The sequence below is a fragment of the Pseudophryne corroboree genome, chromosome 6 (assembly GCF_028390025.1).
Source record: "Pseudophryne corroboree isolate aPseCor3 chromosome 6, aPseCor3.hap2, whole genome shotgun sequence".
NCBI classification, from domain to species: domain Eukaryota; kingdom Metazoa; phylum Chordata; class Amphibia; order Anura; family Myobatrachidae; genus Pseudophryne; species Pseudophryne corroboree.
Genome location: NC_086449.1, coordinates 323,081,126 through 323,225,304, shown reverse-complemented (window position 1 = coordinate 323,225,304; position 144,179 = coordinate 323,081,126). Strand labels below are relative to the sequence as shown.

Here is a 144,179-nt window from a genome sequence, read left to right as displayed (position 1 = left end):
CCTGGAGCTGCAGTTCCACCCGTCCCATTGTTAATTTGGCCCTGGCCTACATCACAGTCCTGGCCTACCTCCAGTCCACTAGCCGCTTGCAGGAAAAAATATCTTCATTGGTGTAGCAATGATGCTACCATTTAATACCTGAGACAACTGGATGAACCAATAATGAAGCCTCATAGGCGGTAGGACCACCTGTACTGCAGCATATTAACATTAAACAAAATAATGGAATTGTCTATCTGCACCAGTCCAGGGCAGCCAAAACGAATACTGGCCTAGATGGCAGAGGGGCCATGTCTCCACTTGTCCTCTTTAGAATGTTTGATAAATCTCCCCAAGCTATTTTGGGTATATCACATATATAAAATAAAAATATTTTAATAAAATGGGAAAACTATTAAAAGATTCTATAGATAAAAAAGGGAAAGGAAAGAAGGAATGGGAAGGTAGTGAGGAAAAGGACTATAGGGCCTATTCATCATCAGTGGCGCCGAGAGGAGGGGAGCAGGTATTCTTTACTCTGGCCTGTTGGAGGGGCCGGATCCCGCTGCCCCCCTTCCCACTTTGTAGACAGCGCTGGCACTTGGGGTGGAGAGAGAGAGGAGTGACTGCTGCGGCAGTGGGCTCTCTCCCCAGCCTAGCACACATGCTGCTGTCACGGTGCTGTGTGTTGCGCTGGAAAGGGAGGCATCTGCCAAAGCAGTGTCCACTCTCCATGCATGATGTGTGTGTGTGGGGGTTGGGCAATCGCACCTGCTCGCGCCCCGCTGGACCCCATCAGTCCTTACGCCAGCACCCCACTGTGCAGCGTGCGCCCACTTTTTAGACGCAAAAAGACTGATGGTTTTACATTTCCTAAGGAGGGAGGTTGTCCACACCTCCCTGCATTGGCCACACCCCCCTGTTCCTAGTACCTGGGCACAGCACAGTTGTTGGCGCCCCTGTTCGTCATAATTAATAATAGGCTCATTACACATGTGGAAATGCTAGCTTCTGCTTGTTTTACGTAACAGGCCCAATAATTTTTAAAGGCCCAAAGGGACCCCTAGTAGGGTTACCACCTCATCCCTTTAATTATGGACACATATTATTTACACAAGTTCTGTGGCTGGCTGACTCCATTTCACCTGCTTTTAATCAGCTACAGAACCTGTGTAATTAATGTGTCCATAATTAAAGGGATGGTATGGTAACCCTATCCCGAGTATTCAGCAAACTCTAAAAGCTTCTATTAGAGAGCGATGAAAGCGATCAAGGAAGGTATGAGTTTCTTTATCAAGAGAGTTAATAATAATAATGGTTCAAAAGTTGTGAGCTGTAATTTTTAGCATTTAACTCTTGTAAGTTTCCTTAAACTCCAACAATTGTAGCATGAAATGATGATTGTTGCTATTATATGTTCCATGTTCCTGTAAATGTCTAATCTGGAAGTCTAATCTTTTCAAGAAGGAAGAGTGAGGAATTTACAGAGATCCAGTATAACTGCTTCAGCAGCATTGTTAGGTGCCTAAACAAAGATCATTTCTATTGACTGGAATGTTAGATACAGTAAGTTTAAAGGCCACAATTTTAGATCACAATAAAGGGCAGTACACACTGGGAGATGTGTCCCAGAGATGTGTGCTGAGTGATCTAGCACAGAATGCTTAGCACACATCTCTAGTCAGATTGCTTAGAATTTAAGCACGAATCTCTCCGTGTGTACCCCCCTTTAGCCTATTCTCCTGAAATGAATCTGGAATGGACAATGACTGCTCCACAATGGAGACACTTTTGAACAATTCATCATATTGTACGTGTAAACCTACAGTGTTATTGCATCTCCAGCATCTATTATAAACTCTAGAAACCATAAAATGTGTAATAGTTGTAAAACGGGTACTGGAAATAAGGACTCGGTAGGCAGGTTTTCAGGTAAAGCACAGTGGACCTAATTCAAGGTTGATTGCAAAAGCAAAATCTTCCTCTAATGATGCACTGCAGGTGGGGCTGATATAACATGTGCAGAGAGAGTTAGATTTGGGTGATGTGTGTTCAAACTGAAATCTAAATTACAGTATAAAAATTAGAGATGAGCGGGTTCGGATTTACTCGGTTCTTTACGCCAGAATTATCGCCATTTCTTATTTTCTGGATTTTTCTTATTGGCTAAGCAAAACACGTGACGTCCGATAGCCAATAAGGAGATTTGAGTAAATCCGAGAAAAACCGAACCCGCTCATCTCTAGTAAAAATAAAGTAGCCAGTATTAACCCTTCACAAAAACAATATAACCCATACAAATCTAACTCTCTCTGCACATGTTATATCTGTCCCACTTGCAGTGCACATGGTTTTGCCAATTAGAGGAAGATTGAGTTAGGCCCAGTGTCTTTTACTGGCAGCAACATTGTGCATAGCATACTCAGGCCTGGTTACACTGGTACATAACTGAAAATAAGCAAACAAACATAAAAAGACTTAGCACTCCTTGTACTCATAGTTAGTCTGCCGTGTTCTCCTTGCACAGCCAATGTCATCATTACCTGACACTATAAAACTGCATCCTACTCGCTGGAACCTAACAGGCATCAGCGCACAGAACTCTGGATAAACGGGACTCTCCTGTTTCTGACTTCCTGCTGTCTCTGCGGGATACGGTCATTAGGTCAACAGTCATTAGGTCGACCACTGAAGGTTGACATGTACTAGGTCGACAGGTCAAAAGGTCGACATAAGGTTTTCACTTTTTTCGTTTTTTTTAAATTTTTTCATACTTAATGATCCACGTGGACTACAATTGGAATGGAGCGAAGTGAGGCACCTTGCCTGAAGTGTACACGGTGCACTAATTGGGGTTCCCCGTCACTTTACAAAGAAAACAACGCCAAAAAAGTCAAACAACCCATGTCGACCTTTTGACCTGTCGACCTAATGACCATGTTGACTTATTGTCCCTGTCGACCTATTGCATGTCGACCTTCCATGGTCGACCTAAGTTGTGTCTACCCAACGACCCATACCCATCTCTGTGTGAGCTGTAAAACCTGGACCTCTGTTTCTCCAGTTGCAGCTGTGCAATTCAGAAAGTCCAGAGTTATAAATCTTTACTGCAGGTGCAGAATATGCAGGTCTTGTTTTCTTCGCCGAACCACTGTACATATGCTGCGCTGGGATTGCTAGGGTAGCCTTCCACTGCCCTGCCATCATTGGTAGGATACCGGCAGCAGCATTTGATCCACTGTCCTGGTATAGGGATGTAGTGGCTGGGGGGGGGGGGGCTGTTACTGAGAGACTGCAGTAGATGGAATTTTTTTCTGTCTACTGCAGCACAACAATGTGCAGATGATGTGGGCCTATTTGGACAGTGTGCCTGGAGCTGCAGTTTCATCAGCCCCATTGTTAATCCAGCCCTGGCCACAGTGCAGTGCCAGGAAATGGAGGCAGAGTATGTAGTGGCAGGCAAGTAAAGGATTGATTGATTGATTCAAATTGATTCATTGAAAAAAAGAATGTAATTAATTTAGAAAATAAAATACATTTATTTTAAAATCACAACAGTTTCTATTGCAGCCATTGAAAGGCCATAAATGAGTAGAGTGCTAATAGCCAAGTATTCCTGACAAGGGTTAAAACAGATTAATTATTTATTGATTCATTTCATTGATTGATTTAGAATAAAATAACATCACAACAATCTGTATTATAGCCACTGACAGGACATAAATGAGTGCAGTGTTAATAGCCAAGTATTCCTGACAAGGGTTGAATCTGAAATTGCCTGAAAAACACATGTAATTCTTTGTAACACTACAGTAAGTAATGGTTTCAACTGTACTGAACATTATTTTTTAAGCACCGTACTTGAAACTGTCTTGAACACACACATTTTTTTTTATAGTGATGATTTTCCTAACACTGACACAGTCACAATGCTGCAGTCCACAGCCCTTAACTGATTATACTGACACAGTAGCCCACAGGCCTTTCACTGACACTAACACAGTCACAGACACAGTGCTGCATCCCACAGCCCTAGTTCACTGATGACACTGAGGGGTATATTTACTAAAAGTCTATTTTGGTCGTCGTTGATCGATATTTGGTCAACATTTGGGCGATTTTTGATTGATTTTGTGTTTCATAGTCTAAATCACACATTTACTAACAGATGATTTTTAACATCCTTTTAAAAAAATTCAAAAGTCATCTGTTAGCATGTGAGATTTAGGGGTATATTTACTGAAAATCGATCTGCTTTGATATTTGGTCTATGGGGGTCATTCCGAGTTGTTCGCTCGCAAGGCGATTTTAGCAGAGTTGCTCACGCTAAGCCGCCGCCTACTGGGAGTGAATCTTAGCATCTTAAAATTGCGAACGATGTATTCGCAATATTGCGATTACACACCTCGTAGCAGTTTCTGAGTAGCTTCAGACTTACTCAGCATTTGCGATCAGTTCAGTGCTTGTCGTTCCTGGATTGACGTCACAAACACACCCAGCGTTCGCCCAGACACTCCTCCGTTTCTCCGGCCACTCCTGCGTTTTTTCCGGAAACGGTAGCGTTTTTTCCCACACGCCCATAAAACAGCCTGTTTTCGCCCAGTAACACCCATTTCCTGTCAATCACATTACGATCACCAGAACGATGAAAAAGCCGTGAGTAAAATTCCTAACTGCATAGCAAATTTACTTGGCGCAGTCGCAGTGCGAACATTGCGCATGCGCATTAAGCGGAAAATCGCTGCGATGCGAAGATTTTTACCGAGCGAACAACTCGGAATGACCCCCTATGTTTGATCAATTTTGTATTTCCGGGTCTAAATTCCACATTTACTAATAGATTATTTTTGTCCCTTTTTGTTTGTTAACAATGTCAAAAATTGGTAAATGTATGATTTAGACCCTTAAACACAAAATAAGCCAAAAATCGACCAAACAATGACCAAAATCGACTTTTAGTAAATATAATCGAGTGCGTGTGCGACACAGTATCTCACAGTCCTTAATCACAGTCACAGAAGCCCTTAATCATACTGCAGTCTGCCCCACATTCTCCAACTACGGCGTTCTTTGCAAAATTGGTACCCGATCCATGAGGGAGGGACTTTTATCAAATCAAAAGCAAGAATGATCTGACGCCGGAAGGATGGCAGCCTGGTGTGATATACTGAGCCTAGGATCAAAGTTGTGATGGTATAAATGGAATTAATGTCCAATATATTGAAGATTCTTAATTTTTCTTTATTGATCCTGTTATCACATATCTATTGGTTATCTCACATAGGTGTAAATCAAATTATTACAATGTATTTATATCATTAACAATATAAAAATTGGTCAGGGTAAACACACTGTAATGATCTTGCAACCTGCTATAGCAGATACACCAATGTTTCCACCTCAACACACTCATCATTATTCATACAGATATACTATTATTTTTTAACACAGTCCACATTTAGCAGCAGATTTTGACAGTATGGTATGCCTAGATATTGGTACCTATCTAATACTACTTTTACACCAAAAACCCAGGTTCGACCCAGGTTTCCAGTAGAGATGTGCACTTGAAATTTTTCGGGTTTTGTGTTTTGGTTTTGTGTTCGGTTCCGCGGCCGTGTTTTGGGTTCGACCGCGTTTTGGCAAAACCTCACCGAATTTTTTTTGTCGGATTCGGGTGTGTTTTGGATTCGGTGTTTTTTTCAAAAAACACTAAAAAACAGCTTAAATCATAGAATTTGGGGGTCATTTTGATCCCAAAGTATTATTAACCTCAAAAACCATAATTTCCACTCATTTTCAGTCTATTCTGAATACCTCACACCTCACAAAATTATTTTTAGTCCTAAAATTTGCACCGAGGTCGCTGGATGACTAAGCTAAGCGACCCTAGTGGCCGACACAAACACCTGGCCCATCTAGGAGTGGCACTGCAGTGTCACGCAGGATGGCCCTTCCAAAAAACACTCCCCAAACAGCACATGACGCAAAGAAAAAAAGAGGCGCAATGAGGTAGCTGTGTGAGTAAGATAAGCGACCCTAGTGGCCGACACAAACACCTGGCCCATCTAGCAGTGGCACTGCAGTGTCACGCAGGATGGCCCTTCCAAAAAACACTCCCCAAACAGCACATGACGCAAAGAAGAAAAAAAGAGGCGCAATGAGGTAGCTGTGTGAGTAAGCTAAGCGACCCTAGTGGCCGACACAAATACCTGGCCCATCTAGGAGTGGCACTGCAGTGTCACGCAGGATGGCCCTTCCAAGAAACACTCCCCAAACAGCACATGACGCAAAGAAGAAAAAAAGAGGCGCAATGAGGTAGCTGTGTGAGTAAGATAAGCGACCCTAGTGGCCGACACAAACACCTGGCCCATCTAGGAGTGGCACTGCAGTGTCACGCAGGATGGCCCTTCCAAAAAACACTCCCCAAACAGCACATGACGCAAAGAAGAAAAAAAGAGGCGCAATGAGGTAGCTGTGTGAGTAAGCTAAGCGACCCTAGTGGCCGACACAAACACCTGGCCCATCTAGGAGTGGCACTGCAGTGTCACACAGGATGGCCCTTCCAAAAAACACTCCCCAAACAGCACATGATGCAAAGAAGAAAAAAAGAGGCGCAATGAGGTAGCTGTGTGAGTAAGATAAGCGACCCTAGTGGCCGACACAAACACCTGGCCCATCTAGGAGTGGCACTGCAGTGTCACGCAGGATGGCCCTTCCAAAAAACACTCCCCAAACAGCACATGACGCAAAGAAGAAAAAAAGAGGCGCAATGAGGTAGCTGTGTGAGTAAGCTAAGCGACCCTAGTGGCCGACACAAACACCTGGCCCATCTAGGAGTGGCACTGCAGTGTCACGCAGGATGGCCCTTCCAAGAAACACTCCCCAAACAGCACATGACGCAAAGAAGAAAAAAAGAGGCGCAATGAGGTAGCTGTGTGAGTAAGATAAGCGACCCTAGTGGCCGACACAAACACCTGGCCCATCTAGGAGTGGCACTGCAGTGTCACGCAGGATGGCCCTTCCAAAAAACACTCCCCAAACAGCACATGACGCAAAGAAGAAAAAAAGAGGCGCAATGAGGTAGCTGTGTGAGTAAGCTAAGCGACCCTAGTGGCCGACACAAACACCTGGCCCATCTAGGAGTGGCACTGCAGTGTCACGCAGGATGGCCCTTCCAAAAAACACTCCCCAAACAGCACATGACGCAAAGAAGAAAAAAAGAGGCGCAATGAGGTAGCTGTGTGAGTAAGATAAGCGACCCTAGTGGCCGACACAAACACCTGGCCCATCTAGGAGTGGCACTGCAGTGTCACGCAGGATGGCCCTTCCAAAAAACACTCCCCAAACAGCACATGACGCAAAGAAGAAAAAAAGAGGCGCAATGAGGTAGCTGTGTGAGTAAGCTAAGCGACCCTTGTGGCCGACACAAACACCTGGCCCATCTAGGAGTGGCACTGCAGTGTCACGCAGGATGGCCCTTCCAAAAAACACTCCCCAAACAGCACATGACGCAAAGAAGAAAAAAAGAGGCGCAATGAGGTAGCTGTGTGAGTAAGCTAAGCGACCCTAGTGGCCGACACAAACACCTGGCCCATCTAGGAGTGGCACTGCAGTGTCACGCAGGATGGCCCTTCCAAAAAACACTCCCCAAACAGCACATGACGCAAAGAAGAAAAAAAGAGGCGCAATGAGGTAGCTGTGTGAGTAAGCTAAGCGACCCTAGTGGCCGACACAAACACCTGGCCCATCTAGGAGTGGCACTGCAGTGTCACGCAGGATGGCCCTTCCAAAAAACACTCCCCAAACAGCACATGACGCAAATAAAAATGAAAGAAAAAAGAGGTGCAAGATGGAATTGTCCTTGGGCCCTCCCACCCACCCTTATGTTGTATAAACAGGACATGCACACTTTAACCAACCCATCATTTCAGTGACAGGGTCTGCCACACGACTGTGACTGAAATGACGGGTTGGTTTGGACCCCCATCGAAAAAGAAGCAATTAATCTCTCCTTGCACAAACTGGCTCTACAGAGGCAAGATGTCCACCTCATCATCATCCTCCGATATATCACCGTGTACATCCCGCTCCTCACAGATTATCAATTCGTCCCCACTGGAATCCACCATCTCAGCTCCCTGTGTACTTTGTGGAGGCAATTGCTGCTGGTCAATGTCTCCACGGAGGAATTGATTATAATTCATTTTAATGAACATCATCTTCTCCACATTTTCTGGAAGTAACCTCATAAGCCGATTGCTGACAAGGTGAGCGGCGGCACTAAACACTCTTTCGGAGTACACACTTGTGGGAGGGCAACTTAGGTAGAATAAAGCCAGTTTGTGCAAGGGCCTCCAAATTGCCTCTTTTTCCTGCCAGTATAAGTACGGACTGTCTGACGTGCCTACTTGGATGCGGTCACTCATATAATCCTCCACCATTCTTTCAATGGTGACAGAATCATATGCAGTGACAGTAGACGACATGTCCGTAATCGTTGTCAGGTCCTTCAGTCCGGACCAGATGTCAGCATCAGCAGTCGCTCCAGACTGCCCTGCATCACCGCCAGCGGATGGGCTCGGAATTCTGAGCCTTTTCCTCGCACCCCCAGTTGCGGGAGAATGTGAAGGAGGAGATGTTGACAGGTCGCGTTCCGCTTGACTTGACAATTTTGTCACCAGCAGGTCTTTGAACCCCAGCAGACTTGTGTCTGCCGGAAAGAGAGATACAAGGTAGGTTTTAAATCTAGGATCGAGCACGGTGGCCAAAATGTAGTGCTCTGATTTCAACAGATTGACCACCCGTGAATCCTTGTTAAGCGAATTAAGGGCTCCATCCACAAGTCCCACATGCCTAGCGGAATCGCTCCCTTTTAGCTCCTCCTTCAATGCCTCCAGCTTCTTCTGCAAAAGCCTGATGAGGGGAATGACCTGACTCAGGCTGGCAGTGTCTGAACTGACTTCACGTGTGGCAAGTTCAAAAGGTTGCAGAACCTTGCACAACGTTGAAATCATTCTCCACTGCGCTTGAGACAGGTACATTCCACCTCCTATATCGTGCTCAATTGTATAGGCTTGAATGGCCTTTTGCTGCTCCTCCAACCTCTGAAGCATATAGAGGGTTGAATTCCACCTCGTTACCACTTCTTGCTTCAGATGATGGCAGGGCAGGTTCAGGCGTTTTTGGTGGTGCTCCAGTCTTCTGTACGAGGTGCCTGTACGCCGAAAGTGTCCCGCAATTCTTCTGGCCACCGACAGCATCTCTTGCACGCCCCTGTCGTTTTTTAAAAAATTCTGCACCACCAAATTCAAGGTATGTGCAAAACATGGGACGTGCTGGAATTTGCCCATATTTAATGCACACACAATATTGCTGGCGTTGTCCGATGCCACAAATCCACAGGAGAGTCCAATTGGGGTAAGCCATTCCGCGATGATCTTCCTCAGTTGCCGTAAGAGGTTTTCAGCTGTGTGCGTATTCTGGAAACCGGTGATACAAAGCGTAGCCTGCCTAGGAAAGAGTTGGCGTTTGCGAGATGCTGCTACTGGTGCCGCCGCTGCTGTTCTTGCGGCGGGAGTCCATACATCTACCCAGTGGGCTGTCACAGTCATATAGTCCTGACCCTGCCCTGCTCCACTTGTCCACATGTCCGTGGTTAAGTGGACATTGGGTACAACTGCATTTTTTAGGACACTGGTGAGTCTTTTTCTGACGTCCGTGTACATTCTCGGTATCGCCTGCCTAGAGAAGTGGAACCTAGATGGTATTTGGTAACGGGGGCACACTACCTCAAGAAATTGTCTAGTTCCCTGTGAACTAACGGCGGATACCGGACGCATGTCTAACACCAACATAGTTGTCAAGGCCTCAGTTATCCGCTTTGCAACAGGATGACTGCTGTGATATTTCATCTTCCTCGCAAAGGACTGTTGGACAGTCAATTGCTTGGTGGAAGTAGTAAAAGTGGGCTTACGACTTCCCCTCTGGGATGACCATCGACTCCCAGCAGCAACAACAGCAGCGCCAGCAGCAGTAGGCGTTACACTCAAGGATGCATCGGAGGAATCCCAGGCAGGAGAGGACTCGTCAGAATTGCCAGTGACATGGCCTGCAGGACTATTGGCATTCCTGGGGAAGGAGGAAATTGACACTGAGGGAGTTGGTGGGGTGGTTTGCGTGAGCTTGGTTACAAGAGGAAGGGATTTACTGGTCAGTGGACTGCTTCCGCTGTCGCCCAAAGTTTTTGTACTTGTCACTGACTTATTATGAATACGCTGCAGGTGACGTATAAGGGAGGATGTTCCGAGGTGGTTAACGTCCTTACCCCTACTTATTACAGCTTGACAAAGGCAACACACGGCTTGACAAATGTTGTCCGCATTTCTGTTGAAATACTTCCACACCGAAGAGCTGATTTTTTTGGTATTTTCACCAGGCATGTCAACGGCCAAATTCCTCCCACGGACAACAGGTGTCTCCCCGGGTGCCTGACTTAAACAAACCACCTCACCATCAGAATCCTCCTTGTCAATTTCCTCCCCAGCGCCAGCAACACCCATATCCTCCTCATCCTGGTGTACTTCAACACTGACATCTTCAATCTGACTATCAGGAACTGGACTGCGGGTGCTCCTTCCAGCACTTGCAGGGGGCGTGCAAATGGTGGAAGGCGCATGCTCTTCACGTCCAGTGTTGGGAAGGTCAGGCATCGCAACCGACACAATTGGACTCTCCTTGTGGATTTGGGATTTCGAAGAACGCACAGTTCTTTGCGGTGCTTTTGCCAGCTTGAGTCTTTTCATTTTTCTAGCGAGAGGCTGAGTGCTTCCATCCTCATGTGAAGCTGAACCACTAGCCATGAACATAGGCCAGGGCCTCAGCCGTTCCTTGCCACTCCGTGTGGTAAATGGCATATTGGCAAGTTTACGCTTCTCCTCCGACAATTTTATTTTAGATTTTGGAGTCCTTTTTTTACTGATATTTGGTGTTTTGGATTTTACATGCTCTGTACTATGACATTGGGCATCGGCCTTGGCAGACGACGTTGCTGGCATTTCATCGTCTCGGCCATGACTAGTGGCAGCAGCTTCAGCACGAGGTGGAAGTGGATCTTGATCTTTCCCTAATTTTGGAACCTCAACATTTTTGTTCTCCATATTTTAATAGTCACAACTAAAAGGCACCTCAGGTAAACAATGGAGATGGATGGATACTAGTATACTTATGGATGGACGAGCGACTGCCGACACAGAGGTAGCTACAGCCGTGGACTACCGTACTGTGTCTGCTGCTAATATAGACTGGATGATAATGAGATGAAATTAATATATATATATATATATATATATATATATAATATCACTAGTACTGCAGCCGGACAGGTATATATATTTATTATGTAATGACTGATGATGGACCTGCTGGACACTGTCAGCTCAGCAGCACCGCAGACTGCTACAGTAAGCTACTATAGTAGTATGTATCAAGAAGAAAGAGAAAATAAAAAACCACGGGTAGGTGGTATACAATTATGGATGGACCAGCAACTGCCGACACAGAGGTAGCTACAGCCGTGGACTACCATACTGTGTCTGCTGCTAATATAGACTGGATGATAATGAGATGAAATTAATATATATATATATATAATATCACTAGTACTGCAGCCGGACAGGTATATATATTTATTATGTAATGACTGATGACGGACCTGCTGGACACTGTCAGCTCAGCAGCACCGCAGACTGCTACAGTAAGCTACTATAGTAGTATGTATCAAGAAGAAAGAGAAAAAAAAAACCACGGGTAGGTGGTATACAATTATGGATGGACCAGCGACTGCCGACACAGAGGTAGCTACAGCCGTGGACTACCGTACTGTGTCTGCTGCTAATATAGACTGGATGATAATGAGATGAAATTAATATATATATATATATATATATAATATCACTAGTACTGCAGCCGGACAGGTATATATATTTATTATGTAATGACTGATGACGGACCTGCTGGACACTGTCAGCTCAGCAGCACCGCAGACTGCTACAGTAAGCTACTATAGTAGTATGTATCAAGAAGAAAGAGAAAAAAAAAACCACGGGTAGGTGGTATACAATTATGGATGGACCAGCGACTGCCGACACAGAGGTAGCTACAGCCGTGGACTACCGTACTGTGTCTGCTGCTAATATAGACTGGATGATAATGAGATGAAATTAATATATATATATATATATATATATATAATATCACTAGTACTGCAGCCGGACAGGTATATATATTTATTATGTAATGACTGATGACGGACCTGCTGGACACTGTCAGCTCAGCAGCACGGCAGACTGCTACAGTAAGCTACTATAGTAGTATGTATCAAGAAGAAAGAGAAAAAAAAAACACGGGTAGGTGGTATACAATTATGGATGGACCAGCGACTGCCGACACAGAGGTAGCTACAGCCGTGGACTACCGTACTGTGTCTGCTGCTAATATAGACTGGATGATAATGAGATGAAATTAATATATATATATATAATATCACTAGTACTGCAGCCGGACAGGTATATATATTTATTATGTAATGACTGATGACGGACCTGCTGGACACTGTCAGCTCAGCAGCACCGCAGACTGCTACAGTAAGCTACTATAGTAGTATGTATCAAGAAGAAAGAGAAAAAAAAAACCACGGGTAGGTGGTATACAATTATGGATGGACCAGCGACTGCCGACACAGAGGTAGCTACAGCCGTGGACTACCGTACTGTGTCTGCTGCTAATATAGACTGGATGATAATGAGATGAAATTAATATATATATATATATATATATATAATTTCACTAGTACTGCAGCCGGACAGGTATATATATTTATTATGTAATGACTGATGACGGACCTGCTGGACACTGTCAGCTCAGCAGCACCGCAGACTGCTACAGTAAGCTACTATAGTAGTATGTATCAAGAAGAAAGAGAAAAAAAAACCCACGGGTAGGTGGTATACAATTATGGATGGACCAGCGACTGCCGACACAGAGGTAGCTACAGCCGTGGACTACCGTATTGTGTCTGCTGCTAATATAGACTGGATGATAATGAGATGAAATTAATATATATATATATATATAATATCACTAGTACTGCAGCCGGACAGGTATATGTATTTATTATGTAATGACTGATGACGGACCTGCTGGACACTGTCAGCTCAGCAGCACCGCAGACTGCTACAGTAAGCTACTATAGTAGTATGTATCAAGAAGAAAGAAAAAAAAACCACGGGTAGGTGGTATACAATTATGGATGGACCAGCGACTGCCGACACAGAGGTAGCTACAGCCGTGGACTACCATACTGTGTCTGCTGCTAATATAGACTGGATGATAATGAGATGAAATTAATATATATATATATATATAATATCACTAGTACTGCAGCCGGACAGGTATATATATTTATTATGTAATGACTGATGACGGACCTGCTGGACACTGTCAGCTCAGCAGCACCGCAGACTGCTACAGTAAGCTACTATAGTAGTATGTATCAAGAAGAAAGAGAAAAAAAAAAACCACGGGTAGGTGGTATACAATTATGGATGGACCAGCGACTGCCGACACAGAGGTAGCTACAGCCGTGGACTACCGTACTGTGTCTGCTGCTAATATAGACTGGATGATAATGAGATGAAATTAATATATATATATATATAATATCACTAGTACTGCAGCCGGACAGGTATATATATTTATTATGTAATGACTGATGACGGACCTGCTGGACACTGTCAGCTCAGCAGCACCGCAGACTGCTACAGTAAGCTACTATAGTAGTATGTATCAAGAAGAAAGAGAAAAAAAAAAACCACGGGTAGGTGGTATACAATTATGGATGGACCGGCGACTGCCGACACAGAGGTAGCTACAGCCGTGGACTACCGTACTGTGTCTTCTGCTAATATAGACTGGATGATAATGAGATTAAATTAATATATATATATATATATATATATAATATCACTAGTACTGCAGCCGGACAGGTATATATATTTATTATGTAATGACTGATGATGGACCTGCTGGACACTGTCAGCTCAGCAGCACCGCAGACTGCTACAGTAAGCTACTATAGTAGTATGTATCAAGAAGAAAGAAAAAAAAAAAAAAACACGGGTAGGTGGTATACATATACAATTATATATATATTATATACAATTATATATATATTAAACTGGTGGTGATTAATTAAACTGGTGGTCAGGTCACTGGTCACACTATCAGCAACTTGCAAGTAGTACTCCTAAGCAGACAATCACAATATATACTGGTGGTCAGTGTGGTCACAATGGCAGTGTGGCACTCTGGCAGCAGAGTGCCAGCAAAAGTGTGCACTGTACGTTAAAATATGTACTCCTGCTCTCAGACTCTAACTGCTCCCCACTGTCTCCCCCACAAGTCAGATATACAGTCACACTATCACTTCAGCAAGTAGTAGTACTCCTCCTAATGCTCCCCAAAATTACTAAAGTAAATAATACTGTGTCTCTCTCTACTCTAGTAGTCTCACTCTCTATAAACGGAGAGGACGCCAGCCACGTCCTCTCCCTATCAATCTCAATGCACGTGTGAAAATGTCGGCGACGCGCGGCTCCTTATATAGAATCCGAGTCTCGCGATAGAATCCGAGCCTCGCGAGAATCCGACAGCGGGATGATGACGTTCGGGCGCGCTCGGGTTAACCGAGCAAGGCGGGAAGATCCGAGTCGCTCGGACCCGTGTAAAAAAAACTGAAGTTCGGGCGGGTTCGGTTTCCGAGGAACCGAACCCGCTCATCTCTAGTTTCCAGGCACAGACCCTGTTTACACTGCACACTGGACCTGTGTTATTCCCAGGTTAGCCCCATTTACACAGAACCCAGGTCTTCCTTGCATGTCACTCACAAACCTTCCCTTGAGGCGGACCTCTGCATACACAGCTAATCAGTAGCTTTTAACCACTTGCCTGGCATAGTCGCATCAGTTGCGACCATGCCTGCAAGTGCATTATCTGACCTGGTCGCACAGGATGCGACCAGTCAGATAAACTGTGTTAGCAGCGGCAGGGAAGACCCTCCCCCTGCGCCATTTTCCCAGAGATCTGTGCATGCGCTGTAGACTTTGGGACAGCGCTGGGCATCTGATGGTTAGTAGCCTGGGGCTCCCATGGTGTTTAGAGTAGATTGGCCAAAGTAGTCACAGTGCCCTTGAAAATAATGCACACAAAGCAGGGCATCCTCGTGGAACAGGAGGAAGATCATCTCCAGGAACAGCAAATGAACAAGTCAAATAAAGCAAGGCATGAGATAGACAGGAAACCCCTATTATTGCGGAGCAGGAATATCATTTCCAGAAACAGCAGAAGAACCATTTAAAGATCCAGAAGCCAACTTATCATGAACAGTCCTTTCTTTGTTTTTTAATATCACTTCTTGCAACAAGTTAACTTAGAAATAGCTGGGCAGCTCAACGATAATCAGCTGCCCTGATGATACTCACCCAAAGTACTAAGGGTTATTGATTTGCCTAGTCTTTGAGCCATAATGTGAAATCTGGAGTTTAATTTCCACTATACTGGAATGTAAGAAAAAAGTTTAAAAAAGGCAAAATGTATAGGGAAAAAAATTGGAAAAAATATGTGACAACTTTTATGTTTAAAAAATGCTTTATTCAAGGAATAAAGTAAAGCATATTCTAACTGGTTTTAACTTTCTAAGAGAATAGGTATTGCAGCGACATAGGTACCACCTCAGTTATTTTGCAATTTGCAAGGTGAAACTTTTGCTGACAAAAGGTGGTGAATCGTACCCCTTTCATTATAAATGATGGTTATACAGTAGTAGGATTATTTGGTAAAATGATTGCACTTACCTGGAATTCAGGAGTGTAGAATAGGATTTAGGTGAGAGGTGAAAGTGGCATGGGAGCATAAAAATAGAGGAAGGTGGGGTGATAGGTAGGTTAAGAGGGGTAACGGGAAACATACAGACACACAAAAGAGCCTCTAATTTATGGAAGGGTACATAGGGGGCATGGTACATTTCATGGGCTATTGTACTCATTTATCTAGCTCCACATCACACCAGGGCAGTTTATACTAGATGTGGTCCACAGGTAGATCATTGCATGGTCATAGATTTATACACTGCCTGTGCTTGTGCCAGTGCCGTAACTAGACATTTTAGTGCTGTGTGCAAGAAACAGCATCAACGCCCCTTCCCCCATATCTAAAACAGGGCTAGTGCGTGCAGTAGGCACACATCAAAAATATAGTGGTGTGGCTTCATGGAGAAGGGGAGTGTCCACAAAATAATACCAATTCATATTACGCTGCAGAGTAGTCTCCATTATTCAAATTACGCAGCACAGTAGCGCCACTTACACACATTACACCAGGTAGATCCCCTTTTACACATTATGCCAGGTAGAGCCCCTGTCACACATTACCCCAGGTTGAGCCCCATTTTACACAGTACTCCAGGTAGAGCCACCTTTTACACATTACGCCAGGTAGAGTCCTCTTTTACACATAATGGCAGGTAGAGTCCCCTTTTACATATTACGGAGGCAGAGCCCCCTTTTACACATTACGGCAGGTAGAGTCCCCTTTTAAACATTACGGTTGCAGCGTCCCCTTTTAAACATTACAGCAGGTAGAGTCCCCTTTTACACATTACGACAGGCAGAGTCCTCTTTTACACATTACAGCAGGCAAAGTCACCTTATTGGTATGCTGCATGGTTGGTGATGCACTGGCCCACCCCTCAACTGGTTAGGTATTTCATAACACTTTCTCCCCTGAGGTAAATACTTTTAATCTCTTTCTATCTTACCCTACTTCTCCCGGGGATGCTCCATATAGTGAACACTTGAGCCATTGTTTATTACTAATCACTGCATTGCTAATACCTGTGTTGCTTTTAATATTTTCTTAGTTGCGAACATGATTATGTTTATCTCCTTAAAAGTTAATGGTCTTAATTCCCCCCAAAAAACATACTCTTACACTTTCTGCCTCTTACAAATAAAATGCTGATGTAGTGTCATTACAGGAAATGCATTTTTCCGCAATAGCCCCTCCCCTTTTTCAAGATGCTAAATACACAAACAACTATGCCGCTAATGACCCATTTTAGAGAAATGGAGTAGCAATTTTAGTTATGGCAAATATATCCTTTATTCTTAGCTAGTTAAAAGCCTTTCAAATGACGGACACCAAGGCTGGATTATTGGGGGGTGGGGTAGGGGGGGGGGATCGGGGTGGACACAACTTGCACAGGAGCTGACGGGTTTCTGGAACTCCTACTGCTAGTAACCGGGGCTCTGTCATGCTGAGCATGTGTGTGTGTGTGTGTGTGTGTGTAGGTGTGTGCGGCAGGCGCACCATAGAGGTGAGGAGCAGCATTATATATATATATATATATATATATATATATAATGCTGTATATCTGTAATTGGCAGACTTTAATGATGCTGCACTATATACACCAGTACTGATAAAGCTCCCGGATGGTGTGGGGGTAGAGGAGGCTAGTAACCATCAGAAGCTGGCCAAAGGGTTCTGGGCATGGCCTGTGCGGGATGTGGGAGCAGCAAGCACAGGGTCTGCCCTTCTGCCGACACATAGTATATATAAAGCAGCTGATTCAGTTATCTGCCTCCTCCTTACCTGCATCATCTGCAGCCCCAGCAGCACTCACCCCTGTTCCTCCCGGTCACCACGCTGTTCACCCCACACAGGCTGCATCTTTTCAAAGCTGGTTTCAAATGTCCTGCTTCCTGGTTCAATGCAGTCCATGCTGGATTAACAACTGGGCAGCTGGGAAGGTTGCTGAGTAGGCCCCACATACTGGGGGCCCACACACAGAGCAACAACATCAGTGTGGGCGGCAATGTAGCATAATGTGAACTGGGGTCACTATGTGAAACCCTACTGGTACTGTGGTACACTTACTTGAGGTAACTGAAAATAGTGTCTCACCCCTTTGCAGTTGCTGTCTTCTGTCCGGCTATGCTGTGGGTATGGTGTCCATGACCAGCAAGGCCCCCGAATACACTGGTGCTTAGCACAAAGTACCTGATGGAGGGAACATACATGGACAACATGTGCAGTACAAGAAAGAAATGTTGGGTGCCAGACCATCTTGTAATGCAAGAACCGGAAAACTTTATTTACACTGCTCCAGCACAGTAAGCATAATTGTTACAAGATCTACTTTTCCGACTTCCTCCAGCGCAATACTTGCAGCAGATGGTAATTGCTGTATATTTTAAGCGTGATGGTTACAAAAGATTAGGTATAGTTTAATTTCCACTCCAAACAAACACCTCCAGCACAGTCTTATGCATATGACGCAGCAGTGAAAAGACAGAACATACCCTGTGTTGCTGAGTACAGTAGTTCTATAGCATCTCTGTCCAACAATTACATCATACAGCAAACAGGGGACTCCAGATCCAAAGTTCATCTCACTCGTATCAATCCTCATAGGAGACTTCTAACATACGGAAACATCCCAAACACAAGAACCCTCTCTCGTTCCGCCACCTCACATACACCTTCTTCAGGCATAATAGTATCCTCTATATCAGGGGTGGGCAAAGTGCGGCCCGCGGGCCGGATGCGGCCAGCGAACTGAACCTGCCCGGCCCGCTACCTCCCATCAGTGTGCAGGCTGGTAACTTTGTCTGGGGAGGGGGGAAGCTGGTAACTGTGTCTGGGGAGGTGGGGAGCTGATTATTTGGTCCAGGGAGTGGGAGAAGGGGGGCTGATTATTTTGTCCAGAGATGGGGGGAGCTGATTATTTTGTCCAGGGAGGGGATAGACAGGAGGGAAGATGATAACTGTTATCTAACCCATACACTTGTGAGATATCAGGTACAATCCTTCGATTTCCACCGCATTTGTGAGATAAATCGAAGGATTGTATGCACGTTTTAGGTACCATGCGACGCGATGCGTGGTCACGATATTTTTTGTGCTGCCCTCGAGTATTCGCTGGAGTGTCAAGTGGCCCCCCAGCTGAAATAATTGCCCACCCCTGCTCTATATCCAAGGACTCTGCAGCTATTACATATCCCACTATCCAGGGACCTTTCGTCTGACATGCTGACAACCTTCACCTTATGCAGGTCTTTAACCCTTCCGCTGCTGGGCTCTTTCACTTACGTATACGGATACTCAGAGCTCTTAAACAGTACTCCCCTATAGCCTCACTGCAATCTTGCAACGACCACTCCCTCACTATGGGACACATCTCCAGGGATCCAGCATTAAATTTCACATAAAGATACTGACCCTTTCACACATGGGCTGTCTCTTCACAGGAGAGTTCTCATCTTCCACTGTGGCACCAGGCGCACTCACTGGTTTGCTGCAGGAGGTCACACTTCACAGGAACTCTCTCCACTGTACACTTCTCACTGCAGTCATATCATAGACAAAAGAATTCCCCCTCTTGTCTTCTGCCAGGGGTCTCGCTCTCTCACTGCAGGCCCCGTTACTCTAGCTGTTGGGGACATTTGGATATACTACAGGGCTTTTCCCTTCTCTTAAGTGGTGGTGCACTTCAAAGGGGGCCCTTTACTTAGTGGGCTTTGCCCTTACATTAAGTGTGTCCTTGTGGCAGCGCTACACCCCCCTCCCCTTAAAAACCAGGGTCGCATGGCCCTAGCTAAAATGGGCGCCAATCTCCACGTGCACGCCGGGTACCTGAGCCTTTATAAACTCAGGTCCCGATGTCAGAATCCGCTGCGAGGTCACACCCCCTTGTCATCTCGTGAGGCCATGCCCCCTGTGCAGCTAGCTTCCCCAGCACTCCCGGGAGGCGGGGCTTAATCACGGCACATTTTAATAAATTTACCAGTATCTGCGGTCGAGCTCCAGTCTTGTGTTTCACTACCCTAGGTGCCAGGGAGGAGGGGGGAGGGGGGGTGATAAACCTGCAAGGCTAATGCAGCAAAGCCTAAATTCCCATGTGGTAATACCTGGTGAACACCAGTTTCCTGTTACTCTCCATCCCTGGGTCAAAAAAATGCGTAAACAGCTCCACTGATTCCTGACAATGGACCTTATTCAAAGATGGACACAGCTGCTGCGTTCTCGTGCTGTGACCGCGCCAATTGGTACGTGCGCAACCATTCACCATGTAATTGCATCCCAGAAGGACAGTGCAGATAGCCGCTCCCAGAAAAATAATGGTGCCGGACCATCTGCCAGAGCAACCAGACTTTGCAGGCAGGGGTCATCCTCTAATCGATGCATTCACAAATTAGATTGTGGAATCAGCGCGGGGTGGCGGATCACACATGCTGGGCGGCCTTGCCCTGTGCTGGGTGGCTCCCAGCATGTGAGTAGATGGATGCAGATCTTGCTGCCGAAGTCAGATCTGAGTCCATCTCTTAATAGCTGAGCTCCCAATATTCACACCATCCATACTGTATTAACCTTCTGGCGCATTCTCAAAGCAGTGCTTCTGAATAACTCCATACCGTTACACTCCAGATTCAAATGATCGCAAGTTAAGGCTCAAGTTGTTTTGGAAGAGAAGTTGTTCTTACTGGTAGACAGGAATAAATGACATCCCTCTGAATAGTTAAGACAGGATCTTAAGTTCCAAAAGAATTCAGCTCCAACAACTTTTAATGAGCTACACATAAGCAGCGGTAGCTATATAAAGCCGATAAGTTGCTACTTTGTAAACTTTCGACCCGCCAAGCCCAACATTTAATACATTTAAATTATAATTTCAGCACAAAGTACTGAAGTTCTGAACCCTGCTGAGATAGCCAAACAGTTTTCTAGATACTACGCCAACCTTTATAACTTGAAATGACTCATGCACTCATCAACCCTCAAATTCTTCCATTGACTCATTTTTGAGTGTTTGTAGATTTTCCTGAATTAAATGATGATAAATGGTTGAGCATTAATGGTCCATGGACATCCAAATAAATGAATTAATTGATTAAGAAACTGTAAAAGACCTTGATTGATTCAGTAATATCTTTCACCTCATGTTTAGCGATAAATACTGTAAGTCCCCACTCTTACCATCTTGATTAATGTTGTAACAGAATCTGACTTCTTTCCTGCAGAGATGCTGGGACTACTTTCTGGCAGAAATGCTGGAGGCTCAGATCATTACATCCCTAAACCTAGATAAGACCGGTGAATTGTAAAATGTTTGGCTGATTAAACTTCTCAACAGTGAAGTCCAAATATTTGCTAAATTGGTTGCTAGTCATAATGTATTAGCCTCTTAATTCCACAACTGCTCTACCCTGACCAGGTGTGTTTTGTACATGTATCTGATAAAACCCGACAAATCACTGATATTTTTGTAATTCCAGTATTTAATGGCATTGCGTTTGTGTTTCTCTCATTAAATGCTGGGAAAGTCTTTGATAGGCTCCAATGGCAAAACATACAGGAGGCTCTACCTAACTTTGGGGTCTATGTACTTAAGGGCCTAATTCAGGTTGGAACACAGTAAGCGATCTAACTGCAATAATTGCTAAAAGGATGAAGGCGCATGCGCAGTACAGATGGGTCCACGTTTATTTTGACCTTTAATAGGATTAACTGAGACTGGCCAGTAGGACTTAATCCCCTGCTGTAATTACTTAATCCCCTGCTGTATTGTTCTCTGTATTGTATTGCAGCTGAGAACAATAGATGAAGGGTGTATGTTAATAAACCATATTGTGCATAGGCACAGCAAACTAGCCAAGATAACTGTGGACCCATCTGTACCTGTCTTGCGCATGCGCCCGCATTTTCAGAAAACGCAATCTCCTCTGCTTGTCAATCAGGCAGAGGCATTCGCAGGGGCTGGGGGGGCGACCATGCTCCATTTCCTAGGCGGAGGCGGAGCATTGCGGGGGTGGCAGTGGCCAAACGGGGGCAGCATTGCTGAAACAGGGGGGGTGTGGTGTGGGCGTGATCACAGTGGCTGCGTGACATCTCACCAAAACATGGTGGCAGGCCTCCCATGGGCGCAGCTAAGCTGCGCGAGCCTGGGCAACCACAAATACTATGATGAAGGAGAAATTGCCCTGTGATGGGTGGCTCCTAGCATGCGAGCAAAAGGATTTTAGCAGAATTTGCAATCCTTACTGAATTAGGCCCTATGTCTTGGAAAGAGATACTGTGGAGAGAAATAAAGTACCAACCAACCAGCTCCTAACTGTCATTTTTCAAACACATCCTGTAAACTGACATCATAACTGATTGGCTGGCACTTGTTGGGGTTAAAATAAGATTTTACTTACCGGTAAATCTATTTCTCGTAGTCCGCAGAGGATGCTGGGGACTCCGTAAGGACCATGGGGATAGACGGACTCCGCAGGAGACATGGGCACTTTAAGAAAGAATTGAACTCTGGGTGTGCACTGGCTCCTCCCTCTATGCCCCTAATCCAGACCTCAGTTAGAGAAACTGTGCACAGAGGAGATGGACACTACGAGGAAAGGATTTTGATAATCCAAGGGCAAGATTCATACCAGCCACACCAATCACACTGTATAACTTGTGATAAACTACCCAGTTAACAGTATGAACAAACAATATAGTCTTGGCCAAACCGATGAAACTACAACATAACCCTTATGTAAGCAATAACTATATACAAGTCTTGCAGAAGAAGTCCGCACTTGGGACGGGCGCCCAGCATCCTCTACGGACTACGAGAAATAGATTTACCGGTAAGTAAAATCTTATTTTCTCTAACGTCCTAGAGGATGCTGGGGACTCCGTAAGGACCATGGGGATTATACCAAAACTCCCAAAACGGGCGGGAGAGTGCGGATGACTCTGCAGCACCGAATTGAGCAAACAGGAGGTCCTCCTCAGCCAGGGTATCAAACTTATAGAACTTTGCAAAGGTATTTGACCCGACCAAGTAGCAGCTCGGCACAGCTGTAGTGCCGAGACCCCTCGGGCAGCCGCCCCAGAAGAGCCCACCTTCCTAGTGGAATGGGCCTTAACCGATTTAGGTAACGGAAATCCTGCCGTAGAATGCACCTGCTGAATCGTGTTACAGATCCAGCGAGCAATAGTCTGCTTTGAAGCAGGGCCGCAAACCTTGTTGGCTGCATACAGGACAAACAGTGCTTCTGTTTTTCAGATCCTAGCCGTTCTGGCCACGTAAATTTTCAAAGCCCTGACCACATCAAGGGACTCGGAATCCTCCAAGTCACGCGTAGCCACAGGCATGACAATAGGTTGGTTCATATGAAAGGATGAGACCACCTTAGGCAGGAATTGAGGACGGGTCCGCAATTTCGCTCTATCCATATGGAAAATCAGATAGGGGCTTTTAGGTGATAAAGCCGCCAATTCCGCAACTCGCCTAGCCGAAGCCAAGGCTAACAACATGACCACCTTCCAGGTGAGATATTTCAACTCCACTGTCTTAAGTGGTTCAAACTTCAAACCAATGTGACTTAAGGAACCGTAACACCACGTTAAGGTCCCAAGGCGCCACCGGCGGTACAAATGGAGGCTGAATATGCAGTACTCCCTTCACAAACGTTTGTACTTCAGGAAGAAAAGCCAATTCTTTTTGGAAGAAAATGGATAAGGCCGAAATTTGAACCTTTATCGATCCTAATTTCAGGCCCAAGTTCACTCCAGTTTGAAGGAAGTGAAGCAGACGGCCCAAAAGGAATTCCTCAGTAGGAGCATTCCTGGCCTCACACCAGGGTAGGAATGACCTCCTCCGGAATACCCTTTTCCGCTAGGATCCTGCGTTCAACCGTCATGTCGTCAAACGCAGCCACAGTAAGTCTTGGAACAGACAGGGCCCCTGCTGCAGTAGGTCCTGTCTTAGAAGAAGAGGCCACGGATTCTCTGTGAGCATTTCCTGCAGATCTGGATACCAGGTCCTCCGTGGCCAATCTGGAGCAATGAGAATTATTCTCACTCCTCTTTTTCTTAATATCCTCAACACCTTGGGTATGAGAGGAAGAGGAGTAAACACATAGACTGACTGGAACACCCACGGTGTCACTAGGGCATCCACAGCTACTGCCTGAGGGTCTCTTGACCTGCCGCAATAACTCTGCGGCTTTGTGTTGAGGCGGGACGCCATCATGTCTATCAGTGGCAGTCTCCACCGAATTGCAATCTGTGCTAAGACTTCCTGATGAAGTCCCCACTCTTCAGGACGTAGGTCGTGTCCGCTGAGGAAGCCTGCTTCCCAGTCGTCCACTCCCGGAATGAACACTGCTGACAGTGCGCTTACATGATTCTCCGCCCAGCGAAGAATTCTGGTGGCTTCCGCCATTGCCACTCTGCTCCTTGTGCCGCCTTGGCGGTTTACATGAGCTACTGCGGTGAAGTTGTCTGACTGGATCAGAACCGGTTGGTCGCGAAGTAGGGTCTCCGCCTGACGTAGGGCGTTGTATATGGCCCTTAGTTCCAAGATGTGAAGACAAGTCTCTTGACTTGACCAAAGACTTTGGAAATTTTATTTTTCCCTGTGTGACTGCTCCCCAACCTCGGAGACTCGCGTCCATGGTCACCAGGATCCAGTCCTGAATGCCGAACCTGCGGCCCTATAGAAGGTGAGCACCCTGCAGCCACCACAGGAGAGATACCTTGGCCCTGGGGGAGAGGGTGATCAACTGATGAATCTGTAGATGTGACCCGGACCACTTGTCCAGTAGGTCCCATTTGAAAGTCCTCGCATGGAACCTGCCGAAGGGAATGATTTTCCCCGGCCCCGGGTGCTGTGATGCCCTGACACCTGTCTTGGTTTCAATAAGTTCCTGACCAGAGTCATGAGTTCCTGGGCCTTCTCTATCTGAAGGTAAACACCTTTCTGGTCCGTATCCAGAATTATACCCAAGAAGGGCAGACTAGTCATAGGAACCAACTGTGACTTCGGGATATTGAGAATCCAGCCGTATTGCTGTGACACCTTCAGCGAAAGTGACACGCTGTATAACAACTGCTCTTTTGATCTCGCCCTTATAGGAGATCGTCCAGGTATGGGATAACTGTGACTCCTTGCTTGCGTAGGAGCACCATCATTTCCGCCAATTACCCTGAAATTGGTAATGACAATACTGTACCGCAATTCTCAGGTACGCCTGATGGGGTGGATAATTGTGAACATGAAGGTATGCAGCCTTTATGTCTAGATATACCATCAAATCCCCCCTTTCCAGGCTGGCCATGATCGCTCTGAGCGATTCCACTTTAAATTTGAACCATTTCCAGTATAGGTTCAGAGATTTTAATTTTAAATAGGTCTGACCGAACCGTACGGTTTCGGGACTACAGCCAAGGTTGAGTAATATCCCCTTCCTTGTTGCAGGAGGGGAACCTTGAGCACCACCTGTTGGAGATACAATGTGTGAATTGTATTCAATATAATCTCCCCTTTTGGGGGAGAAGCCGGTAGGTCCGATAAGGAAAACCGGCGAGGAGGCACCTTTCGAATTCCTTTGTAACCCTGAGAACAATTTTTATTGCCCCGGGATCCCCCTGCGAGTGAACTCAGATGTGGTTGAAGAGTCGAAGACGTGCTCCCCCTGGGACGGACTTCCTTAGCGGAGCTCCCGCGTCATGCGGTGGATGTAGTAGAGGCCGGGGAGGACTTCTGTTCCTGGGAACTAGCTGTGCCCCGTGCCCTTACCTCTGGTAAGAAAGGACGCTCCTCATACTTTCTTGTTATTCTGCGACTGAAAGGACTGCGTTTGATAATGTCGTGCTTTCTTAGTCTGTGAGGGAATATAAGGCAAAAGATCAGAATTACCAGCTATAGCTGTGGAGACCAGGTCCGAGAGCCCTTCTCCACACAATTCCTCAGCCTTGTAAGGTAAACCCTCCATATGCCTCTTTTAGTCGGCATCACCTGTCCATTGCATGTTCCACAGGACACGTCTAGCAGAAATCGACATAGCGTTGACTCTAGAACCCAGCGGACTAACGTCTCTTTGGGCATGTCTTATATATATATATATATATATATATATATATATATATATATATATGACAACATCTTTTACAAATATATATATATATATACTAGGGACAATAACATGGCATCCTTATCTAGGGTTTCAATCTCCGCTGATAAGGTATCTGTCTACGCTGCTACAGTGCTATAAACCCATGCCGACACAATCACCGGTCTGAGTTGAGTAAATGGACTTCAAAGTACTTTTACTGCATGCTATCTGCAGGATCCCTGAGGATAGCTGTTAAGTCAGCGCTACCTTTTTGGGTAAACGTGTCAATGCCTTGTACACCCTAGGGGAAGATTCCCATCGTATCCTGGCCCCATTAGGGAAAGGATACTCCCTGAGAATTCTTTTTTTTTGGGGAAGCTGCAGCTTCTTGTCTGGAGATTCCCGCTCTTTTTCTTCATGAGAGGAGGAAAATTTACCTCAGCTTTCTTCCCCTTAAACATGTGTACCCTTGTGTCAGGGACAGATGAGTCATCAGTGATATGCAAAACATCTTTTATTACAATAATCATATATTGAATACTTTTCTGCCAGTCTTGGCTGTACTTTGCATTATCGTAGTCGACACTGGAGTCAGACTCCGTGTCGATATCAGTGTCTATTATTTTGGATAGTGAGCGTTGTGAGACTCTGAAGGTCTCTGTGACATAGGGACAGACATGGGTAGATTCCCTGTCTGTTCTCTAATCTTTTGTAGAACTTAATTTCACATATCCAATCAGGTGTCGGCGTTGTCGACGGAGACACCACACACACACATTTGCTCCATCTCTTCCTTAGGAAAGCCTTTTACCGCAGACATGTCAACACACACGTACCGACACACTCCACATACACAGGGAATCTCTTATCTGAAGACAGGTTCCCCCTTAGGCCCTTTGGAGAGACAGAGAGAGAGAGAGTATGCCAGCACACACCCCAGCGCTATATGACCCAGGAAAAAACACAGAATGTTTACCCAGTAGCGCTGCTGTAATGTATAATCGCCAAATATGTGCCCCCCCCTCTACTTTAAAACCCTCTTTCACCATGTGTCAAGCAGGGGAGAGTCCGGGGAGCTTCCTCTCAGCGGTGCTGTGGAGAGAAAATGGCGCTGGTGAGTGCTGAGGGAGAAGCCCCGCCCCTTCGATGGCAGGCTTCTGACCCACTCAAACTTACTAAAATATGGCGGGGGCTCTTTTATATACATGTACAGTGCCCACCTGTACATGTATATAGTCTTTTGCCATAAGAGAGGTGTTTATATTGCTGCCCAGGGCGCCCCCCCTGCGCCCTGCACCCTTACAGTGACCGGAGTGTGTGAGGTGTGTGGAGCAATGACGCACAGCTGCAGTGCTGTGCGTTACCTCAGTGAAGCTCTGAAGGCTTCTGCCGCCTGAGATGTCTTCTGACTTCATTTCTTCTGGCTCTGTGAGGAGAACGGCGGCGCGGCTCTGGGAGTGAACGCCCAGGACGAACCTGTGTTCACCCCCTCTGGAGCTAATGGTGTCCAGTAGCCGAGGAAGCAGAGCCTATCATTTAAGTAGGTCTGCTCCTCTCTCCCCAGTCCCTCGATGCAGGGAGCCTGTTGCCAGCAGTGCTCCCTGTAAAAAGAGAAAAAATCCTAACAAAAATGCTTTCTAAGCAGGAAGCTCAGGAGAGCTCCCTGCAGTGCACCCATTCTCCTCTGGGCACAGTGTAAAAACTGAGGTCTGGAGGAGGGGCATAGAGGGAGGAGCCAGTGCACACCCAGAGTTCAGTTCTTTCTTAAAGTGCCCATGTCTCCTGCGGAGCCCGTCTATCCCCATGGTCCTTACGGAGTCCCCAGCATCCACCAGGACGTTAGAGAAATATAAGTAAATGAAAATCCATCTTGTATGGCTTCTGTTACAGTTCATTTAAAACAGCTATTATGCTTGGTTTTTTACCAAATAATTCACAAGGAAAGTATTATTATTATTATTATTATTATTATTATTATCCTTTATTTATATGGCGCCACAAGGGTTCCGCAGCGCCCAATTACAGAGTACATATGCACATAATCAAAACAGGAAAACAGTGACTTACAGTTGAAGACAATATAGGACAAGTACAGGGCAACTAAGCATAACTACACCAGTAAACATAGAGATAAGTTCCAGGTGGCCAAAAACTGCAGGATCTGGGCAGTTGAGGATTATTAAAGTAAGAAAAGTATAAGCACATGAGGGAAGAGGGCCCTACTCGTGAGAGCTTACATTCTAAGGGGAGGGGTAGACAGACAGGGGTGATACAGATGGGGTACATAGAGAGCATGGAACAGAGGGTTAGGTTGAGATTTGGCTAGGTTTGGTAAATAAATGGGTCTTAAGAGCCCGTTTGAAGTTTTGTAGAGAGGTGGAGAGTCTGAGGGGGAGAGGTAAAGAATTCCAGAGAAAGGGAGCAGCACGTGAAAAATCTTGGAGATAGGAGTGGGAGGAAGTAATCAGAAGACAGGAGAGTCGGCGTGCATTAGCAGAGCGAAGAGGACGGGTGGGAGAGTAAAGGGAGATAAGGTCAGAGATGTAGATGGGAGAGGAGTGGGTGAGAGCTTTGTAAGTGAGTGTGAGAAGTTTGAATTGGATTCTAAAAGGGAAGGGAAGCCAGTGGAGGGCCTGTAGGAGAGGGGAGGTAGACGTAGTGCGTTTGGTGAGGAAGATGAGCCGAGCAGCAGCATTGAGGATAGATTGGAGTGGAGAGAGGTAATTGTCAGGGAGGCCAGTGAGGAGGAGATTACAGTAGTCCAGTCTGGAAATAATCAGTGAGTGAATAATGATCTTAGTGGCATCCTGGGTGAGAAAAGGTCTGATTCTAGAAATGTTTTTGAGATGAAAATGACAGGTTTGTGAGAGGTGCTGAATGTGTGGTTTGAAGGAGAGGGAGGAGTCAAGGAGTATGCCAAGACAGCGTACTTGGGGGCTAGGGGAGATAGTCGTGCCATCAATGGATAATGAGATTGTGGGAGGTGAGGCTGTGCGGGAGGGTGGGAAGATGATCAGCTCAGTCTTAGACATGTTGAGTTTAAGAAAGCGCTGAGACATCCAGGACGAGATAGCAGAAAGACAGTTTGAGGTACGAGTGAGGAGAGCTGTGGAGAGATCAGGGGAGGAGAGGTAGATTTGAGTGTCATCAGCATAGAGGTGGTATTGGAAGTTAAAAGAACTAATGAGTTCACCTAAAGAGGACGTATAGAGAGAGAAAAGGAGAGGACCAAGAACAGAGCCTTGGGGGACACCAACAGTTAGTGGAAGTGGGGGGGAGATAGCATCATGAGAGGAGACAGAGAAGGAACGATCAGAGAGGTAGGAGGACAGCCAGGAGAGGGCAGTATCACGCAGACCAAGAGAGTGAAGGATTTGCAGAAGGAGAGGGTGGTCCACAGTGTCAAAAGCAGCAGAGAGGTCAAGAAGAATAAGCATGGAGGTCATTGCAGACTTTTGTGAGGGCAGTTTCAGTGGAGTGGAGAGAACGGAAACCAGACTGGAATGGGTCAAGCAGTGAGTGAGAGGAAAGAAAGGCAGTGAGGCGATTATAGACAATACGCTCAAGAAGTTTGGAGGCAAAGGGGAGGAGAGAGATGGGTCGATAGTTGGAGAGAGTGTTAGGATCAAGGGTAGGTTTTTAAGAATAGGGGAGACAAGTGCATGCTTGAAGGCAAAGGGGACAGTGCCTGATGAAAGGGAGAGATTGAGAAGGTGGGCAAGATGGGAACAGGCAGAAGGAGAGAGGTAGCGGAGGAGGTGGGAGGGGATAGGGTCGAGCTGTGAGGTTGTGGGGGGGGGGAACGGATGAAGGCCATGACTTCCTCGCCAGATACATGGGAGAAAGATGTCAGAGTTGGTAAGAGGGAAGGGGAGGGGTGGCAAGGGATGGGTGGTGGCTGGTTGCTGGTCTGGTGGGATGTGATATCCTGACGTATGGCGTCAATCTTGGATGTGAAATAAGTGGCAAAGTCAAGAGCAGACAATGAGGAAGGGAGAGGAGGTGGTGGTGGGCAGAGGAGGGAGTTAACAGTGGCAAAGAGGCGCCGGGGGTTGGAAGAATGGGTAGAAATGAGGATTTTGAAGTATGATTGTTTAGCAAGGGAAAGGGCAGTACTGAAGGATGAGAGCATGAATTTGAAATGGAGGAAGTCTGCTTTAGAGCGTGATTTCCTCCACTGTCGCTCGGCAGTACGTGAGCATTTTTGTAGATATCTGGTGCATTTGTTGTGCCAGGGTTGAGGTGTTGATTTGCGAGGGTGAATAGTGGTTGGCGGAGCAACAGAGTCAAGGGCAGAAGTAAGAGATGCATTGTATAGGGATGTGGCTTGTTCAGGGCATGTGAGAGAGAGAAGAGGAGAGAGAAGGGAGTCAAACAGGGAGGATAGGGATGAGGTGTCAATAGCCTCAATGTTACGCTTTGTGGTGGTAGCCTGAGGAGGGAGAGATGGGGAAGCAGAGATAGATAAGTTGAAAGAGAGCAAGTGGTGGTCAGAGAGGGGAAAAGGGGAATTGGAGAAATTAGAAATATCACAGCGGTGAGTGAAAACCAGATCCAGTGAGCTCCCGTTCACATGGGAGGGTGAGGTGGTCCACTGGGAGAGACCAAGTGAAGAGGTGAGGTTAAGGAGTTTAGAGGCAGGTGATTTTGTGGGGTTATCGATAGGGATGTTGAAATCACCTAGAATAATGGAGGGAATGTCAGAAGAGAGGAAGTGAGGTAGCCAGGAAGCAAAGTTGTCGAGGAATTTGGAGGAAATGCCAGGTGGACGGTAAATTACAGCAACTCGAAGATTAGTAGGTTGGTAGAGGCGTATTGCATGGACCTCAAATGTAGAGAATGTAAGAAAAGGTTCTGGAGGTATAAGTTTGTATGTGTAGCTTGAGGGTAAAAGGATCCCAACACCACCCCCATGGCGACCCCCGGGTCGGGGTGTGTGTGAGAATGTGAGGCCCCCAGCAGAGAGAGCAGCAGGAGAAGTGGTGTCATGAGGAGTAATCCAGGTTTCTGTAATGGCCAGGAGGTGCAGGGAGTTGGAAATGAAAAGGTCATGAGTGGGGGCCAGTTTGTTGCAAATAGATCTGGCATTCCAGAGTGCACAGGATAGGGGGTTTGAGTTTGTGGGAGAGATGTGAATGAGATTATCAGGATTGCTGTAGCGTTGAGGTAGGAGTAATTTGGAAGGAAAGGATAAAGAGGGTGTGATGATGGTGCTGGGGCCTTGGCTAGGAAGGGAGGCTGCATGAGTGAGACAGGGAGGGAGTGCAGTTTGATACTGGTGGAGGAGAGGTGAGGAGACAGGCAGAGGAGGGAGAGAGCAGGGTTGAGTGATGGGGTATAAATGGTGTGAAGGGGCAGAAGTGAATTGCAATGGGGAAACAGAAGAGGGGTAGGGAGGCAGACAGAGGAGAGGAGAGAGGATGAGATGTAGGAGACTGGGAGAGAGGGATAGAGGTGGTAACAGGGGACAGAATAAAGGATTAGAAAGACAATGAGTAATGGGGTTTGCCAGCCTGGCCATAGTGTGGATGGGGTGTAAACTGGTAGTAAACTGAGAATAGGAGGAGGAGTGGTGGCTGTATGAGAGAGCAGTGAAGTTTGCAGAAAGAAATACGATTTGCAAGTATTTAAAATTATGTTAATATCTACAGATTACCAGTAAATCAAATATTTGCTGATGTTAGATAGAAAATTACACAGTGTTGGCAAACCACAAGTCAGTGTTACTTCATCAAATATGCTTCTCAATAAAACATTTGTTTTCCAGGTATTTGCAGGGTCAGAGTAAAAGTTGTATTGCAGGTGTTTTTGCAGAAAGTGAGTGTATAGTTTCCTGGGTAAGTGAGGTTTGGAGAATAATAGGTGTGTACAAACATTTGTAGCTGCAGTCCAAGTATTGGTGGATTGTGATGATTTATTTGCTGTTGTTTGGAGTTTCCATGCAGTTTCCGTTCAGTTAAAGTCCAGTATAAGTCCCAGACGACACCTTTAGAAATTTTCTCCCTTTGAAATCTTTCTTCCAAAAATGATTCAGCTACGCTAATTCAGCTAAACTACACACTAATATAAAGCCCAAACATGTGTATGTAAGCACATTGATTGATTGGACCCTCCCCTAGCCCATCACCCATTTGGAGCAATAAAACTTAAACAAACAAATGGTGAGTAGGGATGAAACCATTACACATTCCCCAAATAACTACAAATAAAACTTGAATAAATCTGCTAATAATATTTAATACACTAGACATACCTATGGCTAGGCATTCATGATACTCCTATATGATAATTAGCAGACTCAGTACAGCTTGCTGGGAATTGTTGTTCCACTAGACATACCTATGGCTAGGCATTCATGATAATCCTATATGATAATTAGCAGACTCAGTACAGCTTGCTGGGAATTGTTGTTCCACTAGACATACCTATGGCTAGGCATTCATGATAATCCTATATGATAATTAGCAGACTCAGTACAGCTTGCTGGGAATTGTTGTTCCACTAGACATACCTATGGCTAGGCATTCATGATAATCCTATATGATAATTAGCAGACTCAGTACAGCTTGCTGGGAATTGTTGTTCCACTAGACATACCTATGGCTAGGCATTCATGATAATCCTATATGATAATTAGCAGACTCAGTACAGCTTGCTGGGAATTGTTGTTCCACTAGACATACCTATGGCTAGGCATTCATGATAATCCTATATGATAATTAGCAGACTCAGTACAGCTTGCTGGGAATTGTTGTTCCACCATTTTAATTGGTTTTGCTTTTCATGTATCTTTGAACAATTAAAAATATAGCTGTAGATTAAATGAGTTGCTAGTTAGTATTTTTGGAAAAATTCCCAGATATTGGCAAGATGCCCAGAAAAAGGACCTTCAAGAGTTTTGAAGATATTAGAACAATTAGAAATATAAAATCATCTTTATATTAAATAGTAGGCTTTGTACTGTATTAAAAAGCTAAAAGTATGTATAATAATATATAATAAGTTTCAACCCAATAAATAGTTATATGATTCTATGTTTTATATTTTGGTATTGATTAGTGTTCATTGCTATAAGCAATGAACATAACCATCTAATATATGTAATTTCCTTAAATGAATTACAAAGATATTCTGTGAGAAACGGTTTTGTTAAGAGAAATATTATTTCTCCAGCTGCAGTCCCAAGGACATTTGGTTTAACTCCCAGGCTAAGATAAAACTTTAATTGCGTAATGCGAACAATAAAGGAGTATGTTTTGGAATGTCCAGATGATGATGAAAAGAAGGCCTTCAAGATTAATGTCCAGATGACGATAAGAAGGAGGCCTTCTTGATTAAATGAATGAGCAAGAAGTGATAAAATATGTTCAGGAATGCTATAATTGGTTTAATTAAATAATTGTTTATCTCTGCACACAGTGTACTTTGATTGGCTAATACACTGCCATGCCTTTATTCCTTTGTTCATTTGTGTATAAATAAATGCTCCTAGAACAACGAGGGAGATCAGAAATGACCTGCTGAGCTTATACATATCCCCTATGTGTATCTCATTATTTCTGATCTCCAGCCGGCTGCTAAGTACAGAACCTCTGACTGATGATCAAAGGTAGTTGAAGTTCAGACCAAGAGGTGGTCCTTGAACCCTAACACACTTTATCTCTCTCCACTTTATCCCTCTCCAAGGCTTAGTACATAGACTCATGGCTTGTTTAATATAACTAATGGTACCAGGCAGTGTACCCCTATCTCCCTTAATTTTTGTGTTGCCTGTTCAACTATTACCCTCAAAAATTTATACTTATAGAGATTTTTTGGGTGTTCCCTTCAATCATACTTGTTATAAACTCTGTTTAATGATAACATTATTTTATTTGTTTCTAACCTGGGCACTTCATTGCCTGCCTAGCATTGTATACTATCTCAATTTAGTCTTGCTTCTCTTTGTAAGCTTAATGCTACTAAGGGGGATATTCAATTACCCAGACATGCTGTTAGGTGTAATGTATTGCTGGGGGGGCTATCTAATTAGCCCTGATAAGCCGGCGCATGCTGTGGCTTATCAGGGATTTAGTTTCACCTGCCTCCGGCAGGCAAAACGAGATCTCCAATAACAGCCCTGTTTTCATCTGAAAACAGGGCTATTTCACCCATAAACACACAGGTTTCACTGAACCTGTGTGTTTTCATGTGAAAATGCACTTTTTACTGGCCAATTAAATCAAATAGCCTGAACCAAAACCCAAAGAAACATCAGGGGTTTTTATTCCTGATGTCTTATCGGGGGTAATAGAGTCCGAGGCAATGCCAATTGATATTTCAGATTTATCCCTGTATATGTTGCAAACTAAATATAAATATGTCTTGAAGAAGAACTCCATTACTTATCTTGGCATACATATTCAGTTGCATATATTTATGTCTGCATACCTCCCTTATACCCATTTCACACTAAAAACCAGGTCCAACCTGAATTATTGAACAAAGTTGGTCATCCCTTTGATGGCACTTGGAGAAAACATAATCTCCAAGTGCTGGTGATCCACCTTTCTGCTACTTTTAGTGTGACCGGGGTCTTATAACCCAGTTTGCGCTTTCACACTGTGGTCTACCTGGTTTGGTTCTGGGTTCAACCCGGGACACATAAAACCAGGTAGACCCTTTCATTCCAAGTCAGGCACTGGGTTGCCCCGACAATATCCCAGGTAAGAAGCTCGGTGTGAAAGAGGTATTACTTATGAAGCTTTCTGCCTGATGAAGTTGTAACTGAAATTTGAAAGCTCCTAGGAGGGCCATCGTTCTGTATTTAAGATGATACTTTTAACCAAAAAATATGCATATTTTTCACAATATTCTGGATCTTCCTCCTAGAAAATCTATGACTTTCCTCTATCTGTAAGCTATGACCTTTGAATGTTGCTTTCCAATGATTGACCCTGTATAAGAGGCGAGGTGATTTAGCTCTTTCCAGTCTTCTAAAATATTTTGAAGTGGGTGTTCTTACCAAACTTCAAGATTGGTTGACTCCTACACCCAATATTCCATCTGTGTATTTAGAAAAGGCTATGTGGTCTGGGTTTTCATGAAACAATGGCCCTCATTCCGAGTTGTTCGCTCGCAAGCTGCTTTTAGCAGCATTGCACACGCTAAGCCGCCGCCTACTGGGAGTGAATCTTAGCATCTTAAAATTGCGAACGAAAGATTCGCAATATTGCGATAAGACATCTCTGTGCAGTTTCTGAGTAGCTCGAGACTTACTCTGCCAGTGCGATCATTTCAGTGCTTGTCGTTCCTGGTTTGACGTCACAAACACACCCAGCGTTCGCCCAGACACTCCTCCTTTTCTCCAGCCACTCCCGCGTTTTTCCCAGAAACGGTAGCGTTTTTCCCCACACGCCCCTAAAACGGCCTGTTTCCGCCCAGAAACACCCACTTCCTGTCAATCACATTACGATCACCAGAACGATGAAAAAAACGTGAGTAATATTCCTAACTGCATAGCAAATTTACTTGGCGCAGTCGCAGTGCGAACATTGCGCATACGCATTAAGCGGAAAATCGCTGCGATGCGAAGAAAATTACCGAGCGAACAACTCGGAATGACCACCAATATTATATCGATCCCTAAGCATTTAAGGCCAGTTCTCCCTTACTTGTCTTTCACCGGATACTCTCTGAAGGTGTGGAACAGGATGATTGCTTCCTGTAAAGAATGCATGCACTCCAGTGCTGGTTTTAGGTGTGGGTTAGCAGAGTGGGCACTCAGGCGCTGTGGCCTGATGGCATGTCCGCAATCACCCTGCCAGTGCCATCTGCACCCATCTGCTGCCCACACTGCAATGGCCACCCCCCTTCCTGGCCGCTTCCCGCTGCCGGCTGCCCCCTCTGCCTGGACACTTCCCGCTGCCTGCACTCCACCGCAGGGGGACCTACTTGACAGGCACTGGATGGTGAGTGATGGTTACCTGGTGCAGTGTGTATAAGGGGCTACCTGGTGCAGTGTGTATAAGGGGCTACCTTGTGCAATGTGTATAAGAATCTCTACCTGGCACAACATGTGTATGGGACTCTGCTTGGTGCAAGGTGTATAAGGTGCTCTACCTGGCATAAGTTGTATAAAAGAGGCTCTACATGGCATAACATGTATAAAATAGGCTCTACCTGGCATAATTTGATAAGGGGTGCAATGTGTATAAGAGGCTCTACCTGTTGCAATGTGTATAAGAGGCACTACCTGGTGCAATGTGTGTAAGAGGCTCTACCTAGTGCAATGTGTATAATAGCTTTACCTGGCGCAATGTGTATAACGGGCTCTATCTGGTGAAATGTGTATAAGTGGCTCTACCGGGCATAACATATATAAGGTGCTCTGCCTGGTGCAACATGTGTAAGGGGCTCTGCTTAGCATAACATGTATAAAAAAGGCTTTACCTTGCATAACATGTATAAAAGAAGCTCTACCTGGTGTAACATACATAAAAGAGGCTCTACCTGGCGTACTGTGTATAAGGAGCTCACCGGTAAAATATATATAAGGGGCTCTTCCTAGCATGTATAAGGGGTACTACTATATGGTGTAATGTGAATTGGCACTATTCTGTGGCCATTTAGCTCACCGCACGTCCCTGCTATGGAGGCTGGCCATACCCCCTGCAGTAACTGGCCGGATCCCTTAAGTATGGGCCCCTACCACTGCATTCCCCTAGTGGGCCCTTCATGCTCCAGTCTGACACAGCACTGTGCAATCTCAAGCAGGAATCCTTCAATTTGTCTTTCACTTTGACACAATGGGAATCTATATACTACTATAATACTGCCAATCTCATGTCAAGTGTCTTAATCATTTGAAGATGAATGAATTAATTATTGCATAGGTTATATCTTTCTACTGAAAATTTCCATAAAATGTGACCTGCTCAATCAAAATTTGTTGTAAATATAAAGAGGTTGGTTCTATTCAGCATATTTTCTGGACCTGTCCATTGATTCAACCCTTTTGATGAGAGGTCTACTTGTTCATTGTTAAGGTCCTTGGTGCTAGCCTTCCTTCCTCTCCAGTCCTTACATTATTAAATTTCTACTCCTCACTTGTTCCTCAACACTACAGATATGTGTTGGGTCACATACTTACCATTGTCTGAGCTACTATAGCCAAAAATTGGAAAAATCCAATCCTCTCCATTCCACTCTTATTAAAGTAGTCACTAAAATGAAATTCCATGTTGAAATGGAACTATTCGGTGTCCCCTACTCTACCACTACTACTTCAGCTATTATGCTGTGGTTTAATCGGTATGCATTTTGCTATAGATGAAGAGGGTTCCTCTATACTCCCACTTGGAATCAAGTCTGTCCCTTTACCCTTTACCCTTTAACCTCAATGAGCCTCCACAATCTTAATCTTGATTTTGTTTTTATTACCTCTCATTGTTATGCTATAGTAATACTGCTTATTTCCAATGCTTGTTGTTTTCAAAGTATGTGGTGCATTAGCTTTCATGGGGGTCTACTACGATATCCCGGTGGTTGGGATCCCGGCCCCGAGATCTTGACCGCCGGAATGCCGGCAGCAGGGCGAGCGCAAAAGAGCCCCTTGCGGGCTCACTGCGCTGCGGGCACGGCTATTTATTCTCCCTCCAGGGGTGCTGTGGACGCCTCAAGAGGGAGAATAGTTATCGGTATCCCGGCACTGATATGCTGAGCGCCGAGATCCCGACAGCTGGCATATCGAATGCTTCCCTTTTCATGGCATAGGTATGTCTGATACATGACCCAATGTGCAATATGTACCATAGCAGTTTAAGTACAAAAACGGTAAAATAAAAAGTTAAGATTGTTAACAAATAGAAAAAGAACATAATTTGGTTCCCAGGATTGACAAATTTAGCAGAGCAATGCTGCACTTTGGGCTTAATTCAGTAAGGATAGCAAATTCTGCAAATTAGCAGAATTTGCTATACTTTTGTTCGCATGCTGTGGACCGCCCATTGCAGGGCAAGGCCACCCAGCATGCTGACAACCGCCTCCCCCCATTGAACAAGCAGAAATTGTGAATGCATTGTAATTTCTGCTTGTTAGCAGAAACTAAGGTAGCCTCCTGCCGATCGCAGCAGCTGCGTATGACGTCATACAGCTGCCGTGTACACACCCCCATTTGCACTGCACCGCCCACCATTCGTTCGGCTTCGCCCCTGCAATGCTCCATCTCCTCCCTGGAAATGAAGCATCTCCCCCCCCGCCCCGCGACTGCCTCTGCCTGGTTGACAGGCAGAGGCGATTGCATCTTTTTCTAATTTTTTGCGGTTGGATCGCACACTGCGATCCAACCTGAATGAGGCCCTTTATTCAAAGCTGGTTTTAAATCTTCTGCTGCAACAGGGCAGCTGGGCAGGTTGCTGAGTGGATCCCACATACTGGGGGCCCACACACATAGCTACAACATTAGTGTGGGCAGCAATGTAGCATAATGTGAACTGGGGTCACTACAGCATTCAGCTCATTTGCAGTGCTGGGAGTATTCACACAGTATACATTTTAATAAAATCAGCAGCATATTATTTTGACACTTTTATTGGTAGGGACCCCCAATAGTTAGTTGCTCCTACAAACCTTGCCATACCTGACTGCAGAGAATATGATGACAGCCAGGCAGAGGGTGATCTAAAAACAGCTATCAGACCACTTTGTGATCAAGCAGTGATGCAGAAATCCTAGCTTTTATTGGGTTTGCAATATCTGTGGGATGCACCCAGTGATGGGGAACCTTGGCTCTCCAGCTGTTGTTGAACTACACATCCCAGAATGCCCTGCTACAGTTTTGCTATTTGGCCATGCACTTTGATGTGTGGTCTGTAAATCATGAGATTTATTAAAAGCATACTTGCCAACTTTGGCAACAACTATTCTACTATTCCACAAGCTGAAGGTTTTCTATGGGGACAGCGCCTTTTCAACAATCCTGAAATGGTCTTCCAGTATACAGTATACCTGGCAATGGGGACCCTTGAAGATGGAGAGGGTTCTGTGGATCCCTGCTAGACTACCATGTGCATGTACACTTGTTAACCTTTGTTGGCATCTTTAGACTGCTGGTTAATGTGAGGATACCTTCACAGGGGAAAGGCATTTTACTGGGGATCCAAGAGGAGCACGGGTATGATAAATTGAGGTGGTTCTACATTATGTTCTACATTAATTACCATGGTGTCTTCTTAACAGGGCCGGATCTAGCCCTGGGCAAAACAATAGGGGCGTGGCTTCATGAAGGGGCATGGTCAGTTATGTCCCCGGTAGTATTGCCCCCAGTAGAGTTGTTGTGCCCCCTAGTTTGTGCCCCCAGTAGTATTGCCCCCGGTAGAGTTGTGCTCCCTAGTTTGTGCCCTCAGTATTGCCCCAGTAGAGTTGTGCCACTTACAAAAAAATAAAAATTAATACTTACAATCCCCACTCCTGATTCCCGACCGCTGCTGCCCTCCATGTCAGCCCGCCGGCTCCGCTCCTCTGATCTGTGGGAGAGACATCATGACGTCTCTCCCATAGCACTGCATAGACACTAGAGGTCAATCATGACCTCTAGTGTCTATGTGCCGATCCCACAATGCAGTGCGGTGCGTGATGACTTCATTGCGCACCGCACAGCACCGGGGGTGCACCAGTAATGGATCTTGCCACGGCGGCGGCGCCCTCCGGAAGGTGGCGCCCCGGGCAAAAATCCTGTGTGCTTGTAGCAAGATCTGCTACTGCTTCTTAAATAGATCTCTAAGTCCCTACTTCATGGTTTTTAACATAGGCTAGGAGGAACTGAACAACACTTGTAGTTCTAAAGAACCTTGAGCTTAATAAGGATGATGATCATATTCTTTAAACTAAGTCTATAAGGATAAATATTGTATAGAGATTTTACATGTATAAATTCATCAAGGGCACTTAAGGCATTGTACTGTAACGAAGAACTAAGGAATGTATTTAAAAAGGAGTTGCATGCACTATATATATATATATATATATATATATATATATACATATGTATATGTGTATATATGTGTGTGTGAGTGTGTGTGTGTGTGTGTGTGTGTGTGTGTGTGTGTGTGTGTGTGTATATCTCTGTCTATATATATATATATATATATATATACACACTGTAATTAGAAACAGATTAGCATAAGTGGCAAATTCACTTTATTATGAAAAAAATTTTTTTGGTCTGAGCAAAATGATTTGGTGGATACCTGCTAATTTTATTAATCTCCTGGGGAAGCTCGGAGAGGAGACGCTGCAGACAGCTTTGATGGCGGGGCCGGCGGGCTCCCCTCAACTTCCGGGAGAGTAGGCAAGTATGATTTGGTGGTCCTGTTATGGCTGTAGATCATGTATATTTTCCTGTAAGAAATCTGTCCTGTCCTTTATTTTCATTTAAAAAGCTTTGTACACAGTGCCTAATTCAGGTTGGATCGCAGTAAGTGATCTGTTTCCAGAGAGGAGACGGAGTGTTGCAGGGGCAGTGCGGCACGAACGAGGGGTGGAGGCGGCCGAACAGGGGCATGTCGGGGGCGGGATCATGGCGGCTGCGTGATTTCACGCGCAGCCGCCGTAAGCAGGAAGGCGGCTGCATGACTTCACACGCAGCCACCGTGATCAGGAAGATGGAGGCGGGACTCCTGCGGGCACAGCTAAGCTGCTGCGGCAGGAGGCTTCCACAGATGCCTTTGCAATTTCTGCTTGTGGAACTGGGGAAGGCACCGGTCAGCATGCTGGTTGGCCTCGCCCAGCGATGAGCGGCCCCCAGCATGCTAGTAAAAGGATAGTAAATTCAGCTAACTATCAGAATTTGCTATCCTTCCGGAATTAGGCCCACTGTCCCGACTTCTGTGTGTCACCCTGGAGATGATACTGTATACCCTGCAATGTAGCTTATGTGCAAGGGTGGCAGCTCATATGAATCATTTTACCAATTAACTGTGAAATGCAACTTTTATACTGTACCAATCCAGCAATACACTGTCATGAACTATGTTTTGTATGATCTCTCCCTGTACATTTTTATTTCCTGTATTATTGTTCTTTCCTTTTGATTACAGCAATTCCACATATTAGTTGGGATTTATTTTGTCCCTGTAAGTTCTTGCAGTTTCCTCCCAGATCTCCTCTACAGCTTCTTTGCCCATATCATGCAGCAACATCAAATGCTTCCACCCTTTTTTTGATGTTATCATGAGATACTCTTCATTCTCCGGGCACAGGAGGACGCTGTACCTGGCAATTACTAGAGACTGGGCAAACCTGCAGCCCACTAAAGTGAAAAGAGCTTTTTTTTCCTCTCTTGTCAGTGGAACTATGCTTTCAAATCCTGCAAGTACATAACCCCCCACAGAAAGAGGGTCAGGGTTTTCAATCATCATGTACATTATAGTGATCGCTACTTCAAAAACATAGTAACCAAAGCTCATGTCCCCAAAATCTAGTATCCCGGAAACTTTGTAGTGGTCCTTGCTGTGTCCATCTGATAAGCTAGTCTTTTGCAATAATAAATTGTAGTCATTGAAGTCTCCATGATTTATGCCTAGAAAGAGGAAAAGTAATCAGCATGATTCATCAGTACAATTTTTTTCATTTAATGCAGCTCAAAATTTCATTTCTCTAACGTCCTAGAGGATGCTGGGGACTCCGTAAGGACCATGGGGATAGACGGGCTCTGCAGGAGACATGGGCACTTTAAGAAAGAATTTAGTTCCTGGTGTGCACTGGCTCCTCCCTCTATGCCCCTCCTCCAGACCTCAGTTTGATACGGTGCACAGACGGGCTGGGTGCTTTTCAGTGAGCTCTCCTGAGTTTACTGATAGAAAGTATTTTGTTAGGTTTTTTATTTTCAGGGAGCTCTGCTGGCAACAGACTCCCTGCATCGCGAGACTTAGGGGAGAGAAGCAGCCCTACTCTCTGAAGCTAGGTCCTGCTTCTTAGGCTACTGGACAACATTAGCTCCAGAGGGATTGGTACGCAGGATCTCACCCTCGCCGTCCGTCCCGGAGCCGCGCCGCCGTCCCCCTCGCAGAGCCGGAAGATAGAAGCCGGGTGAGTATGAGAAGTAAAGAAGACTTCAGAGGCGGCAGAAGACTTCATGATCTTCACTGAGGTAACGCACAGCATTGCAGCTGTGCGCCATTGCTCCCACACACCTCACATACTCCGGTCACTGTAAGGGTGCAGGGCGCAGGGGGGGCGCCCTGGGCAGCAATATAAACCTCTTATTTGGCAAAAGGAGCATATATACAGCTGGACACTGTATATATGCATGAGCCCCCGCCAATTTTACACTTTTAGCGGGACAGAAGCCCGCCGTCGAGGGGGCGTGGCTTCTCCCTCAGCACTCACCAGCGCCATGTTTTTCTCCACAGCACCGCTGAGAGGAAGCTCCCCGGACTCTCCCCATCTTATACCACGGTAGAAGACAGGGTTTTAAAGAAGAGGGGGGGCACATAATTTGGCGCAGATAATAACAGCGCTACTGGGTAAACATTAAATTGCTGTGTTTTTCCTGGGTCATATAGCGCTGGGGTGTGTGCTGGCATACTCTCTCTCTGTCTCTCCAAAGGGCCTTGTGGGGGAATTATCTTCAGATGAGCAATCCCTGAGTGTGTGGTGTGTCAGTACGTGTGTGTCGACATGTCTGAGGTAAAAGGCTCTCCTAAGGAGGAGATGGAGCAAATGTGTGTGTGAGTGGTGTTTCCGTCGACAACGCCGACACCTGATTGGATATGTGAAATTAAGTGCTGAGGTAAATTTATTGCAAAAAAGATTAGAGAACAGACAGTGAATCTACACAGGTCTGTCCCTATGTCGCAGAGACCTTCAGAGTCTCACAATGCTCACTATCCAAAATAATAGACACTGATATCGACACGGAGTCTGACTCCAGTGTCGACTACGATAATGCAAAGTTACAGCCAAAACTGGCAGAAAAGTATTCAATATATGATTATTGTAATAAAAGATGTTTTGCATATCACTGATGACTCATCTGTCCCTGACACGAGGGAACACATGTTTAAGGGGAAGAAAGCTGAGGTAAATTTCCCTCCTCTCATGAAGATAAAGAGCGGGAATCTCCAGACAAGAAGCTGCAGCTTCCCAAAAAGAATTCTCAGGGAGTATCCTTTCCCTACTAGGGCCAGGATACGACGGGAATCTTCCCCTAGGGTGGACAAAGCTTTGTCACGTTTAACCAAAAGGTAGCGCTGACTTAACAGCTATCCTCAGGGATCCTGCAGATAGCTTGCAGTAAAAGTACTTTGAAGTCCATTTACACACATGCTGGTACACTACTCAGACCGGCGATTGTGTCGGCATGGGTTTATAGCGATGTAGCAGCATGGACAGATACCTTATCAGCGGAGATTGAAACTCTAGATAAGGATACCATGGTATTGACCCTAGTATATGTATATATTTATATATATATATATATATATATATATATCTATGCAGTAACCCCTGCACTCACTTAATCCACGGCGGGATGTATCTTGCTCCTGTGCCTTCCCCGTCCGGGGGTCTCCCTCCGGAGATTAAACTGCAAAGTGGCAGGCTGGAGACATGTCTGTATAGGAAACCCACAGACCGCAACACAATACTGCGCCATGACAGTTTCCATCCACCTGCGACCATCAAGGGCCTGCCCTATTCACAGTTCCTTCGAGTGTGCAGGACTAATAGCCAGGTACAAACGAGGGATGCACAACTTGATGAGATGGAACATAGGTTCCGAGAGAGAGGGTACCCACAGAAATTACTCTCTGCGGCTCGCAGTAAAGCAACTGCGGCAAAGAGAAATGATTTATTTATACCAGCTAATACTAAAGATATGTCCAAAACCATCCCGTGGGTATGTGAATATAAAACCAATAGCAGGCAAGTGCAACACAAACTTCGGGCCCTTTGGCCTATAGTGGCAAGTGACCCAGATTTGGAGATTTTTCGGGGTGCACGAGTGATGCCCAGCTACACAAAGGGCAGGAGTATTAAGGATTTATTGGTCAAAACTGACATGTCCAAACTTAAAACAAAACCTACTCACTTCATGACAAGAAAAAAATGGGTGTTTTAAATGCACCGGGTGCACAACCTGCACCTATATGTCACCAGGCGATTCTATTTCCCACCCCTGCTCAGGGAAGAGTTATAAAATCAAATGGCCATTAACCTGTAGTTCAAAATTTGTGATATATGCCATCATGTGCCCCTGTGGGCGCTATTATATAGGCAAAACAGAGTGCCAATTTAAGGTCAGGATGGCACAGCACAGGCAGGCTATTAGAAACGCTTTAGCTACAGGAGGGGGGGACCAGCCCGTTGCCAAACACTTTGTGGAACATCGTCACAGTATGGCCACCCTAAAACATCGCATTATTGACCACATCCCAGAGTCAGTTCGGGGGGGCAACAGGGGCAAAAGACTCCTACAACTTGAGTCAATTTGGATCCATAGGCTTAACACGCTAAAACCAAATGGTCTCAATGACAATTTGGGCCTAATTAACTTTCTATAAAAAAAAATTTTTCATTAAAGGTTTTTTTCTTCTAAAAAATAGTTTTAAGGTGTTTTAGATAGACCTATAATTTTTAGGAACATTCAAATGGTCCTTCTGCCGGCTTTAAACCTTGGGGGAGCAATAAGCACTGAGTTAAATGAATATAATTGAGGATTGTCATTCTGGATGGGCTGTGCACTGTGTGCCAGTCGCAGCAGTAATGTTAGATAGGTATTTCAGCCCCGGACGGAGTATGCCCGGCGTGCAATATAAGTATGAGAGTGACAACACAGGGCCATCGGCTTGCCAGGCATGCGGTCCATTGTTTTAGAATTGAATTTTATTAAGTCACGTTTTGAATATATAGTTATAATTTTCCAACATATGTTTAATCAGTAAGAGCACAACATGGTTTTAATGACCTGCACAGAAGCACTTAGTGATCAAGTTGACATTTGTTACAGTAGGATGTTGCAGCATATGCTGGTTACACTGACGATCTGTCTGTTTTGTGTACAGTGTTACCATGGCCACATCGGAGGGGTCCCGCGACCTCACTTCCGGGTCACGCTGATGCGAGCGGAGGCGCCGAGCGGAGGCTCCGACGGGCGGTCAGCTGGTAACGATTAGAAGTTTGAACACACGTGTAAATGGGGTCAGTAATGGGGTATGTTATTTAAACTGTTTTATGCACTGTCACTTTATCCTGAAGAAGGGGAACTGGTCCCCGAAACGTTGATGCCACTTTTTATGAATACACTTTGATTATCCAGACTCCGAGTGCCGCCTCTTTTTTCCTTGGTTATATATATATATATATATATATATATATATATATATAGCATACAGTCGGCGGCACTCCGGTAATACAGAAGCACAAAGGCAGGTTGAATGGAAACAACGTTTCGAAGCTTTAATTACTTCGTCCTCAGGTTAACCGGAGTTCCGCCGACTGTATGCTATTTTTGACCCGTTGCCATACGGGTGTAGGAGGGCACCGGACTGTTACTTGATGAGACTGGGAGTGCTGCCGAAAGACTGATATAGATATATATATATATATATAAAAGATGCTGTCTTATATATATATATAAAACATGCCCAAAGAGACATTAGTCTACTGGGTTCTAGAGTCAACGCTATGTCGATTTCTGCTAGAAGTGTCCTGTGGAACATGCAATGGACAGGTGATGCCGACTAAAAGAGGCATATGGAAGGTTTACCTTACAAGGGAATTGTGTGGAGAAGGGCTCTCGGACCTGGTCTCCACAGCTATAGCTGGTAATTCTGATCTTTTGCCTTATATTCCCTCACAGCCTAAGAAAGCACGACATTATCAAATGCAGTCCTTTCGGTCGCAGAATAACAAGAAAGTACGAGGAGCGTCCTTTCTTACCAGAGGTAAGGGTACAGGGCACAGCTAGTTCCCAGGAACAGAAGTCCTCCCCGGCCTCTACTACATCCAACGCATGACGCTGGAGCTCCGCTAAGGGAGTCCGCCCCAGTGGAACACGTCTTCGATTCTTCAGCCACATCTGAGTTCACTCACAGGTGTTTCCCGGGGCAATAAAAAATTGTTTCTCAGGGTTACAATCTGGATTCGAAAGGTGCCTCCTCGCCGGTTTTTCCTTATCGGACCTACCGGCTTATCCCCCAGGAAGGGAGATAATATTAAATACAATTCACACATTGTATCTCCAACAGGTGGTGCTCAAGGTTCCCCTCCTGCAACAAGGAAGGCGATATGACTCAACCTTGGCTGTAGTCCCGAAACCGTACGGTTCGGTCAGACCTATTTTTAAAAATTAAAATCTCTGAACCTACAACCTATACGGGAAAAGGTTCAAATTTAAAGTGGAATCGCCCAGAGTGATCATCGCCAGTCTGGAAGGGGGGGATTTGATGGTGTATCTAAACATAAAGGCTTCATGTTCCCATTTATCCACCCCATCAGGCGTACCTGACAATTGCGGTACAGGATTGTCATTACCAATTTCAGGGTAATTGGCGGAAATAATGGTGCTCCTATGCAAGCAAGAAGTCACAGTTGTCCCATACTTGGACGATCTCCTAATAAGGGCGAGATCAAAAGAGCAGTTGTTGAACAGCGTGTCACTTTCGCTGAAGGTGTCACAGCAACACGGCTGGATTCTCAATTTCCTGAGGTCACAGTTGGTTCCTATAACTCGTCTGCCCTTCTTGGGTATGATTCTGGATACAGACCAGAAATGGGTTTACCTTCAGATAGAGAAGGCCCAGGAACTCATGACTCTGGTCAGGGACCTATTGAAACCAAGACAGGTGTCAGTGCATCACTGCACTCGAGTCCTGGGAAAAACATTCCCTTCAGCAGGTTCCATGCAAGGACTTTCCAATGGGACCTACTGGACAAGTGGTTCAGGTCACATCTACAGATTCATCAGTTGATCACCCTATCCCCCAGGGCCAGGGTATCTCTTCTGTGGTGGCTGCAGAGTGCTCACCTTCTAGAGGGCCGCAGATTCGGCATTCAGGACTAGATCCTGGTTACCACGGACGCGAACCCCCGAGGCTGGGGAGCAGTCACACAGGGAAGAAATTTCCAAGGTCTTTGGTCAAGTCAAGAGACTTGTCTTCACATTAACATATTGGAACTAAGGGCTATATACAACGCCCTAAGTCAAGCGGAGACCTTTCTTCGCGACCAACCGGTTCTGATCCAGTCAGACAACGTCACCGCATTAGCTCATGTAAACCGCCAAGGCGGCACAAGGAGCAGAGTGGCGATGGCAAAAGCCACCAGAATTCTTCGCTGGGCGAAGAATCATGTAAGAGCACTGTCAACAGTGTTCATTCCGGAAGTGAACAACTGGGAAGCAGACTTCCTCACCAGACATACGTCCTGGAGAGTGGAGACTTCATCAGGAAGTTTTCGCACAGATTGCAGTTCGGTGGGGACTGCCACAGATAGACAGGATGGAGTCCCGCCTCAACAAAAAGCTGCAGAGTTATTGCGCCTGGTCAAGAGACCCTCAGGCAGTAGCGGTAGACGCCCTAGTGACACACCGTGGGTGTTCCAGTCAGTCTATGTATTTCCTCCTCTTCCTCTCATACCCAACGGTTGAGAATAATAAGAAAAAAGAGGAAGGATCTGGTATCCGGATCTGCAGGAAATGCTTACAGAAAATCTGTGGCCTCTTCCTCTAAGGCAGGACCTGTTGCAACAGGGCCCATGTCTGTTCCAAGACTTACCGTGGCTGCGTTTGATGGCATGGCGGTTGAACGCCGGATCCTAGCGGAAAAAGGCATTCCGGATGAGGTATTCCTACGCTGATAAAGGCTAGGAAGGACGTGACATCTTAACATTATCACCGTATCTGGCGAAAATATGTTTCTTGGTGTGAGGCCAGGAATGCTCCTACGGAAGAATTCCATCTGGGCCGTTTCCTTCACTTCCTACAAACTGAAGTGAATTTGGGCCTAAAACTTAGGCTCCATTAAGGTTCAGATTTCGGCCCTATCCATTTTCTTTCAAAAAGAGTTGGCTTCTCTACCAGAAGTTCAGACGTTTGTAAAAGGAGTGCTGAGTATTCAGCCTCTTTTTGTGCCTCCGGTGGCACCTTGGGATCTTAACGTGGTGTTAAGTTTCCTAAAGTCACACTGGTTTGAACCACCTAGAACGGCGGAGTTAAAATATCTCACGTGGAAGGTGGTCATGTTATTAGCCTTGGCTTCGGCTAGACGTGTGTCAGAATTAGCGGCTTTGTCACATAAAAGCCCCTATCTGGTTTTCCATATGGATAGAGCAGAATTGCGGACCCGTTCGCAATTTCTGCCGAAAGTGGTTTCATCTTTTCATATGAACCAACCTATTGTGGTGCCTGTGGCTACACGTGACTTTGAGGATTCCGAGTTACCTGATGTGGTCAGGGCTTTGAAAATTTACGTGGCCAGAACGGCTAGAGTCAGGAAAACTGAAGCGCTGTTTGTCCTGTATGCATCCAACAAGATTGGTGCCCCTGCTTCAAAGCAAACTATTGCTCGCTGGATTTGTACAGTAACACGATTCAGAAAGCGCATTCTACGGCTGGATTGCCGTTACCAAAATCGGTCAAGGCCCATTCCACTAGGAAGGTGGGCTCTTCTTGGGCGGCTGCCCGGGGGGTCTCGGCACTACAGCTGTGTCGAGCTGCTACTTGGTCGGGTTCAAACACTTTTGCAAAATTCTATAGGTTTGATACCCTGGCTGAGGAGGACCTCATGTTTGCTCAATCGGTGCTGCAGAGTCATCCGCACTCTCCCACCCGTTTGGGAGCTTTGGTATAATCCCCATGGTCCTTACGGAGTCCCCAGCATCCTCTAGGACGTTAGAGAAAATAAGATTTTACTTACCGGTAAATCTATTCTCGTAGTCCGTAGAGGATGCTGGGTGCCCGTCCCAAGTGCGGACTTCTTCTGCAATACTTGTATATAGTTATTGCTTCAATAAGGGTTACGTTATAGTTGCATCGGTCTTGCACTGATGATATGCTGTTTTCATACTGTTAACTGGGTAGTTATCACAAGTTATACGGTGTGATTGGTGTGGCTGGTATGAATCTTGCCCTTGGATTAACAAAATCCTTTCCTTGTACTGTCCATCTCCTCTGGGCACAGTTTCTCTAACTGAGGTCTGGAGGAGGGGCATAGAGGGAGGAGCCAGTGCACACCAGGAACTAAATTCTTTCTTAAAGTGCCCATGTCTCCTGCGGAGCCCGTCTATCCCCATGGTCCTTACGGAGTCCCCAGCATCCTCTACGGACTACGAGAAATAGATTTACCGGTAAGTAAAATCTTATTTTAAATATTATCATAGAAAATAAACTCACTCCTGGTTAGGAGTGGAATTCAATTAGCCATGGGACTTATACCATAGGCTTTTAGCTATTCAATTACTGACCATACCATGGACTAACGTGTGACAAGGCAAGTTACGAGCTAGGAGCTACAGTACGCCATCACTGTTTGCATTAAGCCCCTAATTAGTCCTGAGGGTGCGCTTAACACAGATTTCTGCTCGCACCTCAAAAGGGTGCACTTATTCCAGAATCTATGCTGTCACACACGTTAGCCACACAGTTTACAGCGGGAACTAACCGAATAGCTCTGGGCACTGAACTTGCAAAAATACAACTACAGTAAAAAAAGAAAAATGGTGCGGAGATGGGACAGTTTTTAATTTCTAAACCAATTTAAGGCATCATTTATTAGCATTTTATTAGCATTTGCTAAAGATTAGAACAGTGGTTATTTGAATACATATTTTTTTATAAAAAAACAAAATATTATTCACTAAAAGATATAAATATAAAAAGCGCTAGAGAGAAACAGTATCACTCATTACAGCCACACTACAGTTAAGAATAATGCATTACACGGGGATTAGAGCTGAACCATCAGCACAGCTACTTCACAGCCTAGGAGCTATTGGATTTCTTTGTGCTGTGTACTGCAATAAAGTCATTATTGAAAGTGACTGATACCATTTCACTGTTTTACCAATTACCTCCTTTTAACACTGAAGCATTTTAATGGTAACTCTGGGGGTAATTCAGAGTCGATCGCAGCAGCAAATTTGTTAGCAGTTGGGCAAAACCATGTGCACTGCAGGTGTGGGAGATATAACGTGCAGAGAGAGTTAGATTTGGGTGGGTTATTTTGTTTATGTGCAGGGTAAATACTGTCTGCTTTATTTTTACACTGCAATTTAGATTTCAGTTTGAACACACCCCACCAAAATCTAACTCTCTCTGCACATGTTATATCTGTCCCCCCCTCCTGCAGTGCACATGGTTTTGCCCAGCTGCTAACAAATTTGCTGCTGCGATCAACTCTGAATTAGGCTCCATATTTGCAACATGTACTAGGAATCTTATTCTAACTTCAGTTGTCTAAGCCCAGTTTCCTCTGAGCATGCATGCATTACCATTATAGATATCTTAACCATATTGACCATCTAATTTGTCTCAGTCCATACTTAACCTGGGAGCTAAAGGCCTGCTGTAAGTCCTGCGGCTAATGAACTCCCCCCTTAAATGTAAAAAAAAAACCCTGCTATTTAGCTGTAGGTCAGTTATGTTTTTGCACTACATTGGATTAGCTAATGTGGTATAACGAAAAACCTGTATGTATAACAAAAAAACTGGTAATGTAGTAATTACCACACATTCTAAACATTTCTTAACACTGGAATAGAACATACTGTAGAACTAATATTTCTAGTCCTGCAACATACAGAACACAAGGACACATGACACAAGGAGAAAAACTGTTTTGCTCCACTGGTCTTCAGACATATAAAATTAGCTTTGCTGTTCTCTATCACAGAGAGAGTGCAGAAAATAATTATTTAATCAAAATAAATGCTAATATATCAATAATGAAAGAATGTTTAGCTTTCGTAAAAACATAATAATACCATCTTCCCTGAATGCAGTGTTACCCAGAATAAATTGTGTTATAGTCAGCTGATTAGTATCTCCTATATATTAGCCCAGATCTGTGACTTTGTGACTCATTTGCTAACGCTGGGCGGAGTCACATCGCTGAGCGGAGTCAAGTCACAGATCTGCCCTAATATATAGGAGAGATATAGGAGAATACATAGGCGAATAGGCTATATAGATAGAGTTACTGATGATAAAAGTACCGCAGGATGTAATTATTGAGACCAGTACAGACCGCTGGATTGTGTGCGGAGACACCAGCAGCTGCACCAGGTTAAGGCTCCATCCACGTCCCGCCCTCCGACGCCAGCCATTGGACAGATGGCGGAAGCCCGCGCTGTCATTGGCCGCTGCGGCTAGCTGCTAGCAGTGCTAGGCTTCACTCCTGCTGGCTCTCACGCATGGCGCCGCTGCCGGACACTGGGATGCCATGCCGTCCCCTCATACTGCGCCCCTCCCGCTACCCGGACTCATCCCCCGTCCCCGCTGTATGGAGGGAGCTGGGGATGCTCTGGAGCACGCACACCAAACTGCTCTTCTGCCCCTACGTGCTCCAGAGCGGTATCAGGCACAACCTCTGCCTACTCGCCCTGACCTACAGCAGCAAATACATACCCAGCCGCTACGTGTAGACACCGGAGCGGGGCCAGCAGCAGTAGCAGGCGGATGGAGCCTGAGGACAAGGGGGACACCCAGCGCATAGATCCAGAGGCTGGAGTGGCTGCAGAGCTGCATAACCCGTCACATTCTGGGTAACCCGCCTCCCCACTATCTCAAACTGTATATGCACTACTGTATTCTGCCTATGTATAACAAATATACTATACCTACCTCCATCCCACCCACAGCACACCCACACCCACCCCTACATCACCCGCAGTGCCTCTGAAACCCATCCACCATCCACCGCACCCCCGCCCCTCTCCCACCCACGTAACCCCAGCCCCTCACCGGCCTGCCATCCCACCGGACCCCCAACACCACCCGCAGCACACCTGCCCCTACCACACCCGCAACACCTCTCCATAGCTTCTCCCTAACACACTGCATCGCACGGTTGCAAAGCAGATCTCTGCCATGGGTTTGAGCCAAGAATACATTTGCACGATACTCAGGTTACAGGGGCGCAGCCCCTTCCGACGGTGTGAAGAGCGCCCGTAGGGCGCGATGAATCACCTAGTGTTAATATAATTAGCTAAGAGCTTTCTTTATGTACATGTTAGTATGCACTTATCAACTATACAGTAGCAGCATGCACAAACGTTCCACAGGTGGTTAGTGGGTAAGACAGTATGCCACAGAATCTCACCAGTGTCATCTCTTATAAAAGCAGCATTGAAATTGGACAAGAACAAATATAAGTTGAATCCTCTGGGCTTCTTTGATATAGAAAGCACAATCCAAAAGAACAAGGAACATACAGTATCCAACAGTACTAGAACATATTACGTGCCAATCTATAAATCCAGATTACCTTGAGTCACTCTGTGGGAGACCCTGGTATACTTTACATTGTCATAAATATGTATGCAACAACAAACCTTTAACTGAACATAACAAGTATTTTTTTTTTATAACATTATTCTTAATGAGTTTATTGTTTGTTTGTTTGTTTGTTTGTTTGTTTGTTTGTTTGTTTTATATAATATCACTAGGTAAAAAGCAAAACACTTGTTCCCTAATAGGTTTCTTTTCCTCTGTGTGACTCTTGCTGGTTTCTATTTCCCAACACTCATTTAAATAGTATTCTGTAAATTGTTTGACTCATGTCAGGTTTCTGTCTGGATGAAGGCGGTTTAACCTCTGAAAGCTTGACATTTTTCTGGCAATAAATAACTGTTTGCTGCATGTTTGTCTGGTGCGCTACGCTCCTACCTGCACTTTATTCTAGCCATGTGACAATAATAGCAATGTGAATGTAGAAACTGTATTGCATTAAGAGCTACATTGGGTGCAGTGTAATGATACTGCCACCTAGTGGGTGCTGGTGATCTACACATGTGAATGCATATGGTACTGCAGGATAAAGGCTATGGCCCTCATTCCGAGTTGATCGCTTGCTAGCTACTTTTAGCAACCGTGCAAATGCATAGTCGCCGCCCACGGGGGAGTGTATTTTCGCTTTGCAGGTGTGCGATCGCATGTGCAGCCCAGCGGGACGAAAAAGTTTTTTGCAGTTTCTGAGTAGATCTGAACTTACTCAGCCCTTGCGATCACTTCAGCCTGTCTGGTCCCGGAATTGACGTCAGACACCCGCCCTGCAAACGCCTGGACACAAATGCCTGGATTTTCCCTACCACTCCCAGAAAACGGTCAGATGACACCCATAAATGCCCTCTTTCTGTCAATCTCCTTGCGAACGGCATTGCAAATGGAATCGTCACTAAAAGAATTGCACAGCAACAATGCTGTTTGTACCCGTACGACGCGACGGCGCATTGCGGTGCATACGCATACGCAGTAGTAACCCGATCACTGTGCTGCAAAAATCGGCAGTGTGCGATTAACTCGGAATGACCCCCTATATACAGTGATGTTAATAATATGGAAGTGATTCCCTAAACTCTACTTAATGAACCAAGTACACAGTAAAAGGGTTTGCAATGAAACAGAAAAATATTGTATTATACTTTGTGTTGTGTCAAGCATAGACAAAAAGGTTTTTCTGTAAATACCAGGCACTTTTAAGATTGTATTAGTCACACAGTGATTCCCACTTGAGAACAAATGCAGGACAGTGTAATTGCTATTATTATCTTTTATTTACATGGCACCACCAAATGTCCATAGATAACTACAAGAAAATTACAATAATGCCACCTGCTCTCCTTTAACGTATCTCTCTCTGCTACACCATCTCTACCTCCTAAGGCTACCATCATTAAATGCAACATTGAGGATATCGACACCACTTCCCAATCCTCACTACTCGACTCACTTCTCTCTCTTATACTGTCTCTCTAAAGCCCTGAACAATCCACATCCCTATACAGTGCTTCCCTTACTTCTGCTCTTGACTCTGTTGCTCCACCAACCACTATTCACCCTCACAGATCAACAACTCAACCCTGGAACACCAAATGCACCAGATATTTGCAAAAATGCTCACGTACTGCCGAGCGACACTGGAGGAAATCACGCTCCATTTCAAACTTATGCTCTCTTCATTCAGTGCTGCTCTTTCCTTTGCTAAACAGTCATACTTCAAGAACTTCATATCCTCCCAGTCTTCCAAACCCCAGTGCCTCTTTGTCACTCTCAACTCTCTCCTCTGCCCAACCACACCTTGTCTCCCCTCCTCACTCTCTGCTCTTGGCTTTGCCATTTACTTCACATCCAGAATTGCCACCATACGTCAGGACATCACATCCCACCAAAGAATCAGCAACCAGCCACCTCCTTTCCCTTACCACCCCTCCCCGTTCCCCTTACAAACTTTGACATCTTTCTCCCATGTACAGTATCTGGTGAGGAAGTCATGGCCCTCATCCATACCTCATCCCCCTCCACCTCCCCACTTGACCCTATCCCCTCCCACCTCCTCCGCTACCTCTCTCTCTCTGCCTTCTCCCATCTTGCCCACCTCCTAAATCTCTCCCTCTAATCAGGCACTGTCCCCTCTGCCTTCAAGCATGCAGTCATCTCCCCCATTCTTAAAAAAACCTACTCTTGATCCACATACTCTAACTATCGACCCATCTGTCTTCTTCCTTTTGCCTCGAAACTCCTTGAGCATATTGTCTATAACCACCTTACTGCCTTTCTTTCTTCCCACTCACTGCTTGACCCATTCCAGTCTGGCTTCCGTCCTCTTCATTCCACTGAAATTGCCCTCACAAAAGTCTGCAAAGACCTCCTTTCTGCTGTATCCAAGGGTCACTACTCTTTGCTTATTCTCCTTGAACTCTCTGCTGCTTTTGACAGTGTGGGCCACCCTTTCCTTCTACAAATCCATCACTCCCTTGGTCTTTGTGATACCGCCCTCTCCTGGCTATCCCCCTACTCTCTTACTGTTTCTTATCTGTCTCCTCTCATGGCTTCCCCCCCCCTCCCCACTTCTACTAACTCTAGGTGTCCCCAAAGGTTCTGTTCTTTGTCCTCTCCTTTTCTTCCTCTATACATCCTCTTTAGGTGAACTCATTAGCTCTTTTTACTTACAATATTATCTCTATGCTGATGATACTCAAATCTACCTTTCCTCCCCTGACCACTCCCCTGCTTTCCTCACTCGTGTGTCCAACTGTCTCTCTGCTATCTCTTCTTGGATGTCCCAGCGTTTTCTTAAACTTAACATGACAAAGACTGAGCTGATCATCTTCCCACCCCCTGCACAACCTCACCTCCCTCAATTTCATTATCTATAGGTGGTACTACTATCTCCTCTAGCCAGGGATGGCCCAAGCCTAATTTTTTTGGTAAGCAAATATTGATTTCAGCGCCCCTCACTGTGGATATTGTGGGAGGAGTAACAATGTGGGTGGAACATCAATTGTTGCATTAAGCTGTTTAAAAATATTTTCAAAGTTTGGGCTGGGAGGGTGGGTGTTGTTATGGGATGTATTTTGCATACCGACAGTGCGGATACAAGTGGTCAAAATACCGGCATTGGAATCCTGGCAGTGCTCACAATACTGCCTGCGGAATCCAGATGGTCAGAAGCCTGAAGGTAAGTATTAGGGTTAGGGTTAGGCAATAGGGGAAGGGTTAGGGATAGGCTGCAGGAGGGGGTGTTTAAAGGGTTAAAGTAGTTACCAAAATGTGTTGGGATTCTGACCATCGGGATGACGCTGTTGGTATTCTGACCATCTGCATACTGACTGTCAGGATCCTGTACCCAACCCAAATACATTGCCCACTGGTTTATATTTGTGCAAAAGGCTCTGAAAATCCAAGAAAGGAGCTTGGTGCAGCTATGGAACATATATAGAGTCCTAGTTCACAGCCAGGAAGCAGCAGTGTGGAAAGTCCCAAGCACTGTCCCAGCCTTCGCAGTGTCATATGGTAATCAACAAAAACTGAAATCAAGCGCTCTGTCACTCTAATCAATATGCTGCCAGTAACATAGGGCTACTCACCCCTATTAGATTAAAAAAAATCAAACAAGAAACAAAGGAACTGGTGTTACAGCGCATAAAGATTAGAACTAAATGAATTTATTAAAACATATAAAACATGTATATAATATACAATTTGTACCACCGGCCGGCCAACGTACTAATTCAATACTGTATTTATAAACAGACTAGATACAACATATAATGTGACAAACTACTCTGTGTCCACTTGTAGTTTTTAGCAACACATGCTATGATAGTTAAAATTTAACTTTTCTGATGTTTACTGAAGCTTAATGGCACACAGAGCTCTCCTTTTTATAACTATAGAACAGTCACTTTTAGGAAAATAGGAACTTTTTCTTCACAATAAATGAGAGCTTAGGAGCTGTTTAACTGTCCCATTTAGGTAGCCAAAGTCCGTTGGTAAAGTGAAGCTGTGCTTCCTATGAAAGCGTGTCTGGCCAGACAATTAAACAGTAACGATCTCACCACTCCTGCTTGTGGACTCTTTCACCAAGAGCGTCCTCCCCGGCTGCTGGTGCTTTAACCTTTATCATGCAGTCATCTCTGGGGGATCATAAATAGAGGTGAAGGATCCATGGAGCGTTATAGCTGGCTTCGAGATCTCCAGATACAGTGGTGCAAACAGCAATGAAATGAGTAATTGACGCGTTTCTCCGCCTCCCTCCGGGTTCAGCGGCTTCATCAGAATGAATTAAATGCCTCCCTTCACTCTATTTAAGCTTAGTGCTTAATTGTCGGACTCCCGTCACGCTGCCGTCTCAGTCTCCTGGGCGCTTCAAGCCTCATTTTGGCTATGGAGCGCATATCGGCTTTGAGGCGCATAGCGGCTGCAGACCGCCTCATACTTTCAATCTCACACCTGTAGTTAATCACTTATTCGCTGTGTTTAAGACACAATACAGGTGTTTTGTCAATTATTAGAAGATTTTATGTACAGCTCTGAAACAATACAATCATTCCACCTGCATTACCAGGCATATAATTTCTTTATAGAGTGTAAAGGAGGAAAGACATTATTTAAAAAATATATATATCATACTAATAATTAAAATACAATAATAAAATATCAATATATATATAATTAATTAATTAAAATATTGATAAATATCTAGGAGACATGTAAAAAAAAAGCATTTTTTTACATATTTAAAAGAAATATAATAAAAATACATCTCAACACATATTAATTATTCAATCAATCAATTCATGTATGCATATAAAAACATACACACATGTATATAAATTTGGCAGAATCATCCACAAAAAGGAGATTAATAATTTATACCGACTAAATTACCTATATGTAACCATTATTTATTATAACCATTATTTATTATTCCTCTCCATATATCGATACGGGGAGGAAATAGACAATTATATGATCATTATATGATCTTTACTAGCTTCCATTTATATTGTCTGTAACAGGTCTAATATCCAGTATGTATTTCTTGTGTGTATGCATAAACAATTGCATATATGCACACACATCAACAGATGTATGCAGATGTATGTCCATGTGTCCACACAGACACCCAAAAAAAAGAAGAAAGAAGAAAAGAAAGAGAGGAAAACCAGCTATAAAATATACATAGTAAATCAAAATAAACAAGAGAGAGGAGAATCCCTATATAACGAATATATGTAGAGAGAAATAGTATAATAGTATATATGAAGGGTCATTTTTCTATGAACAAAGTAAATTCCCTCTTAGAACTACCAAGACACGGGACTTTAGTCTAACCAAAGAGGGAGAAAACACAAATAAAGAGAGAAGAAGAGGGGATAAGACTCTAAATGTTTTTTAACTCAATAGCATCATTGAGTCCATTCGGGACCATAGAGTCTAATCTAAATATCCAAAACGCCTCACGTCTGCATAATCTACCAAACCTATCTCCCCCTCTGTTAGTTTTCTTCACCTGTTCAATGGCCATTACTGATACACTCTTCATATCACCATTCTGACAAGATGTGATATGATTCGACAAAGGGTGTAGTTTATTACTGCTCTGTATATTTCGTTTGTGTTCCATGTATCTAACGTGAAGAGTACGGATTGTTCGTCCTACATATTGTTTCCCACATTTACAGCTCAAAATATAGATAACATAGGAAGATTGACAGTTTAGAAAATCCTTAATTTCAAATCTATCCCCAGAAATGGAAGAGAAGAATTCTGTAGTTTTCCTTGGCGAGTTGTTGCACATGAAATACCTACTATTCCCACATCTATGATAACCCAAAGGTTTCTTTGGAAGCCATGATTTATCCATAGCTGGTTCTTTTGCCATTACAAAATGGCTCTGGACTAATTTAGTTTTAAGATTCTCAGACCTCCTAAAATTCACCTTTCCCTGTGGGTTTATTTCATCTTTAAGGATATCATCTTGCAATAAAATGGGTGTATTCTTTTTTATGATGTTTCTAATTTCTTTGGCACAGCCATTAAACTGGGTAATAAAACCTATATTCTTCTCTTCTCTACTGGGGTCTTTGATCTGTCCTGTATGTCCCATTTGTAACAATGACTGTCTATCTATAGAATTAACTTCTTCATATGCCTTCTTAATAATTTCCTCAGGGTACCCTTGTCCTGAAAAAATACTCATCAATTTGGTGGCTTGTTGTTGATATGTAGTTTCTAGAGTGCAATTCCGTTTTGTGCGAATTAGCTGACTTTTAGGTATATTGTTTTTCCAAGTATTTAAATGTGAACTTTCATAATTAAGATATTTGTTTTTATCTACTGGTTTTTTATAAGTCTCTGTTACCAGTCTATTATCTATCACCGAGAGTGTGATATCCAAATAATTAATTTGTGTTAAATTAAAAGTGGCAGTGAAGTTTAAACCAAAATTATTATCATTAAGACTAGTGATAAAAGATTGTATAGAGTCTAAATCCCCATTCCAAATAATAAACAAATCATCTATAAAACGTACATAGAGGACCAGGTACGCCTCGTAGCGTTCAACCCACACATGGTCGTCCTCAAAGGCGCCCATGTATAGGTTCGCATAACTCGGGGTCTTAATGATTATAATCTTAATGATAATAATTTTGGTTTAAACTTCACTGCCACTTTTAGTTTAACACAAATTAATTATTTGGATATCACACTCTCGGTGATAGATAATAGACTGGTAACAGAGACTTATAAAAAACCAGTAGAAAATTATTAAGAAGGCATATGAAGAAGTTAATCCTATAGATAGACAGTCATTGTTACAAATGGGACATACAGGACAGATCAAAGACCCCAGTAGAGTAGAGAAGAATATAGTTTTTATTACCCAGTTTAATGGCTGTGCCAAAGAAATTAGAAACATCATAAAAAAGAATACACCCATTTTATTGCAAGATGATATCCTTAAAGATGAAATAAACCCACAGGGAAAGGTGACTTTTAGGAGGTCTGAGAATCTTAAAACTAAATTAGTCCAGAGCCATTTTGTAATGGCAAAAGAACCAGCTATGGATAAATCATGGCTTCCAAAGAAACCTTTGGGTTATCATAGAAGTGGGAATAGTAGATGTTTCATGTGCAACAACTCGCCAAGGAAAACTACAGAATTCTTCTCTTCCATTTCTGGGGATAGATTTGAAATTAAGGATTTTCTAAACTGTCAATCTTCCTATGTTATCTATATTATGAGCTGTAAATGTGGGAAACAATATGTAGGACGAACAATCCGTACTCTTCACGTTAGATACATGGAACACAAACGAAATATACAGAGCGGTAATAAACTACACCCCTTGTCGAATCATATCACATCTTGTCAGAATGGTGATATGAAGAGTGTATCAGTAATAGCCATTGAACAGGTGAAGAAAACTAACAGAGGGGGAGATAGGTTTGGTAGATTATGCAGACGTGAGGCGTTTTGGATATTTAGATTAGACTCTATGGTCCCGAATGGACTCAATGATGCTATTGTGTTAAATAACATTTAGAGTCTTATCCCCTCTTCTTCTCTCTTTATTTGTGTCTTCTCCCTCTTTGGTTAGACTAAAGTCCCGTGTCTTGGTAGTTCTAAGAGGGAATTTACTTTGTTCATAGAAAAATAACCCTTCATATATACTATTATACTATTTCTCTCTATATATATTCGTTATATAGGGATTCTCCTCTCTCTTGTTTATTTTGATTCACTATGTATATTTTATAGCTGGTTTTCCTCTCTTTCTTTTCGTCTTTCTTCTTTTTTTTTGGGTGTCTGTATGGACACATGGACATACATCTGCATACATCTGTTGATGTGTGTGCATATATGCAATTGTTTATGCATACACACAAGAAATACATACTGGATATTAGACCTGTTACAGACAATATAAATGGAAGCTAGTAAAGATCATATAATGATCATATAATTGTCTATTTCCTCCCCGTATCGATATATGGAGAGGAATAATAAATAATGGTTATAATAAATAATGGTTACATATAGGTAATTTAGTCGGTATAAATTATTAATCTCCTTTTTGTGGATGATTCTGCCAAATTTATATACATGTGTGTATGTTTTTATATGCATACATGAATTGATTGATTGAATAATTAATATGTGTAGAGATGTATTTTTATTATATTTCTTTTAAATATGTAAAAAAATCCTTTTTTTGACATGTCTCCTAGATATATATCAATATATTAATTAATTAATTATCTATATATTGATATTTTATTATTATATTTTAATTATTAGTATGATATATATATTTTTTAAATAATGTATTTCCTCCTTTACACTCTATAAGGAAATTGTATGCCTGGTAATGCAGGTGGAATGATTGTATTGTTTCAGAGCTGTACATAAAATCTTCTAATAATTGACAAAACACCTGTATTGTGTCTTAAACACAGCGAATAAGTGATTAACTACAGGTGTGAGATTGAAAGTATGAGGCGGTCTGCAGCCGCTATGCGCCTCAAAGCCGATATGCGCTCCATAGCCAAAATGAGGCTTGAAGCGCCCAGGAGACTGAGACGGCAGCGTGATGGGAGTCCGACAATTAAGCACTAAGCTTAAATAGAGTGAAGGGAGGCATTTAATTCATTCTGATGAAGCCGCTGAACTCGGAGGGAGGCGGAGAAACGCGTCATTTACTCATTTCATTGCTGTTTGCACCACTGTATCCGGAGATCTCGAAGCCAGCTATAACGCTCCACGGATCCTTCACCTCTATTTATGATCCCCCAGAGATGACTGCATGATAAAGGTTAAAGCACCAGCAGCCGGGGAGGACGCTCTTGGTGAAAGAGTCCACAAGCAGGAGTGGTGAGATCGTTACTGTTTAATTGTCTGGCCAGACACGCTTTCATAGGAAGCACAGCTTCACTTTACCAACGGACTTTGGCTACCTAAATGGGACAGTTAAACAGCTCCTAAGCTCTCATTTATTGTGAAGAAAAAGTTCCTATTTTCCTAAAAGTGACTGTTCTATAGTTATAAAAATGAGAGCTCTGTGTGCCATTAAGCTTCAGTCAACATCAGAAAAGTTACATTTTAACTATCATAGCATGTGTTGCTAAAAACTACAAGTGGACACAGAGTAGTATGTCACATTATATGTTGTATCTAGTCTGTTTATAAATACAGTATTGAATTAGTACGTTGGCCGGCCGGTGGTACAAATTGTATATTATATACATGTTTTATGTGTTTTAATAAATTCATTTAGTTCTAATCTTTATGCGCTGTAACACCAGTTCCTTTGTTTCTCATATGGTAATCCCCAGGCGTTTCATGGATCCATACCAGGGACTAGATGCACACCCAGGGGAGGCACAGCATGGGGTGTGCATCTACTGCAGTATTTACTAGAAATGAGCGGGTTCGGTTCTTCGAAAACCAAACCCCCCCTCACCGAACATCCTGTTCCGAGCAAGAATTCGGGTCCGGCTCGGGACTTCCCGCCAGACTCGGAAATGAGAACGAGGCAAAACGTCATCATCCCGCTGTTGAATTCTCACGGATTTTGGATTCCATATAAACAGCCGCGCGTCGCCGTCATTTTACTCTGGACTTGGAGTATGAGGGAGACAGACCTTTGTCTCTCTGTGGGTGGTGGCATCGGGTGGGGTCAGTGTGTGCTATGTAGGGGTGCTGTTTATGTCACTGTGGTGTACCTGTGCTGTGAGGGGTGCTCAGTGTTGGACTGGGGAATGTAGGGCCCACCGGGGGAATGCAATAGTATGGGCCTATGTTAGGGGTGTGGCCAGTCTGCAGAGGGGATGTGGCCTGCCACCTCATTGGTTTGACTAACCATTAGAGAGTGCAACGTCTGGGCCCCTTCATAAATATATACAGTAAATTTAGCTGCTGCATGCATGATAATGTTGCAGATTAATAACAGAGTAATAACAGCAATGCACTGTAGAAAATACACCATAGTCCAGTATAAGGTAACATATGTATAATGTATAATTCAAATGCACAGTCTGGAACCTGATCTTTAAAGCAGGAGGTGGGCCCACGGTGGTTTCCCCTGTACCCCTGTGGGCCAGTCCAAGCTTGGGGTGCTATCCTGGCTGCTACTGGTGTTTCATGTGCTGTTAAGGGTGCTGCAGCTGTACATGGGTGTTGCTGTCATGGCTGTCACTGTGTTGTAGAGGGGCAGGTGCACTTTCCTCCTGTATGCTGTGAAAATACAGGGGTGCTGGCTGTAAAAAATCTGGGGTGCAGTGAAAAAAATGTACACTGGCCCTGTCTTGTATGCTGTAACAAATCTAGGGAGCAGAGAAAATAAATGTTCACTGGCCCTGTCTTGTATGCTGTATAAAATCTGGGAAGCAGTGAAAATAAATATACACTGGCCCTGTCTTGTATGCTGTAAAAAATCTGGGGAGTAGTGAACATAAAAATACACTGGCCCTGTCTTGTATGCTGTAAAAAATCTGGGGAGCAGCGAAAATAAATGTACACTGTCCCTGTCTTGTATGCTGTAAAAAAATCTGGGATGCTGTTGTTAAAATAAATGTACACTGGCCCTGTTTTATATACTGTAAACATTGTGGGGTGCTGTTGTTAAAATAAAAGTACACTGGCCCTGTCTTGTATGCTGCAAAAATTCTGGGGTGCAGTGAAAATCAATGTACACTGGCCCTGTCTTGTATGCTGTAAAAATACAAGTGTGCTGCTGGTAAAATAAAAGTACACTGGTCCTGTATGCTGTAAAAATACAGGGGTGCTGCTGTTGAAAAAAGTACACTGGTCCTGTATGCTGTAAAAATACAGGGGTGCTGCTGTTGAAAAAAGTACACTGGTCCTGTATGCTGTAAAAATACAGGGGTGCTGCTGTTAAAATAAAAGTACACTTGTTCTGTATGCTATAAAAATACAGGGGTGTTGCTGTCAAAATAAAAGTACACTGGACCTGTCTTGTATGTTGTAAAAATTCTGGGGTACAGTGAAAATCAATGTACACTGGCCCTGTCTTGTATGCTGTAAAAATAGATGGGTGCTTTTGTTAAAATAAAGTACACTGGTCCTGTATGCTGTAACAATACAGGATGCTGCTGTTAAAAAAAAGTACACTGGTCCTGTATGCTGTAAAAATACATGGGTGCTGCTGTTAAAATAAAAGTACACTGGCCCTGTATGCTGTAAAATACAGGGATGTAGTGAAAATAAATGTTCACTGGCCTTGTCTAGTATGCTGTAAAATTACAGGGGTGTTGTGAAAATACAGGTGGCACTGTCCGCATTTGAAATGTCTAGGCCTGACCTTCACAACACTATATGGGAAAAGGAGGCTCCTACCACCTGTCACACACCCCCTGCAAGTGCTTGGAGGAGCACCGCCAGTCCAGTGGCTGATATTGAGATTGAGTATGTCACTGTAGAAGTACACCAGGATGAGGAGGATATGGAGCTGTGGAGAAAGTTGACGATGAGGATTCTGATGGTGATGTGGTTTGTTTGAATAAGGCACCAGTGGAGACAGTTGTGGCCCATTGTTATGCCTTGGCAAAATACCAAAAAAGCCACCTCTTTGGTGTGGAATTATTTATCCACAAATCCGGACAACAAGCCATCTGTTGCCTTTGTCAATCCATAATAATCCATAATAAGTAGGGATAAGGATGTTAACCACCTAGGAACATCCTCCCTTATACGTCACCTGCAGCACATTCATCATAAGTCATTGTCAAGTTCAGAAACTTCGGGTAATAGTGTAAGCAGTCCACTGACACCTAAATGATGTGGTTTGTTTGAATATTATTTCTCTGTGAGGATGTAAACACTAAAGGGGGGTGGAATCTGAGGATGAGGACGACATCTTGCCACTGTAGAGCCAGTTTGTGCAAGGAGAGATTAATTGCTTATTTTTTGGTGGGGGCCCAAACAAACCAATAATTTCAGCCACAGTAATGTGGAAGACCCTGTCAATGAAATTATTGGTTTGTTAAAGTTTGCATGTCCTGTTTATACAACATAAGGGTGGGTGGGAGGGCCCAATGACAGTTCCATCTTGCACATCTTTTCTTTGTCTGCCACATCATTTCAGGGGTGCTACCCTATATGGGGTGCTGCCCCACTGCCCTAGCAGTCCAGGGGTGCTGCCCCACTGCCATTTAAGTCCAGGGGTGCTGTTGCCTGTCTGCTGTGCTCTGTAATTCTCCAGGGGTGCTGCCTATGCTGTATAAGTCATGGGGTGATGCCGTATAATTCCAGGGGTGCTGCTGTACTTGATCCTAGGTTTAAATGAAAACCTAGAGCAGATATGAATCAAGTGTCAACATCACAAACAGATTTGTAAAAACATAGCCTCAAAGGTGGAAATGGAAATTGCTATTTTGCCAAAGTGTTTTTAAATAAAGTGGGGAGAGACCACATTTGTAGCCAAAGTCAGTGTGACTCAGAAGAGACAGAATCTTAATCCAGTGCAACTGCCGGAGAGGTAAAAGACAGATTTTCTGCCGGAGCATTAGAGAGAGGTTCTTCTCAATTATTTCATGTTAAGGACTCACTCAAATGAATGGTTCCAATTAGTCAACCTTAATTTTGATTTATTATTGAAGTTCCACATTTTCAGATTATTTATTTAGAATATGCACATTTGTTGCACAGGGTACTTTTCCTAAGGGCTGCGTAGGGTTATCGCAAGACCTTGCAGTGGGGGTAATTCCAAGTTGATCGCAGCAGGACATTTTTTAGCAGTTGGGCAAAACCATGTGCACTGCAGGGGGGGCAGATATAACATTTGCAGAGAGAGTTAGATTTGAGTGGGTTATTTTTTTTCTGTGCAGGGTAAAAATACTGGCTGCTTTATTTTTACACTGCAATTCAGATTGCAGATTGAACTCACCACACCCAAATCTAACTCTCTCTGCACATGTTATATCTGCCTCTCCAGCAGTGCACATGGTTTTGCCCAACTGCTAAAAAATTTCCTGCTGCGATCAACTTGGAATTACCCCCAGTGTTAGAAGAACAGAGTTTCAGTGATCTTGCATTGTATCAGCTTTCCATTACACTGCAACACTAGATGGGCCAGGAGCTCCTGTGAGGCACAAACGGTTACTGAATGAGGACTAGTATGGAGTCTCATGGTCGCTTACAGCTAGGAAGATGTTTGGCTTGCCAGGCTGAGGCATACTGTGGGCACAGAGGTCAGCATTGCTTCCTCCCACAGTTCTTCTTATAGTATGAAATGAGTTTTGACTGTAGAGTGGTAAGCTCCACTAGGGCAGGGGCTCAATAACAAAAAAATAATTGCACAGTCCTGCTTAGTACTGTACCTAACCCACCCAAACTCAACTTGCCCCATCCGGGGCTGCTGTGGGGGCTCAGGAGGGGCTGCTAAAACATCTAAGGGGCTGCTTTATTTAAAAATTAAATATGAAAAAAATAAACAAGACACACAGGTATGTTCACAGGCGTGTAACTGGGACACACTGATATGCTCACATGCGTGTAACTGGGAGCTGTGAAAAACAAAAATAAGGCATCTGCCACAAAATATGTAATAAAAATGCAATAAAAATATGGAAAAAAAGAAACCACAAGATTTTCACAAAATAAGTCTCCAAAGTCCGTGGAGGGGATAATAGCCAATCATGATCCTGTGGTATACACCAGTTTATTTGGGTGTAGTATGTGTTGCCGGTGGTCAGGCTCCCAGCGACCAGCATACCGGTGCCGGAATCCCAAACGCCGGCATACTGACAGCTGGGTGAGCGCAAATGAGCCCCTTGCGGGCTCACTGCACTCACCGCACTGCGGGCACGGTGGCGAGCTACGCGCGCCACGCTATCTATTCTCCCTTCAGGGGGGTCATGGACCCCCAAGAGGGAGAAGAACTGTCGGTATGCCGGTGGTCGGGATTCCAGCGCCGGTATGCTGGTCGCCGGGAGCCCGACCGCCGGCAAAGTAAAGACCACCCGTTTATTTGCATCCCATTATTAAATCCAAGATTATCTTAATCCCTGAACATGGAGAAGGGGGTACAAATTTGGAGGCTTTGGCCCCTAGTTTTTCATTTTGTCCAGTAACGTGGTAATTATATATTTGCTTGGTTGTAGTCCTTTCTGTTCCACACCAATATAGGCGTGGAGGTGAAAGCCTGTGTGTTGTTCCTGATTGCGTGTGCCTCTCTAATTTTTAATCACATTCTTGACACTGTCCTCTTCCTCTTGCCTCTTCTCATAATGTGAAAAGATATCAAAGAAGGAGGTGGTATGTTTATAGCTAGCTATGATTCGGGGAACTTGGCAAGCTTTTTCCTGGGGGACAGGCGTGGCAGCAGCACCGACTGTCACTGTTAATGGCAGTGAAATCAGTGAATCGCAGTACGCGGCCAGAGCGTGCCCTGTATGTGCGGTGCCTTACTCAGCCGCATACTATGCGTATGCATAGGGCCGGGCCTGCCTCTAGCCCCCAATTCTTGACTGCTCCCTTTCCTTCAAACCACACATTCAGCACCTCTCACAAACTTGTCATTTTCATCTCAAAAACATTTCAAGAATCAGATCCTTTCTCACCCAGGATGCCACCAAGACCATTATCCACTCACTGATTATTTCCAGACTTGATTACTGTAATCTCCTCCTGACTGGCCTCCCTGACAAATACCTCTCTCCACTCCAATCTATCCTCAATGCTGCTGCCCGGCTCATCTTCCTCACCAAACGCACTACGTCCACCTCTCCTCTCTTACAATTTGGCCAAGTTGCATCCAATTTAGGATAGGATGGAGATACGCAAAGATGTGTGAATTCCCACATGTGCTCTATGTACATTATCGCAATTTCTGTCTAATAAGAGAGATCCTTGAGACTCAGAATCAGCTACAAAAACAATATAATACAGTAGAAAAAGTTTCAAACAGAACGCACAAGGGAAAGAACTAAACAGCATACAACCATGGGGGTCATTCCGAGTTGTTCGCTCGTTATTTTTTTCCCCGCAACGGAGCGATTAGTCGCTAATGCGCATGCGCAATGTCCGCAGTGCAACTGCGCCAAGTAAATTTGCTATGCAGTTAGGTATTTTACTCACGGCATTACGAGGTTTTTTCTTCGTTCTGGTGATCGTAATGTGATTGACAGGAAGTGGGTGTTTCTGGGCGGAAACCGGCCGTTTTATGGGTGTGTGTGAAAAAACGCTACCGTTTCTGGGAAAAACGCGGGAGTGGCTGGAGAAACGGAGGAGTGTCTGGGCGAACGCTGGGTGTGTTTGTGACGTCAAACCAGGAACGAAACTGACTAAACTGATCGCAGATGCCAAGTAAGTCTGGAGCTACTCAGAAACTGCTAAGAAGTGTCTATTCGCAATTCTGCTAATCTTTCGTTCGCAATTTTGATAAGCTAAGATTCACTCCCAGTAGGCGGCGGCTTAGCGTGTGCAAAGCTGCTAAAAGCAGCTTGCGAGCGAACAACTCGGAATGACCCCCCATCTGCCTCACTTTCAGCAGGACAGTACCGTTTTTTGGGGATAATCCCACTGTCCCACAGCGACTGTTCACTCTGCTGAAAAAATGTTAAAATCGGCGCCTATCAAGGGTAGATTGGCCATAATCTGTGCCCCTTACAATGGCTGCCCACAGCTTGTGTTTTCTTCAGTGGTCATTCAGGTTTTTACTTTTATTACATCCTGCAGGGGTGGATGCGTTTTGGCTGTCCTGTTATTTTTAGCTTATCAGGGCCTGGAGGCAAGCTATGCATGACAGGCATGCTGTCTGTCAGTTCACAGTGCGGGTTTACTGCCCCTGCAGGAGAGTTTAACCCTAACATCTCCCCTGGGTGTAGTCAGCAGCACAGTAAGAACAATGGCATAAACAGCAATTAGGGGGGTATGCAGTCAGGTATGGCTTTGGGTGGGAGACCATTCAGCCTAAGCCGCACTTATAGGTAGGACTGACATGACAGTTTTATAATATGAAACCAGGTCATGTCTGGTGTTTCAGATCAAGCTTGGTTTGGTTATTATGTAAGTACATTTAAATATTCTATACACAGCTCCTGGACGCAAAAAAAAAGGCTTTGTATTAATGTGCTTTAAATAAATTAAATTAATTAAAAAAATAGTTTAGAAATTAGATTTTTAAGTGGTGAGAAGTGAACTAGAAGAGCTACAGAATGTTGTAATGTTACTTATAATGATGCATATTTTTTATTTATCAATACAGATAGCGGTAGCAAACCTAGAAATTTTTAGTTTATGGAGTTGTTTTTGGTCATGAAATATTTTACTGTATATATGAAAATTATATTGTTTGATCATCAGATATTATAAACTATCCAATTTTTTTTTACTTTCAAACCACATTAATATTAACTTTTACCAATACAACTTTTGCTGCCTTTGTCTCTCCTTCCTTTTGTACTTCTCGCCAAAGCTTTTTAATCTTTTAGGCAAAGTTCCCATAATGCACTATGGGTCATTCAGATGTAGTTGCATCTGCGCCATCGTAGCAAAGTACCATTTTTTTGCTTATTTGCAGGACCTGTTCTGTCTGTGCTGAAATGGGTCCTGCGACATAGGATGCAGAGCATCAGCAGACTGTCAGTGATTGACATTCTGTTGCCATCTGAGGGACAAAGAGGAGCAGCAACACCCTCCATTTGTGAAAACAGAAGTGTGTCATTGCCGTTTAGACGGTGGGAAGAGGTCAGGAATCTCTGTTGTAGGATGGAGATTTCCTGGCCTCTGTGACGAGAGGCTTGCGCTTCACTATGGTGCCTTAAGCCGTCTGATGGTGTAGCAGTGATCCGATGTAGCAGGAGGCGTCTACTTGTGTCTACATGCGCCTTAAAAAATACATTTACAGATTTGCGTGCAATAGCCGCTTTGTGACCGCATCTGAATTAGGCCCTATATCATGCATATATTTTGCACTGTATTCTGCAAGATTGCAGGTCTGACTAGAACTTTAAATAGTGGAAAGAGTAAAAATATTACCTACAGAACCTCATAATGTTATGGAGAATAATCCTTTTTATCCCTGCAGAGAACACATCCTCATAGACTGGCCTTTGAACCCTTTGAATTACATGCGACCCACTATTGTGCCAACGAATGTGCATAGCTGAGTTGGTTCCATCTACGTGAGAAAACTTTCAGACTTTTTTTCTAGGACTACTTTAAGTTATCAAAAGAGTAAATGATGACAATGATGAGAGCAAATGATGCAACTACAGATGTGTCCTCATATATCTATCCTTTTGTGCCATATGGCGCAAATGACATATTTGTACCCCATGCAATGCAGCATGGTGTTTTTGTTCCTTTTATTTGCTCCCTTCGTTTGTAGATGTAACAATGTTTTCCTTTTAGGGTCACCCATTTATATATTATATATTACTGATCATATGTACGTAAACTGTAATTTAACTGTTCTACTTCAATAATAATTTTTTTTTATTAAAAAAATAATGAAATCATGGTGATAAGGCTTTATTTGATAAATATACCCCTTTATCTGTCTTGATGCTGTTAATCTTTGTCTGTACCGTTGAGTACAAGCACATAAACTATTGCTATAGTATATTCACATGTCCAATTGCATCACATCTAAATAAATGTCTTGCCATTGTATATGTACTGTATATGAAGACATTGCAACTCCTTGCTTGTAAGCATGAAATAATGTATTAATGTGTGTTTATGTGGTCTCCAACCAAGTGATCCATGTATGTATAGTTTCCAGCCATGAGATCCATGTATATAGCTGTTAGGACCTAATTCAGAGATGTAGTCAAAGCTGATGGTATACGTACATCTCCAATGTGTGTTCAGCTGCAATTGCGTAGTGCCCATACTGTGCATATATACAGTAGATTGGGTGCTGCCTCATCAGGAGCAAAGCGCTGCAATAAATCTGGAAAGTTCGGACTCATCATACAGTACTTACATTTGCGAAAAGTTTCCAAATTTTCTTGCACAGAATCCTCATACTGTTTGATGAACACTTCAATTATTTCACGTAAATTGTCTTCTTTAATAACATGTGTGTACTTTCTCAGCAAAGGGGTGTTTGATAAGTTCCAAATAAACTCACCACGGTCAAAATATTTCTTATATGGATGCTGGAATTTCTGAAATATTGTTTTTATATGGAAAAAGACAGTTATCCATGATATTGTTCATTATATTACTATTCAGAGCACACAGTTTATTATCTGTTAATAGTGTGAAGAATAAGAAATAAGAAATAGTGTTTAGTACATGCAGGCAACAAACTCTACAGCAGTTACATGAAAACATACTGTACATTATAAAAATCATTTATGATACAATTGGCCACCACTGATAGAAGTGGATGACATGCATTCTCTGACAGATGAGTGATCGTATCTGGCTTCCCCTATGTAAGGAAGGATTAAGGCCATCACTTACTATATTTGGGGGTCATTAAAACAGGCAGATTTTAAAAGGAGCAAGTTCTCCAAGCTGCTGATCATTGTCTGCATTGACCTATAGTTTTAAGATGGCAATAGTAGTAAATTGTAGACCAAGCTTATTTAGAATGAATTTCATACCCTCCAACATGACCCATTCCATTAGGTACAAAATGCTCTGTTCCTGGACTTTCTTCCAGGTGCAGTTACAGAGGTGAGGCTGCAGCACAGTCCAAAATTCAAATAGGGAGACTCACCAACTGCCATCCCAAACATCGCTGGCAAGACTCACTGGCAGTTGGTGTGACTCCCCTGTTTGAATTTTGGACTGTGCTGCAGGGTTTTGTATTACAGTTTTAAAACTATGCACCTTAATAAATCTACCACAGAGAGTTCATCCCTTTTAAAGACAACATCCACCAGTATTATTATGCAGAAAGGCCACCTAAGCAAGCACAAATACAGTATCTGAAGTCTTTCCCACCACTTGTGAGATACTGTTCCGGAAGCTACGGTACAGTAATGCTCACTTCTCCTGCCTCAAGAGAAATGAGAATATCAGTTCTTATAATACTTATATCTGTCCCCCATGAGCAGTGGCATCGAGAGGGGGTGGTTGAGTGGGTACTACTAATTACCCGGGCCCAGGCTGCAGGCCCTGGTCCTCTTCCCCCCAGAGTATACCTGTGGCCGGCTCATCTTCCCAGTGATATCCTCGGGAAGATGGCACAGCACATTGAAAGCAAAGTCTTTGGTCTCTAGTGGCCAACGTCATCTTCCCAAACATCACTGGGAAGATATCTCTGGCCGCGGAGGAGGGATCCGTTTCCTTATCAAGTACGGTAGGAAGCGGGTGCCATCCCTGTGCCCCCCTCTGTCCCCCCTGCCCCCTGTGTTAAAATGGCGCCCCCGTGGAGCGCTGTTTATTTTTTACATAATTTAATATTATCAGGTGTTGTCACACCCACTTTTTTAAGTTACGCACCCTCACCCTTACCGGTGCCCGGCATGGTTCTCTACACCCCTGTCAATGAGCTCTCCATCCAGAGCACTGGTTACAGCAGCCACTGAGGACTGGTGTTCATTAATCAACATGTCCAGGGATGGGGGAGATATTACCTCATCTCTGGATTTTTCTGTAGTGTAGGGGATATTGCGTTCACCCACAGTCACAGGTCTCTGTTACTACGTCACAGAGAATGCACTGCTGGTGTCTAAATGCAGAACTCACGTTTTATGACATTACACAGCAGAGCTCATTTTTTTTGCAAGTTTCTGTTTCTTGGTACCAACAGAACTTGTTCTTTCTGGGTCACACAGACCACATAGTTTATTAGTGTTGGGTGCTACAGACTGCAGTGTTTATAGCTGCTGGGTGCCACAGATTACAGCGTATTGATTTTGTGTGTCACAGAATACAAATGTATTATTGCTGAATGCCACAGACTATAGAGCTGATTGTTGCAGAGTTCCACAATCTGCAGATTTGATTATTGCTGAGCGCTTTGTTTGGTTACTATGGTAATTTGGTTTGGTTAGATTGCTGTAAAGTTGCCTACACATGGTGTGATGCATGCAAACGGCCGATATTGACTGTATTGTGGCCGGTGGCATGAACCTCCTATATAGTCAATATTGGCCCTGCCTGCACCCTCTATTTTTCCTTGCAATGCCAATCCCGTGGGACCACACATCGACATTGCAAGGTGTTTACACGCGGTGCAATATGCACTGTGTTTTCTACCAGTATGGGCTATATAGACCATATCAGTGGATATAACAACGTGTGTAGGCCCCTTAAGTCAGTGTTATTGGAGGGATGTAATTACCATTGCAAAATCTGTTAAAGGGTTAGGAGTCGGTATTAACTGGGGTTGTAACAATTTCTGGGGTGATTCCTGGCTCCATGGGTGGGGGGTGATGATGTTTCTGATCTTTGGGCAATAGTTTGATATCTCTGTGGTAATGAGTGTGTCTATTTGCTGGAGGTTTTGGGGTCTGTGTTCAGCCTTGGTGGTGGTCGCTGGATGTTATTTGGAATATGGAGGTTTCGGGTTTATCACTGCAGATTAAAGGTCTGTGAGTGTTGGGGCCACTAGACTACCATTAATATTAAAAGCAACAACTTCAACACAAGTGTAGTGATGTACTAATCCCACCTACTTTGGTGTTGGTCTCGCCAATAATTCATTTGGTGCCCATAAGGCCACTTCTAGAAATATTTTCAGGGCCACTTTTAATTCCCATTCAGCCCCTGAGCATGGATGTTCATCCACAGAGGAGATCTCCTGCAAGATCAAAATTAGGAAAAATACCTAAGAGGTATGATGAAGAATTTCAAACATTGCTGTCAGTGAGCCTCAAGATATCTAGAAACAAAACTAAAGTCTGGTCGGTATGGATGGAAATCCAACATAGGCAAAGTGACTTTGCAAGATTTAAAAGCCACCAGTGCGGACAGCACCAAAATTCGTCATAGTGACAGCAGTCGAGACTCTGTTGTTATGGCCCATGCTATCAGTAAAGGAACTTCTATTAATGTATCGTCAAAGTTAGCCACGAGACATGTTTTTGCCTTTTCATGTGTTTACTCCAATTTGTATACCAGTCACTACAGACTTGAATTAAATGTTTGTGTGACATGAAGTAGTGAGGGAGGGGGTGTTGAAGAGGAGTGAGCTACTGCACAGACTCCAGAATTCCTATTCTCCGGGGAGGATTCGTGCCCTATCCCAAGATGGCTGCTGAGATCTCTTCTGAGCATATATAAGGGCCATCTTGAGACTGTGTAGAATGACATGGTAAGATACAGAAGTCTCCTACTTAGCTCCTATGAGAGCTTTGGCTATTACCTGCTATAAAGCTGTTCAAGCTTCCCTGCACCACTACCCATTTGTAGTATACACTCACGGCTGGTGAGCTGTATGAAACCCTGCTACACTCAAGATCCACTCCATCACCAGTGTAATGTAACAGTGAGTACGGCTGCTACTATCTATCAATAAACTAACACCACTGGTTAAGAAACTGGGCTATTCATAGCTTGAGTTATCTGCTGGTGTGTGATATATAACCCTGTAATATGAACAACTGCACACACATAATTTCTAACATGTTTATAGTGGCAATCCCTTGTTAGCACAGAGAGAAAGTACTTCTCCCCTTTTCACAAATGACATGAGTTTTGCATGTCCTCTGGATTCTTTTAATGGTACAGTATGGCATATGTACCGACCAAGTAATTTTTATGCACAAGAGCAGGTTTTATGTATACCAATCCCAATGTACAAATATGACACTTTATGTAAACACAATGCTGATGTCCCCTTGCTCTTAGGAATGACTGTAGTCGTGTTTAAGGCTCAGCTACTTAAGACTGTCAGCCAATCAGGAGACTGCTGATTGGCTATCTGTTAATTTGGCAGGATTTTCGGACATTAACACATTTTGGGGCCCATTTATCAATGAGTTGTAGCTATTTCTCGTTGCCTATGATGACAGATATAAATAATATATAATCAGGCGCAATAATAGTATGTATAAGAGTGAATATGCTGAACACTCTCTATTGTTTTCCAAACAGAGTATGTTGAATCAAGAAAAGAAGAAGATTCATGGTAATTTTTTATTATGGACACTGCACTACAAATGCAGCTTACTCAAACTTTGCCTGGTAGGCCAATGGCATTGAGGGCCTAGCCGCCTAATGCAAATTCTGCTTGTGCTACAGCCAGGACTCAGAGGGCCAGCTACAGCCACGCACAGGCAGGGGAGTAACTGTAGGCTTGGAGGCCCCTGGCAAACTCTCATGGTGGGCCGCCTATGTGATTTCTATAAGCCCTTAGGTCTACAGCTTTTATCATATCTGAATAATTTCTGAATCATGCTTATTAGAAGTACGTTAGGCAGTGCAGCAAAATAGTGTCAAAGCCTTGTGAGTGTAATGTATCGGCTCCACTTACCCAGCTGCTAGTCGTTATCAGTGGCAGCTGCTGCCCCTGGGCTGCAGCGCAGACCACACATAGCATGGGGGGAGGTGGTTAAAACATACAAATGTGTCCTCCCTCACCGTTGCTGCAGTCAAGTTAAACAGCCCTTCTAATCACGCCTAGTTGTGAGTAGAGATGAGCGGGTTCGGTTTCTCTGAATCCGAACCCGCCCGAACTTCATGTTTTTTTTCACGGGTCCGAGCGACTCGGATCTTCCCGCCTTGCTCGGTTAACCCGAGCGCGCCCGAACGTCATCATGACGCTGTCGGATTCTCGCGAGGCTCGGATTCTATCGCGAGACTCGGATTCTATATAAGGAGCCGCGCGTCGCCGCCATTTTCACACGTGCATTGAGATTGATAGGGAGAGGACGTGGCTGGCGTCCTCTCCATTTAGATTATAAGAGAGAGAGATTTACTGGAGCTTAGGACTAGGAGGAGTACTGTAGAAGTGTAGAGAGTGCAGAGAGTTTACTAGTGAGTGACCACCAGACAGTGCAGTTTATTTAATATATCCGTTCTCTGCCTGAAAAAAGCGATACACACAGTGACTCAGTCACATACCATATCTGTGTGCACTGCTCAGGCTCAGCCCAGTGTGCTGCATCATCTATATATATTATATATCTGTCTGACTGCTCAGCTCACACAGCTTATAATTGTGGGGGAGACTGGGGAGCACTGCAGTGCCAGTTATAGGTTATAGCAGGAGCCAGGAGTACATAATATTATATAGTGAGTGACCACCAGACAGTGCAGTTTATTTAATATATCCGTTCTCTGCCTGAAAAAAGCGATACACACAGTGACTCAGTCACATACCATATCTGTGTGCACTGCTCAGGCTCAGCCCAGTGTGCTGCATCATCTATATATATTATATATCTGTCTGACTGCTCAGCTCACACAGCTTATAATTGTGGGGGAGACTGGGGAGCACTGCAGTGCCAGTTATAGGTTATAGCAGGAGCCAGGAGTACATAATATTATATAGTGAGTGACCACCAGACAGTGCAGTTTATTTAATATATCCGTTCTCTGCCTGAAAAAAGCGATACACACAGTGACTCAGTCACATACCATATCTGTGTGCACTGCTCAGGCTCAGCCCAGTGTGCTGCATCATCTATATATATTATATATCTGTCTGACTGCTCAGCTCACACAGCTTATAATTGTGGGGGAGACTGGGGAGCACTGCAGTGCCAGTTATAGGTTATAGCAGGAGCCAGGAGTACATAATATTATATTAAAATTAAACAGTGCACACTTTTGCTGCAGGAGTGCCACTGCCATTGTGACTGACCAGTGACCTGACCACACTGACCACCAGTATAGTTAGTAGTATACTTATATTGTGATTGCCTGAAAAAGTTAAACACTCGTCGTGTGACTTCACTTGTGTGTTGTTGTTTTTTTTATTCTATAAAAATAAAACTCATTCTGCTGACAGACAGTGTCCAGCAGGTCCGTCATTATATAATATATAATATATACCTGTCTGGCTGCAGTAGTGATATATATATATTTTTTATATCATTTATCATCCAGTCGCAGCAGACACAGTACGGTAGTTCACGGCTGTGGCTACCTCTGTGTCTGCACTCGGCAGGCAGTCCGTCCATAATTGTATACCACCTAATCCGTGGTTTTTTTTTCTTCTTTATACATACATACTACTACGACATCTCTTTATCAACCAGTCTATATTAGCAGCAGACACAGTACAGTACGGTAGTTCACGGCTGTGGCTACCTCTGTGTCTGCACTCGGCAGGCAGTCCGTCCATAATTGTATACCACCTAACCGTGGTTTTTTTTTCTTTCTTCTTTATACATACATAGTTACATAGACATCTCTTTATCAACCAGTCTATATTAGCAGCAGACACAGTACAGTACGGTAGTTCACGGCTGTGGCTACCTCTGTGTCTGCACTCGGCAGGCAGTCCGTCCATAATTGTATACCACCTAACCGTGGTTTTTTTTTCTTTCTTCTTTATACATACATAGTTACATAGACATCTCTTTATCAACCAGTCTATATTAGCAGCAGACACAGTACAGTACGGTAGTTCACGGCTGTGGCTACCTCTGTGTCTGCACTCGGCAGGCAGTCCATAATTGTATACTAGTATCCATCTCCATTGTTTACCTGAGGTGCCCTTTAGTTGTGCCTATTAAAATATGGAGAACAAAAATGTTGAGGTTCCAAAATTAGGGAAAGATCAAGATCCACTTCCACCTCGTGCTGAAGCTGCTGCCACTAGTCATGGCCGAGACGATGAAATGCCAGCAACGTCGTCTGCCAAGGCCGATGCCCAATGTCATAGTACAGAGCATGTCAAATCCAAAACACCAAATATCAGTAAAAAAAGGACTCCAAAACCTAAAATAAAATTGTCGGAGGAGAAGCGTAAACTTGCCAATATGCCATTTACCACACGGAGTGGCAAGGAACGGCTGAGGCCCTGGCCTATGTTCATGGCTAGTGGTTCAGCTTCACATGAGGATGGAAGCACTCAGCCTCTCGCTAGAAAAATGAAAAGACTCAAGCTGGCAAAAGCACCGCAAAGAACTGTGCGTTCTTCGAAATCCCAAATCCACAAGGAGAGTCCAATTGTGTCGGTTGCGATGCCTGACCTTCCCAACACTGGACGTGAAGAGCATGCGCCTTCCACCATTTGCACGCCCCCTGCAAGTGCTGGAAGGAGCACCCGCAGTCCAGTTCCTGATAGTCAGATTGAAGATGAAGATGTTGAAGTACACCAGGATGAGGAGGATATGGGTGTTGCTGGCGCTGGGGAGGAAATTGACCAGGAGGATTCTGATGGTGAGGTGGTTTGTTTAAGTCAGGCACCCGGGGAGACACCTGTTATCCGTGGGAGGAATATGGCCGTTGACATGCCTGGTGAAAATACCAAAAAAATCAGCTCTTCAGTGTGGAGGTATTTCAACAGAAAAGCGGACAACAGGTGTCAAGCCGTGTGTTGCCTTTGTCAAGCTGTAATAAGTAGGGGTAAGGATGTTAACCACCTCGGAACATCCTCCCTTATACGTCACCTGCAGCGCATTCATAATAAGTCAGTGACAAGTTCAAAAACTTTGGGCGACAGCGGAAGCAGTCCACTGACCAGTAAATCCCTTCCTCTTGTAACCAAGCTCATGCAAACCACCCCACCAACTCCCTCAGTGTCAATTTCCTCCTTCCCCAGGAATGCCAATAGTCCTGCAGGCCATGTCACTGGCAATTCTGACGAGTCCTCTCCTGCCTGGGATTCCTCCAATGCATCCTTGCGTGTAACGCCTACTGCTGCTGGCGCTGCTGTTGTTGCTGCTGGGAGTCGATGGTCATCCCAGAGGGGAAGTTGTAAGCCCACTTGTACTACTTCCAGTAAGCAATTGACTGTCCAACAGTCCTTTGCGAGGAAGATGAAATATCACAGCAGTCATCCTGCTGCAAAGCGGATAACTGAGGCCTTGACAACTATGTTGGTGTTAGACGTGCGTCCGGTATCCGCCGTTAGTTCACAGGGAACTAGACAATTTATTGAGGCAGTGTGCCCCCGTTACCAAATACCATCTAGGTTCCACTTCTGTAGGCAGGCGATACCGAGAATGTACACGGACGTCAGAAAAAGACTCACCAGTGTCCTAAAAAATGCAGTTGTACCCAATGTCCACTTAACCACGGACATGTGGACAAGTGGAGCAGGGCAGGGTCAGGACTATATGACTGTGACAGCCCACTGGGTAGATGTATGGACTCCCGCCGCAAGAACAGCAGCGGCGGCACCAGTAGCAGCATCTCGCAAACGCCAACTCTTTCCTAGGCAGGCTACGCTTTGTATCACCGCTTTCCAGAATACGCACACAGCTGAAAACCTCTTACGGCAACTGAGGAAGATCATCGCGGAATGGCTTACCCCAATTGGACTCTCCTGTGGATTTGTGGCATCGGACAACGCCAGCAATATTGTGTGTGCATTAAATATGGGCAAATTCCAGCACGTCCCATGTTTTGCACATACCTTGAATTTGGTGGTGCAGAATTTTTTAAAAAACGACAGGGGCGTGCAAGAGATGCTGTCGGTGGCCAGAAGAATTGCGGGACACTTTCGGCGTACAGGCACCACGTACAGAAGACTGGAGCACCACCAAAAACTACTGAACCTGCCCTGCCATCATCTGAAGCAAGAAGTGGTAACGAGGTGGAATTCAACCCTCTATATGCTTCAGAGGTTGGAGGAGCAGCAAAAGGCCATTCAAGCCTATACAATTGAGCACGATATAGTAGGTGGAATGCACCTGTCTCAAGCGCAGTGGAGAATGATTTCAACGTTGTGCAAGGTTCTGATGCCCTTTGAACTTGCCACACGTGAAGTCAGTTCAGACACTGCCAGCCTGAGTCAGGTCATTCCCCTCATCAGGCTTTTGCAGAAGAAGCTGGAGACATTGAAGGAGGAGCTAAAAGGGAGCGATTCCGCTAGGCATGTGGGACTTGTGGATGGAGCCCTTAATTCGCTTAACAAGGATTCACGGGTGGTCAATCTGTTGAAATCAGAGCACTACATTTTGGCCACCATGCTCGATCCTAGATTTAAAGCCTACCTTGGATCTCTCTTTCCGGCAGACACAAGTCTGCTGGGGTTGAAAGACCTGCTGGTGACAAAATTGTCAAGTCAAGCGGAACGCGACCTGTCAACATCTCCTCCTTCACATTCTCCCGCAACTGGGGGTGCGAGGAAAAGGCTCAGAATTCCGAGCCCACCCGCTGGCGGTGATGCAGGGCAGTCTGGAGCGACTGCTGATGCTGACATCTGGTCCGGACTGAAGGACCAGACAACGATTACGGACATGTCGTCTACTGTCACTGCATATGATTCTCTCAACATTGATAGAATGGTGGAGGATTATATGAGTGACCGCATCCAAGTAGGCACGTCACACAGTCCGTACTTATACTGGCAGGAAAAAGAGGCAATTTGGAGGCCCTTGCACAAACTGGCTTTATTCTACCTAAGTTGCCCTCCCACAAGTGTGTACTCCGAAAGAGTGTTTAGTGCCGCCGCTCACCTTGTCAGCAATCGGCGTACGAGGTTACATCCAGAAAATGTGGAGAAGATAATGTTCATTAAAATGAATTATAATCAATTCCTCCGCGGAGACATTGACCAGCAGCAATTGCCTCCACAAAGTACACAGGGAGCTGAGATGGTGGATTCCAGTGGGGACGAATTGATAATCTGTGAGGAGGGGGATGTACACGGTGATATATCGGAGGGTGATGATGAGGTGGACATCTTGCCTCTGTAGAGCCAGTTTGTGCAAGGAGAGATTAATTGCTTCTTTTTTGGGGGGGGTCCAAACCAACCCGTCATATCAGTCACAGTCGTGTGGCAGACCCTGTCACTGAAATGATGGGTTGGTTAAAGTGTGCATGTCCTGTTTTGTTTATACAACATAAGGGTGGGTGGGAGGGCCCAAGGACAATTCCATCTTGCACCTCTTTTTTCTTTTCTTTTTCTTTGCATCATGTGCTGATTGGGGAGGGTTTTTTGGAAGGGACATCCTGCGTGACACTGCAGTGCCACTCCTAAATGGGCCCGGTGTTTGTGTCGGCCACTAGGGTCGCTAATCTTACTCACACAGTCAGCTACCTCATTGCGCCTCTTTTTTTCTTTGCGTCATGTGCTGTTTGGGGAGGGTTTTTTGGAAGGGACATCCTGCGTGACACTGCAGTGCCACTCCTAGATGGGCCCGGTGTTTGTGTCGGCCACTAGGGTCGCTTATCTTACTCACACAGCGACCTCGGTGCAAATTTTAGGACTAAAAATAATATTGTGAGGTATTCAGAATAGACTGAAAATGAGTGGAAATTATGGTTATTGAGGTTAATAATACTATGGGATCAAAATGACCCCCAAATTCTATGATTTAAGCTGTTTTTTAGGGTTTTTTGAAAAAAACACCCGAATCCAAAACACACCCGAATCCGACAAAAAAAATTCGGTGAGGTTTTGCCAAAACGCGTTCGAACCCAAAACACGGCCGCGGAACCGAACCCAAAACCAAAACACAAAACCCGAAAAATTTCAGGCGCTCATCTCTAGTTGTGAGCATGTTTACTAATGCTGAGCTTCTTTTTATGCATTATTCCCTAATAAAAAATGCATCTTAGTCACATCACTATGCTGATTAAAGTGATATGCAACATACCAATCTTCTGTGTGCGAGTGCAGCTGTATCTGCATATGAAGCGCTACATTACAGTGATTTCCTGGATGTTACCATTAGGCAGGGAATCGCTAATGTCAGGGCTAGGGGTGTTTTAAGAGAGGAGGGGGCCCGTGTGCAGACTCTGGATGTCCTCCTCCTCTCCACAGTGCCGCAGGCTCCGGCACTGTCCCAGAATTTTCTGCACATGCTCAGTTCTCCGGAAACATGGAGCCCGCCATAGTCCAAAGACTAATTATCCACTGCTCATGCGTGGCGGCCATTTTTTACATGATTTTTTTGCAGCGGCTGCCGCTGCCATCGCGGGCCTCCGGATAGATGAGTATTAAAACAATATGGGTGCTATGTGTGCGGTCTGGGCCCCCTGGACCCAGGGACCTGTGTACACTGCACACACACATTGCACCCATGGTAGAAAGGCCTACGGTCAGAGCCCCCTAGAGGGCAGGTTCTGATACTGAGTAGCATGGTCGAGCTATAACAGAAAGGGAGATGTTCTATTTAACATCACTGACAGGCAAGGTAGCTGATACAATATGCAGTTTGAACTCTCTTGTCTCTCACAGCCACTTCTTCTTTGCCGTGGGATTTCTGGCAAATTTTTCAGCATTCAGTCAAACTGCAATTTAATAAATTTCACAAAATTCTGTGTTTTTTAGGATTGGGCCTTTGATAAATCTAACAGTTTGAAAACCTTCAGAAGAATCATGAAAAAATAGTTGGATTCACTGAAATACACTTTAGTAAGATCCACCCTTTGTGCCTGAAATGAGCCAGATTATTTACAAAGGCAGGAATTCTTCACACAACACATTATGGGGGTAATTCTGAGTTGATCGCAGCAGGAATTTTGTTAGCAGTTGGGCAAAACCATGGGGGTAATTCCAAGTTGATCGCAGCAGGAAATTTTTCAGCAGTTGGGCAAAACCATGTGCACTGCAGGGGGGCAGATATAACATGTGCAGAGATAGATAGATTTGGGTGTGGTGAGTTCAATCTGCAATCTAAATTGCAGTGTAAAAATAAAGCAGCCAGTATTTACCCAGCACAGAAACAATATAACTAGTGATGAGCGGGTACGGTTCCTCGGAAACCGAACCCCCCCGAACTTCACCCATTTTACACGGGTCCGAAGCATACTTGGATTCTCCCGTATGACTCGGTTAACCCGAGCGCGCCCAAACGTCATCATCCCGCTGTCGGATTCTCGCGAGATTCGGATTCTATATAAGCAGCCGCGCGTCGCCGCCATTTTCACTCGTGCATTGGAAATGTTAGGGAGAGGACGTGGCTGGCGTCCTCTCCGTTTATTAATCTTGATATTTGTGCTTATTCCTTAATTGTGGGGACTGGGGAGCAGCTATATTATATAGGAGGAGTACAGTGCAGAGTTTTGCTGACAGTGACTGCCTGAAAAACACTCCATATCTGTGCTCAGTGTGCTGCATATATCTGTGCTCACACTTCTTTATTGTGGGCACTGGGGACCACCAGTATATTATATAGGAGGAGTACAGTGCAGAGTTTTGCTGACAGTGACCACCAGTATATATAGCAGTATGGTACGGAAGGCCACTGCTCTACCTACCTCTGTGTCGTCAAGTATACTATCCATCCATACCTGTGGTGCATTTCAGTTGTGCGCAGTATATATAGTAGTAGGCCATTGCTATTGATACTGGCATATAATTCCACACATTAAAAAATTGAGAACAAAAATGTGGAGGTTAAAATAGGGAAAGATCAAGATCCACTCCCACCTCGTGCTGAAGCTGCTGCCACTAGTCATGGCCGAGACGATGAAATGCCATCAACGTCGTCTGCCAAGGCCGATGCCCAATGTCATAGTAGAGAGCATGTAAATCCAAAAAACAAAAGTTCAGTAAAATGACCCAAAAATCAAAATTGTAAGCGTCTGATGAGAAGCGTAAACTTGCCAATATGTCATTTACGACACGGAGTGGAAAGGAACGGCTGAGGCCCTGGCCTATGTTCATGGCTAGTGGTTCAGATTCACATGAGGATGGAAGCACTCATCCTCTCGCTAGAAAAATGAAAAGACTTAAGCTGGCAAAAGCACAGCAAAGAACTGTGCGTTCTTCTAAATCACAAATCCCCAAGGAGAGTCCAATTGTGTCGGTTGCGATGCCTGATCTTCCCAACACTGGACGGGAAGAGCTTGCGCCTTCCACCATTTGCACGCCCCCTGCAAGTGCTGGAAGGAGCACCCGCAGTCCAGTTCCAGATAGTCAAATTGAAGATGTCACTGTTGAAGTACACCAGGATGAGGATATGGGTGTTGCTGGCGCTGGGGAGGAAATTGACAAGGAGGATTCTGATGGTGAGGTGGTTTGTTTAAGTCAGGCACCCGGGGAGACACCTGTTGTCCGTGGGACGAATATGGCCATTGACATGCCTGGTCAAAATACAAAAAAAATCACCTCTTCGGTGTGGAATTATTTCAACACAAATGCGGACAACAGGTGTCGAGCCGTGTGTTGCCTTTGTCAAGCTGTAATAAGTAGGGGTAAGGACGTTAACCACCTAGGAACATCCTCCCTTATATGTCACCTGGTCCGCATTCATCAGAAGTCAGTGACAAGTTCAAAAACTTTGGATGACAGCGGAAGCAGTCCACTGACCACTAAATCCCTTCCTCTTGTAACCAAGCTCCTGCAAACCACACCACCAACTCCCTCAGTGTCAATTTCCACCTTACACAGGAAAGCCAATAGTCCTGCAGGCCATGTCACTGGCAAGTCTGACGAGTCCTCTCCTGCCTGGGATTCCTCCGATGCATCCTTGAGTGTAACGCCTACTGCTGCTGGCGCTGCTGTTGTTGCTGCTGGGAGTCGATCGGCATCCCAGAGGGGAAGTCGGAAGACCACTTGTACTACTTCCAGTAAGCAATTGACTGTCCAACAGTCCTTTGCGAGGAAGATGAAATATCACAGCAGTCATCCTGCTGCAAAGAAGATAACTCATGTCTTGTCAGCATGGGTGGGGAGAAACGTGGTTCCGGTATCCACCGCTAATTCAGAGGCAACTAGAGACTTGATTGAGGTACTGTGTCCCCGGTACCAAATAACATCTAGGTTCCATTTCTCTAGGCAGGCGATACCGAAAATGTACACAGACCTCAGAAAAAGAGTCACCAGTGTCCTAAAAAATGCAGTTGTACCCAATGTCCACTTAACCACGGACATGTGGACAAGTGGAGCAGGGCAGACTCAGGACTATATGACTGTGACAGCCCACTGGGTAGATGTATTGCCTCCTGCAGCAAGAACAGCAGCGGCGACACCAGTAGCAGCATCTCGCAAACGCCAACTCGTTCCTAGGCAGGCTACGCTTTGTATCACCGCTTTCCATAAGAGGCACACAGCTGACAACCTCTTACAGAAACTGAGGAATATCATCACAGAATGGCTTACCCCAATTGGACTCTCCTGGGGATTTGTGACATCGGACAACGCCAGCAATATTGTGCGTGCATTACATCTGGGCAAATTCCAGCACGTCCATGTTTTGCACATACATTGAATTTGGTGGTGTAGAATTATTTAAAAAATGACAGGGGCGTGCAAGAGATGCTGTCGGTGGCCCGAAGAATTGCGGGCCACTTTCTGCATTCAGCCACCGCGTGCCAAAGACTGGAGCACCACCAAACAGTCCTGAACCTGCCCTGCCATCATCTGAAGCAAGAGGTGGTAACGAGGTGGAATTCAACCCTCTATATGCTTCAGAGGATGGAGGAGCAGCAAAAGGCCATTCAAGCCTATACATCTGCCCACGATATAGGCAAAGGAGGGGGAATGCACCTGACTCAAGCCCAGTGGAGAATGATTTCAACGTTGTGCAAGGTTCTGCAACCCTTTGAACTTGCCACACGTGAAGTCAGTTCAGACACTGCCAGCCTGAGTCAGGTCATTCCCCTCATCAGGCTTTTGCAGAAGAAGCTGGAGACATTGAAGGAGGAGCTAAAACAGAGCGATTCCGCTAGGCATGTGGGACTTGTGGATGGAGCCCTTAATTCGCTTAACCAGGATTCAAGGGTGGTCAATCTGTTGAAATCAGAGCACTACATTTTGCCCACCGTGCTCGATCCTAGATTTAAAACCTACGTTGTATCTCTCTTTCCGGCAGACACAAGTCTGCAGAGGTTCAAAGACCTGCTGGTGAGAAAATTGTCAAGTCAAGCGGAACGTGACCCGTCAACAGCTCCTCCTTCATTTTCTGTGCGAGGGGTGCGAGGAAAAGGCTAAGAATTCCGAGCCCACCCGCTGGCGGTGATGCAGGGCAGTCTGGAGCGAGTGCTGACATCTGGTCCGGACTAAAGGACCTGGCAACGATTACTGACATGTCGTCTACTGTCACTGCATATGATTCTGTCACCATTGAAAGAATGGTGGAGGATTATATGAGTGACCGCATCCAAGTAGGCACGTCAGACAGTCCGTACGTATACTGGCAGGAAAAAGAGGCAATTTGGAGGCCCTTGCACAAACTGGCTGTATTTTACCTAAGTTGCCCACCCTCCAGTGTGTACTCCGAAAGAGTGTTTAGTGCAGCCGCTCACCTTGTCAGCAATCGGCGTACGAGGTTACTTCAAGAAAATGTGGATAAGATGATGTTCATCAAAATGAATTATAATCAATTCCTCCGTGGAGACATTCACCAGCAATTGCCTCCAGAAAGTACACAGGGACCTGAGATGGTGGATTCTAGTGGGGACGAATTAATAATCTGTGAGGAGGGGGATGTACACAGTGAAAGGGGTGAGGAATCGGAGGATGATGATGAGGTGGACATCTTGCCTCTGTAGAGCCAGTTTGTGCAAGGAGAGATTGATTGCTTCTTTTTTGGTGGGGGCCCAAACCAACCAGTCATTTCAGTCACAGTCGTGTGGCAGACCCTGTCGCTGAAATGATGGGTTCGTTAAAGTGTGCATGTCCTGTTTATACAACATAAGGGTGGGTGGGAGGGCCTAAGGACAATTCCATCTTGCACCTCTTTTTTCTTTAATTTTTCTTTGCATCTTAGCTTAGTCACACAGCGACCTTGTGCTGTTTGGGGACTATTTTTTTGAAGTGCCATCCTGCCTGACACTGCAGTGCCACTCCTAGATGGGCCAGGTGTTTGTGTCGGCCACTTGTGTCGCTTAGCTTAGCCATCCAGCGACCTTGGTGCACCTCTTTTTTTCCTTTCATCAAGTGCTGTTTGGGGACAATTTTTTTGAAGTGCCATCCTGCCTGACACTGCAGTGCCACTCCTAGATGGGCCAGGTGTTTGAGTCGGCCACTTGTGTCGCTTAGCTTAGTCACACAGCGACCTTGGTGCGCCTCTTTTTTTCTTTGTATCATGTGCTGTTTGGGGACTAATTTTTTGAAGTGCCATCCTGCCTGACACTGCAGTGCCACTCCTAGATGGGCCAGGTGTTTGTGTCGGCCACTTGTGTCGCTTAGCTTAGTCACACAGCGACCTTGGTGCGCCTCTTTTTTTCTTTGCATCATGTGCTGTTTGGGGACAATTTTTTTGAAGTGCCATCCTGCCTGACACTGTAGTGCCACTCCTAGATGGGCCAGGTGTTTGTGTCGGCCACTTGTGTCGCTTAGCTTAGTCACACAGCGACCTCGGTGCAAATTTTAGGACTAAAAATAATATTGTGAGGTGTGAGGTGTTCAGAATAGACTGAAAATGAGTGGAAATTATGGTTATTGAGGTTAATAATACTATGGGATCATAATGACCCCCAAATTCTATGATTTAAGTTGTTTTTGAGGGTTTTTCGTAAAAAAACACCCGAATCCAAAACACACCCGAATCCGACAAAAAAATTTCAGGGAGGTTTTGCCAAAACGCGTCCGAATCCAAAACATGCCGCGGACCCGAATCCAAAACACAAAATCCGAAAAATTTCCAGTGCACATCACTAAATATAACCCACCCAAATCTAACTCTCTCTGCACATGTTATATCTGCCACACCTGCAGTGCACATGGTTTTGCCCAACTGCTAAAAAATTTCCTGCTGTGATCAACTTGGAATTACCCCCCATGTGCACTGCAGGAGGGGCAGATATAACATGTGCAGAGAGAGTTAGATTTGGGTGTGGTGTGTTCACTCTGCAATCTAAATTGCAGTGTAAAAATAAAGCAGCCAGTATTTACCCTGCACAGACACAAAATAACCCACCCAAATCTAATTCTCTCTGCAAATGTTATATCTGCCCCCCCTGCAGTGCACATGGTTTTGCCCAACTGCTAAAAAATTTCCTGCTGTGATCAACTTGGAATTACCCCCTATATACAGTAGAGATGAGCGGGTTCGGTTTCTCTGAATCCGAACCCGCCAGAACTTCATGTTTTTTTTCACGGGTCCGAGCGACTCGGATCTTCCCGCCTTGCTCGGTTAACCCGAGCGCGCCCGAACGTCATCATGACGCTGTCGGATTCTCGCGAGGCTCGGATTCTATCGCGAGACTCGGATTCTATATAAGGAGCCGCGCGTCGCCGCCATTTTCACACGTGCATTGAGATTGATAGGGAGAGGACGTGGCTGGCGTCCTCTCCGTTTAGAATTAGAATAGATTAGAGAGACACTTGATTTACTAATTTTGGGGAGCATTAGGAGTACTCAGTAGTGTACAGTGCAGAGTTTTGCTGATAGTGACCAGTGACCACCACTTTTATTTATAATCCGTTCTCTGCCTGAAAAAAGCGATACACAGCACACAGTGACTCAGTCACATACCATATCTGTGTGCACTGCTCAGGCTCAGGCCAGTGTGCTGCATCATCTATATATATTATATATCTGTCTGACTGCTCAGCTCACACAGCTTATAATTGTGGGGGAGACTGGGGAGCACTACTGCAGTGCCAGTTATAGGTTATAGCAGGAGCCAGGAGTACATAATATTATATTAAAATTAAACAGTGCACACTTTTGCTGCAGGAGTGCCACTGCCAGTGTGACTAGTGACCAGTGACCTGACCACCAGTATATAATATTAGTAGTATACTATCTCTTTATCAACCAGTCTATATTAGCAGCAGACACAGTACAGTGCGGTAGTTCACGGCTGTGGCTACCTCTGTGTCGGCACTCGGCAGCCCGTCCATAATTGTATATACCAGTGACCTAACCGTGGTTTTTTTTTCTTTCTTTATACATACATACTAGTTACGAGTATACTATCTCTTTATCAACCAGTCTATATATTAGCAGCAGACACAGTACAGTGCGGTAGTTCACGGCTGTGGCTACCTCTGTGTCGGCACTCGGCAGCCCGTCCATAATTGTATATACCACCTAACCGTGGTTTTTTTTTCTTTCTTTATACATACATACTAGTTACGAGTATACTATCTCTTTATCAACCAGTCTATATATTAGCAGCAGACACAGTACAGTGCGGTAGTTCACGGCTGTGGCTACCTCTGTGTCGGCACTCGGCAGCCCGTCCATAATTGTATATACCACCTAACCGTGTTTTTTTTTCTTTCTTTATACATACATACTAGTTACGAGTATACTATCTCTTTATCAACCAGTCTATATATTAGCAGCAGACACAGTACAGTGCGGTAGTTCACGGCTGTGGCTACCTCTGTGTCGGCACTCGGCAGCCCGTCCATAATTGTATATACCACCTAACCGTGGTTTTTTTTTCTTTCTTTATACATACATACTAGTTACGACTCAGTATACTATCTCTTTATCAACCAGTCTATATATTAGCAGCAGACACAGTACAGTGCGGTAGTTCACGGCTGTGGCTACCTCTGTGTCGGCACTCGGCAGCCCGTCCATAATTGTATATACCACCTAACCGTGGTTTTTTTTTCTTTCTTTATACATACATACTAGTTACGAGTATACTATCTCCTTATCAACCAGTCTATATATTAGCAGCAGACACAGTACAGTGCGGTAGTTCACGGCTGTGGCTACCTCTGTGTCGGCACTCGGCAGCCCGTCCATAATTGTATATACCACCTAACCGTGGTTTTTTTTCTTTCTTTATACATACATACTAGTTACGAGTATACTATCTCTTTATCAACCAGTCTATATATTAGCAGCAGACACAGTACAGTGCGGTAGTTCACGGCTGTGGCTACCTCTGTGTCGGCACTCGGCAGCCCGTCCATAATTGTATACTAGTATCCAATCCATCCATCTCCATTGTTTACCTGAGGTGCCTTTTAGTTGTGCCTATTAAAATATGGAGAACAAAAATGTTGAGGTTCCAAAATTAGGGAAAGATCAAGATCCACTTCCACCTCGTGCTGAAGCTGCTGCCACTAGTCATGGCCGAGACGATGAAATGCCAGCAACGTCGTCTGCCAAGGCCGATGCCCAATGGCATAGTACAGAGCATGTCAAAACCAAAACACCAAATATCAGTAAAAAAAGGACTCCAAAACCTAAAATAAAATTGTCGGAGGAGAAGCGTAAACTTGCCAATATGCCATTTACCACACGGAGTGGCAAGGAACGGCTGAGGCCCTGGCCTATGTTCATGGCTAGTGGTTCAGCTTCACATGAGGATGGAAGCACTCAGCCTCTCGCTAGAAAACTGAAAAGACTCAAGCTGGCAAAAGCACCGCAAAGAACTGTGCGTTCTTTGAAATCCCAAATCCACAAGGAGAGTCCAATTGTGTCGGTTGCGATGCCTGACCTTCCCAACACTGGACGTGAAGAGCATGCGCCTTCCACCATTTGCACGCCCCCTGCAAGTGCTGGAAGGAGCACCCGCAGTCCAGTTCCTGATAGTCAGATTGAAGATGTCAGTGTTGAAGTACACCAGGATGAGGAGGATATGGGTGTTGCTGGCGCTGGGGAGGAAATTGACCAGGAGGATTCTGATGGTGAGGTGGTTTGTTTAAGTCAGGCACCCGGGGAGACACCTGTTGTCCGTGGGAGGAATATGGCCGTTGACATGCCAGGTGAAAATACCAAAAAAATCAGCTCTTCGGTGTGGAGGTATTTCACCAGAAATGCGGACAACAGGTGTCAAGCCGTGTGTTCCCTTTGTCAAGCTGTAATAAGTAGGGGTAAGGACGTTAACCACCTCGGAACATCCTCCCTTATACGTCACCTGCAGCGCATTCATAATAAGTCAGTGACAAGTTCAAAAACTTTGGGTGACAGCGGAAGCAGTCCACTGACCAGTAAATCCCTTCCTCTTGTAACCAAGCTCACGCAAACCACCCCACCAACTCCCTCAGTGTCAATTTCCTCCTTCCCCAGGAATGCCAATAGTCCTGCAGGCCATGTCACTGGCAATTCTGACGAGTCCTCTCCTGCCTGGGATTCCTCCGATGCATCCTTGCGTGTAACGCCTACTGCTGCTGGCGCTGCTGTTGTTGCCGCTGGGAGTCGATGGTCATCCCAGAGGGGAAGTCGTAAGCCCACTTGTACTACTTCCAGTAAGCAATTGACTGTTCAACAGTCCTTTGCGAGGAAGATGAAATATCACAGCAGTCATCCTACTGCAAAGCGGATAACTGAGTCCTTGACAACTATGTTGGTGTTAGACGTGCGTCCGGTATCCGCCGTTAGTTCACAGGGAACTAGACAATTTATTGAGGCAGTGTGCCCCCGTTACCAAATACCATCTAGGTTCCACTTCTCTAGGCAGGCGATACCGAGAATGTACACGGACGTCAGAAAAAGACTCACCAGTGTCCTAAAAAATGCAGTTGTACCCAATGTCCACTTAACCACGGACATGTGGACAAGTGGAGCAGGGCAGGGTCAGGACTATATGACTGTGACAGCCCACTGGGTAGATGTATGGACTCCCGCCGCAAGAACAGCAGCGGCGGCACCAGTAGCAGCATCTCGCAAACGCCAACTCTTTCCTAGGCAGGCTACGCTTTGTATCACCGCTTTCCAGAATACGCACACAGCTGAAAACCTCTTACGGCAACTGAGGAAGATCATCGCGGAATGGCTTACCCCAATTGGACTCTCCTGTGGATTTGTGGCATCGGACAACGCCAGCAATATTGTGTGTGCATTAAATATGGGCAAATTCCAGCACGTCCCATGTTTTGCACATACCTTGAATTTGGTGGTGCAGAATTTTTTAAAAAACGACAGGGGCGTGCAAGAGATGCTGTCGGTGGCCAGAAAAATTGCGGGACACTTTCGGCGTACAGGCACCACGTACAGAAGACTGGAGCACCACCAAAAACTACTGAACCTGCCCTGCCATCATCTGAAGCAAGAAGTGGTAACGAGGTGGAATTCAACCCTCTATATGCTTCAGAGGTTGGAGGAGCAGCAAAAGGCCATTCAAGCCTATACAATTGAGCACGATATAGTAGGTGGAATGCACCTGTCTCAAGTGCAGTGGAGAATGATTTCAACGTTGTGCAAGGTTCTGATGCCCTTTGAACTTGCCACACGTGAAGTCAGTTCAGACACTGCCAGCCTGAGTCAGGTCATTCCCCTCATCAGGCTTTTGCAGAAGAAGCTGGAGGCATTGAAGAAGGAGCTAAAAGGGAGCGATTCCGCTAGGCATGTGGGACTTGTGGATGCAGCCCTTAATTCGCTTAACAAGGATTCACGGGTGGTCAATCTGTTGAAATCAGAGCACTACAGTTTGGCCACCGTGCTCGATCCTAGATTTAAAGCCTACCTTGGATCTCTCTTTCCGGCAGACACAGGTCTGCTGGGGTTGAAAGACCTGCTGGTGACAAAATTGTCAAGTCAAGCGGAACGCGACCTGTCAACATCTCCTCCTTCACATTCTCCCGCAACTGGGGGTGCGAGGAAAAGGCTCAGAATTCCGAGCCCACCCGCTGGCGGTGATGCAGGGCAGTCTGGAGCGACTGCTGATGCTGACATCTGGTCCGGACTGAAGGACCTGACAACGATTACGGACATGTCGTCTACTGTCACTGCATATGATTCTCTCAACATTGATAGAATGGTGGAGGATTATATGAGTGACCGCATCCAAGTAGGCACGTCACACAGTCCGTACTTATACTGGCAGGAAAAAGAGGCAATTTGGAGGCCCTTGCACAAACTGGCTTTATTCTACCTAAGTTGCCCTCCCACAAGTGTGTACTCCGAAAGAGTGTTTAGTGCCGCCGCTCACCTTGTCAGCAATCGGCGTACGAGGTTACATCCAGAAAATGTGGAGAAGATGATGTTCATTAAAATGAATTATAATCAATTCCTCCGCGGAGACATTGACCAGCAGCAATTGCCTCCACAAAGTACACAGGGAGCTGAGATGGTGGATTCCAGTGGGGACGAATTGATAATCTGTGAGGAGGGGGATGTACACGGTGATATATCGGAGGGTGAAGATGAGGTGGACATCTTGCCTCTGTAGAGCCAGTTTGTGCAAGGAGAGATTAATTGCTTCTTTTTTGGGGGGGGTCCAAACCAACCCGTCATATCAGTCACAGTCGTGTGGCAGACCCTGTCACTGAAATGATGGGTTGGTTAAAGTGTGCATGTCCTGTTTTGTTTATACAACATAAGGGTGGGTGGGAGGGCCCAAGGACAATTCCATCTTGCACCTCTTTTTTCTTTTCTTTTTCTTTGCATCATGTGCTGATTGGGGAGGGTTTTTTGGAAGGGACATCCTGCGTGACACTGCAGTGCCACTCCTAGATGGGCCCGGTGTTTGTGTCGGCCACTAGGGTCGCTAATCTTACTCACACAGTCAGCTACCTCATTGCGCCTCTTTTTTTCTTTGCGTCATGTGCTGTTTGGGGAGGGTTTTTTGGAAGGGACATCCTGCGTGACACTGCAGTGCCACTCCTAGATGGGCCCGGTGTTTGTGTCGGCCACTAGGGTCGCTAATCTTACTCACACAGTCAGCTACCTCATTGCGCCTCTTTTTTTCTTTGCGTCATGTGCTGTTTGGGGAGGGTTTTTTGGAAGGGACATCCTGCGTGACACTGCAGTGCCACTCCTAGATGGGCCCGGTGTTTGTGTCGGCCACTAGGGTCGCTAATCTTACTCACACAGTCAGCTACCTCATTGCGCCTCTTTTTTTCTTTGCGTCATGTGCTGTTTGGGGAGGGTTTTTTGGAAGGGACATCCTGCGTGACACTGCAGTGCCACTCCTAGATGTGCCCGGTGTTTGTGTCGGCCACTAGGGTCGCTAATCTTACTCACACAGCTACCTCATTGCGCCTCTTTTTTTCTTTGCGTCATGTGCTGTTTGGGGAGGGTTTTTTGGAAGGGCCATCCTGCGTGACACTGCAGTGCCACTCCTAGATGGGCCCGGTGTTTGTGTCGGCCACTAGGGTCGCTAATCTTACTCACACAGCTACCTCATTGCGCCTCTTTTTTTCTTTGCGTCATGTGCTGTTTGGGGAGGGTTTTTTGGAAGGGACATCCTGCGTGACACTGCAGTGCCACTCCTAGATGGGCCCGGTGTTTGTGTCGGCCACTAGGGTCGCTAATCTTACTCACACAGTCAGCTACCTCATTGCGCCTCTTTTTTTCTTTGCGTCATGTGCTGTTTGGGGAGGGTTTTTTGGAAGGGCCATCCTGCGTGACACTGCAGTGCCACTCCTAGATGGGCCCGGTGTTTGTGTCGGCCACTAGGGTCGCTAATCTTACTCACACAGCTACCTCATTGCGCCTCTTTTTTTCTTTGCGTCATGTGCTGTTTGGGGAGGGTTTTTTGGAAGGGCCATCCTGCGTGACACTGCAGTGCCACTCCTAGATGGGCCCGGTGTTTGTGTCGGCCACTAGGGTCGCTAATCTTACTCACACAGCTACCTCATTGCGCCTCTTTTTTTCTTTGCGTCATGTGCTGTTTGGGGAGGGTTTTTTGGAAGGGCCATCCTGCGTGACACTGCAGTGCCACTCCTAGATGGGCCCGGTGTTTGTGTCGGCCACTAGGGTCGCTAATCTTACTCACACAGCTACCTCATTGCGCCTCTTTTTTTCTTTGCGTCATGTGCTGTTTGGGGAGGCTTTTTTGGAAGGGACATCCTGCGTGACACTGCAGTGCCACTCCTAGATGGGCCCGGTGTTTGTGTCGGCCACTAGGGTCGCTTATCTTACTCACACAGCGACCTCGGTGCAAATTTTAGGACTAAAAATAATATTGTGAGGTGTGAGGAATTCAGAATAGACTGAAAATGAGTGTAAATTATGGTTTTTGAGGTTAATAATACTTTGGGATCAAAATGACCCCCAAATTCTATGATTTAAGCTGTTTTTTAGTGTTTTTGGAAAAAAACACCCGAATCCAAAACACACCCGAATCCGACAAAAAAAATTCGGTGAGGTTTTGCCAAAACGCGTTCGAACCCAAAACACGGCCGCGGAACCGAACCCAAAACCAAAACACAAAACCCGAAAAATTTCAGGCGCTCATCTCTAATATACAGACAAATGTTACCAGAATACTGAAAAGCTATTAACTATTAAGAGTGAGAGAGAGAATAGCCATAGAGCGCTGGTTTCTATACCTTGGTTAATTTTTCATCAAGAATTGCTGCCACTTTACCAATTTCAAATAAAATTTCAGGAGTTGTTATAATTTCAGCTGCAGGTGTCCCGGGAAGGTAAGTCAGAAGTCTCACCATGTGATTTTGCACTACTCCGCCATAGTCTACAAAAGAAGTATAACTTATGTTAACATTGTTAGACCTACAGATCTTATACAAAAACAAATACTTTTTTCTAAAAATAATTCCCATTTATTGAAGTTTCAATTATGAATTTAGGGTACAGAAAAAGAAAGAGAGAAGAACAAACAGGATGAAGGAGAGGAATACACAACGACCTAATGGTTTTGTTTTTAATGTTGTGATGATGTCATCTAAAGGGATAATCCACTTCTATCGACTAAGGGCCTCTCTGAGCCAAATTGCAGATCCATTGATTATGGCTCAATGAATGTCTGAACAAGGGTACTTCTGTGCACCAGGTTTTTCATCTCCTATTATGCCTTGGCCTGAAACCTATAGGAAGGTAAATCTCTAAAGGTAGAGCTGTAATCTACTTTATACCTCTAATTGATGCTATGGGGATTATTTATCAAAGGATATTTGCTGGATATTTCATGAAAACACTCATTATTGGGTGATATCAGTAGATATTGGAGATATCTGTTGTGGTCCCACTTTTCCTATTGCAATAGATTTCTATGGGGGCTGCTATTTATGAAACTTACCAAGCAACTTACTGCAACATTTACCGGGAGAGGGATCCATAGGATGGGCAGGTGTGGTCATCACACTATGCATGCACAGTAACACTATCGGCTCCCGAACGAGAAAGTAAAGTGACTGCATTAGTGATCACTTTACATATTACAGTGATTGGCTCCTCCTAAGAAATTATAATTATTGGATCTAAAACTGAGTTAATAAATAAATAGGCTAAAACCTAAATCTGACGTCTTTCCATCTGGTAGTTTATGAATGAGTTGTAGTATAAAAAGTATTGGACAGCCCTGCACACAGAAATATAGCCTATACATCAGCTCATATATAACCTCACCATTATGTGTGCTCCGTCCTACCCTGTAATTACATTTTCAAGAGCTGTGCCAATATCCTTCCAGCATCAGCTTCAGCATAGTTACAAATCATAAAATTCTCCACAGTGTTGCTGCTCAAGATAAAATGAAATGCCAGATGCAGCCCACATTTGTAGCAGAGAGGCCAGCATCCTTGTAAGGCTAAATATATGTCCTGTTTAGTACTATAATCTGACTGATGTATGGTAATGTCCACACATGGGTTGTAGCTGACTTGTCAATGGGACCACATAAAGATAAATGACCACATAAAGATAAAAGATGAATGAGTATAGGCCCTCATTCCGAGTTGATCGCTAAGAGTCATCGCATCGCAAATGTCCGAAATGTAAGTATCTGCGCATGCGCAAATGCGTGATTACGCATGCGCGAAGACATACGTACGACAACTGTGCAAAATTACTTTGGACAAAAAAAGCCGTAACTGCCAAACGAAAACAAGGAGTGGCGTGGGCGTGGCGGAGGCGAGACTTCGCAATGCTCCGACATGGGCGTGAAAGTGGGCGTACTGTGTGGGAGTATGCAACTTGCAATGGGCGTGTTTTTCGCACATAAACTTTGTCGCTGTTAAAACTAACATAGGAAACCGTAGCAACATTCACGCAGCAGCAGAGTAGGTCTGCAGTTACTCTACATTTGCGAAGTACTGGTACAAGTGTGTATGCAGTAATTAGCAGTTAATTGGAGAGCACATTCATCTGATGTTCAATTACTTGTTAATTACTGAGCCCATGAAAGTTACCAACCAGCAATTGACTGAACACACATTACATGTTTATTCTACTCACATATTAATCTCACACACTGTTAAATAAGGTTGTTATTTGTGTTTAACTTGGTGTGTAAGCATTGTGCAGAAATGTTTGAATGTGTGTTAGACTACTAAATACAAACAAGTTACATTTTTATTTAAAGTTATATAATTCTGCAACATTCTGATCAATTAACCAACACCCACATAATGCCGCATACACTATGATTTATTTTTAAAAGTCACAATAATATATGTTTTTAACATCTGTCAATGTTTTCAATGATGTCATGTTGTCCAAAGATATTTTATCAAGTTGTCGTGTCTGTTTTATTAATATGGACATTAAAGTGTGGTGCAAAACATACCTTTTTTTTTTTTTTTTTTTTAAATTTGAAGGAGAATTAGCAGATTGGTCACCAAGTGTCTATATGTTGACATAATCTTTTTGTAAGTAAGATTTTGCTAATGCATTACCTTCAAGAAATTGCACACATTTTGAATTTATATTTTTTATTTCAGAAATAATATGATCCAACATTTAAACATGGCTCCACATGAGTCTCACAGGCAGAGATAGACCAAGCACCAAGCAGATGGCACTGACAAAAATTATATTGCAGAACTCAGTACTCTGCAAATTTCTGCTTCTGACAAAAGTATCTTATAAATTCATAAATTCAACATATTTCACACCCTGCCACACAAAAATGTGACACAAACTGAGAAATAATTAGTATCCACCACACAAACACAACAATACACAGCACACTAGTGAGAGGAAGATGGCTCTGTTGTTTTTTAAAAGAAACTCACAGGCTACAATTCCTCCAAACAGAAAAAAGACATTTCACTAAGAGGGAGTGATCCATTCTGGCCACACAAGCCAAGTCCAAAATAACATAGAGGCAACTACAAAAACATGGGTGCTGCCCATCTGGAGAGACATCACTTTCTTCTTTTTCGCCCCGCCTGAGGCTGATCTTCTTTGCTTGGTCTGCGGAGTGACCTTCGTTGGGCCTGCCCAGTGTCCTGTTCTTCCTGGGCAGGGGCAGGGGAGGGAGCCGATGTGGTTGGCTCTCTGCCACTGTGGGCAAGGGAGACAGCGATGGCCTGGAGCCCTTGCAAGATGTTAGTTGCAAGGCTTTGGTTTGAGGAGGCCAGTTGTTCTTGGGCCTGCCTGATCTCTGCCAGACTTTGGCAGAGTTGAGCAACACCTTGCTCAACACAGGTTCGGATCTCAGTGAGCCGGACAGTTATCTGGCTTACCTCCCGGATGACCCCGTCTTGAAATGTGTTTAGGCTCTCACCATACCTAGCAATTTCAAGCAGGATCTCCGGGATAGCAGAGGGTTGGGTGGGGGGGCCAGTAGGAACCTGCATAGGTGGGTTTTGTTGGCCCACACTGGCAGACCCACTAGGTCCCTCCACCTCAGCCTCAACCACATAACCGGCCTGTGACTCAAACTGTTCACCCCCCTGTGCTGTGTTTTGTGGCAAGCAAATAGAAGAATGTGTGGGGGGAAAGTTGGAGTCAAAATTAGTTTAAGATTATTAATACAGTTCAAATTTCAGACAAATACATGTGTAAACTTACCTTCCAAGTCATGTCCCGTCAGAATCTCAGGCAGGTCCGTGTCCATATGAGACACCCCTTGGCCCTCCTCATAACTCACACAGGCCATCGCCATCTCCTCCAAGTCAGTAAACTCCACAGCGACAGGTGGTCCCCCCCCTGTTGCCCTTGAGGCATTCCACTCCGCAGCCCTCTTTGCCTTCAGGCGGGATTTGAAGTCGGCCCACCTACATAAATATTGTGAAAGAGGGAAAAAGTTGAGTCTTCTTATTGTTCAAAGTAAATATATAGCACACATGTTCTGCTTGTGTTTGCTAGACATAACATGACATGTAACTACATTTTTTATGCAACTTAGCACAGAAAAAGGATTGTCAAGATGCACTTACCGTCGTCTCACTTCCTGTGATGTTCTGACGACAGAGCCAACTTCATTCACAGATTTTGTGATGTCTCTCCAGATGCGTTCTTTGGAAGCAGCCCCCATGTTTTTGGGGCCCCTATGTATTTTGGACATGGCCTGCGTGACCAAGACACGCAACTCCCTCTTAGTGAATGCAGGCTGTCTTTTTTTCCGTCTGGAGGTAGCCTGTGAGGTTTCTTCAGGTTGGTCATCTCCATCTTCCTCCTCACTAGCAGCTTCTGTCTGCTGTGTTTGTGTGGCTAAAGTCAATTCTCCCTCAGTTTGCTCACTATGTGTGTGTGGCAGGGTATCCACACTCAATTGTTGAGGTTCAGAAGCAGAAATTTGCAGAGTACTAGGTCCTGCATTAACCTCCGCAGAGGCGTATTCTAACAAGCGCCTTTGACACTCTATCCGTTGTTTCTGCAATGCCATCTGCTGCTCTGCAATGCGGTCTATCTCTGCTGCGATTTGCTCACGAGAAGCCATGTTTGTGATGACGTGTGTACGCCGAGGTGTGTGCGCTTATATACCTACGTGCGACTCGTTAATTCACACAGGTGTACACTGTTATTCTGTTGAATGATTGCACTGCTTATTTAAGGGCCTACTGTGCATGCTGTAAGTGTTGGTAGTTTGGCGTTTGAGTTGTTGGCTTGTGCGGGAAGGTGATAGTGGAATTGGCAGAGTGAGTAATTGTCAAGCATACCTTTGTCCTTTTCTTTGCGTTTTGAATATAGACAGTGGCATTTTTTGTGGGTATTTTCGTTTGTGAGTATTCTGTTTTTTTTTTTTTTTTTTTGTGTTGGCAAGTTTTTTTAATACATTTTAATATTTTAATTTTTATAACACATATATATTTTGCAAGTCCATTTGTGAAAATATTCCCGTGCTTCTTTGTTTTGACTGTCATTAGTGTTCTCTTGTAGGAATTTACTTTTTGGTGAGAAAAACCAATTTTGTCTTCATTTTTGGGTGTGGTCCACAAAAACAAGACTTTATTTCTTTAGGAGCAGGTAAGTGTCCTTGGCCTGTGTTGGTGCTTGTTTGTGTTTGTTAAATTTTTTTTTTTTTTTTGTAAAGTTTGCTAAACAAAGTGTTTGGGTTTTCCAGGATTGATCTGCAAAGTAGTGTTTGTCTTTCCTGGACTAGGTACTAAATTTCTTATTTTTTTGGTTTTTTTTTTTTATAAAGTTTTTTTGCATTAATATATGTTTTTTATATCCAAATATTAAATTTAGTTTTATTTGCTTTTTATTTTTGCATTTTGGACATGAATTCAACACAGAAAAAATGTACGCTCCTGCAGTAAGTTGACACCACAATTGTAAAAACAGTTATTGTGTAAAATTTTGGAAAACTTTGAATTATTTTTTTTTTACATTTCTTAACATTCTCTCCAAAAAGTGTGTGATGTCAATACATATTGCGGCAGAAGCCCTACCTCCCCAACCCACGCCAGCACTCCCACCCCAACCGCCAGCCCCACAACCACAGCCGGCTCCTCATCAACCAAGGCAACGGAGGCGTGCTAGGCCACCAATTTTCAGAACCCGTGTCATACTTTTTGGGATGCCAGATGATGTGGTGGTGCGTAGATACCGGCTGCCACCACATCTAATCCTAGACACTCTCTCCATAATAGAGAGTGATCTGGAGTCTGAAATTCGGTATCCTACAGCAATACCACCATTGACACAATTCCTTGCAGTGTTACATTTTTTGGCCACAGGATCATTCCAGCATGTTGTTGGAGACCTGGTTGGCATGTCGCAGGGCCAGTTCAGTAAGGTCCTGCGACGTGTCTGCCAGGCTTTCATCAAGCGTGTTAAGCAATTTATTGCTATGCCTTTGGATGTTGGTGCCCTAGATGTGGTGAAGCGGCAATTTGCGGAAGGTGGTAGTCGCTTCCCACATGTTATTGGGGTTGTGGATGGCACACATGTTGCTATTCAGCCACCAAGACATAATGAAGAAATTTATAGAAACAGGAAACTGTTTCATTCTCTGAATGTAATGGTTGTTTGTGGGCCATCCCTCCAGATCCTTTCCCTGAACGCAAAGTTTACAGGAAGTTCCCATGATGCGTATGTCATTAGACAATCAGGGATATGGCAGAGATTAAGATCAAGTCAACGACCAGACATGTGGTTATTGGGTGAGTTGTTGCTCAAATATTTTAGTTACAAACTTACAAAAATATATGAAATTTGTGATCTAAAATTTTGCTTTTATTCCAACAGGAGACCGTGGATATCCTTGCACCCCCTGGCTCATGACTCCTTACCGTAATCCCAGGCCAGGACCACAGATGGCATTTAACTCCGCGCTTACTGCCACTAGGCAGCTGGTGGAGCGCACAATTGGTGTCCTGAAAGGGCGCTTTCGTGTGCTCCACCGCACGGGTGGCGACATCATGTATTCGCCGGAGATGGCAAGTAAAATAGTGGTCCTGTGCGCAATACTCCATAATATCGCGGTAAGGAGTAGTGTCGAGCTTCCTCAGGCAGAGGAATTGCCTGATGAGGAGCCAGGGGTTGTGCCACGCTTCGGTGGGGGGAGTGTGACACGGAGGGGGAGCCAAGTGAGGGCAAGAATTGTAGCAGAACATTTCAGGTATAGTGTTTTTAACATTTATATTTGCACAAATAATACAACCCAGTATGCTTATGTATTTTTAAACATGATTGCATTTAGTATGTTCTTGTAAAGTGATTGGGTAATGCTGTTGTTGTGTTGGAATGGTTTTTTCTTTTTAAACACAAAAAACAAAAACACGTTAAGCTGACAATGTTTATGTAATAATTTAAATACTGTAATGATAATAAATAGTGTCCTTATTTATTTTATATCCTCAAATCCTGATTATGTAAACAAACACACAAACAAATGATCCTCAATGTTTGACACTTTGTGACTGTCCAGCTGAATGATCACACGACCTGTGGTGAGTACACAGATATGTTTAGTAATTTTCAGTAAAGTCTGTGTCTCTGTGTGTTTATTCTAATTGTTTCTAACAAACATTTTCGCTTCTGCTAATGCGAATTTCCGCTCGTGCAAAATAACACTCTGCTCTTCACAGCATTGCAAAGATCAATAAAGTTATTAGAAATGACATATTTTTGGCCAATCACATGCTAACAGACACTATAAATATATGCCCAAATAAGGAAAACGCCATTGCCATGATGCGTGCAGCACCGTTCTCCAGGCGGGAGCTCCGCGTGCTGGTAGCGGTGATGGACCGCCGCGTAGGCCGCGTTGGGCGCTTCATCCCCAATCGGGTGAAGCGCGAGGCCTACGCGGAGGTCCGCCGCCTGCTGCGGACTCGCGTCCGCAGCAGGCGGACAATCATCCAGCTCGAGAGGCGATGGAGTGATCTCCGCAGGCGGACTCCAGATTTGTTGGCGGAGATCCGCCAGCAAATCCGTGCTCTCCATACCCGAAGTAAGTTACATTACATAAGATTTTTTGCTTAAAATGTGATAATGCTTGATCTTCCCAATTTTGAACAAAAGGTTTTTTGTAAACCATTGTGCAAAACCATGTGCACTGCAGGGGAAGCATATGTAACATGTGCAGAGTGAGTAAGATTTGGGTGGGGTGTGTTAAAGCATCTCAATAATTTGCTGTGTTTAAATTAAACAGCCTGTATTTTCCATGCCCATAAATGAAAAAGTCCACCAAATCTAACTCTCTCTGCACATGTTATATATGCAACCCCTGCAGAGCACATGCTTTTGGACAATTGCAAACTAAATTCCAGCTGTAATCCCCTTTGAATTACCTACATTTTACAGTAAGTGGTAGGCTAATTGCAACCTTCAGTCTCCTTTTTAGGAAATTAGGTCAGTGTGTGTGGTTAGGGGAAACAGTACTGACTGTAGTAAAGTGACACGAAACAAGTGCATGTTTCCAAGAAATAAGAAGCAGCCAGGAAACTGGTCCAAAATACTTGATAAGTGCTGGCTATATAATAAGGGCCCTTGAATAGTAATCTGGTGATGTTGCCTAGACAAATCACTATGACTCAATGGACTAGATTAAGGAATGAGCTTCAAAGTTAAAGTTTGGCTTCATTTTGTTTGCTATGGCCAACATGAAGAGGATCTTAACATGTTTGATTTTCTATTTTAAATTTTTAAAAAAAAAACATGTAACATAACATTTATATTTAAAAATCAATACTATGTAATTTGGCATGATTAAAAAATGTGGACAATATTTTCATTCTAGGACAACAACAACGGCACAACTCCCCACCCCCTTCCCCTTCCCACTCCCCCTCCCCTTCTCACTCCCCCTCCCCTTCTCACTCCCCCTCCCCTTCTCACTCCCCCTCCCCTTCTCACTCCCCCTCCCCTTCACACTCCCCCTCAGCTTTCCAGTCCCCCTCATCTTCACAGTCCCCCTCAGCTTCCCAGTCCCCCTCAGCTTCCCTGGCCCACTCCACTTTCCATTCCCCTTCTCACCACACCTCTCCATCTCTTTCTGGGACCCCTTCTCCTCCTTCCCATACCCCTTCTCCTTCCACTTCGACATCCCCATCTGAACCCCCCTCACCCTCTATTGCTTTAAATTTCTCTCCGCCCCCCTCGCCCTCTCAATCAGACCCCCCCTCTGAAATTGCGGCACTAATCCAGCCTCCTTCCCCCATCCAGCCTCCTGCCCCAATCCCTCCTCCTTCCCCAATCCCTCCTCCTTCCCCAATCCCTCCTCCTTCCCCCATCCAGCCGCCTTCCCCCATCCAGGCAACATCCCCACCAAGTGAATGGCAGAGGAAGCCCCTGCAGAACATTCCGGGAGTCTGGATGTTTCCGAGGAAAGTAAGTTTATTTAAATTTTATACAATAAGATTACCCACTTACACTTACAATGCCAAAACATGCAGTGTTGTACTGTTTGAATTCTTGGACCCTGGAAAAATATTTAAACATTTCATCATGGTGTACATGTTGCCTTTACATATTTGTGAGTGTCATTATATGTACAATGTGTATGTGTGCAATGTTTTGTGTGTCCACTCTAGGTTGACACTCATTAGGTAGCCAGGGTTGCCAGGACAACAGGGTTTATATGTGTTACTTTTTCAGTGAAACAGTTAGACCTGAGTGGAGTTTAGTATGTTGTTTGCCTTTTACACTTGGGCCTGTGTAGTCTGAATATTTACACTTACAAATCACATGCTTCACTTTGTTATGCAGCCTAATGACACACTGTTTTTTTGTGTGAAAGTTACATTCTCAAAATTAATAATTGTTCGAGTCAAACATGTTTCCACTTATTTAGTAAGGGCAGCTTTCAGGGAGTGTGGGAATGCTATGATATGTTGGGCTGCTGAAGATGTGTTTATGCAGTGTGATGATGCAGGACCAACCCCCTAAAAATAAAAAAAAAATAAAAACAACAAATGGGAATGAATGCCAACATGGTGTCACATTGACGAAGATGGTAGTTATCTTTAACATGGGATGTCGGACATAGCAACCAATAAGATTATACTTAAAAAATTGGGAGCCACTTCTACAATATAATAATCATATTTTGGCTTGATTGCTATGGGCAACGTTCCATCTTTAATATAACTCACATAGTAGTAAATGTAACACATGGTCTGGAACACTTTAAAATCTGAAAAAAAGGCTGAGCAGGCTTGTGTGTTCTGCTAATGATTGTACCATAAAACAGCCAGGATGTAGTAACTTTGCCATTAAAGCAGACCTGTCCAAACTGCGGCACTCCAACTGTTGAGAAACTACACATCCCAGCATGCCCTCACACAGCCTTGCCATTCCCTGACCACAAAACTGTGTAAAGGCATGCTGGTATATGTAGTTTCACAACAGCTGGAGTCCAGCAGTTTGTACATGCCAGCATTTAAGTGTGCTTTGCGCCTTGCTTGGCTAATAAGTAATGTAATTAAGTTATTAATGTTTGTGTTGCATCTTAATTTCAGATGTTGCAGTTGGAGATCCCACAAGTTTTGCAGGGATTCTAAACACCATGCGCCAACACCTGCAAGCAATGCTGGATTGTGTGGACCATTTGGAAAAATTTGCATAATTTAGAATATTTGATTTACCAAAAAAACAAAAAAAACCAAAAAAAAATAAAAAAAAAGTTGTTTAAAGTTAACCGGGTGTTGTGTTTCTTAATGCAAAAAAGGATCAGCAGATTTGCAGGTAGAATTTTTATGACAAAAAAATTACACACATCTAACGTTACATTTTTACCCAAAAAAAAAGGATAATATTGTGTTAAGAAACATGTAAACACCTTCATTCACAAACAACACCTTTAAAAATTAAAAAAGTGAAGAAAAAAAAAAAAATTTACACTTTGACATGTTGATGGGCAATTATGGCAACAAAGTGTTAATCTGGTTTTGTTCACAGACTTAATTGTTTTTGAACATTAACAATCAAAACACTAATTGGGTTCGTAATTGAAAAGGGCTTGTGGTCTTTAAAAGGAAAGGTGTAATTGCACTTAATAGTCCCAAAAAACATTTTTGTGCGTTTTACCTTAAAAGTGTGCACTTTTACGCCAAACTTTGTAAATATACTCAAACTTAGTATTTTTACGATTAAGTATGTGTTATTGCGATGATTTCGCAATGCTGCGATGGTTTTGCATTACTGCGATGTCATTTGGCGTACGCCCACTTTGTGTAATACTGCGTGCGAATTTGCAAAAATACGTTGAGGGCGGAAGTTCGCAAAATTACTACATTAACGCAACTTTGCGAATATGTTGTGCGTCCGAAAAACTTAGCGATCAACTCGGAATGAGGGCCATTATCCACTATAATAAAAACTGCCCCCTCTCCTCCTACTATTGTACTTTCCAGAGCTTTCAGATGCTGGGCTAGATGCGTCATCGCTTGTAGAGTGATAAAATGGAGAGAGAAAAAGTACCAGCCAATCAGCTCCTAACTGCCACGTTACAGGCTGTGTTTTAAAAATGACAGGAGGTGATTGGCTGGTACTTTTTCTGTCTCCATTTTACACTTTCTAGTGATGAATCTAGTCTCTGTTACTACTGGCTGTTAGCAGTTTCCTGTCTTTCCCTAAAATCCATTGCCAGGATTCAGTGCAGGACAGAAACAATACACGATTATCCTTTTCCATTATTGTCTGTTAGTGTGAAGTTTCCTGACCTACATTACACTCTGAGTTCAGTGGAGATTTAAGATTCTCTAGCCCTGCATCAATTTAACCACATTTTCTTTCATATTTTTTTTTCACATAGTCTATAATGATCTGTAATAGTCCATTTTTATTGCAGCTCTTTCTAGCTCTCCTGTAAGTCTACTTGCTGCAATGCTTTTCCTTGGTATTGGTGGGAGTACAGCTCAGGACTTAGTTGTTGTGTGGCTCTTACATTCCAAGCCTCACATCCATTTCCCTTTTCACTGCAGCTGTCCTCAGCAGTTCACATTGAACGTCAGCCAGCTCTTGACTGAGAAATGTCCCCTAAACAAATTGTTTCTGCGTCCAACTCTTTCCAGTATTTTCTACACTGAAAAGCTAAACCAGCCTCTGGCTTAGATGCTACTATACAGTGTTGTCAGCATAGCAGCCACTGCATATGATTGAAAAATACACAGGCACAAATATAAGGGGTGCCCAAGCCCTTATGCAGTTGGTCTGGGTGTAGCATGTTATGCCAGCGGCCGGGATCCCGGTGGCCAGCATACCGGCGCCAGGATCCCGACCGCCGGCATGCCGGCAGCTCTGCTGATGCAAATGAGCCCCTTACGTGTTTGCTGCGCTCGCCATGCTGCGGGAACGGTGCTACGCGCTCCATGCTATTTATTCTCCCACCAGGAGGGTCGTGGACCCCCAAGAGGGAGAATAGTTGTCGGTATGCCGGTGTCGGGATTCTGGCGCCAGTATACTGAGCGCCGGGATCCCTACAGCCGGCATACTGAATACCATCCGTTGGTTCCAATAGTTTTCAGTCTAAAACATATCCATAGAACATTTTATAATAATGTTTTATTTTAATTTGTTAAAGGTGAACATGAATCAAATCATTTACCATTCATCATTTATCATTAACCCTCTATCAATCTCCATTAACTACCATTATTCTCTATTAACTCCTCATTCACTATCATTAACCCTACATTATTCTCTGCTAACTCCTCATACACCTTCAATTTAAACCCTTCACCCACCATCATTAGCCCTCCTTGTTCACCATTAACACCTCATACTTCATCAGTCATTATTCCAGCATGCTCCATTATTAACCACTTCTCATCATCCTCCATTTACCTCCTTAACATCATAACCTCATCCACCCCTCTCACTCACCCAGTCACCCTGCTGCTCCAGTTACCCTTTGAGGAAATGTAAATTTGGCTGTACAGAATGTCAGATAGATACCAGTCACATGGAAAGGTCAGGACAGAGCTCTCTGCTCTATCGTCCAGTTTAAAATAAAAACATCTTTAAAAAGCTTTAAACTCTCTTTTCCTCCCTCAGATTCTGGTCCAGAAGCCGGGGCTTGGACCCTGGATTTTCCCAGGTTTTTGAACACAGGTTGGACCCAGGCCACAGCTCCTATCCCCCTTTCACACTGCAGCTTTAACCAGGGTTTTTGTCAGGTCAACCCCTTTCACACTGAACCTGGGTCAGCCCTGCAAAACAGTTTAGTCATCAAAGTGGATGTCACAGGTTGATGAGCATTGAGTCAGCGCTCCTGATCTGCCAATCAGAACCATTTAAGCATGATTTAGGTAAAAAAATCCAGGTCACACCCTTTAAGACAGCAGTAGCGAAAAGGGTTGAAGCCCCGTCAGTTTTGACCCGGGTTGGACCTTTCACCCAGAGAAAGGACCTGGGTTGACCCAGCTTGCCCAGGCAAATTCCTGGGTCTTTTTCTCTGTCTGAAAGGGGTATAATCAGTGTGTAATTTGTCTCTCTAGATTATATTCAGGCAGCTACCTGTTTACACCCATTAAAAATGTTGATCCTCGTGTGTAGTGGTGGAACTAGCAAGTGGTGGGCCTAGGTGCTCCAATATGCTCCCCCTCCGCCCCCAACACTCGTGCACACACATACACAACAGATATATATATATATATATATATATACTGTACACATACTGTACACATACATACACACACACACACACACACACACATACATATGTGTACACACAATATTGATAAATACATAATTTAGCAAAGTGCCGGAACTGCAAGTATTTTTATATACTTTATATAGTCAAAACTCTGGCGTATACGTTAGTATGACAGGAAAGGCTCTGCCTCACCCCACCGCACATCATTGCTAATTACGTAGGCCTTGGCCTGATGAGGGAGCAAGTGGTGGGGGGGGGTCAACCACCTTCTCCCCACCCACCTACCTGTCAGCAGCGGCTTCATTCTTCAGCCAGCACACACTGCTGTGTGTGGCTGGACTGTAGTGGTGCAGAGAGGCTGTGGTGGTGCAGGGGGGGAGCAGCAGCAGTCTATTCTGCCTGTGCAGGGGGAGGGGGGAGTAATAACACAGATCGCGCCCTCCTCAGGATTTGCCCCTGGCTGAGGGGCATGAGAGCTCCCACCAAAAATCCACTTTTTTTTTTACATTAACCTCGATTAGGTAATGCCCCCAAAATGTACCTGAGCCCACCAAATCTCTATACACCTCTGCTGGCTGGGGCAGGAAGGGTAGTTCTTCTGAAGCTGAACTACAGTATGGCAGATGTTGGAAAGTAGGACTTACTGAGTTCTTATATAAACAATTTACTGTTTAACGCTAGTTTATTATTGTACACAAAGGATTCAGCCAGTGGAGGAACATGTCATATAGATAGGACAACTGTGTTTATGAAGAAATATGTTCTGTGTCCTTGTTAATGTCATAGTGTTATTGCTTCTTCCTCTGTGTTGCTACTCTCTGATGGTCCTCCTGGAGCTGTGGCGAGAGGTAAGGTCCATGAGCCCATCCTGCTTCCACCTGGTTTTTCACAACAGGGTCGGTCACAAATTTGTCAGATCCCCGTCAGCAACAGCAAGAGGGCTGCCTCATAAAGGTGGCAGAGAGGAGGAGCCGGAGAGAAGAGGCGGTTTGGTCTAAGTCACATTATAAATTCCCCCCACAAAACTGTCATAAACTAGACACACATCAATGGTGATTAACAAAACCCCATCAAAGCTACTGAAGAGTAAATACAGTGATTTGGTGCTTCAATTTCCCGGTGATGTGCAGGGGTTGCAAAGCCCCTGTAAAACCACAGCTTAGTAAATTTACCCCATAGAAACCAATGGACTGGCAGTGGTTCCAGTTTAGACTGAAAAACCACCCCTAGTAAATACTATCTATTAACTGCTGTTAATCTGCAATGGTTTCAAAATGACCCAAAGCCATTTAGTAAATGTAGCCCTCAGATGATTTTTAATTGTTCTTATTCCATCATTTAACCCAGACCCCACTGGCACAGTATGAATTGAATTCATTAGAATGAATGCTCAGCTGACTCACTGCTTTGGTAACCATGATAGCCTGTGCAAAGAATATAGAAACTCTAAATCTGAACTAATTGAAATGGGTATACTGAACTAAGTTTAAATGTGCAGATGCCAGAGTATAAAGCAAAAGATTACATTCTGTATACTGGCAGATTGGTGAATGAAATGTATTGCCTCTAGAGATATTTAAAACCGTTTCAGATGAATTACTGAATAATTTCTAAAGTTACCTATTCTCCAAATTTGAATCTAAATTTGGGCATGTGTTCCAGACATTTTAAACAACTTCAAGCTTAAATGGCTACTTAAAAAAAATGGAAATTAAAAAAATTTGTACAGACAGATAGGTAGCATTTCATAGGTACAGGGCAGAAACAGGTAGGTGCTGATGTGGTCTATGTGGATGAATGGAATACTAGACATAGGAGGGCAGAATGGAGTAGGATATCAAGTATTGAGTTAAGGTGTCATATGGTTCCTTTGACATTTGCTGCTGCTTTGACAGATGTTGGCCCCCAGCATTCCAGCCATGATGGAGATTTTCGCTGGTGTGCTGCCTGGGAGACAGGATGTGACTGTTGTCTGTAAAATTAGTTATAGGAGTAATGGTGATGACTTCATGTGTTTATCATGGCAGCATCAAAGGCTATACCTAAAGTCCTTAAAGTGAATGGGGTAGTTGAGTCAAATGATGGTCCAGCAGAAGCAGTAGCACTTGAGGAGTTGTGGGTGCAGCTCTGGCATTTCATCCAGCAGCTCTGCAGTGAGGGTAACATGACAAAAGCAACTCTGAAAGAGGATGGATTTGTTTCTATTGTTTAATGTGAGGTATTTGTCTAGATCATTTATGGAAATTTTCAGAGTGGGGAGCTGAAGAGACAATGGGAGCCCATGTTAATCAGACATTGGTTGTATTTTTGATTGTAACAAGGATTCTTGGGGAACAAAACCTGTGTGTTACTATTAAAGTATTTTCAGGTTTTTTTTGGAGCATATATGGTGTTATAGGAGTCTTCATAGCAAAGGTATGATGGGGACTTCCATCAACTAAGGCTTTACATAAACTTGAGTTGGGATCACCACTGGCTCTCTCTTATAGTACTGCAGAGGCCTTACCATCTGAGGTACTATTTATGTAGGATGACCATATTATCCCTTTTACCTGGAACGCTCATGGATTACACAGGTTCTGTGGCTGGCTGACTTCAAGCCTACTGTACATTTCAGATGGTTTTAATCAGCCACAGAACCTGTGGAATCCATGAGCGGTACAGGTAAAAGGGATAATATGGTCACTCTAATTTATGTCTTAAGCATTACCTTGTCACAGGACTGTTATGAGCCACGGCTGTGGCTCATTCCTGTTTTGCATTTTTGGTTATGTATTTTATGTTATACTTCTGTTCACGTTCCCCGTGGGTGTCATGGGGTGTTCGGAGTTCACCCTTAAGGGAAGGGTACTGTTATGAACCACAGGTAGTGGTTCATTCCTATTTTATGTTTATAGTTGTCTTGCAGGCCAGGTTTTCCCGTTGCTCTGGTTTAAGAATATTCTTGTTTGCTGCCGGTGGTGAGTCTGTGTAATTGCAGCTTGTTCCCATGTGTTCAGCCTCACCTGTCTGTTGATTGCACCTCTCAGTTGTGCAGCAGGGCAGCTGCACGACATAATTAATTAAGATTCTCTGTTATATGCTGGCTCAGTGCAATTCACAGACGCTGGTGATATTTCCAGGTTTCTAGACTTCCAGAGTTCTTGCGTTCTGAGCTAGTCCCTGCCAGTTCCTGAGCTCCTGTCTAGCAGTGTCTGTCTAGCTGCTTCCAGTGTTGGTTCCTGTGTCGATTCCTGTGTCGGTTCCTGTGTCCTGCCGTGAAGTGTTCCTGTCCAGAAGTCCTGTGGCTTTGTCTGTGCCTAGTCGAGTTTCTGGCTTCTTGGTGTCCACCGGTCTGTCGTTTGGGATTCTGCCTGTCCTCCGGTTCTGAGAGTCTGTGTCGGCTACATTGGGGGTTCCTGTCCGTTTGCCAGTGTTTGTACCGGTTCCGTCGGTAGCGGCTTTGCCGCGTCCGTCGGCCTAGGCCGCAGTATTCTTTGGTTATATTTTGTTACTGGTGTTTTGCATAGGGGTCTGCTTATGCTGTCACCGCCGGTACACAACAGTATTGTGTCGGCGAGTGGACAGCATTTCCTTGGTTGTTCTTTTCCTTTGGCGGCGTGCCGCACATATATTTAGTTTTAGGGTAGTTAGTAGCCCCTAGCTTTCTGTTGTATTAGTCAGAGGTCCCCTTGTTATTATCCTGTCTCGGTTCACGCCTTGTCTCACGCTAAGACCTGGGGGCATCGGAGTTGGGCAGACATAATCCGCCCTTCAAACGTGGCTGCCGTGGGCCCAAGAAACCCTAGTCACTCAGGCGTGAACTGACCACACGGGTAAAATAACGGAGGTAGGGTGCTAGGAGCTATTTCCACACCACACCTTATTTCAGCATCACGTTCTGGTGCTCAGGACTCACTACGCAACATCTCCCTTGTTCTGAGCACCAGGAACCTAACAAGGACAGAAATGAGAATTTGGCACTACAGGGATGATGGAGATCTGTGCTGCAGTGCCTGGAACAAAATATATGGATTTGAAACATAAATTTATTGCTGATGGAAAAACAATACTGAAGATGTTTTGTTTCATTTGCAGATGGATGCCCTATAAGCACAGATCATTGAGGACAATTGGGCAGCTGAACTCTGGTACCTAGTAGAGATTGCATACTGTGGGTAAGATGAAGTACTCGCAACCACTCTGATGAAGATTTGTGTACAGTATGCTCAGTGAAGCGCTCTGAGTTGGATATACCTCTCCTGCAAATCCTTCACTCCTTCTGCATGACACTACTCTTTATTTGCTGGCCTCCTACCTCTCTGACCGTTCTTTCTCCATCTCCTCTCAAGACACCAATCCCACCCACTTCCTCCCAAAGATCTGTACTTGAATCTTTCCTATTCTCCCTCTATACTTCCTCTGTCCCAGTGCTTTCTTAAACTTAACATGTCTCCTGAATACCCTCACACCCCACAATTTATTTATCTATTGATGGCACACCCATCTCTTTTAGCCCGCAAGTGCTCATTATTGAAGTTATTCATGATTCCTCTCTTTCCTTGAAACCACACATTCAGTAACTCTCACATTCCTGCCACTTGCAACTCAAAAATATCTCCAGGATTAGACCCTTTCTCACCCTGAAGGAAACTAATACTCTCATCAACTCACAGGTCATCTCTAGACTGAACTACTGTAATTTCCTCTTATCTGGCCTACCTTACTCCCACCTGTGTCTGCTACAATCTGTCCTCAATGCTTCTGCCGGCTCATCTTCTTCTCCAAACATCTGCCTGACCTCTCCTACAAGCCCTACACTGGCTACCCTTCCCCTTCAGAACTTAATTCAATCTTCTTACACTCACTTACAAAGCCCTCACCCAGTCATCTTCTATTTACATTGCTTACCTCATCTCCCTTCACACTCCCGCCCACCCACTTCGCTCCACCCATGATCACCCACTCTCCTCGCAACTAATTTCTTCATCCAACTCCTGCCTTCTAGATTCTGCCCATGCTGATACCAACATCTGAAACTCTTTCTGCCTTTCCCTATCAGACTCTCCACCTCTATACAAAATTTCAAATGGGATGTCAAGACCCACATATTTATCAGTGTTTTCCACATCTTATCCTAACCCACAGCTCCCATGCTCCATGTTCCCTGTGTCTCCCTTCTGTGTCACCCCTGTCTGTGCCTCCCCTTTAGATAATAAGCTTTTACAAGCAGGACCCTCTTACCTCACATTCTTTTCCTTCCATCACTTTTATCATCATCTGCTCCCCACTGCCTATAATGGCAACTGTCCCCTATGTTCTGCTGCCTTACTGCTTAGCTAAGTATTATGACTGCTGATGCAGCATTGTTTATAAACAAAGTCCATGTTTTGCAGTGATCTGTATTGTAAGTCACTTTGTTTTGTCCATTCTGTTTTTATACTTCGTAAGGTGCTGTAGAACTGTTAGGACCCTAAGACACATATAAAAGAGAATCACTTCTGGCACAAAGTGCTTGCTAGGTGATTGAGTTGCAGTACATTCTGTATATCATGACGCGTTTGCTACCTACCTCTCTGATTGAATCACTTGTATACTGACATTGCATGTTCTCTGGAATCTCTGTGTAATTTACTTGTGTACTGACCCAGGTCTTCATTCGTACTTGCAAGTACTGTGCTAAAAGCACTGGTAAAGTTCTAAATGGGAGATATGTTTAGCCCAGGTTTCTGACCTGTATGATTTAAACCATGGGTCCTCAACCTGTGGCTCTCCAGATGCTGCGGAAATACACATCCCATCATGCCCTGCTACAGTTTTGCTATTAACGCATAGTAAAACTGAGGCAGGGCATACTGGGATGTGTAGTTTTGCAGCAGCTGGAGGGCCACAGGTTGAAGATCCATGATTTAAACACACAGAAAATGTCTGTTTCTGCAAAACAGCCTTGGTTAGAGTTTGGGCTTTAGCAAATGCTGGTAAAGAGTTCCTGGGCGTATCAATGGTGAGCGAGGGCGGGCTTCATACATTAGTCCCATTTCGGGTCTTCAGCTTGAGAGCAGGTTAATTGATATATGCACATGTATGAGGCTGATGTAAGGTGTGTCAGAGTTTTACTCATGGTCTCACTTACTGGGGAAACAGAAAGCAGGCTTGTTATGAGACACTGTGATTTACTGACTGTAAGTACATTGCATATGCCTATGTTTGTGGTAGAGGCATTAGATCCTACCACTCTGAGGGAGGGAATCTGGATTATTTAATTAGTGCCCAGATGGGCTAGGATTTATTTTTATGTTTTATATTTTCTGTACTGCACAATAAAACTAGCTTCGGCTATATTGCACGAAAATCCTGGACCAGTGTACTGTTTCCTGGCTGCTGTATGTTCATCTACCCCAGAAGAGGGCATTCCTACCTTGATCTCCTCACAGTACCCATGGTCTGTCCGATTAAAGTTATTTAACGGACTTTGCCATGCTTAATCCCTATGGAACTAACCCAGCCTCATTGTACATCAGACAACAACTGTATGACTATGAGAACTTCTAGCCATCTGAAAGGTGAATGACATACTGTATAATCTATTGCTCCCCATTGGCTGAATTAATGCTTCCCTGTCACTGGCGTGACAAGGGTTTAAAGCATTTCTGTACAGATGATGGATACTTTTATTCAAGGATGGATAAGGGTTGTACAGTAATATAGATGTAGCTAACTGTGAATATATATGAACATCTGCATTTATTTCTGAGCATGCAATGCAGAATCATCTGTGGCTGACTTGCATGTAGCTTTGAATCAGGTCCTACGTGTCTATCCAACTTTTTTTCCTTTGTACATGGACCAAGACCAAACTTTTATCCAATACCTATTAATGGGCATTGTTTTGCATTAATAAAACAATATAGTATGGAAAAATCTGATGCATTCTGCCAGCTGGGTCTCGCCAATTGTCCAAGATATTTGAACTGTATCAATACCCTCTGACTGTAGGTAAGTGTTTGTGCACACTCTTGTTTGTGTAAGGTAATGCTTGATCTGAGTATTGGCATGTTTCTCTGTCTGGTGTGTGATTCCTGAATGAATGAGGTATACTGCACACAACTGTGAAGATCTGAACTAAATTTCTCTTACGTCCTAGAGGATGCTGGGGACTCCGTAAGGACCATGGGGATAGACGGGCTCCGCAGGAGACATGAGCACTAAAAAAGAACTTTAGGTATGGGTATGCACTGGCTCCTCTCCTCCCTCTATGCCCTTCCTCCAGACCTCAGTTTGATACTGTGCCCAGAGGAGACTGGGTGCATTACAGGGAGCTCTCCTGAGTTTCCTGAAAGAAAGAAATTTTGTTAGGTTTTTTATTTTCAGGGAGCCTGCTGGCAACAGACTCCCTGCATCGAGGGACTGAGGGGAGAGAAGCAGACCTACTTTAATGCTAGGCTCTGCTTCTTAGGTTACTGGACACCGTTAGCTCCAGAGGGAACGGAACGCAGATCTCACCCTCGCCGTTCGTCCCGGAGCCGCACCTCCGTCCTCCTCACAGAGCCGGAAGATAGAAGCCTGGTGAGTATGAGAAGAAAGAAGACTTCAGAGGTGGCAGAAGACTTCGGATATTTACTGAGCGCCATTGCTCCCACAAAACACACACACGGCAGGCACTGTAAGGGTGCAGGGCGCAGGGGGCCGCCCTGGGCAGCAATTAAACCTCCGATCTGGCTAAAATGAGTATATACAGGCTCTACACTGTATATAAGAGATCCCCCGCCAGTTTTTTGAATGATGTCAGCAGGACCGAAGCCCGCCGCTGAGGGGGCGGAGCTTGTTCCCCAGCACTCACCAGCACCATTTTCTCCACAGCACACTGCTGAGAGGAAGCTCCCCGGACTCTCCCCTGCTGAACACGGTGAAAGAGGGTTGGAAAGAGGGGGGTGGGGCACATAATTTGGCGCAGATATATATAATAGCGCTATCTGGGTAAAAAAATATTGTTTTTTTCCCTGGGTCAAATTGGCGCTGGGTGTGTGCTGGCATACTTTCTCTCTGTCTCTCCAAAGGGCCTTGTGGGGGAACTGTCTTCAGATAAGAGGATTCCCTGAGTGTGTGGTGTGTCGGTATGCGTGTGTCAGCATGTCTGAGGTAGAAGGCTCTTCTAGGGAGGAGGTGGAGCAAATGACTGTGGTGTCTCCGTATGCAACACCGACACCTGACTGGTTGGATATGTGGAATGTTTTAAGTGCTAATGTAAATTTATTGCACAAAAGGTTGGACAAAGCTGAGTCCAGGGAGTGTACAGGGAGTCAAGCCCTGCCTGCCCCTATGTTGCAGGGACCTTCGGGGTCTCAAAAGCGCCCACTATCCCAAATAGTAGACACTAATACCGACACGGATTCTGACTCCAGTGTCGACTACAATGATGCAAAGTTACAGCCAAAATTGGCTAAAAGTATTCAATATATGATTATTGCAATAAAGGATGTACTGCATATCACAGATGACCCCTCTGTTCCTGACACGAGGGTACACATGTTTAAGGAAAAGAAACCTGAGGTAACCTTTCCCCCATCTCATGAGCTGAACGAGTTATTTGAAAAGGCTTGGGAGTCTCCAGACAAGAAACTGCAGATTCCCAAAAGGATTCTTATGGCGTATCCTTTCCTGACTAAGGACAGGATACGGTGGGAATCCTCCCCAAGGGTGGACAAAGCGTTGAAACGCTTATCCAAAAAGGTAGTGCTGCCATCCCAAGATACGGCAACCCTCAGGGATCCTGCTGATCGCAAGCAGGAGGCTACCTTGAAGTCCATTTACACACATTTTGGTACCTTACACAGACCGGCGATAGCGTCGGCTTGGGTTTGTAGCGCTGTAGCAGCGTGGACAGATACCTTATCGGCGGAAATGGATACCCTGGATAAGGATACCATTTTATTGACCCTGGGTCATATTAAAGATGCTGTCTTATATATGAGAGATGCTCAAAGAGACATGGGCCTACTGGGTTCTAGAGTCAACGCTATGGCGATTTCTGCTACACGAGTCCTATGGACCCGACAATAAATGGGCGATGCCGACTCAAAGAGGCATATGGAGGTTTTACCTTACAAGGATGAGGAATTGTTTGGGGAAGGTCTCTCGGACCTAGTTTCCACAGCTACGGCAGGTAAATCAACTTTTTTGCCTTATATTTCCTCACAGCCTAAGAAAGCACCACATTATCAGCAGAGCCGTCTTAACAGCAGTGTAGGCCCCTGGGCACAGCAATGCACTGGGGCCCCTACCCACCCATCAGCGATAGGGGTGGGAGGTGCTATCAGCAGTAGCTTTGATGTCCCGCGGGGGGTAGGGGGGCTCTATCTTTCGCTCAGCATGTAGGACCTGGAGCAGTAATTTCTGCTAATTACTCCTTTACTGCACAGATGGGGTGGGAAGGAGAACACTAAACTGTAGAATGAAGGGGCCCTGGTACATGACTTCCAGGGTGGTAGGGGGTGTTTAATACACAGGGGAGGGGAGGATAGTGGCGTGGGCTTAATATTCATAATTTTCCAGGGGTCAGGGCAGCTTGCTTTACTGCAGATATCTCCAGTTCCTGGAAATAGATTTCTTAGCTATAATGGGATGGGGAAAAAATTATATAGTCCCACCTTTCAGGAGGTTCTGGGGACTAGGGGATCAGAGTTCAGGAGCCAGAGCAATCCACCAGCGAAAATATAAAACTGCATACCAGGCGTGTGGAGCTGGAGCAGGGACCAGCTGCTTGAAGGCTGATATCTCTGGTTCTGGGCATAGTAAAGACAATATGCCAGTGTCCACTGAAAGGGGAGAGTCTCAGCTTTTGGAGTATACCCTCAGAAAAACTATAAATCAGACAGAACTCGAGATATCTGTCTGGGAAGAGCAATAAACAGGCTTGGATAGAGACCACTGCTTTAAAGTCAGATATCTCCGGTTCCCCAGGGCCGATTTTCAAAAATCTGGTACCCCTGGAAAGAGTGGACTCTCAGCTATCAGCCTAGGGCCCTTTTACTCTTGGGGCCCTTGGGAAAGAGCCCATTGAGCCCATACGAAAAGACGGCCCTGATTATCAGATGCAGTCCTTTCGGTCACATAGAAACAAGAGAGTACGGGGATCGTCCTTTCTTGCCAGAGGTAAGGGCAGGGGGAAAAAGCTGCCAACCACAGCTGGTTCCCAGGAGCAGAAGTCCTCCCCGGCCTCTACAAAATCCACCGCATCACGCTGGAGCTCCGCTGAGTGAGTCCGCCCCAGTGGGGGCACGTCCTCGACTTTTCAGCCACATCTGGGTTCACTCACAGGTGGATCCCTGGGCAATAGAAATTGTTTCCCAGGGTTACAAGCTGGAACTCGAAGAGGTGCCTCCTCGCCGCTTTTTCAAATCGGCCCTACCAGCTTCTCCCCCAGAGAGGGAGATAGTTTTAAATGCAATTCAAAAATTGTGTCTTCAACAAGTGGTGGTCAAAGTTCATCTGCTTCAACAAGGGAAGGGGTATTACTCAACCCTGTTTGTAGTCCCGAAACCGGACGGTTCGGTCAGACCCATTTTAAATTTAAAATCCTTAAACCTGTACTTGAAAAGGTTCAAGTTCAAGATGGAATCGCTCAGAGCGGTCATCGCCAGCCTAGAAGGGGGGGATTATATGGTATCCCTGGACATAAAGGATGCATACCTTCATGTTCCCATATATCCACCTCATCAGGCATACCTGAGATTTGCGGTACAGGATTGTCATTACCAATTTCAGACGTTGCCGTTTGGGCTTTCCACAGCCCCGAGGATTTTCACCAAGGTAATGGCGGAAATGATGGTGCTCCTGTGCAAGCAGGGTGTCACAATTATCCCGTACTTGGACGATCTCCTCATAAAAGCGAGATCACGAGAGCAGTTGTTGAACAGCGTATCACTTTCACTGAAGGTGTTACAACAACACGGCTGGATTCTCAATATCCCGAAGTCACAGTTGGTTCCTACGACTCGTTTGACCTTCTTAGGCATGATTCTGAATACGGACCAGAAAAGGGTTTATCTTCCAATAGAAAAGGCCCAGGAACTCATGACTCTGGTCAGGGACCTATTGAAGCCAAAAAGGGTGTCAGTGCATCACTGCACTCGAGTCCTGGGGAAGATGGTGGCGTCTTACGAGGCCATTCCCTTCAGCAGGTTCCATGCGAGGACTTTCCAATGGGACCTACTGGACAAGTGGTCCGGGTCACATCTACAGATTCATCAGATGATCACCCTGTCCCCCAGGGCCAGGGTATCTCTCCTGTGGTATTAGATAGATAGAGTGCGCTGTCAACGGCAGCCTGTACAGGGAAGGTCAGTTCCCACAATAGTAAATACAAGCAAGGAAAAAAGAAGTACTGGAGCCGGCTGTGATTCAAAACACAATAAATAAAAATATAAAATATATCTTTTATTAGACATTCATCTAAGAAAATAATCTATCCCTCAAGGGTAAAACAACACTGATAGAATATATTAAATGAATTCTGTAGGATGCCACAAAGATGAACCCTTTTGAACAAAATGTCCACAGTTCCTGGCTAGGACACTAATCCACATTTGCCCACAAGTTTAGTTGGTATAAGAGCATTTTACCAGACTTGCTTCCGGATATAAGTCCCCTAGGAGTCCCATGCAGATAGGGTCCAGATGGCAGATGGGGATAAGTCCGGGTCTGTGAAGAACTTGTGCCGGAATTTGATCCAGTGGATACCAGTAAGTCCAAATAGAGCCAGGAGGTGGATGTGGGTGCTGGTACTTGTGGTCCTACAGAGAAAAGGCCAACGCGTTTCGCTGGTCTAATGGGTGCCAGCTTCCTCAGGTGGTGGCTGCAGAGTGCTCACCTTCTAGAGGGTCGCAGGTTCGGCATTCAGGACTGGATTCTGGTAACCACGGATGCGAGCCTCCGAGGTTGGGGAGCAGTCACACAGGGAAGAAACTTCCAAGGTCTCTGGTCAAGCCAGGAGGCTTGTCTTCACATCAACATCCTAGAGCTGAGGGCCATATACAATGCCCTTCGTCAAGCGGAGAATTTGCTTCGCGACCTACCAGTTCTGATTCAGTCAGACAACATCACCGCAGTGGCTCATGTAAACCGCCAAGGCGGCACAAAGAGCAGAGTGGCAATGGCGGAAGCCACCAGGATTCTTCGCTGGGCGGAAAATCATGTAAGCGTACTGACAGCAGTGTTCATTCCAGGCGTGGACAACTGGGAAGCAGACTTCCTCATCAGACACGATCTACATCCAGGAGAGTGGGGACTTCATCAGGAAGTCTTCGCACAGATTGCAAGTCAGTGGGGCCTGCCCCAGATAGACATGATGGCGTCCCGCCTCAACAAGAAACTACAGAGGTATTGCGCCAGGTCAAGAGACGCTCAGGCGGTGGCAGTGGACGCCCTGGTGACACCGTGGGTGTTCCAGTCGGTCTATGTGTTTCCTCCTCTTCCTCTCATCCCCAAGGTGTTGAGAATAATAAGAAAAAGAGGAGTACAGACAATTCTCATTGTTCCAGATTGGCCGCGAAGGGCCTGGTGTCCGGATCTGCAGGAAATGCTCACAGAAGATCCGTGGCCTCTTCCTCTAAGACAGGACCTGTTACAACAGGGGCCCTGTCTGTTCCAAGACTTACTGCGGCTGCGTTTGACGGCATGGCGGTTTAACGCCGGATCCTAGCGGAAAAAGGCATTCCGGATGATGTCATTCCTACTCTGATAAAGGCTAGGAAGGACGTGACAGCTAAACATTATCACCGTATATGGCGGAAGTATGTTTCTTGGTGTGAGGCCAGGAATGCTCCTACAGAAAAATTCCATCTGGGTCGTTTCCTCTACTTCCTACAAACTGGAGTGAATTTGGGCCTAAAATTAGGCTTCATTAAGGTTCAGATTTCGGCCCTATCCATTTTCTTTCAGAAGGAATTGGCTTCTCTCCCAGAAGTACAGACTTTTGTGAAGGGAGTGCTGCATATTAAGCCTCCTTTTGTACCTCCAGTGGCACCTTGGGACCTTAACGTTGTGTTGTGGTTCCTTAAGTCTCACTGGTTTGAACCACTTAAAACGGTAGAATTAAAATATCTCACTTGGAAAGTGGTCATGTTGTTAGCCTTGGCTTCGGCTAGGCGAGTGTCGGAGCTGGCGGCTTTGTCTCACAAAAGCCCTTATCTGGTTTTCCATGTGGATAGAGCGGAATTGCGGACCCGTCCTCAATTCTTGCCCAAGGTGGTATCATCTTTTCATATGAACCAACCTATTGTGATGCCTGTGGCTACGCGAGACTTGGAGGATTCCGAGTCCCTTGATGTGGTCAGGGCTTTGAAAATTTACGTGGCCAGAACGGCTCGGGTCAGAAAAACAGAGGCACTGTTTGTCCTGTATGCAGCCAACAAGGTTGGCGCTCCTGCTTCGAAGCAGACTATTGCTCGCTGGATCTGTAACACGATTCAGCAGGTTCATTCTACGGCTGGATTGCCGTTACCAAAATCTGTAAAGGCCCATTCCACTAGGAAGGTGGGCTCTTCTTGGGCGGCTGCCCGAGGGGTCTCGGCATTACAGCTGTGCCGAGCTGCTTCTTGGTCGGGTTCAAACACCTTTGCAAAGTTCTACAAGTTTGATACCCTGGCTGAGGAGGACCTCCTGTTTGCTCAGTCGGTGCTGCAGAGTCATCCGCACTCTCCCGCCCGTTTGGGAGCTTTGGTATAATCCCCATGGTCCTTACGGAGTCCCCAGCATCCTCTAGGACGTAAGCGAAAATAAGATTTTAAACCTACCGGTAAATCTTTTTCTCCTAGTCCGTAGAGGATGCTGGGCGCCCGTCCCGGTGCGGACTACATCTGCAAGACTTGTATATAGTTTTTGCTTACATAAGGGTTATGTTACAGTTAAGATCAGTCTCGGACTGATGCTGTGTTGTTTCATACTGTTAACTGGCTCGTATTTCCCAAGTTATACGGTGTGGATGGTGTGGGCTGGTATGAATCTTGCCCTTAGATTAACAAAAATCCTTTCCTCGTACTGTCCGTCTCCTCTGGGCACAGTTTCTCTAACTGAGGTCTGGAGGAGGGGCATAGAGGGAGGAGCCAGTGCACACCTATACCTAAAGTTCTTTTTTAGTGCCCATGTCTCCTGCGGAGCCCATCTATCCCCATGGTCCTTACGGAGTCCCCAGCATCCTCTACGGACTAGGAGAAAAAGATTTACCGGTAGGTTTAAAATCTTATTATTGTATCGAACAATGTTTCCATTTTTTGTTGTTGTAGGTCTTTCTAGTAGATGCATAAATGTATGATTTTCAATATCCAATAAGTTAACACTATGAGCCAAATTCAGTTATACGAAAAATCGCAGTAATTTACCGTGATTGATGTTTTCAGTGGATTTTGCACTGTTTTACAGCAAAACTGTGCTTTTCGTGGGCATGCTTGTCCTGCGTTTCGCCTGTTCAATTGTAAATTCACGAAAACAGGATTACCGCGAAAATTGTTGCCACAATGAGAAGTGAAAAATGGGTACATTTGCCTGTACCCCCCAAATAAACTAAACTAACATTGAATACAGTATAGAATTGTATTATTGGTTATAATAAAAGTATTTCTGGTACTTAAATTGGGTCAAATGGCTGTTATATGCATTTTTTTTTAAATGTAAAAACATAATAGAAAGCAATTTTTCTTCAGCAAAATAAGAGCTCAAAATAAATTTGGGGTAAATAAAAATGGTATATATTTGGGTCATTTTAGGGGACTTAAAAGTAGAAACAGACCGATTACTCCCACCTGCAAGTCAAAAAACACTTGTCCCACTCATAAAGCACCCGATATACCTGTCCCATACCTTGTACTGCAACTGCCATCATTTTGCACTTTTTCACCCCCAAAATTACATGAAATTATTGGCCAAAAATAATTAGAAACTGTTAATTAGTCATTCAGGGGCTGAACCAAATCCCAACATTTTAAACTTAAAATAGGGATTCTCCCCAAGTTTATAACCTGCTCAAAGGTGGTGAATTGAAATTACAGCAAATGCGTTTTTGCGGTCAATTGAATAGGTGCATTTTGCGATTCGCAGTAAATTCATGTTTTTAGTTGAATCTGGCCCTTTATGACTACAGTATATAAAACAAAAGATTATTTTATGTGAACATTCACTATTTACTACTGGATGATGTTTCTATGATATCTTACCTATAGCCTCCATAGACATAATGTTACCAGTATTTGTGAATACCGGATTAGGAGTAGGAAGTCCTTCATCATACAAAAATTTCATGACATATGTTTGCGCCTCAATAAGCTCGGTATCCTTACTGTTTTCACCATTTGTGATCTTAAGAACATACTCTGTTTGTGCAGTTGTCCCTTCACTCTGGATGTAAAAATTCTGATCATCGTAACTTGGCAGAGACTTCACAGTAGCTACTTGTAAGCCAAACAGCATCTCCACCAGTTTAATGGCCTGCACTTCACTTAGCGCAGGCTTACTGGCAATGCATGGTTTTCCAGATTCATTTTCCGAAGTCATTCTCTGGCAATTCTGCAAAGGAAAAAAAAATTTTTTGTTATACATTAGAATCTATGGAGTGAAATTGTTTTTTTAGTACAAAAATACTGCAATTTGCATAGTTTATGCAACCTCACAAACTATGGGGGTAATTCAGATCTGATCACAGCAGTAAATTTGTTAGCTAATGGGCAAAACCATGTGCACTGCAGTGAGGGGGGCAGATATAACATGCAGAGAGAGAGAGATTTGGGTGGGTTATATTGGGGGTAATTCCAAGTTGATCGCAGCAAGAATTCTGTTAGCAACTGGGCAAAACCATGTGCACTGCAGGGGAGGCAGATATAACATGTGCAGAGAGAGTTAGATTTGGGTGTGGTGTGTTCAATCTGCAATCTAATTTGCAGTGTAAAAATAAAGCAGCCAGTATTTACCCTGCACAGAAATAAAATAACCCACCCAAATCTAACTCTCTCTGCAAATGTTATATCTGCCCCCCCCCCTGCAGTACACATGGTTTTGCCCAACTGCTAAAAAATTTCCTGGTGCGATCAACTTGGAATTACCCCCATTGTTTCTGTGCAGAGTAAATAATGGCTGCTTTAGTTTTACACTGCACTTTAGAATTCAGTTTGAACACACCACACCCAGGGCCTAATTCAGAGTTGATCGCAGCAGCAAATATGTTAGCAGTTGGGCAAAACCATGTGCACTGCAGGGGGTGGGGGGTACAGATATAACATGTGCAGAGAGAGTTAGATTTGGGTGGGGTGTGTTCAAACTGAAATCTAAATTGCAGTGCAAAAATAAAGTAGCCAGCTTTTACCCTGCACAGAAACAAAATAACCCACCTAAATCTAACTGTCTCTGCAAATGTTATATCTGCCAAACCTGCAGTGCACATGGTTTTGCCCAACTGCTAATAAATCTGCTGCTGCTGCGATCAACTCTGAACTACCCACCCCCAAATCTAACTCTCTCTGCACATGTTTTATCTGCCCCCCCCTGCAGTGCACATGGGGGGTAATTCCAAGTTGATCGCAGCAGGAATTTTGTTAGCAGTTGGGCAAAACCATGTGCACTGCAGGGGAGGCAGATATAACATGTGCAGAAAGAGTTAGATTTGTTTGGGTTATTTTATTTCTGTGCAGGGTAAATACTGACTGCTTTATTTTTACACTGCAAATTAGATAGCAGATTGAACACACCACACCCAAATCTAACTCTCTCTGCACATGTTAAATCTGCCTCCCCTGCAGTGCACATGGTTTTGCCCATTAGCTAACTAATTTGCTGCTGCGATCATATCTGAATTAGGCCCTATATTAATGCATTTGCTCTAACATTTGGAAAACACATTTTTGGGTATTCATTTAAGTTACTATGGAAATTTTTCGAAGAGAAAAGTAAAAAAAGCTTAAACCGAAGTGTCACTTACTAAGGATTCACTCTGATGTCTAACAAGCTTTAACTGTTTGTGTTGCTGTAATATGAACACTTATTCAACATGTTGATAATGATAAATACATGTAGTTCTCGTAAAATATTTATTTAATCTTTTAGAAGGTAGTGAAAGTAGAAGAAATTAATTTTCCAAATATGTATAATACTTATATTCTATTTTCATATGTGGTACTGTGACTTTTGTTCCTTTTATTCTGGAATTGTCAGTTATTAGAACATATTAGGGGTATTTTCAATTATCTATGCTCACAGGGCTTGATTCAGATGTGGTCGCAATGCCGACGCAGCAGCGATCCTTTTCAGTTTTGGAACTGTGAGGCAATGCAAATATAGCAAATTCTACCTATAATTTCTCAGTTGCGACACCATCAAAGTTGCGACCTCACCTGAATCAAGCCCACAATGCACAATTACAGTAGCCAGTAGCCTGGTTTCTGCTCACACCTTCATAGACCATACTTGCCGACTTTTTGTCTGCTCTCTCCGGGAGAGAACAGCCAGGTCGGCTCAGCAGTAGAGATGAGCGGGTTCGGTTTCTCTGAAACCGAACCCGCACGAACTTCATGTTTTTTTTACGGGTCCGAGCAGACTCGGATCCTCCCGCCTTGCTCGGTTAACCCGAGCGCGCCCGAACGTCATCATGACGCTGTCGGATTCTCGCGAGACTCGGATTCTATATAAGGAGCCGCGCGTCGCCGCCATTTTCACACGTGCATTGAGATTGATAGGGAGAGGACGTGGCTGGCGTCCTCTCCATTAGAAATTAGATTAGAAGAGAGAGAGAGATTGTGCAGAGTCAGACAGAGTTTACCACAGTGACCAGTGCAGTTGTTGTTAGTTAACTTTTATTTATTTTAATATAATATATCCGTTCTCTGCTATATCCGTTCTCTGCCTGAAAAAAAACGATACACAGCAGCAGCCAGTCACACAGTGTGACTCAGTCTGTGTGCACTCAGCTCAGCCCAGTGTGCTGCACATCAATGTATAAAAGGCAAAGCTTATAATAATTGTGGGGGAGACTGGGGAGCACTGCAGGTTGTTATAGCAGGAGCCCCCAGGAGTACATAATATTATATTAATTTAAAATTAAACAGTGCACACTTTTGCTGCAGGAGTGCCACTGCCAGTGTGACTAGTGGTGACCAGTGCCTGACCACCAGTATAGTAGTATATTGTTGTATGTATTGTATACTATCTCTTTATCAACCAGTCTATATTAGCAGCAGACACAGTACAGTGCGGTAGTTCACGGCTGTGGCTACCTCTGTGTCGGCAGTCGGAACTCGGCAGGCAGTCCGTCCATCCATAATTGTATTACAATATATACCACCTAACCGTGGTATTTTTTTTTCTTTCTTTATACCGTCGTCATAGTGTCATACTAGTTGTTACGAGTATACTACTATCTCTTTATCAACCAGTGTACAGTGCGGTAGTTCACGGCTGTGGCTACCTCTGTGTCGGCAGTCGGCAGGCAGTCCGTCCATCCATAATTGTATTATTATTATAATATATACCACCTAACCGTGGTTTTTTTTTCATTCTTTATACCGTCATAGTGTCATACTAGTTGTTACGAGTATACTACTATCTCTTTATCAACCAGTGTACAGTGCGGTAGTTCACGGCTGTGGCTACCTCTGTGTCGGCAGTCGGCAGGCAGTCCGTCCATCCATAATTGTATTATTATTATAATATATACCACCTAACCGTGGTTTTTTTTTCATTCTTTATACCGTCGTCATAGTGTCATACTAGTTGTTACGAGTATACTACTATCTCTTTATCAACCAGTGTACAGTGCGGTAGTTCACGGCTGTGGCTACCTCTGTGTCGGCAGTCGGCAGGCAGTCCGTCCATCCATAATTGTATTATTATTATAATATATACCACCTAACCGTGGTTTTTTTTTCATTCTTTATACCGTCGTCATAGTGTCATACTAGTTGTTACGAGTATACTACTATCTCTTTATCAACCAGTGTACAGTGCGGTAGTTCACGGCTGTGGCTACCTCTGTGTCGGCAGTCGGCAGGCAGTCCGTCCATCCATAATTGTATTATTATTATAATATATACCACCTAACTGTGGTATTTTTTTTTCTTTCTTTATACCGTCGTCATAGTGTCATACTAGTTGTTACGAGTATACTACTATCTCTTTATCAACCAGTGTACAGTGCGGTAGTTCACGGCTGTGGCTACCTCTGTGTCGGCAGTCGGCAGGCAGTCCGTCCATCCATAATTGTATTATTATTATAATATATACCACCTAACTGTGGTATTTTTTTTTCTTTCTTTATACCGTCGTCATAGTGTCATACTAGTTGTTACGAGTATACTACTATCTCTTTATCAACCAGTGTACAGTGCGGTAGTTCACGGCTGTGGCTACCTCTGTGTCGGCAGTCGGCAGGCAGTCCGTCCATCCATAATTGTATTATTATTATAATATATACCACCTAACCGTGGTTTTTTTTTCATTCTTTATACCGTCGTCATAGTGTCATACTAGTTGTTACGAGTATACTACTATCTCTTTATCAACCAGTGTACAGTGCGGTAGTTCACGGCTGTGGCTACCTCTGTGTCGGCAGTCGGCAGGCAGTCCGTCCATCCATAATTGTATTATTATTATAATATATACCACCTAACTGTGGTATTTTTTTTTCTTTCTTTATACCGTCGTCATAGTGTCATACTAGTTGTTACGAGTATACTACTATCTCTTTATCAACCAGTGTACAGTGCGGTAGTTCACGGCTGTGGCTACCTCTGTGTCGGCAGTCGGCAGGCAGTCCGTCCATCCATAATTGTATTATTATTATAATATATACCACCTAACCGTGGTTTTTTTATACCACCTAACCGTGGCAGTCCGTCCATAATTGTATACTAGTATCCAATCCATCCATCTCCATTGTTTACCTGAGGTGCCTTTTAGTTCTGCCTATAAAATATGGAGAACAAAAAAGTTGAGGTTCCAAAATTAGGGAAAGATCAAGATCCACTTCCACCTCGTGCTGAAGCTGCTGCCACTAGTCATGGCCGAGACGATGAAATGCCAGCAACGTCGTCTGCCAAGGCCGATGCCCAATGTCATAGTAGAGAGCATGTCAAATCCAAAACACCAAATATCAGAAAAAAAAGGACTCCAAAACCTAAAATAAAATTGTCGGAGGAGAAGCGTAAACTTGCCAATATGCCATTTACCACACGGAGTGGCAAGGAACGGCTGAGGCCCTGGCCTATGTTCATGGCTAGTGGTTCAGCTTCACATGAGGATGGAAGCACTCAGCCTCTCGCTAGAAAACTGAAAAGACTCAAGCTGGCAAAAGCACCGCAAAGAACTGTGCGTTCTTTGAAATCCCAAATCCACAAGGAGAGTCCAATTGTGTCGTTTGCGATGCCTGACCTTCCCAACACTGGACGTGAAGAGCATGCGCCTTCCACTATTTGCATGCCCCCTGCAAGTGCTGGAAGGAGCACCCGCAGTCCAGTTCCTGATAGTCAGATTGAAGATGTCAGTGTTGAAGTACACCAGGATGAGGAGGATATGGGTGTTGCTGGCGCTGGGGAGGAAATTGACCAGGAGGATTCTGATGGTGAGGTGGTTTGTTTAAGTCAGGCACCCGGGGAGACACCTGTTGTCCGTGGGAGGAATATGGCCGTTGACATGCCAGGTGAAAATACCAAAAAAATCAGCTCTTCGGTGTGGAGGTATTTCACCAGAAATGCGGACAACAGGTGTCAAGCCGTGTGTTCCCTTTGTCAAGCTGTAATAAGTAGGGGTAAGGACGTTAACCACCTCGGAACATCCTCCCTTATACGTCACCTGCAGCGCATTCATAATAAGTCAGTGACAAGTTCAAAAACTTTGGGTGACAGCGGAAGCAGTCCACTGACCAGTAAATCCCTTCCTCTTGTAACCAAGCTCACGCAAACCACCCCACCAACTCCCTCAGTGTCAATTTCCTCCTTCCCCAGGAATGCCAATAGTCCTGCAGGCCATGTCACTGGCAAGTCTGACGAGTCCTCTCCTGCCTGTGATTCCTCCGATGCATCCTTGCGTGTAACGCCTACTGCTGCTGGCGCTGCTGTTGTTGCCGCTGGGAGTCGATGGTCATCCCAGAGGGGAAGTCGTAAGCCCACTTGTACTACTTCCAGTAAGCAATTGACTGTTCAACAGTCCTTTGCGAGGAAGATGAAATATCACAGCAGTCATCCTACTGCAAAGCGGATAACTGAGTCCTTGACAACTATGTTGGTGTTAGACGTGCGTCCGGTATCCGCCGTTAGTTCACAGGGAACTAGACAATTTATTGAGGCAGTGTGCCCCCGTTACCAAATACCATCTAGGTTCCACTTCTCTAGGCAGGCGATACCGAGAATGTACACGGACGTCAGAAAAAGACTCACCAGTGTCCTAAAAAATGCAGTTGTACCCAATGTCCACTTAACCACGGACATGTGGACAAGTGGAGCAGGGCAGGGTCAGGACTATATGACTGTGACAGCCCACTGGGTAGATGTATGGACTCCCGCCGCAAGAACAGCAGCGGCGGCACCAGTAGCAGCATCTCGCAAACGCCAACTCTTTCCTAGGCAGGCTACGCTTTGTATCACCGCTTTCCAGAATACGCACACAGCTGAAAACCTCTTACGGCAACTGAGGAAGATCATCGCGGAATGGCTTACCCCAATTGGACTCTCCTGTGGATTTGTGGCATCGGACAACGCCAGCAATATTGTGTGTGCATTAAATATGGGCAAATTCCAGCACGTCCCATGTTTTGCACATACCTTGAATTTGGTGGTGCAGAATTTTTTAAAAAACGACAGGGGCGTGCAAGAGATGCTGTCGGTGGCCAGAAAAATTGCGGGACACTTTCGGCGTACAGGCACCACGTACAGAAGACTGGAGCACCACCAAAAACTACTGAACCTGCCCTGCCATCATCTGAAGCAAGAAGTGGTAACGAGGTGGAATTCAACCCTCTATATGCTTCAGAGGTTGGAGGAGCAGCAAAAGGCCATTCAAGCCTATACAATTGAGCACGATATAGGAGATGGAATGCACCTGTCTCAAGTGCAGTGGAGAATGATTTCAACGTTGTGCAAGGTTCTGATGCCCTTTGAACTTGCCACACGTGAAGTCAGTTCAGACACTGCCAGCCTGAGTCAGGTCATTCCCCTCATCAGGCTTTTGCAGAAGAAGCTGGAGGCATTGAAGAAGGAGCTAACACGGAGCGATTCCGCTAGGCATGTGGGACTTGTGGATGCAGCCCTTAATTCGCTTAACAAGGATTCACGGGTGGTCAATCTGTTGAAATCAGAGCACTACATTTTGGCCACCGTGCTCGATCCTAGATTTAAAGCCTACCTTGGATCTCTCTTTCCGGCAGACACAGGTCTGCTGGGGTTGAAAGACCTGCTGGTGACAAAATTGTCAAGTCAAGCGGAACGTGACCTGTCAACATCTCCTCCTTCACATTCTCCCGCAACTGGGGGTGCGAGGAAAAGGCTCAGAATTCCGAGCCCACCCGCTGGCGGTGATGCAGGGCAGTCTGGAGCGACTGCTGATGCTGACATCTGGTCCGGACTGAAGGACCTGACAACGATTACGGACATGTCGTCTACTGTCACTGCATATGATTCTCTCAACATTGATAGAATGGTGGAGGATTATATGAGTGACCGCATCCAAGTAGGCACGTCACACAGTCCGTACTTATACTGGCAGGAAAAAGAGGCAATTTGGAGGCCCTTGCACAAACTGGCTTTATTCTACCTAAGTTGCCCTCCCACAAGTGTGTACTCCGAAAGAGTGTTTAGTGCCGCCGCTCACCTTGTCAGCAATCGGCGTACGAGGTTACATCCAGAAAATGTGGAGAAGATGATGTTCATTAAAATGAATTATAATCAATTCCTCCGCGGAGACATTGACCAGCAGCAATTGCCTCCACAAAGTACACAGGGAGCTGAGATGGTGGATTCCAGTGGGGACGAATTGATAATCTGTGAGGAGGGGGATGTACACGGTGATATATCGGAGGGTGAAGATGAGGTGGACATCTTGCCTCTGTAGAGCCAGTTTGTGCAAGGAGAGATTAATTGCTTCTTTTTTGGGGGGGGTCCAAACCAACCCGTCATATCAGTCACAGTCGTGTGGCAGACCCTGTCACTGAAATGATGGGTTGGTTAAAGTGTGCATGTCCTGTTTTGTTTATACAACATAAGGGTGGGTGGGAGGGCCCAAGGATAATTCCATCTTGCACCTCTTTTTTCTTTTCTTTTTCTTTGCATCATGTGCTGATTGGGGAGGGTTTTTTGGAAGGGACATCCTGCGTGACACTGCAGTGCCACTCCTAGATGGGCCCGGTGTTTGTGTCGGCCACTAGGGTCGCTTATCTTTCTCACACAGTCAGCTACCTCATTGCGCCTCTTTTTTTCTTTGCGTCATGTGCTGTTTGGGGAGGGTTTTTTGGAAGGGACATCCTGCGTGACACTGCAGTGCCACTCCTAGATGGGCCCGGTGTTTGTGTCGGCCACTAGGGTCGCTTATCTTACTCACACAGCGACCTCGGTGCAAATTTTAGGACTAAAAATAATATTGTGAGGTGTGATGTGTTCAGAATAGGCTGAAAATGAGTGTAAATTATGTTTTTTGAGGTTAATAATACTTTGGGATCAAAATTACCCCCAAATTCTATGATTTAAGCTGTTTTTTAGGGTTTTTTGAAAAAAACACCCGAATCCAAAACACACCCGAATCCGACAAAAAAAATTCGGTGAGGTTTTGCCAAAACGCGGTCGAACCCAAAACACGGCCGCGGAACCGAACCCAAAACCAAAACACAAAACCCGAAAAATTTCAGGCGCTCATCTCTACTCAGCAGGGGGGCGGGCTGCTACGTGCCGTGCAGAGGGGGGAGGGCCAAAGGCGGAATGGGGGCGTTGTGGAGGAGGAACGGGGGTGTGGCTGCAGTATCGCCTCATGTAAGCCACACCCCAGCTGTGTAATGCTGCTATTACCAGCATTCTACAGCAGGGGGCGTGGCTATGATGACGCAATTCAACAAGAATCGCTTAATCGCCTGCCCGGACCGCCCACTTTACTCGCTAAGTGGGTGGCTGGGCAGGGGGGGGACCCCTGAAATCTTGCCTGCTCTTCCAGGGGGCCGGGAGGGTCACCCGATTTTCGGGAGCCTCCCGGCCATTACAGGAGAGTAGGCAAGTATGCCATAGACTGCAAGCAGAACTCAGCTAGCGAGAAATGTCCTTCAAAAGCACAGGAAGCTGTTTTTGCAGCTTTTCCAAAGTATTGTGAATTATCGATGGTCGATGGCCATGCCTAATCTTAACAATGGTTGTATGGCTTATGGGCAGGAAGAGAATATGTAGTCATTAGGGCTACTTATTGAAGGGAATGCTTGATGACTTCTACAACTGTCAACAGCAGAGGTAATGTAAAAATCTTCCAGTTCTATTGGATGTGGGATTACAGTGTAAACAAATTCCACATTGTCAGCCCTCCACAGCAGAATATACAAAGTAAAGGTGGCCATATACTTATGTGACTTCTTGGAGGGGAGAAGTTGGCGGCAGGATCGCATATGATACATCGGAACTAATTCAGACCTGATCGCAGATGTGCTAAATTTAGCACATCTACGATCAGTTACACTGACATGCGGGGAGACGCCCAGCACAGGGCTAGCCCGCCCCGCATGTCAGTCCCTGCCCCGTCGCACAAGTACAAAAGCATTGCACAGCGGCGATGCTTTTGTCCTTCAGGAATAGCTCCCAGCCAGCGCAGCTACTCATCGCTGCCCGGGTCGCAGCGGCTGAGTGTGACGTCACTCAGCCGCCGCGGCCTGCCCCCCAATGGTACGGGCACACCTGTGTTGTCTGGACCGTGCCCCCTAAATGGTGGCTAAACGCCGCCGGCCTGCCCCCTCTCACGCCCAGCGACCAACTCTGCCTGTCAATCAAGCAGAGACGATCACAGGGCTACAACAGTTATCGGCTGTCTGATCAGGTCTGAATCAGCCCCATTGTATGCAGTCCTTTTGCTATATACAATGTATCTATAGTGCAGTACTTCCGATCTAGGGGCTCCGATCTAGGGGCTCTGATCCAATGCTCACAGGACTGAGCATAGGATCGGATCGGAGGTAAAGCACATGCGATTTGCCAGTTTTCATCCGATTTATCGGCCTGATACATTGGAATCAGATGAAATCGGGCAAAATATCACTGGCACCTTAAGATAATAGCAAATATAAGAGTATTCTTTATGTCCATGCTACTATTTATTTTGCATGATAAATACCGTATCTCACACCAACTGAGAAGTGTTTATTGCACAAAAATGCAATCAAGGTGTTTTCCGACTTTTAGAACTTTGGGGGTCATTCCGAGTTGTTTGCTCGTTATTTTTTTCTCGCAACGGAGCGATTAGTCGCTAATGCGCATGCGCAATGTCCGCAGTGCGACTGCGCCATGTAAATTTGCTAAGCAGTTAGGTATTTTACTCACGGCATTACGAGGTTTTTTCTTCGTTCTGGTGATCGTAATGTGATTGACAGGAAGTGGGTGTTTCTGGGCGGAAACTGGCCGTTTTATGGGTGTGTGCGAAAAAACGCTACCGTTTCTGGGAAAAACGCGGGAGTCGCTGGAGAAACGGGGGAGTGTCTGGGCGAACGCTGGGTGTGTTTGTGACGTCAAACCAGGAACGAAACTGACTGAACTGATCGCAGATGCCGAGTAAGTCTGGAGCTACTCAGAAACTGCTAAGAAGTGTCTATTCGCAATTCTGCTAATCTTTCGTTCGCAATTTTGATAAGCTAAGACTCACTCCCAGTAGGCGGCGGCTTAGCGTGTACAAAGCTGCTAAAAGCAGCTTGCGAGCGAACAACTCGGAATGACCCCCTTTATTTGTAATTTGATTTGTGCTTAATTGCATAGTTTTATGCTATGTCACTTTTATATACATTAACTGTTGTAGGAATCAGACCTAGTAATCTAATAGCAGCTGCCACGCTCACCGTACCTGACCCGCCCCTCTGCTCCTGTAGCTCTGCCTCAAGGCTCTTTCTGCAGCCCAGCCATAGTAAGGGCAATCACCCATGACTGCAGAAAGATGGGTTGGAGATGTTATCACTGCTGCTACCATGGAAGCAGCAGGAATAGCGCTGTATAGTGATGCAGCAGGAGACGTCTATTGCAAGCAGGCGCCTCCTGCTGCAGTAGTGAAGCGTCTTAGGAAGCAGCATGGGATTAATCAGTCTTCATTGGGCAGCATGCGGCTCCCACCGGTGCCGTGTAAGCTGTCCATTGCAGAGGCCAGGAAATCTCTGTTCTACGAAGGAGATCCCTGGCCTCTTCCCTCCCCTAAAGGATGGCGACACACATCAGTTTTCACAATTGTAAGCCATCTCCGTTCTCAACCTGCGCCCCAGATACCAGTATACTGTCAATCACTGACAGTCTGCTCTGCTGCATCCTGTGTCTCAGTACCCATTCCCGCAAGCACATTACAGGTCCTGTGCATGTGCAAAGTACTGATTATTGGTACTTTGCAGCGCATTACGGAACGCCAACTACATCTGAATAAGGCCCAATCTTCCTGCAGCCCTATCTTATAGAAATAATTCCTGTTTAAACCTGATTCAGTTTGAAAGCAGTGCCGGGTTCACATATATATATTTAGAAGCTTTCCTAAAACTGTGCTGGACAGTGTAACATATATACAGTAGTTTGGTTGATACTCATCATCATGCGGCAGTGTCAGACTGGGGCATGAAGGGCCCACCAGGGGCATGCTGCTGTTGGGGCCCATGCTTAAAGGTGCAGCCAGGTTCCAGTGGGGGCGTGGCCAGCCACCACAGAGGTTTGGCTAACCATTACATGTTCTGTGCCCCATGGTAAATATATAATAAATCAAATTAATGTGAAGTATAATGTAACATATGTGCAATGCATAAATCTAGTGCACTAGGATAGTCTGGAACTTTATCCCTAGAGGAGGAGGAGGGCCCACAGGCAATAGGGCCCAGCGGTGGTTTCCCCTGTGCCCCTGTGGACCAGTCCGACTCTGTCATGGGGGAACTTTTGCACCACACAGATATGCATGGAAACAGGCGTACTGACTCCTCCAGCTTGCTCTGCTTAGCACACAAATCCACGGACATGCCCCCTCTGAACCCTACCTATGTGAGAACGGACTTTGCCTGTACTTTTGTACACTTGGTTCCGGAGCATTGGCAATGTGAGGACATGAAGACATACTGCACTTACAGGCTTACACTCAGCTCAGCACTAGGCCCATAATTATGACGTGTGAGGTGCTGGAATCCAAACATTCCAATAGCTTGCTGATTTAACATTTTCTTACATTCTTGTAGTGCATTATCAATGCTAATAATAAAAGAGAGAATTGTAACTTAATTTGAATATATTTATTAAAAATGTAAAAAGAAAGTCCTTCAATCCCCAATTGGAATACAAATGTTAGGTCCTGTGCCAGGGACAGATACTGTAATTAGGTACTCACAGTTTCTTTATTACTTTATTCCACAGATCACAGTGCATTGATTTCTTTTACTTTATGCGCCTGTAGTTAGGGTGTCCCGGAAGATGAATGGATTAACGTCTGATACTGGTACCGGCTTCTGGGGCTGGATTTATTTTAAATGCCTGACGTTCCGCTTTAAATTGTGAAATGCCTGCATTGTTATTCTAGGCATGTAACAGTAACCATAGTCCATGAACACTAAAACAACATGTGGCTCTAGTTCTTCCCAGCATGACATCAAAGCCCTTAAGTTAATTCAATTAACATTGTGCTGTTTTGGTTTTTGTGTAGTAAACTATTTACTTACAGTACTTCATGTCTTGTAGGTGAACTCAGAGCTAAAGTCTGAAAACAGCTGACTATCCAGGTTTAAACAAAAAAGTTTACAGTTTCTAAGTATACATTCTATACAATACAGTAGGTTCTATATGCAGAATAAGCATTAGTGTTTTCATTTATCTCCTATAATAGTCAGTAAACCAACTAATGATACAAACTTAAAACTGCATTTAATGACATTTATTTAATTTATGCATTAGAATCCCTTCAGATTAAAAACATACCTTGGATTCGAAGCAGTCTCATAGAACAGCCCTTGTTCTCAATGATTCCAAAGGGGATATACTTCCCGTTTCCAAATGAAAACACACTCAGAGGCTCTGCTGTAAAGAAATGTGTGACTTGGAAGGCTTGCGCATTACAGGCTTCCACTCACAAAGCAGGGTTCTTGGCCAGTAAAACTGTAACGGGAACAGCTGCTGATTTTCTTACAAGCAACAGGGCAGAATTGAACTTTGCATGCTTGCTAAACGAGGCAGCACTGCTACACGTCCATGTTACTTTAACCCGGTGTCTGATACTGTATTGATAAATATTCAACCAATGTGTACATTGCTCTTGTCTTGGTGCTATAAACAAGCTCAGCTGCAAATAATCTGTTCATAGTTAACCACTTAACTGGCATGGTCAGATTTCATGCAACTGCGCCGTCCCACCGTTTTGACGAGGAGATCCGTTCTGCAGATGTGCATAATATAATGTTTAAATATTTAAAAAAAACACTTTTTCAACTTTATTAAATAAAAATAAGAATTTACTTACCGATAATTCTATTTCTCGTAGTCCGTAGTGGATGCTGGGGACTCCGTAAGGACCATGGGGAATAGCGGCTCCGCAGGAGACTGGGCACAAAAGTAAAGCTTTAGAACTACCTGGTGTGCACTGGCTCCTCCCCCATGACCCTCCTCCAAGCCTCAGTTAGGATACTGTGCCCGGACGAGCGTACACAATAAGGAAGGATTTTGAATCCCGGGTAAGACTCATACCAGCCACACCAATCACACCATATAACTTGTGATCTAAACCCAGTTAACAGCATGATAACAGAGGAGCCTCTGAAAGATGGCTCACAACAATAATAACCCGATTTTTTTTTTTTTTTGGTAACAATAACTATGTACCAGTATTGCAGACAATCCGCACTTGGGATGGGCGCCCAGCATCCACTACGGACTACGAGAAATAGAATTATCGGTAAGTAAATTCTTATTTTCTCTAACGTCCTAAGTGGATGCTGGGGACTCCGTAAGGACCATGGGGATTATACCAAAGCTCCCAAACGGGCGGGAGAGTGCGGATGACTCTGCAGCACCAAATGAGAGAACTCCCGGTCCTCCTCAGCCAGGGTATCAAATTTGTAGAATTTTACAAACGTATTTGCTCCTGACCAAGTATCTGCTCGGCAAAGTTGTAAAGCAGAGACCCCTCGGGCAGCCGCCCAAGATGAGCCCACTTTCCTTGTGGAATGGGCTTTTACAGATTTTGGCTGTGGCAGGCCTGCCACAGAATGTGCAAGCTGAATTGTACTACAAATCCAACGAGCAATAGTCTGCTTAGCAGCAGGAGCACCCAGCTTGTTGGGTGCATACAGAATAAACAACGAGTCAGATTTTCTGACTCCAGCCGTCCTGGAAACCTATATTTCCAGGGCTCTGACAACGTCTAGCAACTTGGAGTCCTCCAAGTCCCTAGTAGCCGCAGGCACCACAATAGGTTGATTCAGGTGAAACGCTGAAAACCACCTTAGGAAGAAACTGAGGACAAGTCCTCAATTCCGCCCTGTCCGAATGGAAAATCAGATGAGGGCTTTTACAGGATAAAGCCGCCAATTCTGACACGCACCTGGCCCAGGCCAGGGCCAACAGCATGACCACTTTCCATGTGAGATATTTTAACTCCACATATTTAAGTGGTTCAAACCAATGTGACTTTTGGAACCCAAAAACTACATTTAGATCCCAAGGTGCCACTGGAGGCACAAAAGGAGGCTGTATATACAGTACCCCTTTCACAAACGTCTGAACTTCAGGGACTGAAGCTAGTTCTTTTTGGAAGAAAATTGACAGGGCCGAAATTTGAACCTTAATGGACTCCCATTTCAGGCCCATAGACACTCCTGTTTGCAGGAAATGTAGGAATCGACCTAGTTGAAAATTCCTCCGTCGGGGCCTTACTGGCCTCGCACCACGCAACATATTTTCGCCAAATGCGGTGATAATGTTTTGCGGTTATATCTTTCCTGGCTTTGATCAGGATAGGGATGACTTCATCCGGAATGCCTTTTTCCTTCAGGATCCGGCGTTCAACCGCCCTGCCGTTAAACGCAGCCGTGGTAAGTCTTGGAACAGACAGGGTCCTTGCTGGAGCAGGTCCCTTCTTAGAGGTAGAGGCCACGGATCCTCCGTGAGCATCTCTTGAAGTTCCGGTTACCAAGTCCTTCTTGGCCAATCCGGAGCCACGAATATAGTGCTTACTCCTCTCCATCTTATAATTCTCAGTACCTTGGTTATGAGAGGCAGAGGAGGGAACACATACACTGACTGGTACACCCACTGTGTTACCAGAGCGTCTACAGCTATTGCCTGAGGGTCCCTTGACCTGGCGCAATACTTGTCGAGTTTTATAAACATGTGGAAGACTTCTGGGTGAAGTCCCCACTCTCCCGGGTGGAGGTCGTGTCTGCTAAGGAAGTCTGCTTCCCAGTTGTCCACTCCCGGAATGAATACTGCTGACAGTGCTATTACATGATTTTCCGCCCAGCGAAGAATCCTTGCAGCTTCTGCCATTGCCCTTCTGCTTCTTGTGTCACCCTGTCTGTTTACGTGGGTGACTGCCGTGATGTTGTCCAAATGGATCAACTCCGGGTGACCTTGAAGCAGAGGTCTTGCTGAGCTTAGAGCATTGTAAATGGCCCTTAGCTTCAGGATATTTATGTGAAGTGATGTCTCCAGGCTTGACCATTAGCTCTGGAAATTCCTTCCCTGTGTGACTGCTCCCCAGCCTCGCAGGCTGGCATCCGTGGTCACCAGGACCCAGTCCTGAATGTGCGGCCCTCTAGAAGATGAGCACTCTGCAACCACCACAGGAGAGACACCCTTGTGCTTGGTGACAGGGTTATCCGCTGATGCATCTGAAGATGCGACCCAGACCATTTGTCCAGCAGGTCCCACTGGAAAGTTCTTGCGTGGAATCTGCCGCATGGGATTGCTTCATAGGAAGCCACCATTGTTTCCAGAACCATCTCATTGATGTACTGAGACTTGGCTCGGTTATAGGAGGTTCCCGACTAGCTCGGATAACTCCCTGACTTTCTCCTCCGGGAGAAACACCTTTTTCTGAACTGTGTCCAGGATCATCCCTAAGAACAGAAGACGAGTCGTCGGAATCAGCTGCGATTTTGGAATATTGAGAATCCAATCATGCTGCCGCAACACTACCTGAGATAGTGCTACACCGACCTCCAACTGTTCCCTGGATCTTACCCTTATCAGGGAATCGTCCAAGTAAGGGATAACTAAAATTCCCTTCCTTCGAAGGAGTATCATCATTTCGGCCATTACCTTGGTAAAGACCCGGGGTGCCGTGGACCATCCCTACGGCAGCGTCTGAAACTGATAGTGACAGTTCTGTACCATAAACCTGAGGTACCCTTGGTGAGAAGGGTAAATTGGGACATGAAGGTAAGCATCCTTGATGTACCGAGACATCATGTAGTCCTCTTCTTCCAGGTTCGCAATCACTGCTCTGAGTGATTCAATCTTGAATTTGAACCTCTGTATGTAAGTGTTCAAAGATTTTAGATTTAGAATCGGTCTCACCGAGCCGTCCGGCTTCGGTACCACAACAGTGTGGAATAATACCCCGTTCCCTGTTGCAGGAGGGGTACCTTGATTATCACCTGCTGGGAATACAGCTTGTGAATGGCTTCCAAAACTGTCTCCCTGTCAGAAGGAGACATCGGTAAAGCCGACTTTAGGAAACGGCGAGGGGGAGACGTCTCGAATTCCAATTTGTACCCCTGAGATATCACCTGAAGGATCCAGGGGTCTACTTGCGAGTGAGCCCACTGCGCGCTGAAATTCATTGAGACGGGCCCCCACCGTGCCTGATTCTGCTTGTAAAGCCCCAGCGTCATACTGAGGGCTTGGCAGAGGCGGGAGAGGGTTTCTGTTCCTGGGAACTGGCTGATTTCTGCAGCCTTTTTCCTCTCCCTCTGTCACGGGGCAGAAATGAGGAACCTTTTGCCCGCTTGCCCACGAAAAGACTGCGCCTGATAATACGGCGTCTTCTCATGTTGAGAGGCGACCTGGGGTACAAACGTGGATTTCCCAGCTGTTGCCGTGGCCACCAGGTCTGAAAGACCGATTCCAAATAACTCCTCCCCTTAATAAGGCAATACTTCCAAATGCCGTTTGGAATCCGCATCACCTGACCACTGTCGTGTCCATAACCCTCTACTGGTAGAAATGGACAACGCACTTAGACTTGATGCCAGTCGGCAAATATTCCGCTGTGCATCACGCATATATAGAAATGCATCTTTCAAATGCTCTATAGGCAATAATATACTGTCCCTATCTAGGGTATCAATATTTTCAGTCAGGGAATCCGACCACGCCAACCCAGCACTGCACATCCAGGCTGAGGCGATTGCTGGTCGCAGTATAACACCAGTATGTGTGTAAATACCTTTTAGGATGCCCTCCTGCTTTCTATCAGCAGGATCCTTAAGGGCGGCCATCTCAGGAGAGGGTAGAGCCCTTGTTCTTACAAGCGTGTGAGCGCTTTATCCACCCTAGGGGGTGTTTCCCAACGCACCCTAACCTCTGGCGGGAAAGGATATAATGCCAATAACATTTTAGAAATTATCAGTTGTTATCGGGGGAAACCCACGCATCATCACACACCTCATTTAATTTCTCAGATTCAGGAAAACTACAGGTAGTTTTTCCTCACCGAACATAATACCCCTTTTTGGTGGTACTCGTATTATCAGAAATGTGTAAAACATTTTCATTGCCTCAATCATGTAACGTGTGGCCCCACTTGAAGTCACATTTGTCTCTTCACCGTCGACACTGGAGTCAGTATCCGTGTCGGCGTCTATATCTGCCATCTGAGGTAACGGGCGCTTTAGAGCCCCTGACGGCCTATGAGACGTCTGGACAGGCACAAGCTGAGTAGCCGGCTGTCTCATGTCAACCACTGTCTTTTATACAGAGCTGACACTGTTACGTAATTCTTCCAACAGTTCATCCACTCAGGTGTCGACCCCCTAGGGGGTGACATCACTATTACAGGCAATCTGCTCCGTCTCCACATCATTTTTCTCCTCATACATGTCGACACAAACGTACCGACATACAGCACACACACAGGGAATGCTCTGATAGAGGACAGGACCCCACTAGCCCTTTGGGGAGACAGAGGGAGAGTTTGCCAGCACACACCAGAGCGCTATATATATACAGGGATAACCTTATATAAGTGTTTTTCCCCTTATAGCTGCTGTATCTTTAATACTGCGCGTAATTAGTGCCCCCCTTCTCTTTTTTAACCCTTTCTGTAGTGTAGTGACTGCAGGGGAGAGCCAGGGAGCTTCCCTCCAACGGAGCTGTGAGGGAAAATGGCGCCAGTGTGCTGAGGAGATAGGCTCCGCCCCCTTCTCGGCGGCCTTATCTCCCGTTTTTCTATGTATTCTGGCAGGGGTTAAATTCATCCATATAGCCCAGGAGCTATATGTGATGCATTTTTTGCCATCCAAGGTGTTTTTATTGCGTCTCAGGGCACCCCCCCCCAGCGCCCTGCACCCTCAGTGACTGGAGTGTGAAGTGTGCTGAGAGCAATGGCGCACAGCTGCAGTGCTGTGCGCTACCTTGTTGAAGACAGGACGTCTTCTGCCGCCGATTTTCCGGACCTCTTCTGTCTTCTGGCTCTGTAAGGGGGCCGGCGGCGCGGCTCTGGGACCCATCCATGGCTGGGCCTGTGATCGTCCCTCTGGAGCTAATGTCCAGTAGCCTAAGAAGCCCAATCCACTCTGCACGCAGGTGAGTTCGCTTCTTCTCCCCTTAGTCCCTCGATGCAGTGAGCCTGTTGCCAGCAGGTCTCACTGAAAATAAAAAACCTAAAACTAAACTTTTCACTAAGCAGCTCAGGAGAGCCACCTAGTGTGCACCCTTCTCGTTCGGGCACAAAAATCTAACTGAGGCTTGGAGGAGGGTCATAGGGGGAGGAGCCAGTGCACACCAGGTAGTTCTAAAGCTTTACTTTTGTGCCCAGTCTCCTGCGGAGCCGCTATTCCCCATGGTCCTTACGGAGTCCCCAGCATCCACTTAGGACGTTAGAGAAATACATTTTAGAAAACAATGTTAACGCTTTTGAAGGGAAAATCGTCAGTTAAGTGGTTTTAATGAATGTAGACTGTAAGGCTAAACAAAATCCTATCGAATTCAAAAACATTTTTACTGCTATAATTTGTGAATATTTTTACAATTGGAATTACTAAAACATTATTTTGTTGTCTATTTCATACAGTCTGCAGCTCCGACAAGCAGTAATAGCATTTATATTGAATGCAAGAAAATGTAGGTGCAGCCATGCTGATGGATGCAGCAGCATTAAAATGGACTAAGGGCGTAATTTAGACTTGATCGTAGATGAGCAAGAAAATGCACATCTAAGATCAATTTCTTTGACATGCAGGGGGACGCCCAGCACAGGGCAAGTCCGACCCTCATGCCGGATCCAGCCCTCCCCCTCCCTCCACAGACATGTGAGAGCTTTTGCATGTTTAGAGTAGCCCTCTACCTGCGAAGGCAGAAGGCTACCCGTCATATTAAGGGTTATAGCAACTGCATGTGATGTCACACAGATGCCGCGGCATGCCCCCAAATGGTCTGGACAGGCCCTAAAACGGAGCATGGACGCCCAGAAAATGCGCCATTGACGCCCCCCCTCCCGCCCCCCTCCAGGTCTTAAACTGCGTTCTGAAGAGAACGCAGTTTTGGACCTTGCACATGCACGTACCAGCATGCGCAAATGTGCAGAAATCGCTTCATAGCGATTTTTGCACATCAGCGTCAGGGTCTGAATTGGCCCCTAAGGGGAACATGTACTAAGCAGTGATAAAAGTGGAGAAGTGAGCCAGTGGAGAAGTTGCCTATGGCAACCAATCAACATTGACGTAACATTTATAATTTGCATACTATAAACATATACAGAGCAGCTGATGGGTTTTACCAATGCTTAGAACATGTCCCCCATAGTTTTAAAGGACAAAAGGGTCTATTTACTAAGCCTTGGATTGAAATAAAGTGGACGGAGATAAAGTACCAGCCAATCAGCTCCTAACTGCCATGTCACAGGCTGGGTTTGTAAAATGACAGTTAGGAGCTGATTGGCTGGTGCTATATCTCTGTGCACTTTATCTCCATCCAAGGCTTAGTAAATAGACCCCAAAGTATGATTTCTGAATAGTTAAAAAATAAATAAACAGTTGAACAAGCATTGAACAGCAATAACAAACAAGTAATTTCAAGTTTAAACTTGAAATTTTGTTATGTACTATGGTGATCATTCCGAGTTGTTCGCTCAGTAATTTTCTTCGCATCGCAGCGATTTTCCGCTAATTGCGCATGCGCAATGTTCGCACTGCGACTGCGCCAAGTAAATTTGCTATGTAGTTAGAAATTTTACTCACGGCATTACAAGGTTTTTTCTTCGTTCTGGTGATCGTAATGTGATTGACAGGAAGTGGGTGTTTCTGGGTGGAAAGTACTGGCCGTTTTTTATGGGTGTGTGTGAAAAAACGCTGCCGTTTGTGGGAAAAGCGCGGGAGTGGCTGGAGAAATGGGGAAGTGTCTGGGCGAACGCTGGGTGTGTTTGTGACGTCAAACCAGGAACGAAACTGACTGAACTGATCGCAGATGCCGAGTAAGTCTGGAGCTACTCAGAAACTGCTAAGAAGTGTCTATTCGCAATTCTGCTAATCTTTCGTTCGCAATTTTACTATGCTAAGATTCACTTCCAGTAGGCGGCGGCTTAGCGTGTGTAAAGCTGCTAAAAGCAGCTTGCGAGCGAACAACTCGGAATGAGGGCCAATCTTAACATGGCTAGAAATAAGAGATGCACATCCTGGCCACCAGTATTTTCCCTTGGATCAGTATGTATTAAAGTTATACTCTTAAGGTGTGTGTCTCCTGTTTTTATTTGGGTATTTTTTCCCCAGTAGTACTACAGGTACCAGCGGGCCCGTTTTTCTCCCGCATGCTGGTACTTGTGGTTCTCCAAGTACCAGCTTGTGGGGGAGGCTTGCTGGGACTTGTAGTACTACTGGAAAGAACAATATTCTGACATTTTTCTCAAGGCTATCAGCCTCCCATCCGCAGCCCATTGGATGGGGAAGACAGCCTCGGGCTTCACCCCTGGCCCTTGGGTGGCTGGGGGGGGGACCCCTTGATTGAAGGGGTCCCCACTCCCCCAGGGTACCCCGGCCAGGGGTGACTAGTTGGATATTTAATGCCACGGCCGCAGGGCGCTGTATAAAAGTAACCCCCGGCTGTGGCATTATCTGTCCAGCTAGTGGAGCCCGATGCTGGTGTATAAAATACGGGGGACCCCTACTCTTTTTGTCCCCCGTATTTTTTGCACCAACATCAGGCGCAGAGCCCGGTGCTGGTTTTAAAAATACGGGGGATCCCCTGTCAAATTTTTCCTCGCATTTTTAGAACCAGGACCAGCTCGAAGAGCCCGAGGCTGGTTATGCTTTGAAGGGGGGATCCCACGCCATTTTTTTCCGGGT

The 144,179-nt window shown here is 44.9% G+C and overlaps 1 protein-coding gene across 1 annotated transcript; it reads right to left on the bottom strand.

The window, feature by feature from the left end:
* Window positions 1–40,149: 40,149 nt before the first annotated feature.
* HYKK (hydroxylysine kinase) lies at window positions 40,150–135,870 on the bottom strand. Its single transcript, XM_063926308.1, has 5 exons — window positions 135,604–135,870; window positions 122,680–123,028; window positions 94,590–94,732; window positions 70,416–70,599; window positions 40,150–41,538 (listed from the first exon to the last, which is right to left on the bottom strand). Exons 2-5 carry the CDS (start codon window positions 123,014–123,016, stop codon window positions 41,069–41,071), a joined length of 1,134 nt encoding a protein of 377 aa, XP_063782378.1. The 5' UTR covers window positions 123,017–123,028; window positions 135,604–135,870; the 3' UTR covers window positions 40,150–41,068.
* Between the last annotated feature and the right edge of the window lie 8,309 nt (window positions 135,871–144,179).

Bases quoted from the DNA above. Each gene is read 5' to 3' on its own strand.
- HYKK (XM_063926308.1), bottom strand. From the start codon at position 123,016: ATGACTTCGGAAAATGAATCTGGAAAACCATGCATTGCCAGTAAGCCT. The intron at 94,733-122,679 runs GTAAGATATCAT...CTTCTTTTGTAG, and splicing joins TATGTCTATGGAGGCTATAG to ACTATGGCGGAGTAGTGCAA. The intron at 70,600-94,589 runs GTATAGAAACCA...ACAATATTTCAG, and splicing joins TTGATGAAAAATTAACCAAG to AAATTCCAGCATCCATATAA.